The sequence below is a fragment of the Danaus plexippus genome, chromosome 25, assembly GCF_018135715.1.
Source record: "Danaus plexippus chromosome 25, MEX_DaPlex, whole genome shotgun sequence".
In the NCBI taxonomy this organism is placed as follows: domain Eukaryota; kingdom Metazoa; phylum Arthropoda; class Insecta; order Lepidoptera; family Nymphalidae; genus Danaus; species Danaus plexippus.
In genome coordinates, this window is record NC_083553.1 from 2,433,229 (window position 1) to 2,573,853 (window position 140,625).

Consider the following 140,625-nt stretch of genomic DNA (forward strand, 5'->3'; position numbering starts at 1 on the left):
ATTTTTAAACGAGTCATCTCGTACTTTCAACTCTATTGAGAATGAGCAATTCATTTGTGTTCGACTATGATTTTTTTTCATATTTCTGATTTTTTTTTATAAGGATTACGCATTTAAATATCACTATACTTCTAGTTATGTCTCTCGTATACATTACGGGTTTCAGACCAAGCTCTTTTCAATTGATAAAGGTACGATGAGATCAAGGTATGTGTCAGTTTGTCTTAATATTTGTCATCTCCCACCAGCTTTACATAATTTTCTTGTGTGCTCAAAATGCGAGCAGACTTGGAAGTGTGATAACGGTCCTGGGGTTTAATATTTTTAATGCAGAGTTCCCAGGTCTAAGGTCTGTCTCCCATAATAGCCATCCTTCCTGTCTTTTAAAATGAGTTATTATTTTATATTTTTCAACTTAAATTATTATATTTTTTTTTTGAATTAGTAACCTTAATTTTACACAATAACACAATTAAGAACATTAAAGACAACTTTAATACATAGAGTGAAAGAGGTTATAAAAATAAGCCTATCTATTACAATCACCACAAATAAGAAAACATCATTAATAGATATATTAACGATTTTAAGAAAGAGAAAGAGAATGTTCTTAACTCTTCTAACTTAATTTCATCATCAATTCGTTAATAGAGTTAAGTTAGCACAAGACGTCTTTAAATCAATTAGTCAGCTGTTCTGTTAAATAAATAATAATAATAATTAAAAATGTATCTTCAATTCTATTGAATTCTGAAATAAGTTTCGTACTTTTTAGTGAAAATTTTAGATTGTGAACGTTGCTCATTAAAACGTCATTCTGGGTCAAGTTCCTCATTAATATTAAAATTTATTTCCTTTTACTTCCAGAATCAAAAAATATTTATTTAAAATGTTATTTAATTAATATGTAACTACGTTCAAATCCTTCAAATTCCTGGTTAAAAACAACATGATTTTATGCGACGGACAAAAAAATGGATTTTTAAACCTTAGTGTGCTGTTGCTACATTAAAAATTATACTCTTTTGTGTTTTATCAAATAAATACTTTATTAATCAATAATAATAGTAATATAATGAAAATCCAAAAATAAAAAAAAAATAAACTTTCCCAAGATATCCACAAAAAATGTATATATCGGCATGACTTCGGATGATGAAGCATCATTTCTTGAACCTGGCCCATCTACTCTACGAGACCTGCGACGGGTACGGGAACATAACGTAAACTAACCACGAGAGAACACATCACCAGAGCACGCACCGCCTGTCAGAATGGCCGTATCGGCGCTATCAGCAGTAATGACGGATGCAACATGAAAATAACTTGAGGCTGTCATCAGTTATTATAAACACTTATTGGTAGTCATAATTATTGTTAAAAGTAAAACGAAATCAAAGACTGTTTAAAAGGAGAATAGAAATATGTTTGAATTCTGGTATAATACGACGTCTGGACGCACGACGGCAGAGTTCAGTGAGTGCGGACCATTGAATTATGTGACTATGAAGAACCTTCGAGAAATACAAGGACATTTAGAAGAATTGAAGTTTCATTTCAAAATATCATGGAACGTACTGGAAGAAGTGACATTAGTGACGTCAGCGAGGCTGGCGTCTCTCTCTCTGTTTAAACAATGAATTTGTATTAAAGCCGATATATACAAGCAAATTTAAAATTAATGAGTATCGAATTGTTTTATAAAACTTTTTCTTATAAAATAGTCTAATTTAATTGTTGATAGATTTCACTCCCAGCCCTCGTGAGTCTTACTGTTCAAATAAATAAAATATATTTCCTATTACTTATTCTGTTCGGCAAAAAAAGTGTCGGTATTGTTAAAATGTATACTACTTAAGGTTTAAATGAAACTAAGATTAGATTGGATCTCCTTACTTAAGGTTTTACAGACATTAGTTCTATCATTTTTATGTAACAAATAAACCATAGGAATCTTAAAAATTGTGTTTGTAAGGTTTTTAGGTACGCGCTACATATTATAAAATAACTGAACATCGCCGGGGCAATATCGTTGTATGGATAAAATATCATATAACGAGTGACGCCGCTGACTCCGCGGAACGAACACCAAGCTGTGTGAACAAGAAGATCCCTGATGCTGATTGCTGAAGAATCCAAACAAGCTATGGAATGGTATTGCTATACTAACATCGAGGCAATCGTGTATCTAGTTAGTCTAAACTATTTATTGATCGTAACCTTGTTAAATTTATTTACCTGTCCTTTAATATTAAATTTCGGTAAACAAGTTCCTTATCATTCTACGAATATCAACTTTTTTAATAAAAAAAAAATTCTTATTTCAGAAACTAACATACGTCTTATAGATATCATGAATATAAATTTGACGCGAGGTTTGTTAATTTACCAAATAAAGTACGCAAGGGTAAAACTTTTAATATATTCAAGTACCAGGGAAGCATAACTTGGCTATAACATACAACTGACTGCACTTACTAGATAAATCGAGACAATACATACCTTAAAGCTGATCAAGGAATGACAGCTAAAAACTCTTATTGTTTCCTAACAGGGCTACACAAACGACTATTTGAAACTACAGTTGTTAACTCAAACCTATTTACATATATATTTTATTTGAAATAGATTTACGTTATAATTAACTTTTATTGTAAGTAATTCAGCTATGATGAGTATTTATTAAAACATAAAATTCAACTTAAGTGCGAAAACAAAACATTACGTGTGTAGTGAATTAATTAAACAACGACACAAAATTTCTTGCTAACTAAATAGAATTTTATCAAAGATTAAAAATCACTTCAAATTCATTCTCATTATAATTATTCATATTAGAAGCTCAAGAAAGAATATTCTGTGGTATTTTGTCACGACGCTAGGTTATTTAAGTCCTTGTTATATAATTATTTTGGAAATAGATAATGAAAATAAAAATATCATTTATTTATATTATAATTAATAAACAATAATTAAAGATAAACTCATAAGAAAAGAAACATAACACTAATAGTTAGCAATGAACAATTTTACAATGACTTTAATCAATGCACAATAACCCTGATAACAGAAATCTCTGCCGAAAACTATGTTAATAATCGGTTACAATATGGTTCTGATTTCATGCTGTCTATATTTTGTTAGAATTGTCATATATTTTATGGGTTTTATATATTACAATACAAATTCTTATCAAACGATTTTTAATACATTTATGCTATAAAATTGGTTTAACCGATGTGTTTCAATTTTTGTATGTAATTAAGATGTAACGCGTCTCATTTCAGTAAGTTGTGATTATTTCGTGAACTTAATTTTACTCGGACTAGTATCCAGATCGTCTTCAAGCTTCTGCAATGCGATACTACACGACAGACACTCTGCCACATCCTTGAGTTTCTAAAACTTTCTCAGCATGAACAGATACCATAAAGTGTCTGAAATCAAAAAGAATTAAATTCCCTTCAATATAATAGAACTAAATTAGAAAATTGTGATTTCTTTATAAACCGTGACGAAATCAAATAACGTTTTAATTTTTTTCTTACTTGGTATATCACTTGATCATCATCATCATCGACATCAGCCTATCTGAGCCCACTGCTGAGCAAAGGCCTCTTCTCACATGGAGAAGGTTAGAGCATTAATCACCACGCTAGCTCAAGACGGCTTTGCGATTTCAATCTTAGAATTTGAAATTATAAGACCAAGTTTCGTCACGATGTATAACACTTAATACATTTGATTATTTGATATAATAAATATAAATAAATTTAATAACATACGCCTTCCTATTTTATTTCTTCCACAGATATATCACGTAACATATAGTATATAAATAAAAATTCAGACGGCCAGAGGTTTGAAGAAAAATTAGACGTATATTATAAAAAATAACATAACTAAAACTTATAATCTATACACAATAGTTAATTACTGCCTTGACGTTATAATAGTTATGACAGCTAATTGCTTGCGTGGCATCAGGGATGTTTTGGTTCACAAGGCCATTATAACGCGGAATTACCAGCGTCACTATTTACAAATATGATATTTTATACAACGGCGTTACCCCGGCGATGTTAATTAAATTTTCAAAATAATTTTCACGTGCGCATCACACACACAAAAACGATATTAAACAAAATTATAATACCAAAAGTTTAAGGCGGCTAAGGTTCTCGGATGGTACCATAGTTTCTACAAGTTACGTGAACCAATATCGTACAATTACTTCTTTTCGTGACTAATGATAATCGAATCGAAAGTGGGAAGCAGGGAAGACCGAGGAAAATTACTTCATTCCTTTGCTGTGTGCTGGAGGAAGGGATGGCATCGTCTAAAGAAAGTCGCAATGAAGAGGCGAATGAGCGTCCTTTGTCTGGGTTTATGCTGTTACTTGATGAGAGTATAGATCAAGTAATTCCTGTCCATGTTTTTTAAAGCTTAACTAAGATTAAAATAATAATGTTTTAATTATAAATAATAGATTTTTTACTTTAAGTTAATAACAAGAGAGATAAACTTACATTTATGTTATCTAATTTCATGATTGAATTTCGCTACAAAGAACACTATAAAGCAACAGAGGTATTATTAAAACATTCCGCTTCCCCGCTTGCCTTTCTAAGTTTGTCTTTTGTCAAAGGTTCCAACTCTATTGTGAACTATTTTAAATATGTTTACACAAAACATTAATATAACCAAAGTATTTTCATTTAAATGTGACTTATATTAAAATGTGTATAGTTTATAAATAAAATCGTTTTATTTATCACAACAATATTATTACAGTTTGTAGTTATTGTTACAAATAAAAAAAGAAACGGTTACCGTTAAATATATATTTATATGTGTATATATATATACATGCGTGTGTATGTAAAGTGGTTTAGGCTTCAAATGAATAAGTAATCTTCAACAGTTTCTCATAATCTTTAGCTTTTGATTTAAATTCTACAATTAATATTTTTCAACGACTAGCACCTCACATTAGTTTCAACGTTGAATAAGTTAAAAAAGTTGTTTTTTTCATTTAGATGAAGTTGTATCCTAATAAATATATAGAAGAATTATAGAAGGAATAAGGTTTTATCTAGCGTCAGCACTATATTGTTTGGTCAAACAATTTACCTATCAGTCAAAACGTTCTCATCACGTTGCTATAACCATTGTTTCTATGTACCGACTTCGTGAATTACATACAATCTGTTTTAATTACTTTACAGACGGCGTTAAACCGACAATTAAGCTTTGTTTACGAGACGTAAAACGATACTGACGTATTTGAACATTAAATTATAGCGTGAGTCACACACACGTTCGTTGACGTCACAAATGACGTCAAGTTCGGGAGTCTTGAAATGAAAATTCACTCACTTCTCATTACTTAAATTTTTTCTCATCAATCAAACATTTTCACAGCTTTATCGTTAAATTGAAAAATGGATTACAATATTATGTTATATACCGTGATTTTGTTCGCGTCGAACAATATCTTTGGCGGTATTTTTCAAATATTTCTCTTTATTATTAATTATGAACACCCTAGATCTAGTACATAAAGTGATAGTATCTTCCATGTAACAACAGCGATCTGTTGCATTTTATGGTATGTATAAGTAATATTATACACATGAGCATTATACGAAATATATATCCACCTACATATATTAATTAAAATTTATCGAAGTAAATCAGTGTCATATATACTGTGTAATTATCTACACATTTAACAATGAGTTATCCTTTCAGTTAAGCTTTCATGTAACGACCCAGCAAAATCGTATAGTTATTAAACATGTATGAAATAAATACGTCTGTATTAAGATGACGTCACGATTATAATAAATACCATAAAAATAAACGGCATTAGCATATCTCAATAAAGATAAATAAAAAAATTAGTAATAATAACGAGGTAGCTTCAGTTAGTTAATGACATTAATAGGTAAAAATCTCTTCAGCCACGGTAAGTATCAGGTTATTTAATATATCAATTAATTTTAAGAATGGACTATATATATTGATATGGTGGTGTGTGTGAAAATTATAACATTAATTAAGTCCCATAAGTTAATTAACATAGAATTATTTAAAAGGACTATTAAAATAAATAAACAATCAACATCTGTATATCATTTCTCTTTACGTTTCGGAAGCATTGGTTTACGCGTGATGGAACTTCCATTACATGTCCAGGGACGCTTGTTTTTCTCAGTAAGCCATTTTTTTTTTTTTGATAATAATAGTCTAAAATGGATTTATGTTAAATAAACACTGTACAAAAATAACCGACTGAGCCAATGACAAACACTAAGAAAAATGTTCTCCAAAGAAATAAAAAAATATCTAATAATTAGACAAATATACGTTGACACTAAACTTATCACTATATTTCAGTGTTGGAATATAATTACAGTTACTTAATTCGGATTAATATATCAGTACATTCACCACATTTTTATTATCCTCATAATTTACAAAACCTCATAGTTACAATTAACAATACTACCATAACAACAATGGGTACTAAACATCTATTTTATGGTTACTCTTCAAAGATCCATTAATCTCAGCACCGTGACATCATTTTGTTTAACCATCGAGAGTGTCAAAGATATTTATATATGACGGCGTAATTAATTTTAACTCCTGGTTTAGACCTCAGACCTGAATGATTGTTTTGAACACATCATATAAAATTATCAAAAGACCAATCGTCTGACACATTATTCGTCACTAGCAAAGTCTTGTCCGAAACAAATATTAGAGATAAATAATAAATTTTGTACTTCAACAATAACAGATCAATGCTTTTTAGGGTATTTTTTAAATTACTTAATAAACCACGGTTAAGATTTTCACCCTAGAAGACTGCTTGGAGGATATGTATTCATAAACGTGATGCTTTAAGAACAGGATTAGGAATTGTAACTGATATTACCGATGATGTAAATGTCACTAGATTTTTTTTATGAGAGTTGGCACAGGCTTTTGTAAATGATATCATATATATATATAAACAAAGGTTTATTTTCGGATATTCTATATTGAATGCAAAAAAATAACTAACCACTTTATTATCATTGTACTAGAAACGCTAAAATAGTCAATTATATAGGGTGGCAACCAGAGGATCCAGGAAAACTACGAAACTTACTTATATGTATATCATAATAAAAATTACGTATTAAAACTTATAACCTATACCTAAGACTACATGATTGCCCCGATGTTAGGATCATCATCATCATCATCATCAGCCTATCGAAGCCCACTGCTGAGCAAAGGCCTCTTCTCACATGGAGAAGGCTAGAGCATTAATCGCCACGCTTGCTCAAGACGGGTTGGCGATTTCAATCTTATAATTAGTAATTATAATTAGAAATTATAAGACCAGGATAGCAATACCATTCTATAGCTTGTTTCGTATCAGGAATCTTCTGGTTCACACGGCTTAGTGTTCGTTCCGCGGAGTCAGCGGCGTCACTCGTTATATGATATGATATTTTATTCTTACAACGATGTTGCCCCGGCGATGTTCGTTTATTTTATAATATGTAGCGCGTACGTAACAAGTCTTCCTTTATTGATATCAGTCCATGACATTTGACATTAACGTTATCATAAAAAGACTTAGATTTATTCATTAATATAAAACTGAATATCTTGTTGTTTGCTATCTCTTTTTTGTAAAATCGAGACCCAAATTCAATTTAGTACCAGAACTAATGTGATTGACTGGACTGTATAATTAAATGAATAACATAGTTTGGAGCTAAAAATTATTTTATTTTTTTAAAAAGAGCTATTGAAATTGTTCCTTTGCAAAGAATAAGTTTATTCTTGTAAATATAATGTGAGTTTACTAAAGCTGCAACTGAAAGCACTGCAACTACAGTTGTACACAATACGAGGTCGTTATTAAGGATGAGATAATTCAACATTATTTTACAAAAATTCGCATTATATGATTTTTTACGTTCTACAATTATATTTTCCTTTTATAAGTAGTTTTTTCTTAATTTTTACTCAGTACTAAGGGACTTAGGTCATGTTGTACCAATTTTCCACCCTTCAATCAGTAGCGACAGATAAAAAAATCTTTTATAAACAATGACCAGCGATAAATAAATAAATTATATTTAAAAGGTTAGTGCTCGCATACTGATTAAAACTCGGACTAAGGGTACAGATGGTGGACATTAAAATACTGTAACAGTTGGGCATATTCATCGTGTTTTCCGAAACTAAAGCTTGCTCAAACTTCCATTTCGGAAACTTTAGAGGTTATCAAAAACTAAATGAAAATTACTGAAACAAAAAAATCACTGAAATGAGTTTCAATGTAAAGACTTTTAAAAGTGGCTCTTTTATTGACAGTTACTGATTTTTTTATCTAAAATTCACATGCTTGTTACAACACTATCGTCATTTGTTATTGGGTAGGTAAATGACTATTAAAAATAAAGCGTTAAATAGTTAGGTTTCTTTGAATGGTAAACAAGAAAATTTGCTATCTGTCTATGAATGTGAAAGTATTTATAGATGCGTTAGTTTTTGTAATTACAAATTATGTAACAATAAATTTTAGGTCTAGCCTTAACATAGAAGAACGTCATAGTATGAGGTCTTGGTTTTTGTGAGATTGCTGATTAAAAGAAAATTATTTTTTTCATTTCGTACAAGTGTATGTTTAATAGTAAAGTAGTGTGGATACAATATTTAGATTTTAATTTGCATCACTGTCTTCTATATATTTTTATACCTATTAACTTATAAATTAAATACAGAATTTATGCCCAATTTTGCATTGTACTGTATAGAGTAGATTTTAGTTTACGCGAATAAATGAAAGAAATGATTAATTTTTATAATATATACGTAATTAAACGACAAAAATAAGCAAAACGTGGCGTTCCTACACTCTCATATATTTTTAATACATATTTATTTATTTTTTATATGCAAACTAATGACTAAACCCATGACTCTGATATCTTATTAAAGAGATTTTCTTATCAGTGGTTACGATCTGTATTACTTTTCTGGTTATGAAAGTAATAGCTTAAGTTGTGACGTACGAAATGAAATACTCCTATTTAAATAAAAAAATTATCAATTTGAAACAATAACCACTAAATTACACTTTGACCGTAGCCTGGATATATATTATTAGATAAGTTCTCGACAAATAGTTTTTTAATATCTGTTAAATGATGAAAGGAATTAAGCGAAAAATATCTTTAATTAATTTAAATTACATATATACTTTTTGTTGCTTTTCTATAAGATATATATATTTAGTTAAGTTGCATTATACATTATTTGGCCGGTTTGTTAACTTCCATAATATAAAACTAAAAGTTTATGAAAGTCTAACATATAAAAGCATTTATTAATTCGTGGATTTATATTTATTAAATCCAAACGTCGATCGTTCTGAACATCTCCGACTGGTTGAAAATTTTATTAATATATCATATTTTATGAGAGGTTTTTTATCGTTTTGACCGCTTGCATCTGAACTGCAAGCAGTGAAGATACCTCTTAGAATTTGTTCCATATAATATTCTCGAGAAAGATAGTTTTATCTCAAGTTCGATTTAAACTCAGATAGGCGTATGATGAATATTTATATTTGTTCTGGTCTGGATAATCCTTGGTGGCAGTTTGCATCGAGAACTAAATCACAGACCATAGAAAGAATTGATATTCACGAGCCATTGAATCTATTTCTTTCTACCCATGTTTATTGACAACAAACTATGAATAGTAATTAGGGTGTAACGTAAGCATAGCCAAGAAATAACCTTTTAGTACACCAATGGTGTGAAGTTATTTGGAACTGACACTGAGCCATCGGTGGGAATGGGAAAGTGAAGGTGACACCACACGTCTTGCGCCGTCGGTTTGAATGGGAAATGGGTTTTAACATATATTTAGTCTAGACTCAACCGATGACTTACAGACTACAGAATGTTACTCATAAGTCTTAACTGTAATCTGAATATAGTTTTATAATAATAACTGATTTTCTTGCGTCTCCCGCTGCCACAAAACGTAATTAGAGTGTTATTATCCATTAAAATCTTTAACCTTTGAAAATGTTACCTGAATAATCTATCAGCGAAAATATAAAGACAAACATCAACAACAATTATACGCCTGTGAATAAGACTGTCTGGATTGGCATCAAATCACGGTCACTAATAAGGCATTTTGCAAGTGTTTCCATTAATTCCTGAGCTGTATGATGAAACATGAAAGTGCCGAGTCAAAACGTGAAAGTAGCGCACAAACTGCCGGACATATGCTTTGTATTGACAAAGAAGCTGTTCCGAAGAAAGTGCTAAAGTACCCTAGCAAGGACCAAGTCTCCTTGCATGTTACCTTTGCTTTGAAATACTATAATTTTATGTTAAGGGTGTTTGAAACTATAAAACAGTTTAATAACTATAATTTAGGAACATTTATGACAACAATCATTGCTTACTTTAAATAGTACTTTAATTTTTTGTATAGACATTTCCTATTTTAATCATATTGTGTATAAAGTGACGTTAGTTAGAACCTTATTTCTTTAATTACATATTATTTATATTTAATTGTGTAATATTTTAATATTTATCATTGTATCATTGAAGAAATAAAGTTTTCTTCCCTTTGTACAATTAAATTTCTATATAATTATTAAATGGACGGAAACAATTGTCTAAAACGAATAAAAATATTACAGTTTCAATGAATTATAAAACTTATATCTTTAAGTCAAGGTACTTTTTCCTGTAAGAAAATAATTGAAGGTAGTCCGGAAAAACTCGACAGTAATCAATTTGTTTAGTTCTGACGAGATTAAGTAAACAGTTACGGAAATTAAGTGTTATTTGTGACTTCGATAAAAGCTAACTAGAATTCGGGCCATGTGTCTCTCTTTATTCTTTCTGTCAACCCGTAATATACAATGTATATATTTAATTAATTCTCAACATATTAGATTTTTTTTTATCACAAATAATGAAATGTAAGAAGTATTATCGTCATTAGGAGCCTCTTCTAGAAGCTTTTTCTATTATTCAATGTATTTTCATTTGTATAATCTATTATATTTCCATTTATTAAAAAAAATATAATTTAAAAAACGGAATTAACGTTATCTTGTATTCTTTACTTTCAAACCTTACCTTTCGAACGTTACCAAATAATTAAACGATACGTAGAACAACAATCAATTATCGGATATGACTTTTAAAACATTAGGAAATAAATCTTGATTGATTTAAAAAAGAGAACACATTATAAGTGTAACGTTTAAAAGGACTTTTACTAAAAAAAAAACACCAAAACACGTTTTATAAATATAAAAAAAATTGTTGTTTTGATTACAAATAAGATGAAAAGCCATACTTAACCCTTAGTTTAAGTTAATTTATAATTATTCAGATCTCTGAAAGTCAAGTCAAGACAAGAGTAAATAGGTTGTTACCTACCTAACTAATCTGAAGAAGACAGAGGTTAGCGCTTTAAAATTCAAATACATTCTTTAAAGTATCGGCCATAGTATTAGGCCATTATTCGTAATCATTTGGAAATTAAAACTTTATGAACTCTTACTGTAGGTACGTTTTTCCTTGTAGAACTGTTTGAGAACAGTCTCCTCTAGTCCAGAGGCCCCTGTACCAACTACATCCACACAACTGCTATACGGACTACATTCTACATCAATATGAAACTTATACGTTCAATTGACAAGAAGTGTTAATAAGCAACAAATTTAAACACAAACAAATATTCAATTTAATTATGAAGCTCAGACGTTGTAGAAAACTTTCAACCAACATTTATAATCTAATTTTCTTTCCAATTGATGTTTCTTTTATACTCACAAGCGTCCTCGATCCAAATAATTTCTGTGGATAAAATCATTTCAAATATGCTTCATAAAAATACTCATAAACTGTAGGAAAATTTATGAAATGTGTAAGTGTCGCTTGACATTCACATTAATTAGAAGCTTAAGAGAGAATACGAAGTGCTACATTATTTCCAGTGAGTATTTTTTTGTTGGCTCCCTTGTACGGTATCGTATCGTAATCGTATCGTGTCGTAATCGTATCGTATCGTAATTTAGTTCTGATACTCTATTTATTTCTGAATTGACAAAAAGACAACTATGAAATTTGTTAACTATTTTCAGCATAAAGATTATATTAAAACTAGATGAAAAAGAATAACTTCTCCTGTAGACGTTTATCATTCAGAAATAATAAAATATATTTTTATTCAAATCACAAGGCGCTAAACTTTTTTTTTTCTGATCTGTCAAACCGTAGTGCTAATTCATTGAAAATCGGGATTTATCAGTTCCGTAAACTAAAAAAAAAATATCTAGATTTATTTTTACATTATATGCAGATATAATTTAAAATATTTTTTTATAAACACTCATATAAACTTAAAAACAATCAAATGTGTTACACGTTTGATTGTTTTTTAGTTTACAATCAAACATGCTGATGCCGCTGTTTTAAAAAAAATACTCTATTTACATAATACTATTTACATAATATTATTTATAAAAAAAATCAATAAAAATATTGATTTTTTTATAAAAAATAAAATGTTTATGTACTGAATAAATATATAATGTTACAAAATATTACTAGCGTTAATTTTTTTTAAATGCTACGGCTTCATTCGCATTGGAATTGTGGAATATTTTGCCAATGTCAACGTTTTTATTTGTTGGACGACTTATAATCCTAAGTACTATGTGGAGAAAACACGGAGTTTGTAGTATGGAATAAAGGTCATTATTTATTAATATTCATTATTTCTTAAAGAAGACTAGTTATATTTTTTCAACGCCACTAGTATACACTACACTACTACACTAGGTCCAATTTACTAACACATGGGCAATACAACAAACCAAAAAATATAACTGAGGGAAGCGTACAAAGTATTTAATTGAATTTTCCGACTCAAACTCCACTCTCCACAACAGACCAAAATCCTCGCCCAAAGTCAAGTCCGTTAATTATTTAAAACTGTACATACCGAATTGACAGATGTCAGAAACGAAAACTCCGAGCGGTAATGTGAAAAAATAATAACTAATTTGATAGGTTAAGTATTATTTATTATTGATAAACACAATGACAGCTAGAACCTCTTTTAAGAGATGTTTTCTTGAAAAATTACGTGCTCCGCTTATACTAGCAACACCCTTTAATAATTCCACGTTATAACGATTATCATTTAAACTGCCAGTAAGATTGTAATATTTGTTTTTTTTAATCTCGAAAAAAAAATTCATTGCAGAATAACTTTTTACCAATTTCATTCGTTATGATTATTGACAGCAGAAAACATTAAATTTATTCCTTCTTGAAGTTTTTGACACATTTAACAGATATTCGTTTGTTTATTATTGCAATAATAGGATTTTTTAATTATATATTGAAATAAATGTTCCATTACACTGAAACTTGATATTGTGGTTACGATACATAATACACAATGTAATATTTTTTGTCTACTATTATTATAAAATTTTCATAATGTTTCTCTCTAAATGTATCTTGATGGCTAATAACGTGTTAAAAAACTTTTTAAAGTGTTTATTGCAAGCATTAGTGAGATTTCACACTGACGTTTTTCTTTCTTATAATACTGTACTTATGAATTTTTATTGCTAGCAACTCTTGTTATACAAATGTTTACAATAAATAGTTATAATAATTAGGACTAAAATAATTTTTAAACAATCACAGAGAGTTATATATGTAGGTATATTATGTAAACCCTCTCTATTCCAAACAAAGTTCATTAATGCTACCTTACTTCGTATATAAACTTTCTATACAATACACTAACGATAAGGAAACATCCGCTACTCCGGCGTCAACTTGGTTGTTTGTCAAAGGTTTCTACGCCATTGTGAACTATACATTCAAGATTCAAATTTCTAAATTATTATCAACAACAATTTATTGTTGTTTAAATGTGATGTTTTTAAAGAATTCATTATGTTTTTTAATTCACGGAAAGATTCAATCACCTTATATTTTAAACACAATGTTTTCTGGAAGGTTTCAGAAATAAAATTGTATACGATCCTTTCTGTTTCAGATAAAAAATCTTCTGAGTAGTAATCACATAAATAAATCACTGTAAATGTGTTAATGGCACTTAAACCCTGACCCATTTTTATTTATATGTACAGAACATTTTTAAGTCTTTAATAAATGTTTTCAATAGTAACAGAGTCCGTTAAATAATTTACTCATGAATTAGAACTGTCTCATTATGTTGAAGCATCCTCCAAACTCAAGTTCCTTGTTATAGATCTTTTTCTAATGAATCCAATGTATTATGTATTCTCATTTACAAACACTATTAGAATCATTAATCTTTTGCAAGATCTGTCAAATATTATTGTGCAATTTTAATATAAGTAAGTTATAAGGTGACCCAAAAGACACGTCATTGTATGTTATGTTATGTTACCACTGAGTTTGACTGAAAATTTATACAGTGTGCCTGATAATAGTGGTCAACTTTAGAGGTTAACACCAACAACTTCCTCCATACCTCAGGAGGTGACCAGCATCAGATCAAGGACTATAACATCAGTGCAGAGGCTACAGTTTATGATATGTAATTTATGTCACATTGTTTAATATGTTAAAAGTTATATATATATATATATATATATATATATATATATATATATATGAAATGGTAGGTATTATATAAAGCACTTTTCGAAAGAAATTTGAATAAATGTCATTTCAATTCCAAAGAAGTAATCTGTTAAAGTAAGTAAATACCAATAAATATCCTGGTTTATTGATATAAATTACCAAGTCCTGAATTCTGTCTTTCATTCCTTTTTTCATAGGCTCTTTTCAAGTTCGAGCCTTTCATCTAACTTATTACTGCTACTTAGATTATTCTAGATTTTAGCGATACACGTAACATTAACCGAAAATACTTTTTTTAATTATTATTTAGTGTAAAAAAAGAACTTCATATAAAAAGAAAAGGTGATAAAGTATAAAATTCCAAACGATGTGCCTCTGTATATCTACCTATACATCAGTTAGTACTTATGATATTACCGTATACTTAACTACGGGACAGATACCTTGTAATTGCCTTGATTTACATTTAATACAAAACAAATCTTTAAATACAAATGTCATTAAAATTTTAAAGATCTTAAAAACAAAAACGAATTTCATATAATATCATACATTAAGATAACTTTTGTTGAAAAGAAGTTTCCCGGTAAAGAAGTTATAAATTAAAATTAACATCTGCTAATGTTTCTGTGAAAGTTTCATAACTGAATTTACCGCCTCTGTTAAGATTTCAGAATTGAGAATACTAGGTTTTTCTTCCTTATATTTCACTATTCATATAATAAGAATATATAAAAGATCTATGTAATTTCTTTCAATAAATTCAATGATATTTTAATTCAAAATGTAAAAGTAAAAAAGGAATGTACTATACGTAGGAAATACAAATTTCGTATCGTACAAAGCTAAAAAATTACATACAATACCTTACCATAGGTTAATCATAATGCTAAAAGTGGGGGAAAAAATGTTGATTTATCATTGAAAACCTGAAAACTCTCCGTATGTAGTTTCAATGTTCAAACCTATGGTAAGGATACAGGTATTCATGATGCGTCCTAGCAATCATCTTAAAGTTGCTCATATCGTAGACTGTTTATAAAATAGAAAATTTACTATCGAATACACCTAATGTATTTGCTATCGTAAAAATTTGAGCACATGTAAATATACTGAAATACTTTTATACACCGTTAAGATTTATTCTATGAAGTTAGTTAAGTTTCAAGTTTCAGAGCTGAAAGATTACAATTAAACTTGAACATATGGGGTTTTGAACTGTTTCACGGGTATTTAAGACGTGAAGTAATAAAATGAGATACGCTTGAGGACACGTTTTGTATTTTTACACCTGAATAATGAGATGCGCTTGAAACACGTCTTGTTTCTTTACACCTGAATAACGCAAATATAGTTAGAAGTTTGAAAAAAAATCCAGTTGACCTATAAATGTTGCTTAGTTGATACACTTGTAGTATTTTCCACCTTTTAATCTCTTTCCGTCTGAAGTAAACAATTATTCGCTTTCATTCCCCTTAAAATATTATTTTTATACACCAAATTTAACAGAACAATAATTATCAGAAATTTCTTCTATTTTGTTGAATTCTTAATACTTGATTGTCCCGAATTTAAATAAAAGGAAAGTGGTATGGGAACACTATATATAAATCCTGTATGGCAATAATAAGTGTAAACATGGAACTTTTAGTTGTAATAAAATAGGCAATGAAACAATGGTATTACGCTTGAAAAATAATACTGATAAAATATGAAACTTATTTTAAATTTCGGACCCTTAATTTATTGAAAATAAACACAACAACAAATTCTCATGTTAAAACTCAATACAAGGTACAGATAGGTAACTGTAGTCTTGTTTATTTTTTCTATATTAAAAACTCTAAAAGCCAACATTCGGCCTCGTTAAAATGCATAATCTATGAAGCAATTACATGACATAAGCATTTAAGTGACTTAATGGAAAATTTATTAAAATAGACGATTTTTTATAAACGACTAAAAATATTATAAATCTCAGTGATACAGAAAATACTTTTACGAATGTCCATGGGCGACGAGCCTACTTCCGTCAGGTAGACCGTCTGCTCGTTTGCCCTCTTTGTCATAAAAAAAATACACTTTTTAACAACGCGTAGCTACTTAGACATTCGAATAAGACATGATTTACGATCCTACAATCACATCTTGGAAACATTATCTTAAATAAATTCTTATTCATGGTTTACTAACTTCTAATTCTTACCATAATCCAACAGATAAATATAAAAGAAGTTTTACAGAGGTAAAATTGTATATAATAAACTATTTACGTTTTTGGCGTTTGTGTTCTTTATAAATATTATAATTATTTAGTATACATTTTAAATGATTTATTTGAGTTAAATGTTTTATTAACTAACCGTCAAACTAGTTATATCGTAGGTTATATGACATATCTATCGTCAACGACTTAACGTACGTGAATAAGGAGACCTTACAATTCTAGCGACACGTAACTACTTTCATCATTCCATCTTTTATTATATACGGTCTATGAAGATTTATATATGGCCTCCAGTAGTGATTCAGTATAATTTGTCAATGTCAACGTAAGCTGTTTATTAATTAATCTTCGTAAAAATGAAAACTTGACAATAAAATTTACAACTTCTAACAATTAAATTGTGTGAATTTTTTTACTCAAAGAAATATGAAATTTTATTTATATATACGTATGTCATAAATTGTAATTATATTAAAAGCAGCGGATATTCTAACCGACGGATATATCTGCAGGAGGATGAGGACACAGTTGTTTACAAACACAGGTTTTATTTTAAATTGCGACAGGCCATCCTCTTCACTTTTTCAGGAAGCAAAGGATTTCAATAAAAAAGAAAAATGCTTAGTAAAGACCTAAACTTCTAACTAATTACCTCAAATAAAGAACCTAGGAGAATAAAAAGCTATTTTACTTGTGTTTTGTACACAATTCCTTTCAATATACTCTACCATCATCTACCATGTTGCTGAAAAGTAACCGAAACGTTGGGATTATGTAGTTTTAAAATAATTAAATCCGCGTAGTATATCCGAAATATATTAGTTTCATTTAAATGAATAAAACTCGCGAAAGTCTTAGATCTCATTATGTGAACTAGTACGGCCTGGATATCGCCAACAAAATACGCCGGTTGGACTATAAACAGTTGCTGAAATTTAACCGAAACATCGGGATTATGTAGTTTTAAAATAATAAAATCCGCGTAGTGTATCCGAAAATATATTAGTTTCATTTAAATACTCTACCATCCTTAGATAGTACCTTATTAGGAGCCAATTCAAAAACGACTAAAGCTTTACTAAGATGAGCGTTGCTCTTCATAGTCCAGTTACCTCTTAGTTATTTAAAAACGTTGGAGTCAATATTATAAATCCGATGGTCCACCAAGCCCACATTTCAAAATTTTCTATTTGAATGACCTAAATAATATATAGAAAAATCAATCAATAAAAATATATTTTAAGAAATGTTATAAAAATAATTTGTTTGATATTCACGAATGACAATGATACTGTAACATTCAAAATATACTAAAGATTTTGAATGCACTAATTACAGTATAACGATATTTTAGACCTATCATCATCATCATCATCATCAGCCTATCGAAGCCCACTGCTGAGCAAAGGCCTCTTCTCACATGGAGAAGGCTAGAGCATTAATCGCCACGCTTGCTCAAGATGGGTTGGCGATTTCAATCTTATAATTCGAAATTATAAGACCAGGTTTCCTCAAGATGTTTTCCTTCACCGTCCGTCAGACCTATAAGTATATTTTATATATTTATAGTTTTTTAACCCTTTGACATTTTAATAAAAACGTTCCGCTAGTCTCAACTAAAATGACTTTTGTTTGATTTTCAAACAATACATCTCGTACTTTTCAACGCTCTCGAGCACGAGCAATTGTTTTGTGTCAGACTAGAAAGCCTTTTCAAAATTACAGCAATGTATAAGTTGTTATTTTTGTACATTATTTCAATGAGCATAATATTTCTAAGACAACGATTTTAAATAAAAGGGAAATAATTTCACTTTTTTTTTAACGTAACTTTTGATTACTTTCACTTATTTTAGAGTGCTTTTATTCTCAATAGAGACTTTTATTTCTACTAATTGTTTTAATGCAAAGGAAGAAAATTGTCGTCACTCCAAAGTTAATTTGCTCTTGAGTTCATTAATGGAACGTTTAAGTTGAAAATACAAGAAGATTTTTATAATTATTAAGACAAACAGAATAAATAATATCTTGTATACAGAATGGAATTCTGGATAATTTTTTTCTTTAATTTTATGTATGTTTAGAATTTATATCCATAGAATCTATAGAAGCCAAATTATGTTCATTAAAAGATGATTGTGGGCCAAGTTATTTTAATTTATATTGTCATTCCAAATAGACGGCCATTTTACTTGTTCTATTTCATATTACGACAGATGTTCTATTTAAAATACACTCAAATCAACGTACCTAATATTAAAATAATAAATTTCCATTAATTTTCTCATACATATAAAAATAAACAATAAATAAGTATGATATTCCAAAATCTTATTAAATGAAAATTGCATATAAAACCCATAATCTATTAACCCATAATCTATTAATGTATCAAACAAACGAAAGGACACACCTTTCAAGCGTCACAGAAATCACTTCCGAGTTCCGATAATGCATTACATATATAAATATATAATAATTGTTAGACAGTGAAAGAATGTCTTGATTTCCATGAAATAGCTCTCATTCACTGTTACATACGATATTATAAATAAATAATATTTTATTTCTTTGTATAATATCAAAATATATAAACGCAATAATCATTAACATCTGTGTTACCATAAAAAAAAACAAGTTACAATTGTTTTATTTTTAACAATAAAAAAAACTGAACTTAACTATTTAAGTTCCTATAAAATTTATTAAATAATACTGTCTGCGATTTTATTTTCTAATAGAGTAATTATTCATTTTTTATTTTACAACAATTCATAAACAAGTAATAAATCTCTTCAGTTAAAGTTATAGCAACAACACTGTTCAACCTACTGTATTTTAACAATACTTATTAAAATATTTCAATTTATAAAATGAAATAACAACAAGATAAATGTTTTTGTTTTTCTCAAAAATTTTATTCCTTGGTATCAGATTATACCCGGGTATAAGAAAAAATAATACAGTTACCGCTTAAAAAGCAGGTTACGAACAAACCATACCATAGAATTGAGTGTTTTATTATTTATTTTTTTAAATAGGTTAAGAGCAAACCATAGTTTAAGACCAAACCATTCCATAGAATTATTTATTTTTTTCGTGTCCAGGGACACGGGACGGGATTTTTTGCCTTAATTTAATTTGCAATGTATTGTAGTAGTACGCAAATTATACAGGTGAAATCTTGCAACTTTAAGTTTGCAGCGAATGTCCTCAAACCATTGAACTGAAATTATGTATACAAGTTCAAAGTGGATGACAGTGCCTTATTACACTTGAGACGTTATATTAGATAGTAAAAATGTTTTTTCTTTGGATTACAAGGCATGGTTAAGTTAGTGACGTCATTCGTAATCCAACATGGCGGCTGGTTATGTTTCATGCATTAATATCATGTATATATATGTAGGTACATGATATTACAGATCGGGAAAACTTCTTAAGACGAAAACCTCTCAGCATTCCATGGATTCATCGTTCAGGTACGGGATCCATCGCGTTACAGAGAGAGCTTCAACAGTGCCTGGGACTTGCGACCCGGGTGTAGGTTTAAGGGGCCCCTAGCTAACGCGCGTTAAACGCTCACCTCCACCGTCCAGCTGCTCTCTCTACCTAACCAAATTTGAAACGAACCTACTAGGGCTGTCTTCGACGCACGTTCCAAGAATGAATTGACATTAGTTCTTGACAGGCCCAAGTCTTTTAGCAGGTTGTAGAGATTTAGCCGTTATACCTCTCGCTCCCACTACTACCGCGTACAAATTTGCAACGAACCTATTCCTAGTGATTTCGTTAGTGAGCTCGTAATATCTACTGACCTTGATGTCATGGTCTTTGGGGATGTTGGTTTCGCAAGGAACTGTAAGATCTAAGAGCGAGCCGTATATAACTAGTTAGTACAGGGTTAAAATATATAGAAACAAATGTAAAAATATAATTATTTATTGTCAGTCATTATAATAAATTTATTCATCATCATAATTCCATCACTTCATATACACGATATGAATATATTAAAAGTATCTAAAAAAAATGTTCAGCTCAATTAGTAACACATGCTTGTTATAGGAATTTTTTTTATAATTTTCGATCTCAAAAAAAGACAATCATTCCATGCTATAATAAAATGATTTTCTTCTGTGATGTTATAATGTTTGTTGTATAATATTTATATATATATATCTTGTCCAATGCCGCTTTTAATCTGAAAATAAAGCAATTAGTTAGATTATATACAGAATCTGTGATTATAATTGCATCTTAAAATCTTCTTCTAACGACACATCAATGTAAATAAAACTAGTATTATTCGGATTTACTACGCGGATTTTATTATTTAAAAACTACATAATGCCGACGTTTCGGTTACTTTGCAGTAACCGTGATCACGGACAGACGAGGCGTGATCACGGTTGCTGCAAAGTAACCGAAACGTCGGGATTATGTAGTTTTTAAATAATAAAATCCGCGTAGTAAATCCGAATAATACTAGTTTTATTTAAATGAATACTCGCGAAAATCTTAGATCTCAGACACATCAATGTCCCTCATCATTGAATCATTTCTGTCATTACTAATCAGCCATATATTTACGCTAGCTGGCAGTAGACGCGCTTTTGCTCATGAGCTTAGCAACCATCTCCTGGACTCGTTTCATTTCTTCCAGCTGTGACGTCACTTGGAACAATCTGTTTTCTCGCTCCACTACTGTTTTCTCTAATTGTTTTATAGTCTGTGGAAACATAATTTTTGTTATATATAATTCGTATAAATACGTTACCGATTTTTTCTTAAAGTATTTATAGTCTGTGGAAAAATATAGAAATTAAGCAAGTTTCAATTATTTTACGTTAATCAAGCGATTGAAGAGGTTTTTTCTACACCTATGTGTCTTTATTACATCTGTGACACCGTAGTATTTTGAATAATATAAGTGATCCTCACATTCTCCCTTTGTTCTATTTCCTTCCTGAGCGCGGTGTCAGCGGCGGCCGCTTCTTCCAACTTCTTGTCGCGCTGTTTAACTCTTTCCTCGAACTTTATCAACACTCCGGCCAGCTCGTTGTTCTTGTTTGACTATAAAGATATTAAAAAATTTATATATTTATTTATTATAATATATCTATACTTGTAGGGTACTGAACGCATCAGTATGAAACATTAAAGATTCCCAACTAAATGATATCTAAAGTTTCCGCGTGTATATATTTAAACATCCTGAGATATTTTCCTCTTGTTAGCCCGTGATCACGTTAGCTGTGAACGAATCGTAACGTCAATAATGAAAAACGAATAGTATTTAAAAAAACTCAGTTTCGTATCCCAACATGTTATCACTATAAGGCATGTTTAATAAAAATATTTCTTAAATCAATGTAATTCTATTAGAAATCAGTATAATAACATATTATATTAAGTTCGTAATTAGCATATTACCTGTTGTTCCAATTTCTTTTGTAATGTTCTATTATCCGCTTCCTGTTGCTTCAAACGCTCTTCTAGTTCTCTTTCGCGTACTTTCATTTCATTTTCTATGGTCTGAAAATAAACAATTTTTTTATCAGCGCCATCTGTTGTCGGTATATGGAACTGAAGGATACTTGCTTCTATTGAAAGTAGTTTAAATAAATGTGAACATTTTGTGTTATAATAAAATAAATGAATATGAACAACTAACAACTATTTGGGCTCGCAACTCTTTCTGTAAGTGCTCTTTTTGATTTTCTTTGTCCAATCTCTCGGCGGCCAACTTCGCTCGGTATCCACGTACTGTTGTTTCAGCGTCTTCTAATTGCTTGTGAAGATCCTCTATTACTTTTTTATGTCTAAAAATATATATAAAAAATTAAAAACATGTAAATTTAGTAGAATTAAATATAAAAAAGTGAATGCATCGGCCGGGAATCGAACCCGGGCCGCCCGCGTGGCAGGCGAGCATTCTACCACTGAACCACCGATGCTGATGTAACAAACACAAAAAATATAGCATAGTATACAAATACTTATTACAACAGACATTGTTTCAAAACTATACTAATATGTTTAAGCATTCATAAATTAAACATATTTTTAACGTCAAACGAACTACAAATTTAACATATGAAATAATTTCATCATCATACTTTTCGTTTTGCATCTGTGTAGTGTATAGTACATCCTGCTGTGATGTATTCGTTGCTTGTAACAATGCAAGCGCATGTTGCAATGACGCCATATGCTCTGTGGCTCCCTGAAAATAAATCGACACAATTCAACAAATCCCATATATTTAGTGAAAAAACCAGTATATAGTGCCCAAAAATTTTCACTGCTTCCTAAGTTTTCTATTTTCAAGTGACAAGCTATATATGTGAATTTTATGTTATATATCTGAACTATTCAGATCGTTTAGCATAATCATATTTAAGAAAAAAAAAATTGTTCATAATGCCAAAAAATAACCAGCTAGATTATAAAAAATATTCTAAACAAATTTATTACCTGTAACGCTAGGGAATGTGAATGCAACCTCTGTTCTAAGCAAGTCATCTTGTATCCGTAGAGTTCCATTACACTTGATGTAGCTATGTCATTAATCTGAAATACATTATCTCATGTATTGCGTTTACTTTTTTAAAATTTATTTTTATTAAAAAATATAGAATGTATCAGTTTAAAAACAAAACAAAGATCTTCATATTAGCTTGTCCTTTCTTTAATAAACACATTGATATCCATATCATTGCAAGTCTAAAGCAAAATTTCCTGCCGTCATTACAATTCTATATTTGGAGTCAGCACAGACAGCTCAAATTATATTTAAAATATAGCTTAAATAATTGTATGAAATGTCTTATCATACATTCACTAACTGCATTACCTTCCCGCTGACTAGAGACTCCCTCATCACGTTGATGAGCTCATCGATAGCTCTCTCTTGGGCTGGTGTGAGTCTGTCCGACCATACACTATCAAGTTCCTCACGAGGCGACACACTTTCCACACTGATGTCTGATACATTTTGAAGATTATCACCGAATATCTGAAAGATACATATAATATACTAAAAAAAACTAATTTTATTAGAACTAGTGGACTGGTTCACATTTTTTTTTATTTTTTTATAAGAATAACGCCAATGAAGTTCTAAGCATTTGAAAGAAACTAATATCTACTTCACAGCAGCAAATTCACAATTAATAGGATACGACAGTATCTTAGTTAAATTAATTGTGTACTAATGGCAGTTAAAATTATCTTGACTTAGAAATGCAACATTTTTAGGTAATCATAATTTTTTTGTAGTGTTCAAATGTTAAAAAAATAAAAAAATCTCTTAGGCATTTTGCTTGAAAAATTTAATATATTACATTTTATTACCTGATTCATATGTTCAGATGGAAAATAGTGATGTTTGATCAGTTGTAAGATCTGTCTGCGACGCGGACCGCTACCGCTTGTCAGACCAGCGCTTAACAACTTACGGACCTGTGTAATTAAAGAATATAATTACTTAGTACGTAAAATATATATACTTTTTTAATATTTTTTTTTATTGTATATCTATGTAATTTACGTCTTGTTTATAAGTCATTATGTATGAGTATTTAAATAGATCTTACTACAAATTTATATGGACAAACTACCAATGATATGGGCCCCTGGCGTTATAAGACCTGTGTAGGTAAAATGTTATTATACGGATGATATTTAAATTAAGAGGAAAATATAAAACTATTATTCATATATTAGTCATTTCAATAGAACATGACCCACTTATTACTATTTGAACAGCTATAGTAGCGCAAGTAGTTGTGTAGCGGTTATAGTAGTATTTGAATAGTAACTAGTTTGATAAGACCCTGACGGTCGAGGAGCTGCATTGATTTGGTTTAGAATTTTTCTTTGTGATCACCAATTCAATGCTTACTATGAAAATTAATTAAAAAGTATCATACCATACTTTTGAACATTTCTGAAACACTATTACTATAATACAAGGCTATCAACCGATGTTAATATGGGGCCCATCAATGGGCATGAGCACACACATACGCACACACACATGCACAACATATCTAAACACAATCACCTGGTGGTGTGCGAGCATCCTGTTGAACGCGGCCTCCCAATGTGTGTGCAGCGGCGCCAGACACAACCCGCCGCGACAAGCCACCACCACGCACTGCTGGGCCGTCTCGTTACCCACCGGACCGTTCTGAAATAAATAAGATAATATATTAGGTCTATACAAACATTAAAACACAATTCCTTATTACATACAAATAACTGTTTAAGAGACGATTTCTATATATGATGATAAACTTGGATCGGCAAAAGAATCTTTAACTATAACTTTCATATTCATTTTGATAGCTAAGCAATCTGTAAAGAATCTTGGGGAAGATTGAAAGAGAATATTGCTACATCTTAAGTATTTATTGGGAATTATGATTATATCAGAGTACATTCAGCTAAAATCATTAATGTAATTACCTGTGATGTATATTGTAACACGCTATACAGGGTGTCCTCGAACGCGTCAGGAGTTACTTCCTGCAAGACCCGCTCTTGGGTTTCACTCATTTCGCATAACACTCCAACTACTTGTAACTGGAAAATAAATAAATTATGAAGCTTACGAAATATATAATCGTGAAATTAAATCAATATTTTTACTTTAATTTCATATAAAATTTTCTTATCAAATAATTATAAAAATTATATATATATATATATATATATATATATATATATATATATATATATATATAACAAAGAATGAAAATATTAGACAGGGAAATTTTTTATATACTTAGAAGTTTATATAATTAACGGAATAAGTTTGTACATAGCATGAATTGTGTGAAACAAAACAGCCTACTGTATAAAGCTGTAACATATTGTATATCACCATCTTACCCATTGTAAGCCAGCTTTCCCCGGCTCCAAGGCCGGTGGCACCAATAGAGCTGGTAATCCATCATTTATCACTGTTATCAATTCCCTTGGAAGGGCACCCTCGTCTGTAAACAAATATTAAAAGGTGATAAATTAACAGAATTCGCAAACGATATATATATATATATATATAAATAAGAAAAAAATAAATGTATGAAAAATCTACCCAACCTTTATATACCGAAACAATTGCAGCGAAAAGCTCTAAAGACTCCGGCAGACAAATGCGAGACGATTTCATACACAGACACACCAGCTGACTGTGGAAGCTTCTCAGCGAATATATATCTGAAACATTGATCAATGAATTACTCATCTAATGCTTGATTACTTTAATATTAAAAAAATAATAAACAACATGTCTTCAATTAAATATACCGATTAGTCAAGTAATATAGTTTAAAACTTACACACATACAAGTAATTAATTTACTAAAATAATTAAAGATTACATGTATGTCTGTATAGTCCCTAAGATGTTATAACAATAAATGTTGTATTAGAGAATTAAAATATGATTAAAAATAAAATTAAGTATTGCATGTCTAACCTGTAATTGGAAATTATTTAAATTTAATATAAAATACCATTGATTTAAAGTAAAAAATCCAAACTGATAATATGAAAAAATCTTATGTTTACTTTATTTTATTTATTTTTCTGGAAAACAACATATTCATATACAGATATAAAATAATGGCATTAGAGAGAAATGCACATTCGTTGTGATACTCCACCACAGACGCTATATTTTTATATTAATCAAAAGAAATATATAAATATATAAAAATCTGTGTTTACCTAAATTTACTAAAACCGTGAGAAATTTCAGCACATTGCACAAACAGTTAGTACAGTTCTCGGATTCGCCCATATCATCCGGAGACATTTTACACAGTCCTTCAATGTTCTGGAAGAGACAATATCATCATATTAAAATTAACTCAAAAATTACATGCTTTAAATTAGGGCAATATCTTTTTAGACAAGTCTTACTTACATTCAATGAATCCTGAAGTGAGTTATTAAATTTTGTGTATGTCAGAACATAATTTCTTAAACCGCTGTCTGAGCAGAGGTCGTTAATGAATGTGTACGCATGAAGTAACTGAGTTGAATCCTTTTCACTGTAAAATTTATATATATATATATATATATATATATATATATATATACAATTTTTAAACTACCATTATCACTTATATATTAATTTGATAATAATGTACAGTTGCTTAGTAAAATATCAATGAATATTTCCGATTACTGTAATAAATGCAAATAAAAAAAAAAACTTTAAAAATAAAGCTAGCAGCAGTTCACTCAAGTTTGAGAGATTAGCTGGAACAAACAGATAGACAGACAGAAAAAAAAAATTGGGATTGATAAAAGTAGCATATATACGTCCATAAACATTTAGTATTTTAACATAACAAAGAGACAAACCTATTTTATTAATTCGTAAAGTTGCCGGCACGTAACTTGTCAAGAGACGATACACGCGCATATTGCGATTTTAAGGTATCATAGATGTTCGCTCCCGAGTACACTTGCGAGCACTTAAATTAGACGCGTTGTTTTTAATATTTTAACCAGTTTTTGTTATAGTCAATCATCAAAAATAACCACTATTTGTTGCACTAAGAGTTCATGTGCAAACATATCCCCACTACTCCAAAATCTTGCCAAGGTACGCGCCAGCAATCATACCTATAGATAGATCACTCACACTATAGCCTTAGAGAACGTCCGCATAGTGCAGCATAGGTAGCTGTGGACGTCTGGTTGTCTCGTAGAAGCAGCGCCGCGGGTGGCGCTTGAGAGGCAGAGTAATAGACGGCACACTTCAACACCACCATATGCACCATCCTAAAAGAAGACAAATTATACCTTAACTATTTTTAAGATGGACTTCGCTTAATATCAATTGGGATTTAAATATAGCCCACATATTGTTTAAAAATATCTAAGAATATTCACACATACAACCACATTCACTACACCAAAAATATACACACAAACACTACATTACAACATTTAGAAATTAACGAATTTAATTTAACGTAAATTGTTCAACTAGTTTTTAAAAATTAAACAAATTTTAACATAGCTTTAATTCTTAACTTAAAAATTATATTAAGTGATGGGAATTTTTTTTTATAAAATTTTAGATAAAAAACTGATTTACAGTCCTCTTTCTATGATTTAAACTTAAACAATCATTTGAATTGACCAAAGTAAGGTTTTATTATAGTTAGAAATTGTTTATAGGCACCGAAATATGCAAAATATGCTGAGTCTACTTAAACTGAGCATTTAAGAAAATTTAAAATAACAAACAAAATACCTTTAAACTTATCAAATGTAAAACAAACTCCTTGGTATCAACGGTCCTCATTAAAGCATAAATGGCCGGGAGGTTTCCATAGCACACATTAACAAGTACAGTCAATGATTTGTGACCAATAGCACGCTGCTGTGGTTCAGTCATGGGCTGCGTTATCCAATCGGTGAGCTGCTTCATGAGTCCAGTGAGATAGGACTCTTGCCAGCTTATTTTTATACCATATGAGATGTCCTGAACAAATTAATATATTTTATAAGTAAATTTATCATGAGAATTCTTTTGGTATAAAATGAATAAATTAAAATATCATATACCTGCATCACAGATAGAAGTTTAATTTTTTTATCATTTGAAATATTGTCTGAGAGAAGTCTTGACAAAATAGGCATAAACCTGAAAAAAGGAAGATAATTAATTTAGATATAATTAGTTCACATAACAAATATCACATTTAATAAGTCATTTAAAAATAATTACAATATAAACAGTCACCAAAATCATTATTAATAACAAATTTTTTCTTGTATTATTTATATTATGTAAAAATGGTGTTATGTATGTATGTTTGTAACAGTTTCATGCAAAAACTATTGGACAAATTGTAGTGGACCTATGCAATGAAGTAAATTACACAAATAAATTTAAATACAGTATTTCATCACAGTCTAAGTTGGTATTAAAAAAAATTGTTTCAGCTAAAAATTAAAAATTTCATGATATATCATTTTGAAAATGTGGCTTACCCACGAAATGCCAAAAGAACTTCGCTCTTTAATTTCATTTCCATGACTTACTTGTAAGTATGTGTTAAGGCATGTCTAGTACTGGATTCTATAGCGGCCCGGGCGAGTACTGCTACTCCTGCCCAGTGAGGACCTCTCGCATCACACATTACCCTCCAAAGGGAACTAAAAAACGCGCACACCTCACTCCGACCGGGAGAAAAAATTGTAAGGTCACATGATGAAGCTATCAACTGTAAAAAATATACATGTTATGAAAATCTATGGAAAAACAATTAGTATGAAAACAAGTTTTTTTTGATAATTTATAAGATTCTTCTCACTCCTAAATAGCGAGTCATCATATTTATTGCAGATTCACTGTGAGTAGCTTCAAATTCGCGAGCAGCATTTACAAAAGCTTTTAAATTTGCGAATTTCGCTCCTTCCATAGGATTGTTCCAACTCTCCACACCGTCAACCTCCATCATGATGATACTCTTTACAAACTTTGGTCAATTATTTGCAAACTGCTCGATTAAAATACATAAAATTAGACAACGTACAAGAGTTTTATTAATTAATATATTTAAAAAAACAGTCTAAATTACAAATCTACAAATTTTAACTTCAACTGTTTCTCATTGAAGATTAATTTCATTGGTCGACATTGTTGTAATTTATAACAGCTTGCAAAGATTGGCTGTAATGCATTATTTACAAAATGCTAACCTGTTATTGGTCAAGTGAATATATTTATTTACAGATAAAATAAAAAAAATGTAGATAAAACATTTTTCGATACCAGTTATTCTGGAATACAGTATTCACGACTTTAACTTTAAATAGTTGATAATAACCTTTTTGTTCATGCTCGTGAACTGCTTGTTTTATTAAATCTTAAATTTTCTTTATATTTTTTACTTGTTAAATAGTATCTCTCTCTTACAATTTTTTATAAGATGCATGCATACACTACATTAATTTTAAATTATAATTTATATATATGAAACTAATATTTTTCGGATTACTACGCGTATTTTATAATTTTCAAAAATACAAACTTCCGACGTAATGGTTACTTTGCAGCAACATCTCGTCTGCCAGGCAGACTCTGCCTCTGATCACGAAATAACCGATACGTCGGAAGTTTGAAGTTTTAAAAATAATAAAATACACTTAGTAATCCGAAAAATACTAGTTTCATTAAAATGAATACTCGCGAAAGTCTTAGATTTTATTATAATTTATAGTGTGCAATGTGAAAATAAATTAATTCAATATTAGCAGAAAATAACTCATCTCATTTAGGCGGCAAAAATTCCCTACAGGTACTAACAGAATCCAAAAGAATACGATTTGTACTACCTAGGTACATACCTAAATTTATCGTCGAATTATTCGAAACCAAGTCAAACCTTATTGTCACTCTTTTTTATGACAGGATGTCAATTTGAGATTTATTTACAAAGTAGGTATGATAAATGATTAATGACCATTCCAAGTTCGGACAACAGCACTCAAAGGAATATTTATTGTTTTTTTTTTTTGCGAAACGTGCATATATCTTACAGTAAGATAAAAATATGGCCCTCCCGACAGCACAACCGGCTGAAGTTTTACGAGCATGGCAGAAAGATGATCTTTATGAAAAACAACTGGCTGGTTCATTAGCACGACTTGTCCCTTCACATCATGCTTCAAAGGCAGTTCCAGTATCATCCGTACTGTATAAAACTTTCACAACTCTTAAAGACTTGCAAACGCTGGGTGAGGAATATTCTGGTATCGTACAGGTCGACGATTCCTTCCACAAATTGCCTAGTTTTATGTCCCGACTCTCCAGCATCTTGCTATCTGCTTTTGGTGAAAATTTAACGAGAAAAATACTTAATCATCTTGGTAAACAGGTGGAAAGTAATGCATATCTGAAACCTAAGGCACAGAACTTCCTGATGGTGATATTAAAGTCATTGAATAATATTGTGCCACAAATAGAGAGCATTCATCGCGCCCTGTCGTATATCAATGGTGGACCAATTCAGATAAGCAAAACTGTCACAGGTATAAATTATGTCCATGTTAGACCAGCTGCGGCCGCCTATTATGCTCACTTAAGATTATTAGGTATAGTAACATTACTTCATGCCTTTATATCCTGTGGTCACAGTGTTTACCAAGCAAAGAAACATATAGATGATATGGCGGACTTTCCAAATGAAGTAGACAGTAGTAAATCGTGTGTAGCTTGTCTGGAAGAGATAGTGAATCCCTGTGTATTGCAGTGTGGTCACTTGTTCTGTATGAACTGTTGTTACGGAGGTTTAGAAACTTGTCCATTGTGTCGGACCCCATTTACCAAGAATACAGTGGTCCCCCTAATGAATTACTGGCCTGGGAAAATGAAGTGAAAGCAATTGGAATGTCATAGACATATATGTACATATATAAGTATACATAGATTATACAAATAAGGGATCTTGTGGGCGAGATGAGAATTTACTGTAAAAAAATGTATTTACCAAGTGAATAAATATTATAAAACTGCAAAATAATAATAAATAGACTATTTTTTTTTTCCTTTTAAAGTGACTTCCTTTTTCTCAAAAATAAAATCCCGATAAAATAAATATTAACATTGCTTTATTTCATGAATAATAGCAAATACAAAATGTTAAAATTAATGTCTAGACAATTTATTAGTTTTAAATAAAAAAGGGGCATACCTTCACCCAAAAATATAATAATTGTATAGGTAATTTTTTTTTACATATATAAATTATTGTAACATAAAACAATGGAATAGTATTTACATTTTGTAAATTAAATGCAATATTTGTCTTATAAATGTCATATTTCATTATAAAATACGTTTTGAACAAATCACATTATATACTGAAAGTTGTCTATAAGCATTACATCATAGTAGATTCTCAACATCATCAGCTTCAAATAATAAATAATAACAAATTATAAACTATACTCAAACACAATTCTAAAGTCAACCAAATAGAAATGTTAAATAAACTAAAATTATATTTGAGATTTATATTAATAGTAACTTGTAATTATTTTTAAGGCATTTTTTTTTGTTCATGGCAAGATATTATTCAACCCGTAATAACTCAACATCAAAATACAGGGTGGCATTCGGCGGGATTACTCCCGGGTGCCCTCTGGAGCCATATGCAAAGTCTGGTGAACATGTCAGTCTTGCTCTTTCTCCTACAGACATCTGTTAAAAAAATGTTTCAATTAATATTCAGTGACAAATTAAGCCTCCTTTAAGGATTTTTGATTTTTTCTTTAAAAAAAAGTCTAATGTTTCAAATATTACACTGAACACATCTAGCATCAATCATGATGGAGAGCTGAAGGAATCGTTTAAAAAATATATATTGAATTAACATTTAATTACCTTCGCCAGGCCTTGATCCCAACCCTTAATAACGTCACCTTTACCCAATGTAAACTTGAAAGGTTGGCCGCGGTCTCTTGAAGAATCGAATTTTTTACCATTCTGCAGGGTTCCGGTGTAATGCACGACTACTGTTTGGCCAGCTTTAGGATATGTGGTGCCTAAAATAAGAAAAATATTTATATACCAAGCTTGTATTTATATTTTAATTACGTGCTAGGCTTTAAAGTAAATACCGTTGCCCGGTGAAATAGTTTCCACATCAACGCCCATTATGTTAGAGTTAAAAACAAATGGTAATGAATAAAAACTAGCAAAACACGAAAAGTCCTCTGATGCAGAATGCGAAAATTAACAAATGCCGACAGCGTAGTGTTGTACTGACATACACTATTTATAAATGTGACACTATTAGCAGTTTTATAAAGATTATTAGCAATTTTTGCTCCAAAATATTGTATAACTTGATTAAATGTCTTAAATTAACTGGAATGACACAATAATAATAAAATTCTATCGTATAACATATATTCCTCTAATTTCACCTTAGAACTCCGCATCCATGATACATCACTACTTCTGAAAAATAAATGTCAAAACATATTACATATGTCATATATTAGTTTTGATTCTTAAATAATAAATACATTTCTCCAATCGTCAACAAAACATCTTTTTACAAAATAATATATTTACAAGCGTTAACATGGTCTCCAGTGAAGAAGAAGCAGACGTCAAAACTGCTGATACTTTGGAGTGGGATGTTGATATGGAAATTCAATTGTTTTACGCTATGGCTAACCACAAGCCGGTCGGTATAAACAAACACTTTCAAATGGCTTGCATCTGGGAAAAGATGTCTAGTTCTATTACTAAAGAAATTACTACGCATGATATTTGGAAACATTTAGACACGTTGTATGACATGGCGATGTTGGATGACACGGAATCTATACCGTTTCCAAATCACGAGATGGCATTCTGTTTACCGGAGAATGAGTTCGGGAGTTTAATTAAACAAAAATGTAAAGAAACCATATTAGCTGATGATAGCGAAGGTATAACACATAGAGCTTTGTTTAAAAACGGTACTGTAATTTTTTCATCCATTTGATAATCAATGTAATCTTACAAAATTAGTGACGTAGTTTCATTCAAAAAACTTTACTTGTTTGCTTTCAATTTTCTAGTAATGTTACTGGTAAATTCAAATTCTTTGATTTATACGATTATTTTTAATTCAATAGATGGCAGAAGTCCATCACCAAAAACATCCACACCAAGAAGCAATTCAAGAGGGACTGCATCAAAAGACAACACACCTAAAGGTCGCATAATTTGGAAAATATCTAATACTATTTAAAGATTCATTTTCTTATTGAAATTATACATTTTAATTGTTTAAACTGAGGAGACATTATTATCTTTATAAATACTCTTTATTATTACCGTAAACCTTTTATCTTTAGCTGGAAGGAAAGATAGTATAAGTGCTCTTGCTACTAAGACAAGAAAGGAGAGTGGTAGTTCACACGCCTCTACTGACACTCCAAGTATTAAATCGGAAAAGGAATATGGTAAAAACTTAATATTATTAACTCTGGATGTTAATTAGTATTAAATATATATATATTATTTATGTACATAACTAGTCTAATTCTCAATACAGACTTAGTAATTTGTTTTGAATCAACTTTATATATTCAATAGACCGTAGACGGGATTCAAGAGATTCAAATGCCTCAGGACCGAAAGAGACGACAAGCAGTCGGAAATCAACATCACAAAGAGAGAAGCCAGCTAAGTCTAAACTTAACTCTGTAGCAGGTAAACCTCATATTTCATTGTTTTTATAATTGTTTATCGTACATTTTTGTTGGTAATTTCCGAATCGGGGTTGTATAATATCTGTATATAATTGATATGTTAATTTAAGGAGATGAAAAAATCACCACTTTGTGCATTTATGCTTCTATTGGTAGAATTAAATTTGAGTTCCATAAAATTTACTAAATTAAATAAATAAGTGAAGTAAGTTATTGTTATTAATTAAAAAGGCAAGGAAACAGTGATCAATATATCTATTACCTATATACATGAAATTTTTCAATTAACAATACAAGTAATTTATTCCTCTTCTGACCCAGCATATAATTATTACAGTTTTGTTTCTACTGACTTGACGCTACAGACAGGCAAATAAAATGGAACATACTAACATTATTGGTGAATTAAATTACCATTATAATAAATATTAATATCTCGAGATATATTTTAAGACAGCAATCCCACTTTACAGCAGGGTGGATATTTTCCGACCTCTTTATACATTTAAAATTGAATGTCAGATAATCCAGTTCGATATGCTTAGTAAATTACATATAAAGAATTAATAGTTTTTCATTTATACTTTGCACTAGACTACCTTACAATGTTAGGTAGGTTATTAATTGAGAAACATGCAACGCTATGTATGTATGCACTATACATTATTATGATGCAATATTGGACTAAGCATACAGTTCAGGAATGCAAAATTTGCTGTTTTATAAAAACTTAATATAAATGATACTAAATTTTCGGATTATTATGCGTTATTTTTTAATTTATAAAACTACATACTGCCGACGTTTCGGTTACTTTGCAGCAACGCCTCGTCTGCCCGTGATCACGGTTGCTGCAAACTAACCGAAACGTCGGGAGTATGTAGTTTAAAATAATGAAATGACGAGTAGTAATCGGAAAATATTAGTTTCGTTTAAATGAATACTCCTCAAAGTCTTAGATCTCATTAAGCGTAATATAAACTTCAGCCTGGGATTCCCCTGTCATAGACGAGGAGGGCGGCTCGCGTCGCGGGCGACGGCGTGCAAATACTTCAACCCCGCCTGCTACCACGCCAGCGAAACGGCGTCGCATGTGACATTCACACACACACTCCTACCACCATTTCTTCTGAAGTTCCATAGCCGTGAATATTTTGGTGGTGTACCATAGACTTTATATTTTAATTTAGGATTATAATGACGTGTATGTTATTGTGATTAAGCGATTATTTTGAATAAATTTGATTTTATAAAGTGATGTTTTATTTTAGCTAACCTTTGTGAATTATGTTGCTAAGTTTTTTACCTCCCAAAAATGTCTATATGAAAAGAGACAAGAAGTAGAAGGTAATAATAATAATAACTATTTCTGCTTCAATATCGTATCACAGGAACTTGGTTATTTTGGAAACGCAAATAATTTTACCAATTTATATCAATAATAATCTACCGAATCTGATCATAATAATCAGTTGTTTATTTATTAAAAATAATATATGGGTTTACTGATATGAATCAAAAATAATATGACTTGGCCGAATTGACACTTCTTGTGGAGCGCAAAGAACTGTCCGTTATAGGCCCAGGGAACCTAAAAATATAAAAAATCTTAACATCAAGTTCTATACCAGGTTTACAAAAATATCTAATATAAACATTTTAAAGTTATAAGCATTATGTAATTGTTAATTTCAGTCACCAAAATCAGCATATAGTTTGCACCTTAAAATTAAGAGACGGTTTTATACGTTACATATACTTCAAGGTAGGATATATGAGACTAAAATCTTAATAATACCTAAGTGTAAATTAGAATTACAGGTCTGTAAGTAAAGTTCTGATATTGTAAGTCAGTGTTTTTTTGGACAACTATGGAGAAATTGAATCTATTTGAATTTTTGCGAAAGTCTTAGATCTCATTAAACTGAATCTATAAGTATGGATAATACAAGAAACTTCAATATAATTGTAAAATATACTAAGCTTGTTAGGTGGAATTTGATTGGTGTAAATAGCGTAAATCAGTACCTCTAAAATACATTTGTTAATGATAATTTCAAGGACATAAATATCATTTATATGCATTACTATTCACCCTTATTTTAGCCACAGTTGGTCTAAACTCTAACGCTTAAAAATTGTTATGTTAACATGACATAAACGAGCCATCGCAGATTCTTTCCGCCTTTGCCACGGCACTGTCCTTAAGAATTGAAACTCGGCATATTAGTATAAAATATATAGAATTAAATTTCTCTGTGTTTAGATATAGTTATAGTTTGTGCTTGATGATCCTTTGAGCTTTTGTGAGGGAGCTTATATTATAAAGAAAAATTATTGCATGTTTATTTTTCATATTATCTGTCGATTTTCGATTATAGCATGTAGTTTTCAAAAATAGTTTTCCTTTTAGCTTAAAATATAACGATAACTCGATGTTTATAATTAAACTCTATATTTGTTTTAAAACTCGTAATCTACAGATAGTAGGGTTGGTTATCATCCATTTCTTTTGGATGCTATTCCGATGATTATGATTTTTAATAATAAGACTAAATATAATTTTCGGTAATTTTTCTTGCAGACGAAATAAAAATAATATTTTTGGAGAAAACAAACAAAAATCTTTTTACACTTTAGTAATAATTGTAGTCTGTAATATTTCATCTGTTATTGTGATGTCAATGTGACTTACGTTTGGTCTTCATAATTATGAAATATGAAGTGTATGTCAGTTTATACTCGATTTAGGTTGTTGATGAGTTTTTCTAGATGCAATAAAACCTTAAGAATATATATATTAAACCAAAGAAGATTTTATGGTTAAAAAATTTACTACGAATAAAGATGGCAAATCATTATGAAGTGCCAAATTGGTACGTTAAATTAATACTTCTAGAGAATACAATGAACGTTTTAATACCGCCATTCACGGCGCTTCATTTTTACTTATGTTCTTTAATAAATAATAAAATAAATAATTTAATTTCCTAAAATTTCTCCTTTACGTCAAATACTGTTGGTGTTATCCTTCTATATTATAAATTTGCAGGGCCGGAAAGCCTCCAACAGGTCTTCATTTAGACGTATTAAAAGGCGATAAGTTGATTCAGAAACTGATGATAGACGAGAAGAAATGCTACCTTTTTGGCCGTAACCCCCAAATGAATGACTTTTGCATCGATCATGCTAGTTGTTCTAGAGTGCATGCAGCTTTTGTTTATCACAAACACTTAAATAGAGCTTTTTTAGTTGATCTGGGTAGCAGTAAGTATGAAAATACTTTTAAATACATTCCAATTTGTAATATCAAAGAATTCTTATATTGCATTTTCAAAAAATGTTAATAAGTACTATTCTGTTTCCCAAATGTAATGCTTTGTGCTTTTTACTAGCCCATAACTTTGATGTTATTGAGATCCAAGTTATTTAAGGTATAATATGATAGTATTGTTTTTAATTAAGTTTCTTACAAACATTTTAATTTCAGCACATGGCACCTTTATCGGTCAAATGCGTTTAGAGGCCCACAAACCTACACAATTACCGATTGATTCTAACTTTCATTTTGGAGCGTCCACAAGAAACTATATTATTAGGTAAATCTATCAAACTTTGAAAAAAAACTATATAATATAAATTGAATTGCCTTAGATTTAATAAAATTTCTTATAAATATTACAAATTATCTTAATTATGTATTACAAATATATATAAATCTACCAACACACTTATATATAAAAGTCTATAGTCAAATTCATGTTACATCTGTTTTCATAGAGAAAGACCAACAGGTAATTCGAGAGGTATAATGGAAGATCTTCCAAATACAGAGACCGAAGGAGCCCTTCTTGGACTGCCAGAGACTCAGACTGAATTAGATGTAAGTTATATTGAAGTGTAGTAATTTCTTCTCTTTGTGGGGAAATTTCATTAACATTACAATAATTAATAAGACTGTATAAATGGGTTATTATCTGCAACCCACTGTATGTGACTATATTGTATGATCGAAAAAGGTACAAAATCTTCTCAGATCTGGAAAGAAGTCATTCGCTTGAAGATACCTTAGGCTTTTAAAGTGCTTAGTACTAAATTATTCTGATAAAAGACTTATTGATATAGGTAGCTATGTTGTTAGCCTGCATACATTGTATGTGGGGCTATGCAAGATGCTTAGGAAAGAAAGATTTCTGTTAAAAACACTGTAACTTGACGTAAATGTGTTTGTACTAATGAGATCTAAGATTTTCTTGAGTAATCATTGAAATAGATATATTATTTTTAACAACATACTCCCGACGTTTCGGTTACTTTGCAGCAACCGTGATCACGGGCAGACGAGATTTTTATTTCGTGTGTTCGTAATCTACACCACATTTTATTGAAATGGTTGGTTGGCCATATACAGTTTGATGGAATTGTTGGCCACCTTGTGTGTGTGCAATTTTGCTACCGGTCCTTATGAATGCTTGAATTAACATACGCATGCTCATTCAAATCGCAGTAAGGGATAAAAACAATTTTTTTTCAAGTATACCATCTAATTAAATTCACACGACATCACAACGAGAAATGCTAAAAACAAAAATTCTTACAATTTCATGTGACAAATAGTTGGTGGCCGTCACATTTTTTCTTGCCAGCATGTCTTCCACACTATTGCTCTAGAATCAGTGTCTTTGAGCCCATTTAAGAGTCACATGATGAGCCAGGTGAAGCTTTGAGGCATAACTAACATTTATAGAGGATCTGATAGTGTAGATCCAGGATCTGAAGATCGTTGTCTGTTAGATAAGATATTTGCGGTTTTTCTATAGAGGTCAAACACTACTCAGTACTACGATTCTATTGTTCGGGTCCTCTGAAAAGTTCCATGTTCCACCCTGATGTAACTCGTCAGTGAAATTCTGTGTTTATATTCAATCTTTCGCGTCGTATTTCTTGTCATATACATATTGTTTTTCCAACTATTATAACTGACCAAAAGAATCCAATAGTCCTCGTAGGCTTTATCCAAAATGAATGGATAAAGTCTACGAGTAGTAATATTGTATTTGTCCTTCATAGCTTGTGACTACAGACAGTCCAATAGCGCCACAACACAGTCACACATTACGATTTTATAGTGAATTAAGTAATTTGATATAATCATTAATTCTTCACCTCATGTGTCTTTCGAAATAAGTGATATAATAATCTTGGGAGACATAATATCTGTTCTTGGTGTTTATACAGAATAATTGGAACGGTAAAAATGATCTTTGATTAAACAAAAAGTTATTGTTTATAAGCTAGTAAGAAACCAACACGAAGAGTGCTATGATTAATCCATATTATGCTTTCGAACAGAACTTGACGGAATTCAATACAGCTCACAACAGAAGAATATCTATGCTGGGAATATCTACAGATGATGGTAGTGACGTCATAAAGGTAACATTTATATATATTATTATAATGATTATTTCTTTATATTTTTTTATTTTATTTCTAATGGTGTCATAATTATTATGTGTCGATATTTTTAATCTACATTTTTAGTGATTTTGTAGTTTTTTTTTTTTACTAATATTTTCAGTTGGTATTACTTTCAGCCAGCAACAGGTACTAAACGGACGCAAGCGATGCCGTTAGGAGTGACAAAGAAACAAAAAAGAAATGTGTCTTTCAATGAGGAAGTAGATATTATCAACCCTGAGGACATTGACCCCACCATCGGCAGATTCAGGAACTTAGTCAGGTCTACGATTGTACCTAATGCTAATACTCCAAGCAGAAAGTTGAAATTACAGAGTGCAGATGAAAGTAAGTATTTTATGTAGTTACCCAGATTAAAAAATATATATACATATATGACTAATATTATGTCAACAACCATACATTAGATTTACCAAACAATATTTATTATCTATATTCTATCTTCCCATTTTAGTAAAATCATTTTAAAATATATTTTGGTTTATAACTGTAAAACACTAACTTCTCATAGTAGTGTGAAAAAACCTTTACTACATACAACTACAGTTATATGCATATAATTTTGGACAAAATATATAACATATCTATTCTCAGGTCAGCATCATCATTCTCTCAGGCTGCAAGAGATCTGTCGGGGCAATAATTTGTATTCCGACTTACCGGCCCCAAGTTCTCACCTTAGCTTGATTGGAGCTCGGTTAGTGATGTGATATGATCTTAACAATAAATATTACATGTGTTTTATCTGGCAATACCAGTTGCTTTTTTAATCTGTTATGGAATTATGAATAACTTCCTTTGTGACTAAATGATCTTAGTTTGAAAGTATTAGGTATTATGTTTGTTGCTTACACAAAAACTACTACACGGATTTTGATGTATATCTAATGACCTAGCTTAAAATGATATGTATATTAGGTTTTAACTTATACAGTAATTTCCCGCAATTAACTATGGAAGTTTGTATGAAGTTTTATTTTGTATGCAGTCACACTCCAGATGGCGCTACCAGTTAGTTAGCACATCTATTTTATTTAAACATAATTTAGTAATTTCTTAAATGTGATTGCAATCGCGGGTATAAACAAGTTATGTTCATTTATATAAAACCTAAACTGTATAAAGTTAATTGAATACAAAATTTAATAACAATTATAAAAATTATTTGCTTATTATTTCAGATTGGGTCTAATGTTGCCAAACCCTGCACCAGATGTAGAATTAGAGGGTCCAGAACCCCACCTCAATATAAACCCGCCGTTGCCTAACAGTGGTATGTATAAAATAGTTAATCTTAACTATATGAGTGCTTTGAGTTATTTTAAGTAATCTCTATAATGTGTTCTTATTACGACTAATATTAATTAAATAAAAACCGTTCAGTAATTTTTGGAAGAGAGACAAACATCCATAATCATATTTATAAATAGTCATCTCTATGACTTTTGCAATGTTTTTTTTTTATATTTTCTTGTGGAAATTATAACAATAATATTGGAGTTATATCCAGTGTCAGGTGTAGTTAACCTATAGTTTTAAATTTTCACCTTTATTTACTTTTCATTAAAGTGCATTTTAACAATAATTCTGGTAGTGATATTGTCTCTCCCACTATTTTAACCTATATAAACAGTTGCAGAGGAATCAGCGCCATCTAGCGAGCCCAAGAGGAAGAAATATGCGAAGGAGGCGTGGCCCGGAAGGAAACCGGCTCTTATACCAAGTGTCTAAACTTATACATAATAATATACGTTTTAATTATATTATACGTTGCTATTATATAATATGTATTGTTAATTCGTTCATGAAACCTCCTAGAAATAATTTTACATTTGAAATAAATTAAAAAAAGAGTGATAGAAGCAAATAAATAAATAATTTTTCCAGGTATATATTTTATTAAATAAATTTTAAAGTATCAAATTAAATTAAATATATATTTTTTTGTTTTTATCATACAAAAACATATAAAAAGAGCATTAAATTACGAATAGTTTTATATATATATACAGTTGAAGGCATGAAAAAATTACATAAAAATTAAATCTCACGAAATATTCATCAAAGTGAAGATAATTAGGAACAATTTTTACATAACTCCCGCCATATTATGGCTCTTAAAAAAAATCAAAATAAAAAATTCCACTCTATTGATATAATGAAAATATTTAGCACTAAGCTCTGTAAGAACTATTTGTTCCTATAATTTTAAATCAAGCAACACTTAAATGTTGATGGAAACATTGGAATTGATAAATAGGTTTTATACCGTACTATGAACGTCTCCTAAATTTTGTTACTTACTTCAAGATATAATTTAGTTAGTTACTTAGTTAAAGATATAAATTTAGTTACTTAAAGATTTAATTTAAAAAAACATAGATTAATTATCATAGATTATTGTATATGATTTAATAGAAATTATATACAAGAAGTTATGGTTTTAGTGTTTTATAATATCTTGGAAAATTAAAAAGATTATTACAGGATTTACTGTGATTCTCACAGTTCCGGCTAATGTACAATAGATGTATAATTATACTTAATGTATATTTATACAATTTATGATAATTTTATAAGTAAATGTAAAAGCAATAAATTTTTTAAAATATACACACTGTTTTTTAATTAATTCAAGTTTCAAAATGTTTTTCATTTATTTAAATTATCTGATGTATTAAGTAGACTAAAAAATCCTTATTTAAATATCTTAAGTAATAATGATTTAGATAGGAGCCCCTTGCTTGTCTAGGGACTTGCGACTTACACCTGGGTCACAAGTCCCAGGCACTCTTGAAGCTCCTCTCCCTGCGACGCGATGGCCCCGGCACCCGCACGGTGAATCCATTGCATGATGAGAAGTTTTGTCTATTGATATTTAATTTAAATACTTGTTCAATTCTTAGTTCTATAATCCTTATAAAATCAATAAGCTCGCAATCACTAGCTTCCAGTGGAGTGCACACCATAGATGCAAATAAGCACTGCATACCCTACCCATATAACAACTAAACCTATATTGTTTAATTTTTATTTACATACTTTTAATCATACATTACGAAATATTTTTACAGACATTTAAAATGATATTTGATTCACGATTTGTTAAAAGTGCCATCTATCAATGTAAAACCGAAACATTTCGAAAAACGGCGGTAGGCACATCTACTCGGTGCTTATTTTCCATACAAAAATTCTCAAGGACGATCTACAAATCTCGTGTTGTATGAGAAAATGTTTGCATGCGTGTGTGCAAAAACCTACGCATGTGTTGTATCCGAGAAGCACTGCATCCTTTGTATCGTTTAAAATGTCTTAGAAAGTCCGTTAATTGTCAAATGAAACGGAACTCTCTGATTGGTCGGTAAACTATTCATATATTTTTTTTCGCCATATTGTTATTATTGAATAATATCATGTCTTTCTAAGCGCAAGTGAATAAGTTTTAAGTAGCTAATTAGTAAATAGTGAATAAATTTATTAACGAATTATGGAAAATAATAACTGATGTGTTTAACGAAATTAATTACGAGTAAATTTTCAATTGTCGTATGAGTTTTGAATTTGTCGTTGTCGTTTGTTGTTATTTGATGATACAATTAAAATAATTACAAAGGGAAGGTGTGTGACCAGTTCAGGGTGAACTAAAAGAAAGGTAAGGTTATTCGTTTTAATAAACAGTATTATGATAGTTTTAATAAGCTAGCAGGTTGTGTACACACAAATAAATTATTTTCTTTTCCTTGTTTATTGTTTTAAAATAATAATAACAATGTTTGGATCTTTACTGGATATTCCAATTTAAACAACTTTTATAAAGCGGTGATGAACAAATCGTAATCGTTCTAAGATACTTTCGTGGCTCACACAGATTACAGAGGTAGTTGAGAGATTCATAAAATATATAGATGTTCGTTCTGATCGGATTACTGTAACTTTATGATCGAATATTATCAATGTTTAAATGAAACTAATATTTTCGGATTACTTCGCGTATTTTATTGTGTTTAAAAACCACATACTCCCAACGTTTCGGTTAGTTTGCAGCAACCGTGATCACGGCAGACATGTCGTCTGCCCGTTAAAATATTAAATTACGCATAGTAATTCAAAAATATTAGTTTCATTTAAATAAATAATTGCGGAAGATCTCGTTTTGTGTCAATGGTTTAGAGGATGAAATTATGATGAAAATTACCCTACTCCAAATCTTTGTGCACGCCACTGCTAGCTTGAACCGGATTCAAATTAACAAATCATTAAGTAAGGTCTTTTACTGTTTTATTATACATCAGAATGTAATATAATGTTTCTATCAATCAATCAGTGACATATATATATATGTAATAATTCTTTATAAAAACGATAAAATAATAAACACATATTGTTATTGAACCACAATAACGTTGGAGGTACACTTTCAGTCTTGATTTTTAATATTCAGCGTTACTTCCAGTAATGACTTACAATTTTTTCCTCCTCTTACAAATTTGTCCTAAGACGACAGAATGTATGAAACGTGACCTAGTCTTCGCCGGCGAAGGCGGTCTGTGTTGTTGTTGTAATTTTGTATTAATGGGGTATTTGTGTCTGTATTGTCGGTTGTTATTTTGTAGTCAGGGTCTTAGAGAATGTGGTTAGGACGCCTCTTGCCATTGGGGAGTTGGGAGACCAGGAATAGTCGCACGCTTTAACAATTAACGGATTGGGATATACCATCGCGGTCTCGAAAAATCGCTTTTAGATCGTCTTGAAATGTGTTGCTATCCTAGAAAGTTGGAGATCCCTATGTAGAGCGGAGTTCCTGATGTACCACGCCTGATGTACCACCTGAGCACGCGTTTCTTACGACATGACAGGAATTGTGCAGGTCTTGTAAAGTATGACCTTGGTTCTAAGGGACATTTTACTTTTCCTTCAGATCAGAGGGTATAGCCGACCCAGGAAGTAGGCCGCTTGATTTCTCACTATTTGAATATGTGGTCTTACAAAATGTCTGAAGTCAGTATTTATAGTTTTCAAATACAAGGTGATACTTAAATGTTGCCATTACAAAATAACAATGGTTCACTATTATAGTATATTATAATTAGTACGGCACGGAATGCGCCAATTTTAACAAGAGTATCCAATTCTCGTCCTAATTTATAATATGTTTACTTATTAGTTTGAATTTGTTACGTTAAGATTTAACCAATGTGGCACCATTTATTTAAATTTCATAAAGACAGAAAGTTATAGCGATATTGTTACTTATAAAATAAATGTTTAATTTAGATATATTTCAATATTAAAATATTACAATAACTAGAGGCTGAATGCTCAGTGCTGAATGCTGTATGCAACCAAAGTGCCCTATAGCCAATACTTTTATATCTTTACGACTTTACTGTATTATAGAAAACTGTTTTCAAATTGGAACTCTAAGTTATTTGTTATAAGAACCTATTTTGTTTGTTTTGAATATTCACAATAAACAGGTGAAATTGAACCCTATTTGCAATATATAAAATCGATATTCCTTTGCTCAATTAGCAATTTCATACGAACATGTACTGTTGTCTGTATAAGTGGCCATTTGAGTGTTTTAGTTGCGCATCAACGTTATTAAGGGTACTACTCATTCAGTGTAATAGTGGTTATGAACCGTAGTTCATTATATTTACTTACTTATTTAATAGTATATATAATTGCTTTTTAGAAAAATATCTTCAGTAATTGAAGTGCTGTTCCTGTGTTATGGGGGTATCGAAACATCATATTTATCTGTGGCTCTGTTTGTTGCACGACATGTTGCACGACACATTGCACAACATATTGCACGACATATTGCTCGACATGTTGCGCGACTAAGCGAAGAAACAGGTCTATTCTGATATAACACAATTACTAGCTAATGCAGTGCACCTACTAAGTATAGCTACTTATAAGAAGTTGAACGTTAGTTCGCTTAAAAGCATGACCGAGTATTACCAAGTAAGGAGACATTTATAAAGAACAAATTTTAAAAAGTTCCAAGCGATTTCATTTGGGTTAGTATATTTTATACGAAGATAACAAAAATAAGGAATAAAAATAAAAATAAAAGAGTGGAAATTCTTTTTCAATAATTTTATTATGAAAGAAATTGAGAGAAAGTATATTTTTACTATATTATCTGTATAAGAACACTTTTACCCCAACTTATATGTACCAGTTCATCAAATTTACAGTAAAAATTTTATTTATTATTGAAATAAATTTATTTATTTATGGATTTACTACGCGTTTATAATTATTTTTAACAACATACTCCCGACGTTTCGGTTACTTTGCAGCAACCGTGATCACGGTCAGACGAGATGTTGTTCGAAATAATTACAAACTTGTAGTCAATCCGAAAAATATTAATTTTTATTTAAATGAATACTCGCGAAAACCGTAGATCTTGTTATTTACTATAATGATATTGATATGTGTACCTTAAATGTCTAAAGATTGCTGCGAGTCGCCACTGGGACCACAAAAATGTGCTTACATACTTATATATTTAATATTTAACATAAATTGAGAATATCTTTATATTATGATAGTCTATATTTCCTTTTTAACGTACATTTTATGGCAAGAAACGTTACCTAAGCCATAAAGAGGATCGCCGTTCCCAACGGAAGACATGAAAAATAATTAGATTCTTGATAATTAACAGACAACAATAAAAAAATAAAAAAAAAAATGTCACTTATAAAGAACATTATAAATAATAATAAAGAAAAGTTTCAATACATATCTATTACTTAGAAATTAAATTTAGTTTAGTAAAAAATCGTAAATAGTTTCTTTAGTAATTTAATAGGTTAAATTTTTTTTTGTGCCAAGTCAATGACGAGTCATTAAAAAAAAAACTACCAAAATGATCCAAAAAAAGAAATAACTAATAATATATAATAATCGGTTGAATAAATGATTTCGCCTATATAATACAGTAAGGAAAAAATATTTTCAAATCTTTTTGTTCATGGCCACAAAATGTCTCGTGTCGGTAACTCGATTAAACAATTAGTGTCATGGCATAGTCATCCCTAATGCGAAGGTAAGCAATGAAGTTATTGTTGTGTGTATTATTTATTTATATTCAGAGGGAATTATGTTACAATACCTGTAAATTCCTTTGGTATATACTTATGACTGTGTGGAATGTGTGTGTGTGTATATGATTATATAATGATATACTTTCACAATTCGTATATATAATAAAACTATTGCAGACGAGATGAAAGTGTCTGTCTGTGATCACGGTTATTGGAAAGCGATCGAAACGTCAGGAAAAATTCTGTAATAATAAAATTGCGAAGTAAGATCTGATTTTTTTTTCTCGTAACAATGGCATATTAACTATTTCTAATAAAAATAAAACTAATTGCTTAGATTTAGTCAATTCCATAGTATTAAATTACTTTTAATGGCACATTGTGACAAAAAAAAACTTAAAATGTTGAAAGAATTGATGAAGTATAAAAAATATTAGTGTTACATTTTTTCTGTAATTTGCCTTAACACGTCGTTTCAGTAGTGGTTTTGATTTTGCAGATATATTATTTTTAAATATCAGTTACTGAAAGACAAGCGCATATCTTGCAGACTGCAAGGCTTTAGTCATCATTTTATATACGGAACATGGTCCGAGGTGCTATCCATCTCCGAAGATGAAAACTGGGCTTTGATATGATTCCTTATTATTTTTCCTTACTGCTTTGATCAATATCTTCCTGTCACAGACAGATAAGATTCCATTGCACCTATCAATAGACCCGTACACAAACATTTGACTCATACCGAGTGTGTGGAGGATTTTAAAAATTGTATTTATCTAATATCTTCTTATTTACTTTAGGTATGTGTTGCAGTCACGGAGATTCGTTACCCTTTAAAATTTTACTTTATTTTAATATCACAAAATATTGTTGTTATTATTGGAGCTAATGCTAATGCTCCAATATAGTGATCATATTAATATTATATATTAATATGCAAACAAAATAAGGAATCGTATAAAATGAAGATTCTAAATTCAAAGCAATATTTTGTTTATATTTTATGTCAACAGAATTTATAGTTGTAGTCAGACTAAATATATTGCGATATTTATGAAAATGATAACGGACTTGTATCAAAAGGAGTATCACGTCACTTCCTGTAACAGAGAATAAAGTTCTCGTATGGGAGATTATCGCTTTCATGATCTTATAAAAAAATTAAGGACAAATATCACAATACATTCTGTTGAATAGAAAGGTATGTTCAAAATATATTTTTTTAAATAAAAAAGTAAATGCTACATTTATAACATAAATAAAGTTGAACTGAGAACCTTTAATTCTGGAGGTGGACCAAAAGAATTTTGAATTAAAATACGTAGAATTCAAATATCGTTTTCTTTTTTGATTATAATGTTTACTTATATGATTTAGAGCACAAATATTAGTAGCTCCCAAAACGATGAGGTTTTATTTCACTTGCCTCAATGAAACTGAAAGTCTCCTTCAATGAGATAGGATCAACTAATTTCACGTATCGAGATCTAAGACTTTTGCGAGTATTCATTTAAATAAAAATAATATATATATAAATAATAATAATAATAAAGTAGAGGTTAATATTCGCATGTGTGATGGTAGGATCTGCACTTTGCTGGGAGTCCAGTAGAGAACCGAATTCAGCTATGGAGTCAGGGGCGTGCACGGAGATTTTGGGGTAGGTTAAGTAGAATAGGTTCGAAAAAATTTATCAATACTCATCACAATTTCCTCCTCTAAAACATTGATAATATTCGCGCATAAAGTTTCAACAGTCCGATCAAAACTAACATCTATATATTTTACAATTGTATCTTAAAACTATTATGATCTGTTTATCACCGCTTTATGAAAATGATTTTAATCGAAATATCCAGTGGAGATGTAAACATTCTTATTATTTTTATTTGAAAATAACAAACAAGGAAAACAAACTAACTTAAACAAACTTACTTTGTGTATACACAACCTGTTAGCTTATTATAACTATTATAACATAATACTTTATACTAAAACGAGTAACATTACCTTTTTTTTTAGTTAAATCTAAACTGGTCAAAGATCTTCCCTTTGTAATTGTTATAATTTTACTACACCAGTACAGAGCTTACAGCTAATTCGTTAATAAATTCACTCATAAAGTAATTAAAACTTATGTACTTGCGCTTAGAAAGACAATAATAATAAAATAGGAAAAAAATATTTGAATAATATACAAACAAATTAAATAATCCCTTTTCATTTGACAGTTTCTTTGATTTTTTAAACGAGTAAGGTTAAGCTGGCTGTGCCTCTCGAACCCTAACACATGCATAGTTTTTGCACACACACATGTTTCCTGCATACAGCACGAGATTTGTATCGTCCTTGAGATTATTTGTATGGAATATATGCAAAGAGTAGTTGTTCATATGGCTGCTTCGGCTAGGAAGCGCTGCTAGCCGCTAGCATTGGCCGTTCGTAAATATTCGATTTTAATTTGAAAGACTTTAAACAATTTTACCGAATCGCGAAACAAATGACATTATAATGTCTGAAAACATTCGTATTTCGTAACGTGTGATTAAAATATAATGTAAGAATTAAACAATGTAAGTTTAGTTGTTATATGGGTAAGGTGCTTATTTGCATCCATGGTGTGTACGCCACTGTCTGGAGTTATCCATTGCTGATTTCTACAGTACAACGTCCAAACTTTCTTATCACAGGTGAATTTGACTTATTTTGTTTATCTTTCAATTGTAAAGTTCTGTACAATATATAGGTACACAAATGTTTGTAAGTTATAGGAAGACTTAGTATATAATCAGCCGTAGAGCTTTGCTGTTAAATTAATTCAAATAAATAATTTGATTTAATAACAAAACATTTCATAAAATTTCTTACTTACAATCAAATTAAGAGCGTGTTTATGTCATAACTTCTCTGCTATGTCTCTTGTACTAAATTAACGCAACGAAAACATTGGACTTGAGAAAACTGAAAATGTACAGTTATGGGCTACTCTTTGTGATCAATCAGAGAGAGTTCAATAGAAATTTGGGTCTCATGTCAGTTATATTGTGTTTTGTTCTAATGAGCATATTTTCCCGAAATATTTTAATTTCCTTGCTTATATAGAAAAATCTATCCAAGGAAGAGCAATCGAAACGAAATGAAATGTAATCTCAACCACAATTGGTTACTATTTAACTTTATCGACATAGGAAAATAATTTCCCTTTGTTTTAAATAACTTTTTAGGTCGTGTTCACACAGTTCGTGCTCTAAATGTTGAGACAAATTGGCACCTGTTGGAGCATATAACTTTGTTACTCTCATTCCCCGGCTACAGGTAGCTATACTAATTATAAAATTCCCTGCTCTATTACTCGTGAATGTTCTTTAATTAACCTGCTCCGAGGAATTTAATATCGTGAAATGTTACTTTAAAAGTAATTGCTTTATTGCAAATACCAACCAGATGTTAAAAAAGTAATGCTTTAGATATTTTGTTTAAGCTTAGGCTTCTTACAAGCTAGTTTTTATAGAACTACATTCTACACACTACATACTACATTTATTTGAGAGTGATTTTTTGTGACTATATAATATAAATATATATTAATTTTATTTTAGTGAAGGCTGAACGCATAATCATGCTTATAAATTGGATCATAAGATTAGAAGTTCTCCAAGGGTTCTTATCTTTTACTTATTAGAATTAGACAATCATAAGTACATATTAGGTATACGTACACCCAATTGCCCAGTCTTAAAGGGGAAGGTTTAAAAAATATATAAAACAATCGCAAAAGATTGGAGAGTCTGTTATCGAATATAATCTGTTAACAAAAATATTGACTTGAATATAACCTATTTTATGAAGCCATTTTTCTAATTTTTGAAAACGCTTTCTAAAGCACGCTTGCCGTTTGTTGAGAAATTTGGAAGGTAGACAGTAAGCGGAAACGTAAAAAAGGTCGAAACAAAATGTTAAATATTTAATGGTCGAAAACAAAGTGTTAAATTTTTAAAATGTGTTGTTGCTCCTAAGAACAATGCACAAATGTGGTTATCTTCAATCAGTTACTAATTATAAGTAGTTGTCGTGAAATGTTTGTCGAAAGATTTGTTGAAAGTTGTGTAAAAAAAAAACCAACAACTTGTAACACTTTTCTGTGTGTATCATTTCAAGCAGTAAAAAAACACCTTTCAAATCAACCCAATATTAAGAAAACAGTATTTAGTTTCGCGTATTTCAATTGTTTTCAGGTAATCAAAATTTACTTATTTATTTATTTTATGTGGCACAAATAAATAGAACATCTGAAAGCTTTAGAATATACACATAATTATCGATTAGATAGATATAACAATAATTTTCATACCCGAAAATTATTTGTTTCTCAATTCTATACTAAAATTGTTTATAAACAATAATAGCCATACAAACTCTGATTTTATCAATTTGCTTTAAATAAACACCCACCGCTTAATACTTTTAATGCAATCGGGTTTTCATTATTACTTTAGATAAATCGATTTTGTCATTGGAAACCTTTTTTTCATCCTTATACGTACCTTGGTCTCGATCATCTAATATGTAGTCTTCAGCAAAGTCCACTAAATTTATATTCTCATCTCAACATGTCATATCATATCTCCGTCTAAGCAGAATCGCTGTCAGAATTGTCCTCTACAATTGATACGTTTGGATTGTAAGAAATGTAAAGGGTATTTACAAATACGACTCTCAAGACGATTTTTAAGACGCTATCAGTAAATTTATATGTAATTATATTTTTTTATTCAGAAGCTTATGTACAAACAGATTTGTTTAATATTGGGTGGATATATATAATTAAAACCCATAAAAAAACCTGTTAAACGAACATGAAAAGACATAATTTAAGACGCTAAGGTTATGGGACATTAAGACCAACATCTGGTCTCATTATAACGATTATATTATTTATTGCACCTGTCACGTGGCTATTGAAAATTAAATTTTTTCATTGAATTCATTAAACTAAATAAAATTTAAGAACAAATCGTATCCATTTATATATTTTATTTCCTAATTTGTGTTCCATAAAAATAAAATATATTCAAAATTTTAATAAACAATTAATAAAATTAATTTAAATAAGACTAGTTTAAATGCTGTTACGTAAATTATGATTATACATACATAGGTATATAAGTTTAAATCTTATAATTTTTGTTTGTCGCTAACTGTGAATCCCAGCCTAAGTTATATCGTCACATAGTATATACAGAGCACATTTTTCATTCATAAATCTTATCATATAGTATAAACATGTTTTTGAATGAGAAGCCTGAAACGCTTTATTTATGACAATTAGAAATTTAGACTATGCATTCAGTTGTAATGCTACGTAAAATATTAATTCGATTGAGTGAGTAATTATTGTATATTACGAAAATATTTTATACCTTTCTGAATAACGATTATAATACTCTTTTAAATCCATAGTATTGATAGTTTTTTTAAGATGAGGATAAGTGTTTTCTATAATAGTTCTTCATTATTTAATTTTAGATTTATCTCGAGACTCATATGTTTCCAAATGATATTTATAACCAGTAAATCAATGATAGAAATATCATTGAATGGTGTTTTAAACGCCTCACTGTCTGAATTTTGCACGACATTGAATCTTAAAAAAATATGATGAACAGAGTTCTCGAGTCTTACTAGAGTCGAAATTCAACTGTATTGAATTACGGGTTACTAAATATATTTTGTAGTAAATTTCCTTTGTTAACACCTACCCATTCCTTAACAAGTTTTTTAATTTCTATACAAGGAATAATTTTTGGTCGTTATTTAAATTCTATTTATTAAAATATATTTGTTAGGTGGTCAAGTAACTACAGCTTAAACATGGACTGGCTCGACCGGGGAAGTACCACCATCTCACAGAAGATCGACGTGAAATAGTCTTTAATGGCTGCGTTTCGTCCGACGAGTGAGATAGCTGATAGCCCTGTCACTTTTCCCACCCTTTCCTGCATTCTCCCTTTTCTTACTCTTAGCTCTTCCTTTCCCACCATCAAGGTCCATGGTCAAAGGACGACCGTAACTACCTTCCATTAGGTAGGCTGTCTGTTCGATTGCCGCCTTTGAAACTAAAAAAAATCCCTACCGGTTAGACCGGAATCCATCGTGTTAACCCCCTAGTTCTTCTTAATATATATATGTTAATTGGAATGGACATGTTTGGTATAATTTTTATATATATATTAATAATTTTTTACTGATATATATATATATATAATGATAGTAAATTTTTTTTATTACAAATACAGGTATGAGGAAATGTATTATATATTTTAATATACTTAATGTAATTTTTTTGTGATTCCTTAAAACCGACCAGCCCTTAATGATCTGGTATTGTAAGCTAAAAATAATATCAAAAACATATGAATGCTCCTCAATGACTATCATCTTATATATCAAAATAGAGTAATTTTATCTTATGAAAGCTTACGTCACGATTCATCAGAGCGGAAATAACCTACTATAAGCACTGACGTCACCCTGAACCTACGTGACAATATGACTTAGATTTCACAAAATTCATTTTATTTTTAATTTATCATTATTATACAAAAGATAAATTTAAGCAATTTTAAATGAATTTTATATTAAATCACTATACTTACGGTATGGAAACGTTGTGTTCGTAAGAAATGTCACGATCTGCTATATAGGAACTACATAGCTGGTTGATTGTTAATGTTAGTCTTTCATAAATTTTATTTTTGATTTCTGGGTATTTTATCATAACAAAATATTATCTTATCATAATAAAATTCTCAGAAAAACCAAAATCGGTTTTTCTGAGAATTAGATCCGTTCCTAATTTCCATTCGGAATTCTGGGAATAAGACCTCTGATTATATATATTGTTTATTATATATATATATATATAATATAGTCACAAAATAGGCTCTATTCCGGAAAAAAAAAGAAAAAAAAAAAATTTTAACGATAAATTATTATATAAGCTTACAGAATCATATTTTCTGTGACACGTATTTCAATGTTTCCCAATATTTTCCATAATTTTTAATGTATTTTATTTTAAGCCTCCATTAACTTTAAAAGAATCCATGACAAAGTAACAAAGGAATACAGTGTTGTTTATTGTTCCACATTTAAAAAAAAAAAATAGTCGCAGAAATTAAATAAAAAATTTATAATGAAATTATTCGTCGGAATTCGAAATCTGAAAATGTTAAAATTCATTTATAACCACTTATTGTTTGTACTAATTGTTTGTACTAATTGTTATAAAAATATAATTAATTTGATTATGTGATACATTTATTTTACCAGATTGGACAGTCAGTGTGATTTTTCACCCAAAAAGTATATCAGTTCGATATATTATATTTTATATGTGCATAGATATAGTGTTATAAAAAGTATTAAGGGACTTTTCCTGCTTAGACTAAAATGTCGTTACGAACAAAGTCAGGTATAAAAACAATATTTTTTATATTATTATTATTTAGCAAAAGATTTTTAAATAGGTAAACTTATACTACTTTTAGATGAGTGGCATAAAACATTTTTCTTTTGAAGTATTTTCAAGAATCCATCTTTATAGAAAAATGTGTAGTGATGCAAAGAGAAACAACAAGACACTTCAGTACCGAAGCGAGAGCTCGCTTTTTTTTGTATCTCGTTCACTTGGAGTGGTTAACTTTATGAAACTCGTAACAAATATGCTGACGATGTTGAAATTAGAATAATATTATAAAAGATACATTACCTTGTATGGATAATACAACATCGCTTCAAATACTGTAATTACTGTAGTAAGTTTGTATAATAATGAAAATTTTATTAAATTAAAAAAAAAATCCCATGCATTAATTGTCATATAGCAATCACTCTGGGACGCGTATGGCGCTTATCCGGCTAATCATGAGACAAAAATATATAGCATCATTTTGGAAAAGAGCTGATAACTGACTTATAAAGAAAAAAAAAATACATCAAAATCCGTCCCTCCGTCTGACAGCTTCGTCGCCACAGACACACACATACACAGACATCGACGTCAAACTTATAGCATCTCTCTCACTGTATAGGGGTTTAAAATAGCCTGAAATTGCTTGCTAGCCTTTACAAAACTAGGTAAGTACATTGGAAAAATCCATATAAAAATATTATTTGTCTACAGAAATTTACTTCACTTTAATTTACATATATGTTGTTTAATACTTTTGATGTGTATATTTCCATAAAAGATAATGTCCTTTAAATAAGATTAATACCATTTAATGTAAATATAAGAAAAGGATAAATGATAATTTATTTCATTCATAATATCGTTTATACGTTGTATTGTAAAAGTTTGATTAAAAATTTAATCTCTTCTCATAATACATATATCGATTTGAGTAAACGAAATATTTTATTAAAATAATGGAGAGTTTAATTGCTGATTTTAATTTAATATTGATTTTATATAACATGCTGTGATTGATTGAATAATGAAATAATTCAGTTAGAAGCATTCTAAAAAAAACATTAGGTAGGTACTTTAGCAATTGACTTTGTTTAAACATCTGCACAACTTAAAATACTTCTATAAAGGAAAACATAGTCCAACGAGATATTTTTATTGAAACCTGTGGCATTTTCTATTAATAATCGAGTAAAGGCTATTAAAATTATTTAAGCTTAAGCCTTCTATGAAAATAAAATAATTATATTACATAAACCTTCGTAAAACATTTCTGTATATTGGCAGATCAACAATAAAATGTTTTAGCTTAATTTAAGATAAAAAACTATTTAGAAACCTACAAATGTACAACATTGTGTACAAGTTATTCAGAACGAAATAGCAAAATATATTTTGCATTATAAATAATTCAAAAGGGAACTATTGTTTCCGCAGACAGCTTTCAGTCATATTTATATATCCTTTCATATTTTCCTTCAGAACGTCGGTCACTTGTATATAATATAAATGTAAAATCAGAAACAGTATCAGTTTTGAGATGAATGAAAACATTCAGCCAATACTATGTAATAATATTTTCACGTAAGACATTTTTTCTGTTTTTACTTTGCATCAATAAAACAAAAGGTTTGTTTTCATGTGTATCTCTAAATATGATCGTTTATATTGTTAAATTTAGTACAAATAAAAAATATGCAGTTGTAGTAACACATACAACTATAAAATCTTTAAGAATCACGTCGGTACATGTATAGCACGTAAGAATATAATGTATCACTCCGTTATAAATTTCCCGCCAAAGCTTCTAACTGTCACTGGGATAAGTATAAGTTGACGTTTATCTTTTTTAAATTCTCGCTCTCAAAACAAGACTTGTGTTGACTGTTGACGTGGGTTATGACAGCCCGAAAGTTTTATTTGACATGTATAAAAATGTATCGCTAACTACTTATTTATGTATCCTTAGTGTGTAATGATAATTATTTTAGTATTAAACCACCAACTTTTTTATTAATTAGACATTTCTTGTGCGATTGCTATGTAGGCTTGTTTATCAGGACGACTTCTAAGCAGATAACTTGCTATTTTAGTTTATTGAATTGTTAATTGGATTTGGTTCTAAGAATTATTATTTTAGGTTATTTTTTTCGATTTATTAAATTGGGGCAGCGGCATTCATGTCAATATATCTTTTTTTTTAATGACAAAGGGGGCAGACGAGCAGACGGCCTACCTGATGGAAGTAGTACAGTCGCCCGTGGACATCCTCAAAATTATTTTGCGGATGCGTTGCCACCCTTATCTGGGAAAGAGGGATAGGAAAAGGTAGGAAAAGGGAAAAGGGAGAGGGCAACCGGCTCTCTCACTCATCGGACGAAACGCAGCCATTAAAGACTGCTTCAAGCTTATGTTCTGTGAGAGGGTGGTACTTCCCCGGTCGAGCCAGCCCATGTTCGAGCTGCAGTAATTTGACCGTAGCTAGCCTCTGTCATCTTTAAAATCGATTAAAGTTCACGAGAGCAGTCGTTTGCGGGGGTTGTTTCGAATCAGTGACTATAAATTCATCCGCAATTGTGATTATCATGAGAAATCTTGACACTAAGTGTGTTCCATCCCGTATATGATGGAATGTGTTCCGAGAAACTGTTTATTTATTACGCTTGCTATTATCAAGAAGCGCTTCTAATTAAAACAGATCGTAATCGTACTTTCGTGGCTCAGAGGTAGTTGATAGATTTATAAAATATATAGATGTTAGTTCTGATCTGACTGCTGTAACTTTATGCGCGAATATTATCAATGTTTTATATATTTCAGGGCTTTTCATCAAAATATTATTAGATTCTTTAGAAGTCTGCTAGGGTGTAAAGGTTTTAAGTTTGTGATTTTATTTGTCAATTCTTTTATTTAATTTATCTAAGTATAATCTTGTAAATATGACATAAATGAATAATTTTATACCACTACCATTTTCGTTATTCTCTCGAAATCGCGGCTGTACCTGAATATTCACAGAGGTAAAAAACAAATGGCTATAAGATGTGTAGAAAAATGTCGCTATAAAATCTAGTGGCCAACAACTGTAGTATTAAGTTAATTGACTTCGGTAAAAATTATTTGAGTTTAATACGAATATTGAATACAAAGGAATATTAATTTAAATTGAACGATATGACCTATTAATTATATTTAATTGAATTTATTTCACCTATCGAGTTATATTTGGTGTCCGGAAGTTTGGTTAATGTTTTTATAGATATTGTAGCTGAGAGCTTATGTTTTATTGTTTACTTAAATTATTTTTATTGCCATTAGAATTGATTTTTTTTTGTAAGAATAAGAGTTATGAGCCATAAGTTTTTTGTTAATTATAACCTAAATATGAAGATATAATTTCTAGACAAAGATTCTGTAAATGTTTCGATTTAACTTTATAACAATATATTTTTACAAATAACATTGAAATAATAAATGACAAAAGAAGACCGACTTTTCTATGAAATCGTTTACAAGCACGTCTTTGCTCTTCACTTCTGTATCGAATGGGGTCAAAAAGTCATTTAAATTTTTCGATAGCACGGAATTCGAAGTGTTTGATTTAAAGCCGTATTGAAGCCTGTGTTTATCGAGTGGAATTACAAATAAATAAACCAGACATAGCGTCTGTTCTCAAAGAAAATAAAACCTTCCTTTCATTTTATTTCTACGTTATACAATAATCTGTTGGAAAATATAATAGTACTTTAAAATATTAAGTTAAAATTGCGACGATAAAATTGTTTACATTTAATACGAATATTGGCTCCTAAGTTTGTTCAACTTATAAGAGGATTAATTTTTAAAATTGAAATTCAATATTTCAGTCAATTATTACTAAACGATATAAATTTTATCTTTGATATTTCAGCCTGTAATGTGTTTGAAATATATAAAAATTTGTCTCATCGCAGAATTTCCATTACAGAATTCCTTTTACTTTGCGATTTTAACAAGAATTGAATATTAAAACAGGGAATTATCTCTGAAAAACGTAGGGACTTAATTTGTTTAGTGTTTTTGTTAGGAAAATGAGATCTTATGACTTAGTTGTTAAAGTCTATTGTCGCTAGTGAAAGCGAATTACCTGTTGCTTCGCTGTCTGAATGTCGGCAAAATGGTTATCATACATATTCAATTTTATAAATCTCTTATTTGCCGTAATGTCACTGTACATTGTTTTTTTTATATATACATATGTCTGTCATAAGATTCTACTTGTTATATAATCTATTATTTTTTAAATTGTATCTTGATATTGATATTATTTACCTTCATTTGGTTATGTTTTTTTCTTGTCTTGTTACATTCTGTTCCAGTAGATTATCCATTTTTTTTATCAGGATTTTTTTTTTTGTAATAAGCAGAGACATTTAATATTATATACGTACATATTAAAAAAATTCTCTTAAACAATATTAATGTAGCGAAATAAAGAAGGAAGCCATAGCATATGGAAACCTGTAAAAATGTTTTCATACATTGATAATAGCGTATTTACTCGTCTAATGTCCTCGAAATGTTGTGTCAGAGGTTGTTATTGAAAACTAATAAAAAATTGTTATTATTCTATCAGGTAACAAATAAATATTTATATGTAGTTAGACAATAAACAGTCGATTGTCCTTGATATAAAGAATTTACCGTCTTATCTGTAGTGTACCGTTACTAAAGAATTTTCACAATACGTAGGCCTTAAGTTATGTCCTACAGAACCACAGGAGGTAACAATAAGTTACCTACTAGTAATAATAGCGTTTAGGCAACCTATTTTATTCGCAAGAGAACTTGTCATACATAATATAAAATCTACTAAGGCGGAATAAAGCGACGTCTTCAATTTCAAACGAATAGCAGTCAAAAAGTCTTGGAAGGAAATTCTCATGTATAACGATCCGTTGAAGTGTGTATGTACTCATATGCTACTATATACACAATGTACAGTTTATTTAAATGAAACTAATATTTTTCGGATATACTACGCGTATCACGGGCAGACGACATCTCGTCTGCCCTTGAACACAGTTGCTGATGAGTAACCGAAACGTCGGGACTATGTAGTCTTAACAAAAAATAAAGCACGCGTAGTATATCCGAAAAATATTAGTTTCATATAAATGAATAAAACTCGCGAAAGTCTTAGATCTCAATAATGTACAGTTTATTGCACGATAAAATTGTATGTGTAATACACTTTATCCCGTTAATTTAATTCTACCCTCACACATAAAAATTATAATAATACTGAAGGTGATGATTGATCATGACCTCTTATACAATGTCATGTAATTAAACTCTCGCATAATAATGTGGTAATACTAATTATCCAACATAATCAATAGGTCAACCTGTTTGAAGTCGTGAGCCATATTAATTACCATTATGTACATTATATTAAGGTATTTAACCGCTATAATTTGACCCTCATTAATTACAGATATAAAATGTTGTTGGTAGGATTAAGTGAAAAAGACATAAATAAGTTAAAAAAAAACTAGCCAAATTATTATAAGATCAGCTGCTCAGTGCTAGTTCGAAACGTGTTTTACTATTGAATCTGTATTGTTGTGTGGGTAGTTCATTACAAACGTTAGCTTTTTGAGAATTTCGCTCGTTTATTTAGATTGAAAATTTAATTAGCGGACTAAGTTTTATACGAATAACTATAAATTAAATTCCGTGAAATTGAATACCAGGAACTTAGAAAGGTAATAAATAAATAGACAGGGGAATTTTAGTGTGTGAAAGATAGCATGATATTTTTTTTAATTCAATAATGTTTAAACAATATTAACAATATACTTAATAGTTGAAATACTGGTGTGTGTTTATTCATTTGTGCAATGTGTGCATATTCGTGTGCTTGTTTAACTGTGTTTTTATGTATAATTCAAAAATGCAATAATTGCACGCCAATTTCAAACGAATCTTGTGTTAAGGTGATCATAGTGTAATAAGTCATTCTATTCTTGCGCCGTTGTTAATGTCTGGTAAAAACCAAGTCAGTAAAAACTTTTCCTCTAAGTGCGATTTTTCAATACTCAAAATACACAATACTTATATTTATTTATATATAACACTGACAAATTTACATAATAAACCGTTACAAAGCCAAGTTCATCCATTAGTGACATTCAAATTGCATTTTCTTGGTTGGTTTGAGTGCAGACCAACTGGGCTCTCGAGATAAGTTTTGCAAATCTTGTTCTGAATTGCGAGATTATTCTCCACAGACTATAGAAAATAGAACGGACAAAGTTAAAATTCCAATTGCAATTTCTCTTTTATTTTGCAATACCAGTCTGGTGAAATTGCTATTGCTTTAAGACGTTTTTTCTTGTAGCTCAATAAGACTGGACGATAGTATAATGGTTCTAAGCTTTTATTTGGTCTCTAAGGTCAAGTTAGATATATTACTTTATTGTAAGTACCTACCTTATTCTATATAGATGAATTTTTTTATATTACTTAGATATATATATTTTTTACTCGGAGATAAGAAATATCATTCAGGTTTTTACGTTTTTTAATCTTTTCAAATATATTGAGGGATAAGGAGACAGACGAAAGCAAACCAAGGACAATATTTGAGATACCTATACATGTATAATCTAAGCGGATATCGTGGGCGTCTTAAAGCAGGTAAATCCGGGTAAGATTGTAGGTAATCCGTATTTAGGTAAACCGCGAAGCTGTAGACGGATCTCATCTATTCGACATTAGTAAGTTATGGAAACATACAGCGCTTAATTCAGAGTGATATTTATATTATTTATTTAATATATTTAAGAAAATAATATAAATGAAGTGTAAATTTTATTTTATACCTTCATTTATTATTCTGAAATTTCCTTATAACATTATAAGAAAATAGATCTAAAATCAGGAGCAAAAATAGAGTGACATAACTTTATATATTTAGATGTAAACAAAAAGAACTCCTTTATATATTCATCATTATCAAGCTTTGGTGATCATCAACTGGACATATCTCTTCTTCAATGTTTGTATTGTGTCTTCTAAATACACTGATATATTGCAAAACTTATCCATTCGTCAGTGTACCTAGTCTTCCTACTGAGCTTAGCAGTACGTGATCAACGTTATAGGCCTTTGGGTTTCATCAACCGTTGGGACTTCAAGCTATGTCTGTTGTCTGTTGTCACTTGAATTTAAAAATGTACAGAGTATCTGTTACTTTGGTTCTTCTACTGATCACCTTTTTTCAATTTCGATTTGATCACATACTAAAACTCTTAGCATGACCCTTTCCACTGCTCTCTCATTGCCTAAGTTTTTTCCAGTATATATATATTTGGTGATAAATTAAAATTTTACACCTAACCCTAATTCATTCCTGTATATTTCAAAATTCTCAAGTCTCCCCCAGATAAATTTTATTTGCAAATATTGAGAACTGCGTCTGACATTGAAATTACGAGAACATCTAACTACTTAATAAAAATTATTTTATTTTGATTAATGATGTTGCTGTGATCAGATCCAATATGCGTGTGCATTGAAATATAATGTTTTCAAATATTTAAAATTTTCAAATTTTAAATATTCCTTTGTTGGATAAAAAATCAATAAAAAAATTGCTGATACAGTCAATCCTCTGAAATGTAAAGAGATAAATGTATGATCGAGGTACCACATGTCCATAGAGAATTCGTATAAAGGTTAAGTTATTACAAATAAACTTCAATGATCACCCTGTACATATATTTATTTCCTTTTAAATATAAATATCCAGAGTCCTTCACATAAATTATGTTTTATTTATCTTGAACTTCAGATCTTGACCTTTTCTAAGTACGTTTCCAATTTGGCTGTGGTAAGTTTTAGGTGGGCGTCCTTCTAACACATGGGTTTAATTTTTTTCGAAAAATTGCTCCTTTATTATGATTTGTATTAATATCAGTATGTTATAAATAGTTAAGAATTTATGATTTGAACAAATAATTTATTGAAAAATAATGTGCCTTAATACATAAGTTTTTCTATTTCAATAACAGAAAAAGGACAATGATTACGATTTAATATTATTCTTACTTGCCTCCAAGCATCAAATGTCGAGTATCCAAAAACAAATAACCGTAGTCCAATAACAAAACAACTCTATTTTGTTCTTGAAATGGAGTGCTGTGGAAAAACTTGTAAGTACTACGACGTTTTGCCATTATATTAAAGATCCAATCGAAAGCAGTCAATAGTGGTAATTATTATGTGTTAGCAAACAAATATTGTAACTTACAAGTGAACAAGATTCCGTCCAATAACAAGTGACCCTGAGCAGTGCACTGAGAGTAAGCAAAGCTTAGGCCAAGTTATGCGTAGAAATACCGCTCGGCGATGCCTGATACTCCTAATGGTGCAATTCAATACCTTATTTTCAACTGCTCAGCAATTAATTCGATGAAGGAATCCAACAAGTTCGGTGAACTAATCAATCTGGTGAGAGGCTGTGCTGTGTTTCGAGTGGTCTACACGTGTCACGCCACCCAATATACAGTGTTGAATAAGCCAAAACGAATGGCGTTTCAGATCTCATCTCATGGGGTGTAAAGTCTAGATGAATTAACTCTATACACGAATAGGTATTAAACAAGAAGTTAAACATAGCTATGTTGGTAGCACTTTTTTTTTTTTTGGAGAAAAGTCCAAATCTTCATTAAGTTTAAAGTAAATACTACTTTACACCGATTTCCAATATTCTCTTGTTATCCACTCCAGGCGAGTTAGAAATTTTAGGTGACACAGCATATACACTTCGACATACTCTAGATCCCAAAATATAAAAATTAAAAAAGAATCAATAAAATCACCAAAATCTTTAAGAAATTGTAACTTGTTCTTTATTTTATAATCCGACGAAAAGTTCTCAGCACTCCAACGATTCACCGTGCGGGTGCAAGGAATCATGTTGCAGGGAGGAGCTTTAACAGTGCCTGAGACTTTCGACCTAGATGTAGGTTTTAAGGGACACCCATTTAATATTATGTTTTTTTATTTGTATGAGTTTTTATGAATATATAATTTTTCCATTTCTACATAAGATATTCAATGTCAGCTTACTTTTCAAGCATAATGATATTTCTTTGTTTTTCATTACCGTTTTAATGTAATACTGTCATTACAAGTATTGTGTATTTGAGTTACAAATAGAGGATTTTTATATAATATGTGTCCCGTTTATCCGCTTATCCCGACGGTATAGTAAATATATATGAATTATATGTAGGAAACACAAATATACAACAATGATATAGGAAAATAAATATATAAAATAACCTTCTTTCCGGCTATGACAATAAAAACTACACCTTTATTTATTCAACCAGGACTTACAGCTACATACGAATATACGTGGTTTAATACCCAAAGAATTTTCGTGAAAATTATATGATTAGAATTTAGATTTTAACGCAGTAGACATTGAGGTTACATTCGCTTGTAGTGGCGATTGACTAGATGTAGGCGCTGAAAGGCCTTTTCCCTCGCATCTCATAATAACATCCTACTCATTGCTCCCAGTCGAGCCCGAACCTCGGTACCGGACGGACGTATCGAGTGTTTACGTAAATAAGTGTTTTATTGAGTTTCTATTTTTCTTGTAATTTATTACTGAAACACCCATCAATATCGTGATTAAAATAGGCTTGAAGCGCTGCCTCGATTAAACGGTGAGTTGCATTTATAACTTTGCAGCTACCTGTTGCTTACTCGAGTAGGTTTACGACAAGGATATAATGTGCCGAAATTATGTAATGGTTTTATTAACACTTTCGATGCTGAACTGGTCTGAGCGTCTTCATCTCGTGCGGTCCTAAATTTGTACACATGCGTCGGAGGTTTGTAAAGCATTTACTGTGGGTGAAAATATTAAATAAATACACGCTTATATTTTGTTATAGGAGAATTGTTATAACAAATTTAGTTTTACATGTTACATTGAATTTTATGCCGCACTATGTATTATAATAAATAATATTGACCTAGCGGGTATTTTTCTGAAGGTAGAATTTTATTTTGCTTTAAAGTTTCTGTTATAAGTGTGTATTATTTTAACATAACTACGTATTATGTTACGATGAGTATAGCTTGTTACTTTTTAATTATGGAACATCAAGCTGACGTAAAGTTTTCTGTTTATATATACAATTATAAAATAATTTGTTTTACTTTTATGTACTCTAAGTACGAGTTTGTATTGTCACTTCAATACACACAGTTTTAGCGTTCATTTTTATATTAGCCGTTAGCAATTTGAAAAAATCCCTTTAAACTGTGAATACGTAAAAATTATATGACTTTCTATATTTTTTAGAACTCTTTAAATTTAGAATAATGGTCAAATATATACACGCTAAAAGTGTTGGGTAAAAAATTACCGTAAACATTACTTCCATCCTTTAAGATAGTTTGCGGTATCAGCAGAAACGATTATAGACCTAAAAAATACTTACAAAAGAGTGTGTTTTCGTTTTTTATAACAATTGTCTTAACTTTTAATCAACCATAAATTCCATAGACGGATAGCTAACAGTTTAAATATAGCTTAAAAATGGAAGAAAAGACAAGTAACATGAATAAGTGAAGTTTTCAGAGGAATGATAGGAATCTGTAAAAAAGAGACACCAAATAAATTAAATTGATCTTCAAGAATTTAAGGGCCTCTCAGAACTGAAGAGTGTTTAATATGCAAAATATGATTTTTCATATAAAACAATTTTTCATATAAGGATTTATATTACTTATTTGCGATATAAATATCCCAGTCGTGATATATTTTTATTTTGAGACACATTTAAAAGAGAAATTAAATTTGAGATTTAATTCAATTTTACATTTGCTGTGTATTTTTAATTCTTGATAAAAACAAAACGATGTTCCTTCAGTAGTAATAAACGATATTAAAAAACCTACTGTAGGTTAAAGACAGATTTATTTATTTAAATATACATATACCTTGTCAGATATTATTATAATATCTTAATAGAGTAAATAACGAAATCTGAATGCTATAATTGAACTTACTTCTATACTAAATTATTAGCCTCTCAACAAAAAACATGTTTGAATAAATTTATTCGTTTTGAAATTATATTATATAATTGTATACAATTGTCTGTACTATACAAAAAAAGTATCATAGCAATGTTCGGTTAGTAATAGAACGTTAAGTGAATAAATTGACTGAAACACATACAAATGATGGATGATAAATAACTTCTTGTAATTCTACAACATTTGCGTAATATTTCATATTTTATTTTGAATCTGGTAGTCTGGATGAATATGGTAATAATAAGATACAGCCTACACGAGCGCCAGCCTACGAGGGAGCATGGCCTACGTCATAACCAAAAATAAATTAATAGCATATTTAACTTTGTACACTAAGCTCCTTAAAAGTTGGTAATAATCGGAAGTACGTGCCTTATATGAATATTACAAACTTTTAATTTAATATTTTGCTAAAATAATTTATTTATGTGTAATGAATATATGAAAAAATTTATGACGAAGATAATTTGAAACGAATTTTGTTGTAATCGATAAAATTTGATGAGAATATAAAGTTTACAGAAGAGCCTACGAATTGGAAGCGTGAGAATAATTTTAGACTATGGATTTTTTATACGAATTTGATGACAATCTACCTTTTTTTTTGTTTTTACAGAAAATATTTATTCCCTATAATTATTTAACTATATACATTCATTATCTTATGGTTTTGTGTGTGTTAAGTTTGAATAAAAAGTAATTGATAATTGTACTTCCTTAATAGCAAAATTAATAATAGAAACCAAGCCCTTTCTTATTAATACGTTATTCGAAGTAGATGTTATTTCAATTGATTACGATCCAAAAAGTATGAAATAAAAAAAGTTATAAACAAGTATACAGAAACTTTAAAAACATTTACGACTTAAGGGAAAATTTTAAATATTTGCGTAATTGATATGGAATTAGACGTGTTTTGTACTGCTTCAAATTTATTAAAAATTAAATTTAACAGTATACAAGAACCGTTTCCTGATACATCTATGAAGTTTTAATATCAAATTTCACTTTTCATTTTTATTACGAAGTATCAGTTAAGAAACATTTTTGTTTGTTATTGAAATCTTTTTTTTCTATCACCTAAAATGTTGTCTAAGATTTTTTCTATTTTATTTAATACATAGAACATTTAATATATCGGATGTTACGTTCCAACCGCAGTCTGAGACTTGGTATGCCTTTAGTTTCCTGGGATGAAGGCAATTAATTCTGTTACCACAGCACGGTAAATACGATATGGTGTTGGATAAAACAAAATTATTTGCTTAGCAAATTATTACTTCAAATATTTTATACAATTTTAAAACATTTATACCGTCATCTAATTAGAAATACATTCACGTAAACTATGACTTTCACTCATTTTCGTTCAGAAACAAATCAAAATATTCCATGACTATTCATTACGTTATATAGACATATAATAATATCTTTATATATTACAAATAATCAATACAGATGTAGCTATTCCCTCCCTAAAAGATCGTAATTTAATTGCGCGGTATGGTCGTTTGTTTACGGTAATTCAACTACAAACCGGTAATGGATTGCTCGCGAATCGACACATGTACTATTTTCATACACTTACAATGATTACGGAATATGTAACAGTCAATTATTCTATTTTGATTCTCAGCCACAGGTGACCGTGACCAAATGTATTGAAATTTTGCCATTAAATAAGTTGTTCGTGTTTCAAAAGAAACCTCAAGAATACCTTATGTTGTCAGCATTTAATTGTACTCGACATTGTATCTTTACTTTCAAGTAAGCAGATTTTTTTTTTATAAATTGAATACGTTAATGAAAAATTATGAATATAAATTTATTACGATAATCAGAGTCAGCGTTTTCAAAAATAAGCTCGTCAACACGAAATAAGGTTCTGGAAATTTTACTATCATTAATTGGAATTAATTAAAAATGCTTGAAACATTATTAATATCTGGAATTTGATCGTAATATTCTATAGAAGGAATAATTTTTAATATAATAGCTATATGTTTGCTTTTGTGTATATGTTTAAGAGTGTTATATGTATATATAAGTTAATTAGTGTAAATCTTTTAACTATATAAAAGAAGGAATATATTTTCTTTTGTACATACTGTAGAATTCTAAATAAAATATACTTTTATAATTTCTTCTATATACAAATTCTTTTTAAGCTATTAAGCAACGTTATGTGAATCGATTTTATTTTTGATACAGAATAGGCTTTTAAACTCGATAGAAAATACGGCTAAGAAATTTTTTTGATCTTCATTGTTATAGAACATAATTTTCTTAGAAACTTTATAAAAATGTACATATGTCTGCCTTTATAGGTAACATGTGCACATTAGTTTTAACAGAAAATTATATTAAAATTTATTTATTTCCTTGTTTGTTGTTCTTAGTAAATGTAACAAAAAACTTTAAATAACTATAATACTTATTATACAAAAATATTACGAAGCTCTATTACCATCAATGAATTAAAGAAAATTTTTCTCTTGCTCAATGTTATGAGAATTATTAGAAGGAATTAGGAGAATTTTATAAGGGAATAAAGACACTACCAAACAACGTAAACTTGTAAATGGTAATGGTGTTTTGATATATATTTTTTTATTCTTATTGTATTTAATACTAAAACTATCGCCAGTTATCGGTTAGAAACTCCAACCGATATTTAGTTAATAGCCAACAAGTCGCCCGGGAGTCGGTCGAGGTAAACGCTTTTAAATTTTTAACTCCCGAGAGCGTCTCTTGAATTACAGTAATTGCCTCACTGCTCTGTTCCTTCCAATTATTTAACATAAGTCTTTGACCACAATGGAGTACATCGTCCATTTAACCGAATGGATTGGGAGCATTCGAGTATGTAAAAGTTTCTTCCTTAGTATTTTTGCATATAAATTTTTAATAGTATGACATTTTTAAAATAAGCATTCTTTTCTTGTGTATTATTTTACGACCAGACTTATACACATACAAACATGCACACAAAGTTTCATAAAAATGTTGTCTATTTTTCCGAATTAATATTAAGAACAGCTGAGCACATTTTAATGTAACTTTCCTTAGATTGTAGAAGAATTTGAAGAGTTATTTATGTAAAATATTTGCTAAAAAATATTTAGAGTTCCCTCAATTAAAAATAGATACTAAATGAGTAGTACCAAAATCATCGGGAGCATCAGCTATTTGGAGATAATTAAAATACAAAATTGATAATAATTTTCAATTTAGTATCTTTGTTCCCAAAAAATCTTCATTATCATTGCAAGAATAGAATATAGATCTGAAATATTCTAATCGTGTGAACAAAGCTAGAGCAAACCTAGTGAAGATATACTTAAAATTATATCTCATACAAATCTAGATATGAAGTACAAGTAATTAGTAAAAGGAATGTATATCCTTTTAAAACAATAATACCGATGTTTTTGATTTTTAGGTTTCCTCAAATTTTAACTTGAAAAATAGGCAGATAATTAATATAACATATACGATTAAATCATATTGGCTGTACAAAATCTCGTAAGGACAATTGAAAATAAATTGATGTGAAATGATTTTTACAATACATGCTACAAAACAGCTACTAAATTTCTGAGTGTATGCTCAAAAAAATAAAAATATTTTATTACTGTAACGTGCATAGAAACGCAATAAAAAAACTCGAAATATAGTAATAAACGTCATATCTCAACAAGATTTCCATTCAATTTTCATTCGCTGTTTCGCTTTTCAAATCAGATGGACCAGATATTGGAGTAAAAAATCAATACTACATGCATCTAGTCGAGCATTGACCAGAATAAATGAACCTTGACAGCGCATTTTCTACAGTCACTCAAACAGAATACACACGAAAGATTTAAAATATTGTTATAAAATAATTTTTATAAATATTGAATATTTTTGAAACTAAATATTTTTAAAATTTATAAAATTCAATAAGTGTCTTTTAAGCAAAATAGGTTCTTATAGTTTAAGCACTTAAAGCCGGAAGGGTCAAAAACATTCCTTATCCATAATTCAATGTCTTCCAGACTAGACGAAATTTAGAAACTTGCCCTCATTTTCACCGCATAGGTAAGTGAAATAGTTATTTTAGTAGCTAAATCAAAGGAATAAGGTTTGTTGGTTGCTTTTACTGTTAGGGTGGAACTTAGTCGTCTTATCTATTCAAATCACTTTGAATAAATTATTAGGACACTAAAGCATTATCAGTCACTTAAATAATAGTGGTTTGTACTTAGTAACAAGGTTCTTTGTTTACGTAAATTTAAGCGAATCCTTTGAATCTTTTGCTGAAAATTAATAATAACTATGGATAGTATTTTTCCATTAAATATGAATTTGAATTTCACTTGTGTCGCAATTATTTACATTATTTTCTGCTTGTAACATTACTGACGTGTGTATAGAATCATTTGCTTTATTATATAATTTAGTATAGTTAAATTATAGTCTGCAAGAATATTAAGATATCGGTATATAATAAAATGCCATGAAAACTACTTTTTTACTATTTAGGTCAACGAGCAAGTTGATAGTCCAGTCAATGACGATGCGGATACTTCCGTCATTTATAAAATTGAGTTATCAATTGTGTCAATAAATTAGGAAAGAAAAACAGGTCTTTTGTATGAAAAGAATTGTGGGTTTTTTGGAGAAGATTCACTCATTATATTAAATAACCAATAACTATTATATTTAAGTGTTATCGTTAGTGTTGTTAACACGTCGAGCCAGCGTTTACCAAGTTTAGTTCCTTAAATTGATAGGCTAATATTTTACATTATACTTAAAATAAATGCCTTCCAACTAAATTATTTTTGCGTAGCGGGAAGAAAATAAGAAACCATTTCTAAGAATTTTTGCATTAATAGGTCTTGACGAGGAAAAAGAACGCCTCAATCCGCTGTGCACTTAAACGTGTAATCCTACACTCTTATGCCACTGCCAAAGTACATACCTGCGCAGAAAATGTTTGATGTCTATTCTATTTACAAAAATGTATTTTGTATTCTTAAAGACTTTTTTGATAGATTTGAAATTAAATCAACCACAATACGAAGGTCGAATAAAATTACTCCTAATAAAATGTATCGATTAAAATTAAGGTTGCAAATAAAGCTTAATGCCATTAATTGATGTACGACCTACCTTATGTAAGCCTGTACAGTGGAATGGTTAGTAAATTTTGATACTGAATTTAAATAATTCATAAGTTGTGATTTAACATATTTGTTAAATGTTAATGATTGTTCGTTAGTTACGGATTTAATACTAGTTATTGGATTACGCTGTGAAAAGATTATAATAAAGAATATAATTTTAATGTAGAAATTTTGCATTCCCAATAAATGTACATTATTGTTTCTTTCTGGGTATTTTGGACGGATACAGGCAAAATTCTTTGTATACTCTGAGGGTAGCAAAAAATTAAGTTTCCAACGAAGTTTATTTTGACCATGCTAGAAGTACGTAACTTCAAAACGATAAAAAAAGTAATATCCGTAAAGGAAAGCAAATCTGTTTGGAGAGAAGTCTTCCAATTATCGTTCTTAATAGAAGAAGTGGGTGTATTTTTGTTGAGAATAAATCGTCTTAGTAGACTCTGGACATCTCAAAGTTTAAAATTTTTTATTGCGTATTGGACGGTATAGAAAAATAATTTAAAAAGTTACTCATAATCCGAGCCATGTATTATTAATAATTATTCATTAAAATAATTTTGCTCTTTGGGTTTTATACTTTGTATTTTCTTTATTCGTGCTTGGATCTTTACAAGAAAATTATTTCATGTAAATGTTATCGCTGTAGGTAAAATATCATAAATTGATTTTTTGTTTCTTTATGTGTTCCTTGTCTTATTAATTAAAAGGTTATTTATTATGACTGAGATATATCTATCTTCTTTCTAAATAAAGCGTAAGTAATAGAATAATACTAGTAAAATTGCCCTGTCATTATTGTGTATTTTATAGTTTAGGAGCCAATCCTCATATAATATAGGAAAGTTCCGGGACATCTAGATAAAATCCGCTTACTTGTGACCTATTATTATTAATGTAATGTTATTTTATATTTATGGATCTAACATGTACAGAAATGGATACAATTAGGCACTTCAAACTAAGCGACCATGATACAGATTATCGAAGAAACTATGAACTTAACCAGTTGTTGTTTAAATATTTTGTGTTTTTAGACGAGCGTTAGGATAGTCTATGCTCTGTGCCTTCGCTGACAGTCGCTTCTAGTTCAATATACGTTGATATGTGTGTGACACTCCAAGTGAGGCTTTTTCCCATTGGTCGAGAATGTATCCTTCGCCAATGATTAGAAGAGGTTATAAGAAGATTTGAGGTTGAAGCTAATTCAGGTCAACCTCAACAATAGAAAGGTTTGCGATATCCTCAGCAGTAACACCAAAAAACGAATACTCCTGAACGTTCTCCTAAATATAAACTTACCATTTGTAAAATATGGATATTAGCAGAGGCGTGCTTATTTTGTAAATTATCCGCTAAATTATAATTTACCATAAAGAATACTTCTATAATGTAATTAAAATTATTGATTATATCATTTCACCCTCTAATTTTTATATACAGGGTAACATTTTGCCTTTGTAGGGCATAATGTGTTTCGATTGCTATCGAGAGTGGGGTGGAACACAGTTCTAAGCTGATTACATTTTAAGTGAAAATGTGTCGAGAGGGTTTTTTTATTTTATTCGGTATAAAAGGGTCATGAGTACGAACAACGTTATACCGGATAATTCTATTTGTAGCGAATTGTCGTAAACACTTGCGGCGTTCGGACATATTTAGCGATTTCTTGGAAAAATATGTTGAAATTAAGCAATAATCTTTAAAAGATTACGAATATACAACACTAATGCTAACAATACTAATTAACGATAGGCTCCTTCTTAAGGATCGCATATACACTTAGAACTTTGGTAACACTAAAAAAATTCATATACTAAATAAACTTGGCCTATTATTGTAATACTTAAAAAAAAATAAGAAAATTAAGAAAACATAGTTGATTTTAAAGTAAATATGAATTATGGAATGGAAACGTTCCATTAAACAAGTTTAATAATCTTAGTTTCCCATCAAATAAATGAACAAACAATTTCTAATTTTCTCTAGAAGAATGTTCGAGGAATCATGAATATGTAATACGGTAAGGCTAAAGTTAGATTTTTTATTTTCATTGACATACAAGGGTTGCGCTTTCAGCCGTTGTGTTGATATGTCATGGGCAAATTAAGAAGATATTTTATTTATTTGTTGTAGCAATGAAAAACGTACTCATTTTAATAATATATCTATTATAGACCATAAAAATTAAACCAATATTACAGTGAACGTAATGTATTAAAAATACACTTTTTTTTTAAAACATCGTTGATTATTTAAATGACTATATGACGATATATTAGACATAATAAATCAAGGAAAATTGAGACTATGACTATGGAAAATCATTACTTAAGCGTGTCAGAAATTCGTATTCAAATTCAACAAAACGCTTTCACAGATCGAACGAACAAAGCGGTCTGATTTGAATAGATGTAGTTCGGGGATATACGCAGTAATACTGGAGGCTGAGTAAATAAAACTGTTTTGATGAAATATCAGAGGCATGAAAAAAAAAATAGACATACTGGTATATTTTTTTTTATAAAGAAATGAAATTTGAATTTTTTGTATACCGAGACATATGTATATGGGTTGGACATAACCGTAACCGTATGCTGGAATTATCTGTTGAAGCCTTTTCAACATACTATTTTATTTTACCATTTTTTTTTGACTTTTGAAGTAGGAGTACTGTTATAAGCTTTTTTCAAAAGCTTTTTGTATGCCGTAACAGTACATTCGTAAGCTGACGGCTATTCTGTGTTGACATTTGACAGGGCTTTGATCAAATTTATGTTTGAAAAAGTAACTTTCAGTTTAACCACGGAAATTTAAAACGTGGTTTTATAGAAAAGGGCCTAAAAGGTACCGAATATAATTCTTAAGAATATTAACTATTGTTTTACACTTTTTTTTTACACAATTTTTTTGTTTTCCATTTTTCATCAGAATAAATTAAAAATAATAATTATCATGGGCTAACAATAAAATGATCAAAAAAATATCTTTTTTGAAATTTTAGATAAGAGGAAATTGCTTAAAAATCAACGAAATATTGAAAGTAATGAAATTTGATTAATTCACTGGTTATTGATAATACAGTTAACTCATTATTACAAAAAAATATACTCATATAATGAACTACTAATAACCACTATGGTGATTTCTGCTGTGAGTTTTGAGTCAAAAAATGAGTGTGAGTTTTGAGTCAAAAACTTAAGAATATATATTTTTATTACTTATTTTAATAGGATGGTTTGTATTTTATTGTAGGTGTCTGTTTGTCTTTTATGTTAAAACTGTTATACATCCGTAACCAGTATGGATATTTGTCACGTCTTAAGAGAAAAACCACGTAAGCGAAATTATTAATAGATGGATACAACAAAGCCTTCACATGGAGACTTAACAATACATTATATAATTTAAGGAAGCCTATAAAATGACCTAGCTACATATATAAAATATTGGAACTCTAAAATCTTTATGAAAATCTTTGGACCTAGGTAAAGAAAGCGTAAATCTCGTCTAATAACCATATTATTGAATTAAATCATATTAAATAAACAGCTTAATATGACGTCATCTATATATCTCTTTAATATTAAAGCCGATATTAAATTGATCGATGTAAGGATTAGGATAAATGAAATTTCAACATAGGAATAAAAGTTTTCTGTGTTTAAAAGCTAGAGATTGTTTAATTTGTCTTTTGAATCGATATGAACAGAAGTCAACATTAGAGGGTGCTTCGTTGGAAATACTTTAGGTAATTCTATGTTAACCTGATAATGTTTCATAGTGCTATATAATTAAGGTTTATAATGGATCGTTACTAATTTAAAGTTATTTGAATGGGTTTGGAGCTCTGAAAATGCTTTGAGACTCAAATTTTCAGGTGACTTAAAATTTTGTGATATATATTTTCTGTATAAATTAAATTTTTCGTATAATATTAATAGTTATGAATAAATCTTTGACGTAATTATTTGACATACTTTCTTCTTTCTTTTATCATAAATGTATTATGAATGGTTCATATATATTTTACCGACTATCCTAAAAGCTGCGATTAGTGTACTTAACTGAAATCATTTTACCTTATATCGAGAAAACAGCCTGAATAGAATAATACTCTCAATGAAAATAAATAAGTGGTCGCATTTACTTTAAAAGTTAATTTGTTAGTTCAAAAACATATACATTGCTTTTAATAAATAAATAATATCTGAGATCTCAATTTATAAAAAAAACTATCATAGGAATGATAATGTAGTTTTCCAGCAAATATTTAAATAAAACAATAAAAATTGTTATGGCTGAAAAACTCATTAGCAATAAAGTAAAAAAAGGTTCTACCGTAAAAAAATATTGTGGATGCCTACTACACTGACGTGACATGAATAATCACTGATAAAAATATATTTAAAAAAGTATAAAATTATACATATCTATAAATTATAAATGAAAATATATATCACTTTGATATTTTACTTACTTATGAAGAAATTAAAAAAAATGCATATTCTCAATTGCCTATTTTCAAGGACTAGAAAGTTAATCTGATGTCAATCTCCAAATCTAAAACGAATTCTAGTTTACTGTTCTCATCTATGGACATTAATTACTTTTGTATGATATAAATAAATAAATATACAGTTAGTTTTACTAGATATTAGCATAATAAAATTATTATTTCAAGTTCAATTGTAGAATAGAAATGTCATTACGTGTGACATTTATGTTTCATCTAGGAGTATATATGTATACATAGGGAAGTATAGGAGGAATTGTGACATACATCGGGGATAGTTTACGGTTTGACTGAATTATATTCGTGTGTCATAGTGATTGTAGTGTGCTATGTTTATTTAAAATAGTGGTATGCACTTCTAATGCATATTATTTTAAAAAATAGCTACATCCAGTTGTTCGTGTAAACTTTGACCGAATTAAAATTCCACTATTGTTAAAAGATATAAACTTTTTGTTCTACGTCACGTGTCGGAACATGAAGTGTTGCATTAAAAAGTACGTTTACGGTGTACTTAATATAAAAAAAACAGGTATTGGATAACGAGAGTCGGGAGAGAAACCGTCAAAGACATCAGCGACGACGGTCGACCTGCTGAAGTTATAACTCCCGAAACGTTTGCTCTTATCGAATAGGAGGTTCTCAGAGACTGCCGTTTGAAAATTAGAGAAATTGCAGCTTGGCTCGATCAACGTGCGACTCATAGACAATTCACACGAAAAAAATTGAGTACAAATATGGGTACCGAAACTTCTTTCAGCGGTACAGAGACAGGATTGAGTGCGCTGGCTTCGGAGTTTTTGGATATATTTGATGAAAATTCCAAGACTGTGATCATGCGGCTAGTGACTGTTGATGAAACTATGATCTTGTACTATGTATTCACTACTTATACTAATTTTTTTTTGTAAATTACTATATTATATGTATACTATACTTTAAACATAATCAGTGAAGGCCGTATAATTTTGTACAAAAGTATTTATATTAATGAAGTAAATAAATGAAAATTAAGATATTGTCGCCATGATTGATGACACTCAAGTAAATCTTCCACAAAACCGATAATTTTAAGACAGTGACGGATCATTTGTTGAAATTTATAGAATTAATTTTTTTTATAAATTTATGTTCAACCACGTTCACTCCGAATGAAATAACTTTTTACATGTTGCTGTTTCTATGGTTCGTTTTATCTTTTGGTTTTTGATTTATGTGTTTTACAAAAACCCAAAAAGAAATTCCCCGTGGACGCACCGAACGTTTTCTCGACGGGCAAATTAATTCAGCCCATTTCAGAAATCACCCCTTACTGTAAATCCTCGATTGCTTTATTGCGTGTTATAAAAAAATATAAGAATAACGCCATTCTTAGGAACGTAATGGTTTGTAACGAATTCGTAATACGGTTGCTATTGAACGGTATCTTTGTAACGTATTTTTTATGAGAACGAATTTGATGTTCTTATACGAGAAACAATGAATTGTTCGACTGTCGGTTCGTATTTCCGATGATATTGTAATTTGGATTCAATTCCTATTGTACTACGTAGTATTTTGCAATGAACATATTTGAGATTGTAACATAATAATCATTACTATGACATGAAAATGAAAACCTTTTCATTTTGGTGTTGATTGTTTTCTATTTCGCTTCGAAAAGTGTTGCGTATATAATGTTACTTTATTTGTAGTGGTTCTAGTGATTTTGAAGGTTCCATGCTATTATTTTTATCTGAACTCGTTTCATGAAAAAATCTTTGAATATGATTGAGCCTTATTAGGGTTTTTATTTCGTGAATCCTTATATATATAGAAAATATTCGCATACACAAAACGACAAAACTTTTTTTAATGTATCTTGCATTAGTTCATTGTAATTCACAAAAAAAAAATACGGCTTACACCAATTATGCCTGCTTATGTAAAAAAATAATTAAGTATATACATACATCCATAACATATTTTCTTTGTTATATAAAAAGAAAAAAATATTTTACGTTTTCGAACCTTGTTACCGCCAATGTCATTGCTATCAGCGAACTATAAAAATAATTTTAGATGGTACTGATTGAAAACAGACAATTTACGTAAACAATCGCCCAACGATATATATTGATTTATTTTACATAAAGTAGATTGTTAAAATGTAGCGGTCTATGAAAATAAAAATGTTGTTACATCGCTTCTATTTTTTCGTTCATCTATTGCATGTCGTATTACAACCGGCTGCAGATTTGAGGTAAAAAGAACAATGGGGTAACGCCAATAACTCACAACAGCTGACCGTGCAACCTTTTATAATATCAGTCATTCGTTCAAGTGCTCTACTGGATTATTGGGTTTTGAGCAATAATTATATAAACATAGTGCTCAGTTCTCGACATGTATCTATCATCCGCCTGATCGTGTTTGTGTCGTATGTACACATATCGAAATAATAATGTACAGTGGTATAGTTTTAGATAGTCTTCTGTTGATTTTACACTATGATTACAATTTTCGTAGCCCAATAACAATAATTTATCGATAACTTCTTGTTAAGTGTATGTTATTCGGAAATATTACTTATTTCGTTGAAGCATATCTCTTATTTTATTGTGTACTTGAGGAGATGTTCTACCTCAAATGTAACAACTATATATAATGGCTGCCATCTTCGTATATAGTTCTAATTGTATCCATATTTATAATCATTCTAGGGATTTGTTTAAGGTAAAAATAACGTTAATAAAATCAGAATAGACGGATGTTGAAGTAAGGTAATTTTTACGGTCTTGAAAAACGGAAAGAATTTTTAAAATCTTAAAACTTGTGAGAATAAAGATGATACTTAAATATAGATGCTGTTGTATTATTTTTGATCACGATCAAAATTTACAATATAAGAATACATGCGATATACATTAATTACACAGCAATTTAAACTTGAAAAGTCAACGATCATTTTAAGATATTTTAAAATAATATCGACATGTAGCTTGTAACGTTTTCTTAACTTATTTAAGAGCCTAGAAAATATTTATTTATGAATTTCACTAACGTTTGTGATTATTTTGTTTAAGAAACATTGAAGTGCATCGCTAACGAACGATCATCCTGCATTTATGACTGATGAAAAGTCTTCATAATCCAATTAGTATATTAAATGTAATTTTTATTAACTTACAAAATACTTAAAGTAATATCAGATTTGTGATTGTGTCCGATTTCAGTTCTAAATCTCGCTGTTTACTCTTTAAATGTTTATGTGAGTTGGGACTACATGTGCGCTGATAAAAATATAGACTATTATATAGACTATTATCTAAGTATAGATAATATTATATATAGAAAATATAAAAGATTTAGGTTTATTTGTAGACAACGGACTTCATTTCGGATATGGCTTGGCTAAATTTTACACCCTGACACTCATGCTCTATATGATATATATCTTTAAAGTTTTCATAATGAGAAAGCTTCGCTTTTTTTATTCAGCTTCGAATATTCCTATCTTTTATTTTCTGAATTCCAACAGTCTGAATTTACGCCTAGCCATAATCACGAGGACAATGGAATTGAATTTAGTTTCATGATTCTATTTTAAATATTAATGTAGTGAATTTTAAGAACATTTAAATAAGAGACTTTAATGTACGCTTATATATGCGATCTGCACATAGTTCAAGATAATTAAATGTCGAGTGATCAAATAAAAAAACCACTCTTATATTTAATAAAGCTAATGCGATCCCAATATTTCTAATATCGTTGTAAATTTTATTATGTCTGGTGTATTAAGTAATTGGATTTATTGCGATGCGAGTCACAGATTACAATATCTCTTCTGATATTATCTGATAAATGTATTGATTTACGAAGCTACGGACGGAATATCTACACGTGCTTTTATTTTATACCATAGAATAATATTAATTCAGGCTATATTTAGATGACATAATATTTAATTCGCAAAGGTTTAATGCGGATATATAACTATTATTTTAAGCCGTAAATCGAATACACTTGAAAATTTGTGACTTTTTTAATACAAAATCACGAAATAAGTCACATGTTTTTTCCAATATCGAGGCCAGCGTTCCCCCCATACCTCGAGTGAACTCTTAATGGACTCTTGTAAAGCCGTAATATGAATTATGGAGCCGTGACAATGTCTATATAATTCATTACGTAATCGAAAACCATTCTGAATATTTAACCCTTCATTTTATAGTACATTAAACGCGACTGACATAAATTAAAGGTTAAATCAATTTATTTACATACGAGTAAATATCCTTATGTAAATATTTTCACGATAATTGAAATTGGTTTTGATTTTAAGCCATTGATAGATACGTTTCAATTATTTTGGAAGGAAATATAATCAGGAGACGAAAATGTCAGCCACAAAACGTCAATGATATATATAAGTCCGAAAATACTATAAGAAGAAATTGATATATAAGTGACCATAAGAACATTTTTTTCTCTAACTTTTTGAATTTTACTATTATATTGATTTTATGAATTATTTACTTGTAATTGCTCACTCTGTAGAAACAGATTATAAGGTTCAATAAACCAAAATAGATAATTCAGGTGTCCATATCACGGAACGGTTTATAGTTGATTTATAAAAGAGTTTGAACATAACAAAAATCGTCATCATCAGCCCATTGGTGCCACTCCTGAGCAAAGGCTTTTTCTTTCATGGAGAAGATGAGAGCATTAATCACCACGAGTGCTCAAATTTATTCACCAGTTCAAACTTAAAATTTGAATTTATAATTCCAGATTTACTTAGGTTGTAAAAAATATATTTTTAATTTAGTAGAAAGTTAAAAAGTTTTTTTTTTTTTTTAATTTCAAATTAGTTTTTCAAGTTTTTATCTAATAACGTTAAGTAAACCAATACAACAGAAAGTCGGAAGGAAGACTTTTGATTACTTCTGTGAAGTTAGAAATTCATTTCATTAGTAAATAGTCTATGCTAAACAGTTTCCTGTACTTGTAACTTTGACGTTATTACAAACTTAGGTTTGCCGTAGTGATTCTTAGAAATTAATTCGTTTGATTTCAGTAAAATTCACTTATTAATTTATGAATAGGTAGTAAAATTATGAAGTTCACAAGTTCTTAATTGAATATAATAAATCAACTTGGTTTTCCTTATATATGTTTAAGTGAATCTTTAAACTCTAGAATTCAGTCGAGCAAAAAAATTATCTTCTGGCTCTTTTCAAAATGTTTGCAACTCACTGTAACAGCTGTGTTATTGTAGACAAAACGTGGGTTAATTGCTCAGCTGAGATCCAAGCAACAGTTTTAGTTATTCAAAATATATTGAACCATGACGCAACAAATAGAAGACATTTTTACTGATTGTCAAGATGACAACATCAACTTTCAATATTCTCGTTGAGTCATATTTAAAAAAATGCTTAAACAATAAGCTTCCCTTAATGAGAGATCTAAGCCTTTCGCGAGTATTCATTTAAATGAAACTGATATTTTCGGATTATTATTATTATTATTGTTTTAAAAAACTACACACTCCCGATGTCTCGGTTACTTTGTAGCAACCGTGATCACGGGCAGACGAGATGATGATGAGACGAAAATATTAGTTTCATTTTAACTTCCCTTAAATTACTTTCAAATTCGATGATTGCATCAAGAAATTTATGTATAAGGTCCAGAATTAACGAAAAACTAAAAAAAATATTCGATAGAATAATGCGATTATTTACAAGAGTCTCGAAAATAATTACAATTCCTAATTCCCGTTTTAACCTGATTTTGTATTTTCAGACTTTCGTATCATTTCTAATTTAAAAAATTATTTTGTGGCCAGTAATTTTTATAAATAAGGAGTATTTTGCAGAACTTCAAGAATATATTTTTAAGTCTAGAATAGAAGCTTTCTCAACCAGGTTACAATTTCGCGAGCTAGTTGAAGTTAAACTGGGGAATAGAAACATTTTCTATGGCATGTACTTCGTTTTCTCGTCAAGGTCACGAACTTTTCAACGAACCCACGTGATTATAAATAATTTGTGCCCTTAACGACATTCAAATAAGATTAAATATCGTCCCTTGAAAATTGACCTGTGACAAATTATTTCAGCGAAATTGCGATGGGTGTTGCGATGGGGGCTTTTATCTTATTCACTCGGTAATTTTAATTTAAGATCGCAATATGCTTATTCTTTATTGAATACTTTTATAATATTAAGCTTATTTAATTATAAATACACCTGTTAATAAAAATATATAACACCAAACAGAGTTTCTATAGAGCAAACATGAAAATATATTAAAGAGGTCGGAGTTCAAATGTCAAACTATTTATTGCTAAAGTTGCTTAAGAATAATATAAAAAAATGTCCCTCATTTCCTTCCAAATTACGGCAACGAGTAAGTTTTCTAATAAAGTCGAATATTACTGTTCCTTACAACATTAAACATTTTATGAAAATGCTTTCAATTTACCTAATATAATTGGAAGGATACGCCCTTTTGCCTTAATAGCTGTTGCCTAAAATTTTTAATACAGTTAAGATAATATAATGAATATAATTTTACTATGGGTCGCTGGTACCTCTGATTTGATGTCAAATATTTTAGTGATTTTTTTAGTGCTATTAATATCTCAATTCAGTTATCTCGTTTTAGTAAAGATAATTTTTAAACCAATGTTCAGAAACTTTTTCAAACAATAATATAGCAATTAAAATTTGTAATAAAAACATGAACGAAATTTTAAAACCTTGCTTTAACTTTAGGTATAACACGGAAATTAAAAAATAAATCTCAAGTGAGAAAATAAATGGAAGGCCGCGAAATTAAAAACTATGTAGAACTTCTAGGGATATGGATTTTTAAATTGTATTCTTCTTTACGTAAACGCCAATACCAAAAAACTTAGGGTTATGGAAAATCTTATGCAACTATAAAGCAAAATATTATATAAACGTGCCTTTAAAACTGGTTTACATGGTCTATTATCACCATACAGTGCATATTCTCTAGAAACTAAATCATTGGTACTTAAGAATAAATGTTGTGCATTTTTTTCGATCTCCTAAAAGATATATAGGTTTGAAAACAGAATATTGACGATAATAGACACTATTCTGATTTAACGTTTCCATCATAACTCCAAAACTGCCCAAAGAAAGTGGATCTTAGATTCGTTGTACACTTTTTTTTTTGTCAGATTATCCAAAACATTTATTATTTACATCAAACGTAATGAACGAGGAATATGCCCTCAAACGTTTTCTTATTACGCTTTTAAAAATAACGGAAATTGATTCCGTTAGGGTGTCAGGTAACTTAATAAGGACGTCGCAAAATTTTGTCATTACATCAAAATTTTTGTTACACGAAACTAGATCGTATCTGCAGTTTTGTTTGCTAAATTCTTGGTGAGTTATTACAAATACATTTATTTATGCTGAAAGCAATTTCTCACTATGATAACGTAATGGTTTTGCCAAAAACTATTTATACTTATTTGATGTCTCTTTCTGTATGGTTACGGAGAAAATTAGCACACATTCATCCATTTTTACATCTATATTCACATCATAGTGTTTGAAGGGTAGTTACAGTTATTGCAAATAATATCACATGTAAATAAATATAGTGAAAATAAACTCGATCTAAATTCGAACGTGAAGTACATTAACTGTTAAAGAAGCTTTATGTATGTGTAAAGTAATAGAGCCTAGCTTTATGTCTATTGATAGATTGACAAATTGTATTGGTTAGGTTGTATTGGATAGACTTATTACAGTTGGTTTCCCTATGATGCGAATAAAATAATACTAATAACTTTTTATTATAATTGCCGAACAAGTGTTGATGTATGGCATCCATTATCAATCATTTGAACTGATTTTTTTTATGTAAAAGTTGGCAAACAAGCAGACGGCCTACTAGATGGGCAGTAGTCACCGTCGCCCATGGACATCCGCGACATACAAGAAAAGGGAGGGGTGGGAATAAGGAAATGACAGGAAAGGGTGGGAACAGGGAAAGGGCAACCGGCTCTCTCACTCATCGAACGAAACCCTGTCATTTATGTCTACTTCACGCTGATCTTCTGTGAGAGGGTGGTATTTCCCCGATAGAGCCAGCCCATGGTTGAGCTAGGCTCTACCACCTATAAATTTTCTGTTGATATGCAATTATATTATCAAAAATCTATTTTAATTATATAGTACATATTACAATATCTTCATCTACTACAACAAATTACTATAACCAAGTCATTTATAATAAATATTAAAAAGTATTTTATACGATTGTTATCAAAAATTCGTCAGTAGTCATTAATATAAAACATTTATTTCGTCTCTGAAGGTCGTTGACCAGAAACCATTTTCATGAAACAAGAAAATTAAAGGCAGTTAACCTACTTCTTAATAAACGTGCACAATGGGATACAAACAAAGATTCAATGCTAGTATTTTATTGTGTTTTTCCGATACTTCAAATAGGACTTAACGATACGTCTATTTGTGTTTACAATTCATCGTAATTAGAGTATTTTATTGTTTCGCTAATAAAAATAAATGCGGATTGATTTGTAAGCTCAGCTGGCGAGGGTGTTTCATTAGGATTTCACCTTCATATAACGTTTTACATAAAAACAGAATTAATTCAATTAAAATTATTAGAGATTAAACTTTTATTGAGCTTTAACTAAACCACTTTATTGTTTAAACAGATCTACCATAACGGAGTTTCGTTTACTTCTAGTCACTATTTCATTATTTAACTTAGTAACTCGTGATATATTAGGTGATATTGTTCGCGTTATTTTAAGTCAACGTATTCTTAGCTATACTTAATAAATTAAATAAAGTGAGAATATTCAGAATGATAAACTGGCGAAGTATGTATTAATTACCCCCTATTTTTTTTACGTTGTATGAAATGACATCACTCCACACGTATTCATATTAATTGGGTTTATCCACATTCATTTCAAATCATGTTTAATGTTACGAATTTAAGTCAATAAAACATGAATTGATATGTAAAATTTTAAAATAAATAGTAAAAGTTTTAAACTCTAATAATTTCGAATACTTACGAGTACATTATCTCAAACGAGTGTAGAGTTCCAAACATTAATATCGATATATATTTTAAATATATTAGTACGTGTATAATGAATATATTTCTCTGCAGATAATACAAATTTAATGAATTAAAAGACATTATTAATTAATTTATCAACTAAACATATGAATTCATGAAGACGATGAACAAAAGACGCCGATATTTTTCCATTCAATTATGTTTTATGAGAAGCTAGTTGTTATATTTATTGGCAATTGAATCGTCTTGGTGTTGTCAGTGGATATGTCCTCTAACTGCGTTATAAAATACGGTAAACAATATGTTTTTCGTGTATTATTACGACACCACATCTTAAAAACTTTTTTATTTAACTCGATTAGAATAGATTTGTTAGACGCATGTGTTTTGCTAGATCCCTATATACAGGATGTCCCAAAATGACCACGTCCCAATGACACAGGAGTTATATGAGCTTGAGATCTATCAGAAAATCACAATTTGACCTCAGTAAAAATATCACGTTTTTCGAGATATTCGCACTTTTTTAATTATTTTAAAAATCGCTACCTTCTGTCGGATTTTCTGCTATTGTTGCCTGGAATAGCTTCGGATTGTAATTTTTAAAATTACGAAACAAAGAAATTTTTTAATAATCCTAATAGACCTGTATTCATGATTATTTTATAGGTTACTGTAAATTTAATTTCACAGCAGATTTTCTCAAATCTTTAGATTTATATTCGATCAAAAAATGAGTTCATCGTGATATTTCAACGGGTCATCATTATCTATATTCCTAAATGAATACATAACATGTTTTTATAATTTTATATTTCAATGCTTGTTATAGGCAATGGTAATTAAACGCACGCTAAATTAATCAGATACAAGTTTTAGGAATGTACAAGGAATATTATTTAACAGCATTAACATTATTATTAAATTTTTTTTTTTCTATGAAATTGTATTTATATCTATTTTGCCGACTGTCAACCTACGAGTACGTGTTACGAGTTGCAAATTAATTTATTAGATGTCCTGCCGGGTTATAACACTTTAGATAAGTGATGACATACATAACGCAACTACAGTAATAAATATAACGCAACATAGCGTTTAATATGAAGGAATATATAGTAAGGAAACTCGGTGTCTTGAAAAAATATTCACACTAGGACTATTATTTTGTGGAATACTGCTGTCACGTTCCAGTAGGTATTGCTAAATGTATTCTTACTGCTTGGCTTTTAAACGAATTTATTTGCTCAAACCAATGTAGTCAGCCTTGTGCAAACCAGTAGAGTATCCAGCACCTTGGTAACCTATAGGATTCATCTTTAGGGTGTCTGATGAATGTAAGTGACAATTTTATCATCGGACAACATAGGATTAAAATAGTTAACCACTACTTATAATTTACTTTAGTTACTGGAATAATGCTTTCACCATCTACGTCTTCATTTCCACCTACCATCAGGCAGAATGACGGGCAACAACTATCAGGAGTGTATTTAAAAAAGCCGGGATATAACAAGTTATTTTTCTGTTACGCCGGACCTACCATTGCTTCGTTTTTTATAAAAGCAGAATAAGGTAAAGTAAAAGTTAATTTTGATACAATCTCATCAATGTATTTTTTTCTTTGAGATGGAATCGAACTAAAAACCAATAATAAGTTTGCAAACTTAATATTACCAGCGATAAGATGTATTTTATTTGTAATATGTATTTGATTTGTATTTTTTTTAAATGACTTGGTCTATTTCAGACACGAAGGTTTACTTATCTTTGCTTACGAAATTAATGGATAAATGAAATATAGAATTTGAATATTTTAGGTACTGTTTTTCTTTAAACTACCATGCTATGCCGAGTCACAGAGTACAAATACTGATGCGGCTGGGACACCATTGTACCCCCCTCCCGGGGAGGCTGTCAAAGCCATTAGGGCTAACAGCTACAGTCAAGTCGAAACAAAAAAAAACATTCTACATTAGACAGATGATTTAATGGAAGCTATCCGAGGTAGTACATTTTGCAAAAGTGTAATATCCTTGTACGAAAAACGATCGAAGTAAATTTGGGTCTATCCAGTACCCGCTGGGTTTGGTTGAGGAGCAATTATTATTGGCAACTTCGAAAAAAACTTTATTGGTGTAGCGTTGTCTTTCAGTTGTTGACTAGAAAATTATAGTCTTTGAGACAGAACTTTAACCAATAGGTGTAGAGAAATCTTAAGGACTATTGTTGGTGCGCTCTGTAGTATTTTTCAATACCTACGAAGTGGGAGTCTATTGAAATCGTACACTATATTACTTATTCGATATACGAAGCAGTTCGTTGCTTATTTCAAAGATTTTATTCTCCTTTTAAATAAAGTGCTACGAAAAATTATGAAACACATAATTCATTAATGGACTGGGAAAAATGTATTAACTTTTTTTAAATTTATGTTTTAGTAGCTGTGTTTGATTGCTATTGAAATTTATTTTATTTCAAACATTTACCTTTTTTACTTGAGCGTTCTTGTCTCTTCGGTTTTGTAAGCAAAAGTTATCAGTGAAATATTTTTTGAAAGTTCAGTGTTAAATTAGATTTTGTATTTTTTTATTCGTGTACTTTTTTATCTTTAATTAATTAAGTAAACAAGATTTCGGAGAACGGGAAGTTTTTGTGAAGTAATGACTCGAAAAAAATCTAGCTTTTTTTAAAGAGCAACAAAGGTTTTATTGTCTTATCAAGTGAAATAAATTCTCCATTTAAAATGGTACACAATCAGTACGTATCATTTTATTTTATACAATATATTTTACAATGTGCCAGATCTATTTATTAATATCTTGTTTATGGCCAATGAGATTTATGTTGTTATTTACAGAAAGAAATAGGTAAATATTAAGGGATAAAATATTATTTTCAATTGGTCTGCCGTACCTAATATACGAAATATACTAACTTACATAACTAATGGAATGTTAAACAAGACGAAATCTCTTTTGAATGTTCTACCAAAGACGCAAAACGTTAATTGTAATGAAATTTATAGTTTCTATAAAACTTCTAAATCACTCGACACTTCAAATTGCTCGTTTAGTTTAGTTAAATAAAAAATAATCGGCCTTATAAAGTGTCTAAGGCGTCATCTGAACTCACTAATCTAAACTTGAAAATAGTTATAAATCAGATACCTTATTGTCTAAAGTCATAATTTTTACAAATAAAACTGTAATTTGTTGAAGTTATATAAAATAATATTAAAACTCACAGACTATATACTGAATATAAAATTTTGTACAGCGTTTATTACTTTGTTGTAAAAAAAATTGCCATTTTTTTATTATTGAGTGTCAATATCTTAACTTTACAGTGTTTAATACTTCTGTTGATAATTAATACATATTTTTATCAAGGAAAACTTAGAATCTACTTCATTAAAGTTATTATGAAAATAAACTTCCTCAATGCGATACCGGAGGAAATAATTGAGCTGCAGTAATTCATGGATTCGAGTTTCTTCGCTGAGGTTCTGTTGAAATGACAAAAAAGGAAATTTGTGGTACAAGAACAAAGTGTTATACTAAATTTTCGTTAACAGATTAAAAAAGACTTGCAAAAATTTAAATAGACAATCGCTAACAAACCACTTACTTGACATAAATTTCTTATTTTATTCGAATATAAAAAATATGGTGAAAGATTTGTATGAAAATTTTCATCAAAATAAGCGGAATGTGTTTCAAATGCCTGCATCCTATATTAAATGTAATGTCTGAATTATCTACTTAATTACAAGAATTCTAAAACTTGTTGTTTAATTTGCATCCATTAACATGAATTCCATGCCTTTCGTATATTTTTATTATTAATATTGAACATGAATTAAAAAGGACACATAGGTAATGTTAGTTAAGAGCGCGGTTTTACGAGTTTCGTCCGTTATTGGTGGTTAAAAATTTTAAGAAGAATAATATAAAAATTAATTATCTTGACTGGGATAATATGACACGTGTTGTGAGATTTCTATTTATCCTTAATGAGGAGGGGTTAAAAAGGTCATCAAACGGTATAAAGTAAGATAATTTTAAACTATAATTATTAAATTTTTTATAATTATTTTTGTCATTGAAACAACTATCCAATGTCATTAAGTCGATTGGATAAAAACCCAATGATAATTTTTATTTTCATAAGCGTATTTTATTTTATATTAATTAAAGTTAATGATCCGTATTGAAGTGACGCGTATTCCTTTTGAATAAATTAATAACTGTTTGATAAAAGTCCCGACAAAGGTTTTGACGTCAATAACAAAGCTACAAAGGAGCCGTTTGTTGTATTCAATAAGTCCTTTGTTTGCATAATACATTTCACGACTGAATCCTTTTTGCTCAATTTCGATTTACCATTTGTTTGTCATAAACGAAATTGTAAATTTTAATTTAGCGAAACTTTATAGTTAAATTGGAATTGCAGGCATTACTGTTCAAATCTATTTGTTATTTTTTATCTACTTCTTCTTTAAGGTTAATTCTAAGATTTTTGCGGGGACTCATATAAAATTGAACTGAATTTCTCGGATATGGCTATGTTATTTTATTAATTAATTTATATTTTTTTCTATCCTTTCGATTACTTTACAGAAGCCGTTGTCACGGGCATACGTGAAATTATGAAAATTTCAATGATTTTAGTTTTAATAAAAGTATTTTTTTTATAAATGAAATTTAATTTGAAATTTTATTTCTTACCAAAATCGTGGATATTTTAATATTATTTAGATTATATGTATATATAAGGAAACAATTTTAAACGGGTACTAGTATATACTAATTTCAATTGATAATTTTATTTATTTAAAGACAGAAAAAAATTCCTAAGTGATCCTCTATTTATTTTAAATCAACCGAGTATATCAAGTGGGAATGTATAGCCAAATTCAAATAGCGAGAAGATATCTACAACTTTAGTGAAAACCTACATATATTAATAAATCTTTGGAATTTTTGAAAACATTTTTAACTTACTCTCTATTTTAGCACTGTTTATATAAATATCTCATTTTTCTCTTTTTCTTTTTAGATAATAAGAAAATGATAATATAGTATTAAGGAAACTAATTAATGTAATTAGTGGATCTGTAACCATTTATTTGTTACTTTGGATTTATAGGAAGATCTCCTTCGTGTTTCTGAAATTCAAATGAGATTATTGTAAATAGAAAACGTAAAAACAATTTCTAATAAGTTAAAATTGGGAAAGCTCAGAGATGTTTGTTTTTTTAAAACGTCTGTACATTTATAAATTTGACTTTATGAGCTCTTTGGTTATGATAAATATTTTATATCATGTCTGAGTTAAGGCACAAATTTTTATGAAATCTCTTAAAATAAAAGTGTGATACAGCTGCCGTGCACTAATTTAAGTGAGAATATTTTAAATAAATAATGTATAAGTACTCTACCCTCAGCACTATCAAAAGGAACATAATCAATTCCTACATTTATTCGCTTCTAGGAGGAAAACTAATTTCCAATTGTTATACTCATGAAATGGAAATTCTAATGAAAACTCAATGTAGCTGATAATATGATCTATATTTCATTGAACACCGTTGTATATATATCCGAATATGTATACCTATTATAAATAGGCAGATATTTTAATCACACTTGCTATTGTTTTATATTTTCATCTAATAAGATATCTTATATATTATGAGTATTGTTATCCAAATAGTGACAAATAAATTTTGATCTTCAATGGAAGTGTATTGCTATTTGAGTTACCAGACCACAAATCAATATAACGTCAAACAGCCGAGATATTTGCATCCTTGCTGTATTGATATTTATTTACTTTTATAAGTAGAACAATTTTATAACACAAAAAGATATAAACTACAAAATATTCAGACTTCAATATCAACCTTATATTTAATATGAGCTAAAGTCATACAATATAATTACTCACGGCAAAACTAGACGTCCATGTTTTTTCACAGATCTGTTTCTAATTACTTAATTTGTCCTTCCTATATATCATTTCAAATTTAATTTGTCTGTTTAAAATCACAAGGGAGCCATAGATATTGTAACTTCTGCTTCCCATCAATCCCGAGTAACTTTTAAATAACCACAGCTATTACAAAATGTCTGAGAGTGATGAAATCGCTTTATATTTAAAACGTATATTTTATATTAAATTTCAAGACGATTGTACTAATTGCTTTACTTTCCCTTCCCTTTTTCTTATCAAGAAATATGTAATTAATCATTACAGAGTGTTGAGGTCAAAAACACATGAAAAAATGGTACAAACTTGTTAAATCATTATTTATAGAAAGTAAATATTTAAAACATTTTCTGAATTTACAAATAATACAATTATGGTAAAAATTATGTAAACAAAGTAAGCCTTTCTAAAAGAAATGCCTTTTTATTCATTTCTTTAATCATCTGTGATAATTTTTTAAGAATTATGTCTGAGCATACAAAAGTATAATTATTTTAGATTTTAGTCTTAATTTTTTTTTTAATAATTCAGAAAGACGTTTAAAATAAAGATGGACACAAAGACGTGAATGAAGAAACACTCAGTCAGCTCTTTATTTTTTGTACACGAATGTTAAGAGGTGTTGCACTAAAAGTTATTCGAGAAAGTTTAGAACTGTTAATACCAAACAGTTCTTTCTAACTAAAACATGAAACAGGTAATGTGTAGTGTAGTTCAAATGATAATTAAAAGTATTTTTATTGGTATCCACAAAGCGTTATAATTATAGTTCCCAAAGAATTTCTACACCAGGTATATTAAAATAGCTTATAACAAAGCAGAAAAAACAGCAATAATCAAATTAATTAAAGACTATTACATTGTTATTATTAGGTAATTCTGTTCTAAAAAGATATTTTTGGTAAAAAATATATGAATGTAGTAATTTCACGCATAGCAATTTTTTTTTTTATTTTCAGGTTAGTGGGAGATGAATCTTCGAACGTGGCGCTGAAGGCGAAAACTAATGATGGCGGTGAACAGCCCGAGTGGGTATCCCCCACTTTCTCCAAAGCCACTTACACCAAAAAGTCCTCGGCACTTTGTTTTTCCACAAAAGAGTCCTTCAATAACCTCAAGTACCTCCTCCTCGGGGTATTACACACCTCAGTCAGGTTGCAGTTACGACAAGCACGGTCCACCTAAGAGTCCTCTTGCTCATGGTCACCATAGTCCTGCCAGTCCCCGGCATTTCCACATTCCGCAAGTTGCTGAATCACCATCACGTACCAGCCCAAGCAATTTCGAGCGTCCCCACCATGGTCTTCATTACACCACATCTCTGAAGCACAGCCGGCGAGAAAAGTCCAGATCCCCGAAGCCTCCCCCTGTGCATATTCACACAAATCCGGGTTACGTGTCCCCGAACCGAACAAGGAAGTTATTTAGCTCTACTTCCACAGTAAGCTCACCGCGAATGGTGACGTCACCGAGTATAATATCGAGTCACACTGATGATTCAACGGATGCTATGCCAGGAACGCCTTCAGCGATTGTCAATGACGCTGATGATGAAGCTACGGAGACTTCTTCCCGCATTTGCCGCAAGTCTACTTCGGATTTGACTGATTTAACTGACGACACCCCTCAAACTCGATCTACGAGCATCAGTAGACCATGTTCACCAATGCGAAGAGGTTCTATGAAAGGCGGTCTAGCCTATTTGGCTAGCAGACGCGGTTCAAGAGAGTCAACAATATCAAATTGTGATTCAGTAGAAGATATTGGCCCTCTTAATTTTCAAAACACCATGCGTGGTCGACAGCGCCGGACTTCAAACTTTTTGGAATTACCAGGCGAGTCAAACTAATAATTGGTTTAGCATATTAATTACTCTCACTTGACACTTTAATGATATTACCTAATTAACATGCAAAGCCATCACGGGTTCATCATAAAAGACAACCTAATCCATATGATAGAATTTTAGAACAACAAATGTGAATAACAAAGGCGTTATACTGAAATTTTTTCTCGTTTTACTAAGATGCTGATAAAAAGGTTTTTTGACTTCAAAATAATTGTCACTCGATATTCATTCTTTATTCTCGCTATGAAATTTTAATACAAGTTTAAGAACTTTATTTTTAAATTGATACTAAGTTAAATGTATTCTTGGCTGTGTATAAATATTTTATGGCTTCACAAGTGAACGAACGAGTTCAATGGACTGTAATAGCATATCGAGTCAACAATGGCTAATACATAACTAAGGCATTATACATATGGAGAAATATAGGCTCCTTTACCCGCAGATATTACTAAAATATATGCAGAGCATCTTTCTTTTAAACTTTTGTTGAACGTAGATGATATATTCCAACTAAAGAAGCAAAGTTTTACGTGTCTTTGTCGTTTGTACAACACTGTCTTGTAACAAATGTCTCAAAAATATTTCAATATATATATATATATAACTTATATAAAATAAGTATTATGTTTGTATATTTATTATTATAGCATTAGCTTAATTAAATTAAATGAAACTTAAAGCTGGGGCAGTAAAAATATGAACGCGGTGCGGATAACGACTGCTTTTATCTGTCTGAGTATTGAGCTGGTTCTGTACGCGTCGGGTAATATTTTTCATAAGCACCCACCTCCATAATATGAGTATTATTAAATATTTATAAGTTTGAAGGGAAATAAAAATTTAAAATCTGGAATAAGTGGATTTTCGTAATTTGCTATGTGAAAACATTGTGTAATGCAAGATTCTTTTTAACAGACTGAGCTACAAGTAAATTAACTTGTGGGTTTATTCTACTGTGTTTGTATATATTTACATGTTTAGCAAAGTATTTGAGAGATTATGTTTTCACTGTTAGATTCTAACTAAAGAACTATACAACTGTGACGAAATTTTACAATAGTACGTCGTTTAATTAATGTTGTTTGCGCAACTATAGAAGATATAAATTAATTTGTATCTGTGGTTTACAATTTTTAAATATAGAAAGAATCAAAATCAGACTCCCAATGTATACAAAAGATTATAAAGAACAACCAACAAAATGATTTATACTAATATCATAAATAGTAATAATAAAATTGATCAAATAGATAAGGAAGAACACCTGAGAGAGATATTTTTAAACTCTATTAAATACTTCTTTGGACAAAATTGTCAAAGTTCAAATATTTATTCCGACTAAATAATTTTTATATACATAACTAAAATCAGTATAATTTATGGAGTGGTTTAGCTTGACCTGGAAACCGAATACTATTCGATATTCCGGGAAACGTAGATCCGAAACCAGATCTTGTCTATTAGTGATGAACATAACCATCGATAAAACATAGTATATACAAGTTAGGAACAAAAAAACGTAACATTTCACACGCAGATTGAATTTATATTGATTAAATGAACGATGAAAATTACTAGATAAATACACACCGTGCAACGAGTCAGGTGTGTAATAATTATATTCATATTAAGTTCAAGTTATGATAAAAAAAATATCGTTGTTACTTTAAGGTCTAATCAATATATATAAAACTCTAGTTTTTCGGTCTGTTAGGTTGGAAAACGAGCCTCTGTAACGCTTTCCTTAATTTTCTAGATGGAGGCCGATGAATCCATTATATTTGTTTTTCTTCCTAAATATTTTCTTCATCAAGTTTGTAATTAAATTTTCTAATACTATACATGCAAAATATTGTGGTAACAAATACAATTAGTGGTCAATATTTATAGTATATGTATAGAGACTGATCTCACTAACAGCTTACTTAAGGCCGTTACCTTGGTGTGATCGAATAAAGCAATGTACCAATAAAATTTCATACGTATGGGCCTTAAGTATCAAACATCTTAACATTAATCTATCTATACACAAACACATTAATAATTTCATACAATTTCCATTCACTCATAGAGCACAGCGAAGTCGCTAGAAATGGCTTATGTAAACGTGGGAGTAAATTAATATAAAATGAATTTTCCTTAAGATAATCATGCCTGCTCTCAAAAGATCAAAATGTTTGTCATTATTTGAAATAGGATTAAATTAGGAGCTTAGTCGAGCGTTGCAAAGTTCCAAACGGAACGTTTCTATTTTGAGATAAAATGGACAATTTGCTTTTCTATTTAGTTTATTTTGTTTTTGTTTCGTCTTTGGTTTTTTTGGGTAAATGTTTTTTTTTTATTTCGGATGCATATAGTTTTTAAACTGTTATTGTGGTGGGCAAATTAAAAAAAAAATTAAGACCTTTCTAATGCCTAACTTCTTGTCAGGGTAATTTAATTTATACAAAGATTTTCGAAAGTATGTTAATTAATTTTTTTATTGTAACTTAATTCAAAAGCTACACATCTAGTAAAAACAATAAATGGGTATAATAATTTGTAATAATTTGCAATAATTTGTTTATTTACTTATTTTATCACTTCTTATTAAATGTAATATTTTTTTTTTACTTTATTGATAGTCAACACTTTTTTATTAATGATAGATAGTATTACCCGTAAAATAAGCCTTTTTATATCGCAGTGATACAAAAACTTTTAATAATATGAAGTTTTTTGTACACGTGGACAAAAATATCATAAAAAAAAAATCAAATTATTTATATTATATTTGTACATTAGAACAGTCGTTTTATAAGTGTCTAGAAAATCGCTAGTCCGTAGTAGATCGCTTATATTCCCATAAATCGCAGACTCAGATCTTTCTTGGGTCTATGAATAAAATTCTATACGGTTGTCTGAAATATTAAGAGATGCTGCGTGGATGAAGTTATATGTTTTCCGATATAAGTTAATTCACAATTATAATCATAATTCTATTATATTTACACGTACCAAAATATTTTAGATACTAAATAGGTGAAAAAATTTCAGTGGTCGAACATTCAAGGCCTCGGGTGTGTTCTCTACCGGAGAAGCCTTACAATCCTCGCTTGTCGGATGACCTGTACAGACTTCGAACTTTCTCCATCACAAACAAAGGGGGAGTCGTCAACTGTGGGGACTCAATCTGCAACAGGCGCAGTCGATCTAATACATCTGTAAATTCTACTAACAGCCGGTAAGCTCAAATTATATAAAAATTCAGAACAACAAATTCACGTAAATTCTTCTTTCTTATTCTTTGGAAAATTAAATCGATCAAATTATAATGAAAATGTATAAAGTAAAGAGTACGGTCATATATAGAAGTAAACGCAAGGATAAGGTAGTATTATTTAAATATCGGCATTTTAATTACGTACGTTATAAATAAAATAAATAATACTCCTATATTGACCGTTTATAAAAATTATAAATTTAATGCGAGTTAAATGTGGCGCAAAATTACTGAGATATTATCTAAGACCCCGCTAGCCAAAAGATTCTAAGATGTGGCTTATCTATATGAAAGTTACCTTCTGTCTGTATTGAAGAAACGGTAGCAAAATTTAACAATCGGCTGAACAGTCAAAGTATGAGAAAACAGTGATTATTTTACATGATTCTCATAAAACAAAAGTTTATAAATGTATTAGTCGATAAAAACTACTGAATCGTCTCGAGTCTTTTTCACATAACCTCAAACTTAGTTACAAATATTAAAATGTAACTCAAATATAATACTAGTAAAAACAAAGATACAAACCAAAGATGTTGTCACAATTAAGTAAGGTATATAGCTGGCATTAATTAAGTGAACAAAAATTATTGTACAGCTAAAGGTAATCTGATAATTATTTGGTGAGTGATCGCGTTGTTGCGTGACTAGACTGCGATTGCTTTAAGAATCGTACAATAAGATAGCCTTGCTTACTGCTTACCTTACGAACTTTACCCTTAACAAGTGTAAATTTTTATCTTAACCAGGGCATTAACAACGGCGTTACATTGTAAACGGAAATACAATAGTTAAAACAATTCAACAATATATTTATCGGAAATGATTATAAAGAATGAGTGAAAAATAAAAATCGCATATCAATAGTATAGGAATAACATTAAATATCCCAAAAGTTCTTTCAATGGATATTAGCGAAATATATTTGGTTGTAAATTATAAGTGACTATCATGAATTAAAAATCTAATTCTGTTAATCGAGACGGTAGTACATAAGAAAAATATGCAATCGAATTTGGTGACTTTAACTCGAGGCATTTCAATTTAAAATGCAATGATTACGTAGAATATAATTGGTGTAATTGATTTCACTTTTATCATTATCATCAGCGCATCAGACAGATCACCTTTCGATGGCTCTTGCTGTTCAGGATACCGGCCTGTAGACTCCGCCAGTCTTGACACACCAGATGAAGACGACCTTGATCCGGTATGATAAATATACAGCTCACTGTGGTGATTCTTTTTAATTACTTTAACAACTCCAGTGAAGTTTTCATCATAACAATGTCGAAGAAAAATAGATAAAATAGATATAATATCGCAAACGACCGCAATCCCATGAACAACTTGTATATTAAAAGTTTTCTTAATGAAAATTTTGTATGAAAATCCATTCTTTCTTTGGAGCATTAAAACTATTCTCGCTATTGTGAAACTTGGATTTGATAACAACAGAAGCGCTTTTTTTTTTTCAAACTCCGAGCACAAACAAAAGGCTGTTGAGATAAAAGAAAATATTTCGCCTTTATTCATATTTCGAGAAGTTTTTTTTTTTAATAATAGGTTTACATTATTTTTTGCTATTGTTTATTTTATAATCATGTTAATTGGTTAGAGATCGGTATATTGTATCTGTCTTTATTGTGTTTTGGCTGCTGGTTTTTTTTTTTTTTTAATAATTGTAACTTTTTGTTTTTCCTAAAAATATTAATATTAAAATAAAAGTAATATTTTTTTCGGATTATACTTTAAAAATCTCGTCTGCCCGTGATCACGGTTGCTGCAAAGTAACCGAAACGTCGGGATTATGTAGTTTTTAAATAATAAAATCCGCGTAGTAAATCCGAATAACACTAGTTTCATTTAGATTAATGAACACTCAAAACAATTCTACTGCTACTACATTTTATTGCTTAATTTACGTTTTTTTGTCTCAATCATTGATAAATTAACTTCACGGGATCATTTTACGTTATTATAGAAAGTATTGTCTTTGTCGTATATTTATGAGGTGTTTATCTCAAACAAACGTTGTTAATATTGTCATTTATATAGCTATGCGTTATATATTGATTGTATGTTTTTAAAAATTAAATGATATTGTATTATTTCTGACTGTATTAGCTTATTTCTAGGTTTTTATAGTTAAGTATTTTCTTTTATTTTTAAATTAAATTAGCTACGATATTATTTTAAAAGTAACATATGTTTTCAGATACCAAAGTACCGTGTAGTGTTGCTCGGTGACGCGGGTGTTGGTAAGACTGCTTTAGTCTCACAATTCATGACCTCAGAATACATGAACACGTACGACGCGAGTCTTGGTGAGTTGGAACAAGTTAGCAATGTTCATTCTTTATGTTAACATTGGATAGGATTATCACAATGTAATTGATAATTCTTTGAAAAATTATCAATTTCATTGATAACGATTTTGAAGCTGAAGGTAGTTTTTTTTATTAAGATAAATTATAAGTATATATAGTGTTACTGTAACAAAACAAATTTTAATTTGAATACAAAAGCATGTTGCCTGAAATAGTTGTTAATGTATTTTTTCCTTGTTTTATTTTAAGGTATATAATTTGCTTTTAATTATAGTATTCAAGATAAACAATTTGTTAGACCTTCAAATTACTTTTTTTTTCAATACTTCTGGATTTACAGATTTATAGTTGTTTGGTAACAAAAATTTCTTACAATTATTATTTAAATATATTAATTAATTTTATTCGCCATAAATTTTCACAAAGTTTAATTCGTCTTTATTGCTTAATCTATGTATAATTTTTTTTAGATTAATCTATTCGAACATTTTAATTATTTTTTTGTTAAAATATAATTCAAAGTAAATATGAAATTTATTAATTCTATCATTGTATTTGAAAATAATGTGAAAAATAATACGTTTAATAATGTTTGAATACAGCATGGGGTGTACGGAATCCCTAGCTTCGTTTTATCAAAAAATACTAAGCTTATCGTGGTAAATCATACATTTACTCTACACATATTTACCTACAGTTCTATATCAAATATATTATCGACATATTTTACATTACTAACATTGTAAGAAAATCAATATTAATTTCAATGAAATGTGATTCGTGTAGCTTGTGAATAGATTTTTGTTTCCAGTTTCTCTCCATTATCAGATCCCGACGAAATCTATTGCTTACAAAATTGACTATATTTCATTCCTTTAATTCTGCGTCCCCTTTCTATCCTCGTACAACTAGGCGCACGGTTGGCCTCCATCGTTTCCTGCTTCCTCATATAACAGCTAGGGATTGGAATAGTTTGTTTACGTCTGTTTACGTCTACGTTCCATTTGAATCTAAATTTCGGCGTCTTCAAGAAAAGGGTAAACAGTCTGTTGCAGAGATAGTGCGTTCACCACCTCCGACTTCATTTCCAGCTTTCCACGCCTGGAATGATACTCAAGCACTCTTTAAAAAAAATAATAATCAGAGTGCCCATCGACGAACCAAATTATTATATATGTACATAGAAAAAGCTGTCGATAATATCGTAGACAAGGCTCATGACAAAATTCATTTCTCAGGTACCCAAAAAAGAAAATACAAGTATTTATAGTTACAATAGTAATAATGATGATAAAAAAAGATATGATAATAATAATGATAAAACAAATACATTTACAACTTAAGAGCATAAAAAGAGCAATGGTCGTTTGTTAGCTTGAGGTTTTTCATTATTAAACAAATGAAAACAAAAAAAATATATACGTTTATATAATTTCAATAAGCTCCGACAGAATGTCAATCAATTCGTAACACTGAAAAGCAAAATAATTTCGATCAAAGAAACTACAAGTGCTTTCACACAAAAAAAGAAGGGCAAGATCCCAGGGCCCCCACACCTTACTGATTTGATGGACAAAATATATATATTAGGTTACTATTCGTGTGTACAGCAAACTTAAACGTATCTGCTAGCATATACTGGCTACCAAGTCTCAGGAACCAAGTGCAAGTCAAGCAAAATCTGTACTTACTTTACTTATCGTGTGCGCTTTGATTTTTACGTATGGTTTAGGAATGGAAAAAGAATACTGCCACACACCTTCGGTCGGCAGAATTTTTCTGACAGAACGAGTTCCAGGGATCTTCGACGAAAGTAATAATAATATCAAGAGAGAAACAGAATATATTTTATGTTTTATATTTATAACAAAGTTTATATAACTTTCATATTTAAGTTAAGGTGGAAATTTAATTACTGTCAGTGTAACGCTCTTGACATGTTGGTGACAGGTTACATTTGGTAATAATTATATCAAATGTGTTAAAAAACCTTGATGTGTCGTTGTATATAAAACAAGCTGATGTCTTTTAAGCTGAATGCTATTAGATATTAGTTTACTTTACGTAAAAAAACGTTGACATCCATTAATGTTGATGCCTCTCTTAATGTGACACGTACATTTTCAGCGTTGGACATTTTATATCATTTAGCACAATAGAATTTATTTATTTAATCTGAACAATGTTTCAATTTATTTATTAAAATAAAATCTATTGCATTTAAATTACAAATTAATTTAATATTGTAAAGGTATATGATGTTCTAAGATTCCTAGTCAATCGCTTGGTAATATTTTATAAGTAATGATTACTTATAGTTGTTCTTTAAACAGTATCGGTAGTTTTTAATCATCTTTATCTGCAATCCCATAAGGAAACATAATTTTATTCTTATCCTTACTGTTTTCGACAGTTTTACCGCCAATTTGATATCATTATTAATGATTAATTTGTCAAGATCAGTTTATCTTACACATAAGTAATGGTATTTTTTAATTTTTTTCTCTTCTTTTTTATTAATTTAGACATACAAGATTTTTGAATCCCATTAGCACTATAATGGCTCAGCTTAATTCATGATTGGTATCAAGCATTGCTAAAATTTTATCTCAATGCTTTCCAAATGACTCTCCCAGATCAGGGTAATTTAGTAAGGTGGGGTAAAGGTACCGAAAAAACTTGTTATATCTGTGTAAAGGCAGTTGGAACTGCTAAGCATTTGTTGGTGGGATGTAAGGTACTCCTGGATAGCGACCAATACTTGCGTCATCATGATAGGGTTCTGGAAATCAAACGTGAAGCAATTAGTCTTACGATAGTCAGAGCGCAAAAGGAATTAACCACAAACGAGCGATCAGTAGGTTTTGTGAGAGAAGGCACTAGGGCTATAAAATCAAACGTCAAGCTTCTCTATACTCTATCCTTAAAGCGGCTTCGGATTAGACTGTAATGATGGATACGTATGAGATACAATACAAAATCACAGAGGATATTTGTAAATCGGCCTCCGGACCCGATATATTTATGTATTCGCGAATTTTAAAGCGCCTTGTGATAATAGAGCTTACGGTTTTTTGGAAAACCAACATCCCCAAAGACCATGCCATCAAGGTCAATCAATATTACGAGTTCACAAACGAACTCACTCGAAGTAGGTTCGTCGTGGATTTGTACGCGGTAAAAGTGGGAGCGAGAGGTATAACGGCAAAATCTCTCTACAACCTACTAAAAGACTTGGGCCTGTCCAGAACTCATGTCAATTAATTCTTGGAACGTACTTCGAAGGCAGCCCAAGTAGATTCGTTTCAAATTTGCTTACGTAGAGAGAGGAGCTCGGACGGTGGAAGAGAAAGTTTAACGCGCGTTAGATAGGGGCCGCTTAAACCTACACCTGGGTCGCAAATTCCAGGCACTGTTGAAGCTTATTTCCCTGCACGGCGATGGACCCGGCGCCCGCACGGTGAATCCATTGAATGCTAAGAGGTTTCGTCTCTGTGATTTGAAATAAATTTAAAATTAGGACATATTATGATACATATTTCAAAAGGAGTCATATATAGTTCAGTATCTGTCTTATATTATTTTAAAATGTATGTGTCATTCCCGTTTCATTATTAGGCATTTTATCAACATAATTAATATAGTGCTTATTCTGATCTTTGAAATGTAAGAGATTGAAGAAGATATTAGTGTCTGGATTACAAAGAGTATTTTGAAGATTTTACTGATATTTCATCCAAAAAAACAGCTTTACTGTACACTCATCATCCTGAAACAATTTTTGTTACACTAAAATATTTATTCGATATTGAAACGGTTATATGAATAACCTCAATTCGATAACGAAAGTTTTTTTATCAGAGCTTCAAAGAAGACCTCACAGTGCTTTAGCTTATTCAACTTGAATGTACATTCCGCAAAATGTATGAGGTCGTGATCATTATATGTACTACATATTTCGTATACCACGGCCTTTCATAACCACTCTTTAACTTTGACGTTTAAAGTTTGTTTTACTTTCGAATATCAAACAATTCTAATTGTTTGTTTAATGTTTTCGCGTCCGAAATTGCTGACATTGTTTTAATTTGTTCTCCTGTTGTCTGTAAGTTTAATAATCTTTTGAACCTTTAATTAATATTGATATTCTTTTTTTGTTGTATTTTAAAAATAAATCTCTCTGGTGGCTGAAGTGGCCGAGATTGCCAAAAAGGATTTGAATACCACGAATTAATTAGTTTTAGAGCATTTAATGTTGATTTTTGTTCAAAACTTGTTTTTATTTGCCTTTGGGTTTATGTATTAATTCTAGAAGAAGAACATTCCTTTGAGGGAACTCAAAGAATACTTGAGTTAAAAAAAATATATATGTAAATATTTGCTTTTTAATTCAATTCTCATTAAATATATTAATATTGTAATATATATTGTTACGCTAACCTAATAATGAACGTTAAACATGAAGCCTTTTTCTGTTATATATTAATAGTAATCAGATTTTCATAATACTCTAAACTTATATTATTTTATAGGTTTCTCATATCTTACTGACGGGCCTTTTGGTTAACTTTTTACTGCAACTTTGAACTGTAAATCTAGAAGAATTTTGAAATTAAATCTGTTACTGTTACTTTAACAAGAATGTAATACAAATCACATTAAAGCCTAATAAATCAAAAACCAAATAATAATAATCCTTTCATGAGATCAGTTCTTGTAGCTGCAGAATATTGAGAATAATTTAGAATTATAGTTATACAAACAGAAATTATAAAATGAATACTTTTTAGACTTTGAATCATAATATTAGTAACAAATTTCGAGCATATTTTCCAGGACGTTTGAACGCTTAATTGTCTTCTGGTTGTGTTTGTATTGGCTTAAACGCGTAGTTCCTATTATAGTGTATAGTATTTTGTATGGCTGCTGATGCTCTTGTAAATAACAATACTTCTTTTTACTTGCTAACTTGGTGAAGCTAAACGTGGTAAGTTCACTTTCCCTATAGATGTATGCTTGTTTCTACACCAGTTGTTGAATTAATACTTGATCCTTTTTTTATTAAGTTGCCAGTTGTTCTGTAGATATTCCATTGACTTTTATTTGTTGGCAGTTTTGTAGATATAACTACATTGTAATATAATGGCGTTTCTAGGGTTGGCACAATCCATTTCCATTATAATAAGAAAGTTCATGTGTCAACCCTAACAACTACTGCAATATTGCATAAACGTTGCTGCATACGCTAGTATTTAAATCCTCGATTTTTTTTTACAGGTTTGTATTTTTTAATGATGCGATTATTTAAGTCATTTAATTAATATGCCTGTTGATAAATATATTATATGTGGGATTAATCTGTTTGATAAAACTTTGATTTACGGATGTACTTACATAAATTTATTATTTTATTTTTCATTTTTCTCGACCTGTCGATTTATTTTACAGCAGTCGTGACGATATGACAAATAGTGAAAGAATTGACATACGCTTTCATCTCGTCTGCCCGTGATCACTGTTGCTGTAAAGTAACCGAAACGTCGGGAGTATGTTTTTAAAAATAATTATAAACGCATAGTAAATCCATAAATAAATAAATAAATTTCAATAATAAATAACATTTTTACTGTAAATTTGATGAACTGGTACATATAAGTTGGGGTAAAAGTGATCTTATACAGATAATATAATAAACATATACTTAATATTGTATTTATTCGATAAATTATATAAGCGATTGCTGATTAAACGTTATATTAATTGATATATAATATTTACCTTAATATATATTCTGCACTTAATAAATACAAAACTGCCAACGTCATTATATCCGCTTTTCGTATATTCCAATCGAGGTATTCGTTTGTGGAGCACAAAGGGCCTATTAGCCCTACTCAGATAAAAGTACCCCATTATTATATGCCGTATTTGTTTCCAAGACCGTTATACATCAGAAGTAATATTTTGCTCGTTCAATGAGTAGCACATATACCATATTAATTTTGAATAATCATCCGTAGAAAGTGATAGTATAAAACGAAAAATAAATAAAATATTCGTAGACATAGTCCCAAAATAAAGTTCTAGTATAGATGCAGTTTTTATAATAGTCCGTTCTGTTATTTTTTTTAGACAAAATTCAAAATATTTCATATGGAAAAATATTAACAAATACGAACACCTTTAAACCAACAAGAAAATTGAAAGATTTCATAGTATTCACGCTTAGCAGTGGTCTACAGTTCCAAGAAAATTCAGGGAAATAAAAAGAGCACATTCCGAAACAATATTTCCAAATAAGAAATGATACATGTAGAGTTAGGTCCGTTCATGACATTTTCCTGTTTTACTGTATGTATATCGATTTTGTTTCGATGTTGTTGGCTTTCGATTTTGCAAACTAGAGTAACAAGCACCTCATTAGAGGTGGACTAATTAGTGGAGCGAGGTAAGAGTGCTTGATTTTGTGGTACAATTTTCATGCTTTGGAAAATAGAACCTTTTTTGGATGATATTTCATATCCTTCTAATACTTATAATATTATAAATACAATAATATATTATTTAACCTTTTAAACAAAAACTACGGATAAGATTTTTATAAAACTAAATAATTTTGTTAATAAATATGGTAATATTAAAATAACAGCTATAATGAAATAAATCATTCTATTTTTCTGTATATCGAAAGACATATGATTGTTCAAAAAAAAAAAATAGAATACGTTTTAATTGTAAAATAACTGATTTTTTCATACGAAATAAACTATGAACCCATCTTAACAAATGATATTGCTAGAATTTTTATTATACGTTTACGTTTACTTTTTTCATACGTTTGTCGATATATAATGCTAATTAGGTTAAATTATTACCTCAAATTTTGATTAATGGATAACTGTTCGAACGTGTGCGGTCTTACTGTAATTAATATTTAACAAACCACTCCGGGTTCAGCTACTTCGTAATTTGCGGGGTTTAATTTATTCTTTGATTTTTTCAAAACTGTATTCCTTAAGAATATTAATATTATATTAGATTGATAATTTAAATGTCAAAGTTGAATAACTTCTATGGTTTCTTATAATTCATTCTTGTTGGTTGAAAGTAATTTGTGTTATAAAATTTTTTCATCGCAAAATCGCAGCAGATTTTTTTATTATAATTGCGCTAATCTTTACCAAATTATGTGTTAAAATAATCTTAAAATTTAAAACCATCGTCAACGGTAGATGTCTCACCGCAACAAAATTTTCCTACTTTTTTTTAGCAAAGAATGCTTTGGAAATGAATGCTTGCTACAAATCTTACTATGTATGTGTGTCGTTGATGTGTCGTTTGGGTGTATTTAATCATTGCTTGTTAACAACCTCGTTATAAAAGTAGATTATGTTGTGTGTGTATTCAGATATATGTTTGTGTGAGACTCATTATGAATGTGAACCGTGGATGCGATATGTGGGAATAAGATTACCTTGCGAAGGTGGAGTGTAAAAGTTTTATGTGCGTATTTACAGAGCTATGCCAGTAATAATGAATGTAAAATCTAAATTTGTCATGTAATTTTAGTAAGAACCAGGACTATCTAAAACTACTTAGACATTACGAATATTGTGGGAAAGAGCTAGTTGTGTGGGTATGTCATAATTTTCAGCAACGTAGTTATGAATGTAATGTGTAAATGTGTTGGACTTGTGCACGAGCATGAAATACTAAGCGTTGTGTAGATGTATATTGAGCTATGTTTGTTACAGATGATGAATTTGGTGAGAAGTCGGTGTCTGTGCTACTGGACGGAGAGGAATCAGAACTTATATTCATTGATCATCCCAGCACGGAAATGTCGGTAAGGTTATTTATATTAAGACTTTATGTCTGCCTGTTCTAAAGGACACCAGTTCTTTTATACACATTTACAAATTTTTGTACGAAATATTCGACGAAAGCTCATTATTTCTGATTTTATATACAAGAAGGTGGAGTTTTATTAAATTTTATGTAAAAAAAACAGTATCAAAAAAAAGTAAAAAAAAAGGAGTTGCGAGTAATTATCGTAATAGAACGGTTTTTTTATCTTATTACAAACACGCTCACCACATTTGTATGTGTGTAATATTTTCAGTAAAGTATATTGAGACAGATTTGTATTGCATATCGTATAATTATCACCGAATATGTGGATCACGAGATCGAATACTGTTCATTACAGGAAAATGGCTAATTCCCCAGCGAAGCGAGTTTTCGAAACCATAATCGTTGGTGTATTTGTTTCTGTGTAAATTTGTCTATAAATCAGGATTTGTACGCCAACATTCAAAATTTAAGCAAACACAGGTTATTTCCAATAATAGTAAATTTACGGGGCTAACTTGTTAAAATGTATTTTTTTATTTATTTTATTACATAAAGTCTGATTATCAATAACAACGTGATCGCGTTTTAATTAAAGATAAATATATTTTTTTTAATAATACAAATTAATTAATTAAAATTAATAGGAGTCACGAAAATTTAAGTATCTTCGGATATATATTTTTTTCACAAACATCATTTAACCGTAACGAAATACTATAAAAATACAATATTATTAAAGTAAAAAAAAGTATTAAAGTAAAGAGGAGAGTAAATAAATTTATCTTGCATGGACTTCGATGTGCGGATTATACAAATTATTTATTAGTTTTGTAGCCAAAGAAAAAACAACGGGTTAAGCAAGAATGGTATATTTATAACGCCAATACTCTTAGAATATTTTAATATTGCATTATAATCCTCTTACCTGGAATAAAAATATACAATAAAGGGGACAGTGTTTATTAGTTTTTTCTGCTTGTTAGTTACACTGAGTTTTATAAATCTTCTTACCGCTTCGTTAAAATTATGTTATCAATATTTCTTTAATAAAGTAGATTCATAATTAATATCAAAGTGTTAGCAAGATATAATAAATATTGGGAAGGTTTGGAAAGCATTTTGTCTTATAGATGATAATTTCTTTTCTTCATAATCATGTTTCGTTCAATTCCTGATACGTTCTGAAATTCTTTATATATTTACAAAAATCAAATTATACGTCAAATAAACTCCTAAGCGCTTTTAAATTTAGAGAACAGAAAATCGGATAGTGTCAGATTAAGTGGATAAAGGAATTGGTTACCAGTTTAAAGCCTCAGTAAACTGAATAGATGTTTTTTACATCGGTATAATCTTGATGAACAAGACCTTTTTTTAAAATATCCGCGAATATCTTTTTTATTTGTAAACATATTTAAATATATAATACAAAAATAATATAACACCTATTTCTTACATGACAGGTGGAAAATTGCTTATCAACATACGAGCCCCATGCATGTGTCGTGGTCTACTCCGTGGTGGCCAAGAGCTCATTTATAAGAGCTGGAGAACTATTATCTTATCTTGCCAGAGAACAGTTCACTGTGGATAGGACAGCTGTTCTGGTTGGAAATAAGGCGGACCTGGCCAGAGCTAGACAAGTATCCACCAACGGTGAGTTAAAACACGCGGAAAACACTTAAAAACCTTCACATTACCTTTGATATAAAAAACATTTCTTTTTGACATAGCAACAAAACCTCATGATATTTTTAAACCTTAATCCATCACGTGGGTAACATCGCTCTCACAATTGAATACAGAACAGGTTCTTAATCCGGGGTATATGTATGAATTCTAACTATAATTAAACCTACAGAGGGTAAGGCACTGGCCACATCCAAGGACAGCAAATTTATAGAAACCTCGTCTGGAATACAACACAATGTCGACGAACTGCTGGTCGGTATTCTGAAACAAATACGCTTAAAGGAAAGTCGGGACAAAAAGCAAGCGAAGAAGAACAACAAGCAGGTATATATTTTTGTTAATACCAAACTTTTCTCTATCATGTTAATTTAGTTTAAAATCATATCATCCTCATTACATTTATCCTTTTTGATATTTAATCAAATGAAATAATGTTTCTGTTTTCTTAATTACGAACAAACCTATTAGTTAATAATTTACATGGGAAATCTGATCGAAATGTTAATTTACAACACAATGCATAACGCAAAAGCTATTTAGTTTCACAATTAATTTTAGTCAAATTCGATCAAAGTGGATTAAAATTCACGGAGAGGTTGTATCAAAGGCTTCGTCGTCTCTTTTGTTTAGTCTGGGAATATTTCCGAGTCATTTTGTTAATTGAATTTTGCTCGGAAAGTTCTAGATGTTTTGATGTCGTGTTTAACATTTATCATCAATACTTTAAATTATAACCAGAGTTAAGTTTGATCTACGAATGTTCCTAAAACCTCGAGACAGAAATATGAATCAATGTTTATAAATAAAATTGGTTATTGTGGAAAATTATTCGTCCATAATTTATTCTCAAGAAAGAAAATCTTAAACTAAAATCGTTTAGTTGGTGACTTGCAACTAAAAAAGGGAATACCTTTTTTAGTTAGTTTTTAGTTTAGTTAGTTGTAACTATTATTGTAGTTATTCAAAAGTTCTTAAATATAAAATCGGAGTAGTTTCTAATGTTACCTTAAAGTAAATAGAAATGAATCTATTAGGTATTCTAACGTAAACTAATGGATGACAAACTTTTTAGTCATCAATTAACTTACTAGTAAATGGACTTAGATCACGATTGTTATTTGTTTAATACTCAGTTAACGAGGCTTGGTTGACTTCGGAAGTTAGTGATGAATAAGGCTTACACTTTTGAGGCAATTAATCTGAACGCCTCGGTTTGTAACTTCAGAATTGTGGCATAATATTAACATATGTAAATATATGTATAGGATATACTACACATCTTCTTTCTCTTATCACTGCATTTAGCTTCGGTAATACTTCAATACTTCAATATTTCTCCTAATTTTACCATTTCATTTAATAATAATAATAATAGTTTTTTTATTTGTGCAACATAGGCCCACTTGTTAATAATTTTTTACTTATAAAACTATGTTAGTCTAATAATAATTTAATGTTACTTTTGTAAAATTGTTTAAGTCTCTTAAATCTTTTTATTGTTTTGATTGTTAAATCGACGTTAAAAAAATGTGAAGGATGAAAAGTGGTTACTGATTGATTCCTTCATTATTTATTTCCACATGCAAATCACATTCTCTATCCATTGTGACTATTTCAAATGTTGAGATTATATTATACACAGTATATACTGTGCCCATTTACATCTACTATTTATTCAAATATTAAGTTATACGGAATTTGAAGACGTTAATTTTCACGACATAAGTAATTTCATAAAAACTTTTACCATTGCATATATAAAAAAATACGTCTTTAACGCTTCGCTGCATTTCGAAAGATATAGTTATATTCCCAAAACAACGCCTGTAAGAAGAGATTAATTTTACACAGGAATCCAAACCATCAAAGCTGGCGAGCTCACGAACCCACATTTCCCTCAGCATCGCTCGGGAATTACTCCAGAAGATCTGTATAAACGACATATCGAAGTCAAAATCTTGTGAAAATCTGCACGTTTTGTAATTCACTACCTAATAAGTGTTGAGATATTTGTGATCTTTCTAGTCACTTAATTCTCTACTGTCACACATTTATTCTGTATTAAGTTAGTATTCTATGTGATTTCGTACAAATACATATACTTTTAAGTTTAGTTACACCCTTTATTATCTTTATTATAAAGCTAAGTTTGTTAATCTTATACCTTTACATACATCTTGTTAGAAATAATTTTATAATACTATCAACCACAATGTACACTATTGATTAAGTTAATATATAACATTTCTATAAGAAGCCAAAGCCCTTATCTATAAATAAAATATATATATATATATAATTAAATTGATGTTCTCTTTAAAAAAAAAAATCTTTTTAAACGTGTTTCACAGATTATATTAAATTATTATACATAATTATACACCCGTGGAATAACATGGCTTTTATCATACCAGGGTCTCATCGTGGTATTTTGCATAAAACATTTGTGGCTATACCTAAAATATATACTAAAATAATATCATAAAGTTAAGTGAAGCTGTCGCCTCTTTACACGTGTAGTTTGTTATGAATCATAACTTATGCCTTCATCATTATATCCTTAAGGCCTGATATACAATACTAATAACGATTTATTCTTAGACTCTAGACGAATGAGATGATAACTCTTCCAATTGAATAAATAATAAAATTAAATACATACAGATACACTTGGTGTCTCGTGTGATAATGTTATCTTGTTCAAAAGTTGAGCTTCCCTATTTAATGATGCATCCGTAAATTGTGGATAAAATTGCCTATGATTGAATATTACATATATATATATATATATATAGTTATATATATATATATATATATATATATATATATATATAACATATGTTAACATTTAATTCATTCAATTCATTTGAAAATATATATTTTATATTCTATTTGTCGTCTTCACATGTAAAGTATTTATTAGTTAACGTAAATGTGAGCGAAAATATTAATATACATTTGTCAGAGAGATAACTTTGTTATTATCAAACATACATTGTAATGGATTCCTATTGAATGGGAATGAATAGAATGTTATGATCTTGTTCATCAAAAATTCGTATTGTATTTGCTGTTTTTTTTTATATTTAATTTTTCTAAACAAAACATCAAAGAAAATAAGTGTGTTGTAATATTTTATTTACATACTTATTACATATTTCTTTTGTTAAACATTTAATAATTTTCAATGAACGCAATCCAGATGAACGATTCTAGAATCAGTAATGAAGTAGTGATAGCGTGACCAGCTTTACAATGGACGGTATGTAACACTCCTTAATTTCAAACAAGTGATACGGAGATTTTACTCAACATTAATACATATTAATTATAGTGATATAATTTCTTTGACATAAATCAATTATATCATTTAGAACTGCTAATCCGTTTTGCAACTGCAAAGTGACAAATTGAAATTAAATGCTTGTTATTCTAGATAATTAATAATGAACGTAAACAAACAGCTTCATTGATGTATAGCGCCCATAGTGAATGCAATCTATCTGTTGTGAATTGAATCTAATTTATATGTTATAGCAAATAACGTAGAAACTTCATTTGACTGACATTTTGCATAGACATCGTTAACTTAAACGGATAATAAAATAAGTTTATTTTTTATCTGCAACTATACTTAATCAATATATTTTAAATAAAATATTTTTTTTTAAATAAAATAACATACGTAGTAAGTATTTTTAGGTTAAGATTATTCTTTATTAAGGACTACTCATTTAATATCTGTTGTTCTGATTCATCAAAATTTAAGTGTACGAATTAATATATATTATAAATATTGTTTCCATGTAAGGAAATTTAAGAAGTGAATTTTTTCACAGGCGTAATGTTTGTGTTTCTTATCAGTCTAACTATCATTAGCTAAGCAAGCATTGTCTGTATATTGTTTTATTAAAACGTAATGATTCAAAAACTAGATAGAGGAATTAAGATATAATATATTACGTATGTATATACTTTACTCGCAAAAATATATTATATGAAAGGAATACTATAGTCTGTCACATTTTTCGTAAAAAAAAAAATATACACAAAATTAATTGCTTATTTCTTTTTTCCTTAAAAATTAAAAATAATGTTATGTGTTATTTAAATAGGAATAGCCTTTTATTAATAAGGATGATATGTTTATTTCGACTGTATTTTAATTACTAAACAATCACATGTTAGTCTTTAGAATTTACCAGTAAACTTGTAGTCTGAGACATTTATATTCAAACCGACTTCAAAAACTCGTCTGTAATTATATAGTCGACTGTTTTGTATAAATTTTCCATATCTTCGTTACTCAAGCTTTAATAAAAATTACCCGACTCAGTCAAAACGTAGTTTTACAATCTTTTTATAACTCGATAAGGTTTTTCTCTTTGCAACATATTTTGAAGAGGACCTCCTTTGAAGTCGGTTAAAACTTATTTTCAATAATGTAACTGCCCTTAAACAATTTAAAAAAAAAATTGTTTCTTGCTCTATGTATTTAGTGAATGTCAGTATTAAGTAAAGAAAAAAAATATACGCTTGATATATCTGAAGTATTTATCGTAAGTCGATGTTAAAATTAGAGGACTATATTTTTCTATGTAAAACTTTCGAAGATTTTTATATCTCATCTCTGTTACAATTCATTATATAGTATTAACAATGTAACCATATTTTAATTTGCATACCTGAATCTAAGTATCGTATATTCTCTGTTATGACGACATATATTTTTCTCTAGAAAAATAAAATGTCTTGTTAATAAGTATTGCTTATTAAACAGGATGGTAATTAAATTTACATGTTACTAAAATATTCGTTATATTTTACTAAAATATTCGTTATATTTAACTAAAATATTCGTTATTACTATACCTTTTATTCATTATGATTTCGGGATGTAAAGCTAGCCTAAGGCAACATAACTTTGTGAAACTCTGATGTTTACTTTCAAATAATCCTTTGCTTTTATAAAAGAAAAAAAATATTGTGTTTTTTTTTTAATCAACTTGGTATTAAAGGAAAAGAATTATGATTTTGGGACCGGTTTTGCTTATTTGTGTATCAAAAAAATGATTCTCAATTTAACTCGTATGTTTTTTCGCTTGTGCTACCTCCAGCAGATGTAATGCGATTTTATTAATACTGCTTTTGTTGGAGAGGATTCCTTCATGATATATATTTGAGACAAGACATTTTTTTTATAATTTTTATTAAATACTTCGTCTGCAACCGAATGAATGATTAAACATCAGTTTTCACAACTTTTGAGGAATATACTTATGTCTCTGGGAATAAATTAATTTGGAAAGTTTGAGTACTCATATATAAGATCATAAAATGGTTTCGTAACTCAGTATGATTATCCCAAGTCCGCAACGTCACACTTCATACGGGACGTTAAAAAAATTTCATTTAATCATTTCAACGGCAGATGGAAAACGTCGTGTGTTGTGTGAAAATACAAGCTTGTGCTAAATATACTGATAACTAACTTCCATATAAGTTTACACTATCTTTATATTAATTGTAGACTGTTTTGTACTTTACATATTAATATTTCTTTATATATATGTATATTGTTGATCCTTAAATGTTTCTAAAACGTCTAAAGTCTGAGCCTTCTAGCGTAATTTATTCTAAGACCTTATAGTACTATAGTTTTTCACGTTAGTCATATGTTACGGTTTTCGGTGTTGTTTTTTTTTTTTTCAATTCTTTATGTGATTAAATAGTTGAAAATAAAGTATTTAACATTGATTTGATTTTTATTCCCTTGTGCAAAATATCGTTATACATAGAAAATGCTTGCCAAGTAGGTAAGTAAAAAATTATTAGAAATAGTGATCATGAAATAGTTATAACGCAATGACTTTTGGACTGTAATTAAAACTAATAATATATATAGAGACAATGGTCTTAGTCAAACACAAAAACCTATCCATGTAAGATAAGTCTAGCTTAACTGATAAATTCACGTACCCGAAATTATAAAAAGTACGATTATTTTATTCACCTATAAATAACTTTTCAATCGTTTAGTTAATAATGTAAGAATTATATTATGTGTATGTATATAAAGACAATACGGTAATATATGAGAAACTTTTCACACTATTTTCTTCAAAAGGAACGCCTAACATGGTTCAAACTTTTGTTGGACCAATTCGATTTCTTACAAGATCTTTCCATTAAAAAATTTGAGAACAAAATAAAGTTTTCAAATACATAATTTTATTATCACCTTCAATTCAATAAAAAATACTAGGTTATATTCAATAAAGTTACCCTATCAAATAACGCGAGGCATCAAAGGACGGTTTTAAGTGCTTGTCTTCCTCTTAACAAATACATTACCTTGCCAAATCAAATTGGCTATTTCCATTAAACGCAAAGCCTTCGCGTTTATTTATCATGATCTGTGATCGAAAAATGTACCCTAAAAAGTTCACCATACGGTCTATTTAAGGATGAAACCTTTAATATTTCAGGCGTTTCTTTGGGTATCCCTTTGTTTTGAATATTTAACCGCCTGTTACCTTTAATTCAGCTCCGTGAATAAGCCAAGAACGCGCCATAAAATATGAACATGGTTGTTGCAAATGTAACTTTATTACATAAATATAAGTTTCAAATTCTATTATCATTCTCTGGAGTAATTGTCAAGATGTACACGGGGTGGACGAAGGCCTTGAACATTTATTATTCATATAAGAAACAAGAAAATCAGCAACAACATTTCGTGAAACTTACGTTTTTTAACATTATTTTTTATGACATGACCTTGGTGTATGAAATGATATACGTATTAAGTCTAATTTAATTATCTTTGTATATATAATATTATATATATATGGACATAACCCTATTTATATCTCTGTGCAATTGATTTTACGTGAAGCCAGAATTGTCATTCTTTTTGGAGTACTATAAATTTAAAGTTAGTTTATCTGTTATTTATATAGACTTTCAATAAAATTTATCTTCGCATATTACTATTTACAAAAAAACCAATCCCCAAAAGTCATGTAAATGTATAAATACCAAGAGTTTTATCACCAGAACATTATTAAATTCGGATAAAAATTAAAATCTGTCAGACGTGCCTTTGCCCCGTCAAAATGTCTTTTCTAAGATAATAGTGATTTAAATGTCTGTCTATGTGGACATAATTTAAAAGTTCAAAAGATATCTTCGATGGATTATTTGGATAAATTAAATTTTGTACACTGTTTTGTTTATGTTTCTATTGTGTAACGAGGGGCTTTGTGAGTTTTGTCATGGCGAGCGTAACTCAAGATTAGGATATATTTTAAAATATATTTATAAATAAATACTGTGTCAGTAAGTTTGACAACAATTTGTTAAATTTTATTGACCAATACAGATACACCTTTTCAAGCCATTATTACTCATCAATTTTGTAAAAATAATTAAAATATATTTACTTCAAATTTCATTTCGTTATGGACGACTTCACGAGGTTGAAAAGTCACGGAGTGAAGAAGTGAAATAATATAAATACGAAGACAGCTCTAAGATGAAAAGATGCAGCTCCTCCGGCGATCCGCTATCGATTTCTCAATTTCTAAATAGTATTGCAATGACGCTCTTGAGAATATAATTCCACCGGTATCTGAAGCCTTTAGTTCAATAGTGTTCAAAGAATTTGAAACAAAAAAAAACATTAAATAAATCTGTCATTTACATTAAAAATCAAAGACCTTGATCGTTCAGAGATTACGGAAATGAGGACATCGACTGTACATTTTATTATTGTATGATTAATTTTATCATTTCTATAGTACTATCAAATGTTATATTCACTCATACATTCTTATATTCTTTAAGTAATTATTTTATATTAGCGGTTAAAATAAAAATACTATGCAATCTTAGTACACGATCACAGGCCACCCGTAAATATTAAATCTATCAGATAATTAATAATAAGTTGATTATATTTCGTGGGTTTTGTAACAAGACGAAGTTTCCCTGGAGTTCTGTTTAACAAATAAATAACGGATGTAAAAGTTTTGTTGATGAACATGGCCAATCACAATTATATCAAACCAATCACATTAATTCTCAGTAATTACTTACAGAACAACAACTGAGCAAACGAGATTAGCGCTGTAAGAAACATCGAGTTAAAAATGTATAATGAATATCACTATGAAATAACATTTATTTATAACATAAATTTACAAAATTATTATAATTTGTTTGGCTTGTCCGATAGTTGGTTGACAGGTTGGGAATTAAAAAAATATTTATTTTATATGGCAGGGTGACAACATGACTATGTGACTATTTAAAAATTTAGCCACTTGGTCATCATTCGTTCATATGTGAAAAGAAGAATCACTTGGGTCAGTATGACGAATAAAGGAGACTTAAGGCTTCTACAACTATTGATAGCTGCATTTTGAAATTCCTCTTAACGTCGTTCTTCTAAATGTCGTAGTTTTAACCCAACCACGCGAATTGATCTATAATAAACTTCATTGATATCATGTCCATGAACATTACAATACGTAGAATACAACACATACGGCATATTTTGTATATTCACACACATATATACATCTTAATGTGTTTAATCTTGTTAGTGCTTAACGCTTGTCAAGTTATCTCACAAAATATGATATAAAAAGTATTCTAAAAAATGTACTTTACATTTGGAGCCACTGTTGTAGAAACTTCGAATCATTAAACAGGACTCATCAATGTTACATCGAGGCATTTTTATTTAGTCCCAAAGAAAAACAACAAAGGAAAAATATACATGAAGCCTTAACAACAATTAATTATAACTTCGGTGAAATTGCAGAAATATTTGGCCCTCGTTGTTATTCTGAACTGTATTAATTATATCAATTACCATTCTTTTCCAGGTAAAATTTATTATTTTGTCATCAGATTTTCTTTTAGACTCCATAGAAAAATCAAAAATATAACTATCTAGTATATGTACTTGCAAGAGTTATGAAGAAACAAGAAAGATACGGAAACAGGGAATGCTTTTTATTATTAATTACTAAGGTTAATCCTAACTTACGCTACATATAAACTTTTATCAAATTAATATTATTTGTATGAAAAGTATTTTGCCCCGCAGGCTCTATACACACAGTTCCTTACAGTAAACCCGCATTAGTTGAACATAGAATAGCCATTTGGAGGAAATATTGGCAACTCACTGCGTGTTCAGTGTATGTTCTCAAAGCTTTAATCTTTAATATAACTTGATTTAAATCGCAGCTTCACTTGTGTGTTTTATGTTTGTTGTTTAAATTTGAAACATCAAATTGATGTTGTAGCTGTTGTGGTTATACGCACACACACGCACACATACACACACACATACATACATATACATATATAAATATTTAAATAAACTTTTAAAATTAACTTTAGCAGACACTAAAATAACACTAGAAACCTCCTAACAACCTAACCCTTATTAAAAAAAACAAAACACACATAAATTAAAATGTACCTACATTTTACTATGCTAATTATTAAACAACTGTTATAAATGTATTTAAATAGGCTGTATACTCACTAACTACTTACTTTCTTTGTTTATACTCCAGTTTAGTATAAATAAAGTCAAATGTAATTTGAAATTATACATTATAATTTTCATACAGAATAAAATTATCTAAGAAAAGAAATATATGAATAGTTCTAGTGAAACCACCTGTCTATAACTATCTTTTATATAACTTAGTATGCGGTTTAATTGTACCCAACTCAAATACACAATTCAACTCATCAAGTGACCGTTGTTTGTCTAAGACTGACATTTGCTAGATGACATAAATGTGGATCTAGCCTTAAGCGTCGAACGCTTACCGATGACCTTTACTCGGTTAAGAGGTGAACGGAATATATTATAAAGCGTAGGATACACATAACATATTATATGCAATCATAATTCTTTATGTGTATAAGAAATGTTTATTTTATATAAGAGTATAATAAAGCCATTCTTATTAGCTGTGTTTTTCGAAATGAAAAGATGTGTTTTTTTTTCCATCCACGTGCTTGTTTTGGTAAAGGCTAAAACAAAGGTGATTATACAGCACAATCCGAAATATATTTTAGGATAAATGTTTTATTAAAAAAATCTTTGGAGAAAATGTAAACTTAAAAAAAAATTCTCTGTTGACAACACAATTTTTTTTTGTGTAAAATTTAAAAAAAATATTTTTTTTTATTAATAATTAAAGCCTATTGTGGGAAATGATTTCGTTTGATTTGATTACGGTTAGCTATTTATTTATTGTATTTTGCAAGTATGAAGTATTTAAACAATACCGCTTAGTTAGAAAACGGATTAAGCAACGTTTGGAAATTGAACATTGCTATTTTAATCTTTATTTTGAAAATTTTACAGGAAATAGAAAAATAAATTGTTTTTTAAGATATTAGATATAAACAAATTTGTTAATTGTAATTATGTATATAATCAAAAGAAAAGACAAGTAAAGAAATAGATACTTATATGATATTTCTACACGTTTACATAAATTTCTTAATTATAGTACGCAATAATTATGAACGATGAAATTTTAATCAAATGCAAAAGTTTAAACTAGTAACATCACAAATTAGCTCCAAAGCTGAAACTAACAATTGAGTTAACTACACGTATGTTGGACAAAACATCCCTGGATTTTCATAAAAGGCCACAGGGACATATTAGAGTGTCACTTAAGATGTAGCATTCAGGGACGTGATGCAATTTAACTTCAAGTTACTTTGGATACTAAAACCAGTCTTAGTAATACCTTATAATGCTTTCATTCAATTACTATTTGAAGTAAATATAATACGATTACGTTATTACATAGTTTGTTTAATTTTCACTAACTTAAGTTATGTTTACAAGTTATTTATTTGACAGGCGCAACAGATTATAGAAAAAACCACTGAGTATTGGATAAATGAGATTATTATAACTGTTGTCCAAATTAAGATTTAGATGATAAAAATTGTGATTACATTATATTATAAACTTTATAAAAGTGTTCAAGTTAATATTAGTTATTTCTAAATTAAAATTACATTTTTCTTCATATTCTGTCATTTCATTAACTGGGCGTGTCCGCAGTAGTTGTGTATATAGGGACGCTTTGAGACGCAGCCGACCATGACTAGAAGGTAAATTTAAACAACTGAAGAAGACATGCTTAAGATGGCTTGACAAATAAAACTCTATTTAGATGGAATAATTAAAATAGGAATAGTTGCCAGTTAAGCAAGCTTAAATTAATTTATTTTCCATGCTAAATTGACGAAGGAATGTCTTATATTTTTTTGTATTTTCTAGAACGACAAACGAGACGAGGGTTCGCCTCATACTAAATAACCATATTGAGTCTGAACTTAATCTATTTATTTAATATTACCCTGAATAGTTTTCTGATCTCTGGCATTCTAAGAAAAGGAGATGTATAATAATTACTTCTGACATATTTCTTCCAAGTTAATATTACTCAAAGCTCATACGAAAGATTAAGTTTATAAATTCAGCCAACTGAGCCATTTTTTTATATATTTTACTATGAAACAAATACTATTATAGTGAGATATTAATTTAACTTCGTAAGCCAATAAATAATAACGCATAACTTTATTCATATCGTTTCTCTTATTGGTAAAACTAGTTTTAATATTGCTCGTCTGCGTTTTAAAATATATATACATATATATTATATGAGTGTATGTGTATATGAATGAAGGATAATTGATCCTTTACGTAAAATATTATGTATATTAGATATAAGAATAAACACCGAATCAAAGGGCATAAAGTCGCGAATGAAAACTAGTTTACTATGTACACATAAAGTTCTCGTCTTGAACAAGACGTAATAATATCTTAAGATATAATATATCCTATTAAAAATGACAGTAAAAATAAAATTAAAAAACAAATAAAGTATAAAAAATAAAGTACTACTTAGCAATCAAGAACCCTTCACCTCTAATCGGGTCCACTTACACTCATTCTAAAATACGTCTTTACTTTTCACCTATGTAAGTTTCTGATAATGGTGATTTATATAGGGAATTACTTTATCAACCAGTAATTTTGTTTTTATTTATATTTTTACCAAACAACTTCTTAACAGTCTAAATAATATGTTCCTTTTAAAGACGGTAAAGGTAGTTTTATATTTAGCACCGATTCACTGAGCTTCGCTGGTTGTAACATTTAAAAATACTTTATATCTTGGCTATAAAGCAAAGAAGCTTTCTCTTTATACGGAATAGTATTTTTAATATATAAATATATCAAACAGTTCTACTACTTTGTCAGTAAAACTTAGCAGTACAAAGAAAGTTCTGTACTTTGAATTTTTATTGCATGCTATGCCAAATAAGGTCTGTAATAAAATCTTAGTTCAATAAGCCAATATTTTTTCTTGGAATTGTATTGACAGAATCGTATACATTTACATAATATTTACAGTTCGTTTCATATTTGGTTAGGTAGATCGAGGAGCTTGGACGGTGGAGGTGAGAGTTTAACGCGCGCTAGCTAGGGGCCCCTTAAACCTACACCTGGGTCGCAAGTCCCAACACTGTTGAAGCTCCTCTCCCTGCAACGCGATGGACCCGGCGCCCGCCCGGTGAATCCATGGAATACTGAGAGGTTTCGTCTCTTAGAGTAATTTATTGATTCGTCTTTATATTGCTTTATTTTTTATTACATTTCGTAATATATTCTTAGTTTTAATATGTATATCTGTCATCGTAAATGAACCTGACATAAAATATTATAATAGTACCACTACCATTTAGCCAAAGGTCCGATAATTTTAATGAGATGAACGATAAAGATAGTTTTGCATCAAATATCTTAACTTTTTAATAAACACAATATTAATTTGTTCTAAACATCGATATAAAGTTAAGGGTATACAAAGACGATTTATAATATTTGAATGAAACTAATATTTTTCGGATAAACTAGACGAGATCTCGTCTGCCCGTGATCACGGTTGCTGAACAGTAACCGAAACGACGGGATTATGTAGTTTTTTAAATAATAAAAATCCGCGTAGTTTATCCGAAAAATATTAGTTTCATTTAAATGAATAAAACTCTCGAAAATCTTAGATCTCATTACGATTTATAAAATTTAAATACAACCAATATTAATTTAGAAATAGGTCTAATACTTTTAAGAACAGGAATGTATTATATATTGATATGTCTAGTATCCTGGATACACGAGGAATAGGAACTGTAATAAATTATTATTATTATTAATAAGTTTTACATGTATCATTAAATATTAATCGTCGCAATGACTAACAACGGTCAGGTGAGGCAAACAAACTAAATGCGTTGTGTTTATTGCAGTTTATTTTTCTTTAAATCCTTATTATGAAGAAGGAGTAATAACGCATTTCTATTGTTCCGGTCCAGTCCAATCTAATCCAATCCAATCCAATACAATCCAAGTCGATCCAATAATGCATTAATCTTTTATTTCCCTTACACGTCTTTAGCCCTTTACTCCGTATGATATTTTCCTTTCTTTTCCAAGTTTTTTTATACGTTTAACAATTGCTTATTAATTAACATATTGTTACATGTATGTATTTTTTATTTCTAGTAAGAAAAACAGTTTTATGTCAAATAATACTTTTGACGGCGGCGGTATAATAAGGTGTAATAAATACTTTACTTGTGTCTACTATATTAATAATTAATTATATATTTTTTTAATAATTTTACTTTGTTTTAAATATATGCATTTTTTTTAAATTAAAAAAATTACAAAAATCTATTACATCATTTGAAAGGAATATAAATTTGTATCAAACCGTGTCCAACTTATTTTCTTAATAATAGTTTTGTATAATAACCACCTTTAAATCACTTACAAAAATTATTAACAAAATTATTTAATATTCACACAATAATATCCAGGAACAAAAATGTGAAGGAAAACTTCAAATTAAAGAAAAATATTGAAAGTTAAAAAAAACTACTGTGATTAAACTTATAACTTTATATCCATAAATGATACAAATATTTTGTATTCAAGATTAAACAAAAATTCTCTACATATAATGTAATGTATGCGTACATATTTTTCTGTAACTCTGTGTCTTTGTTCACAAAACGTAAGACGAAGGTACAGTATATAAAAGGGAGGATATTGATACGATTCTAGTTTCGCTGTCATAACAGGGACTTTGGTTAGTATAAACCAGGTCCTTAAAGATATATATCGGATTTATTACAAATAATTATTTTAAAGAGAGGACGCCTCGCTGACGTCACTAATGTCACTTGTTTCAGTACGTTCCAGATATTTTAAAAAGAAACTTCAATTCTTCTAAATATTCTTGTATTTCTCGAAGGTTCTTCATAATCACATTCTTTATGATCCGCACTCGCTGAACTCTCCAGTCCGCTGTCGTGCGTCCAGACGTCATATTTATACCAGAATTCAAACATAGTTCTATTCTCTTTGATTTCGTTTTACTTTTAACAATAGTAACGACGACCAATAAGTTGTTATAATAATTGATGACAGTTATTTCCATGTTGCATCCGTCATTGAAGCTGCTTGCGCCGATATATATTATATAAAGTGACGTGTTTACGGACATTAAGGAAGGTCGATTGCGTAGGCCGTGGAACACATTATTAAAATTTTTGCTTTTTCTCGAATACGTGACGTTTTTTATATGAAATGTATCCATTTAGTCGTTTCCTTCATTTCCACGATATATTGTTAGTGTGATCGTAAATAGCAGTGGTAAAAAAATAATATATGCTACAATTTCTTACAAGTATACAAAATAATATATTTATCAGCTTTAATATATATACAAACTTACAATTTAAATATCTTTACCAGAATAGTTATTACGTATTATAAGCAATAACATAACACATTTTTGTATTATCATATATACGTTTAAAGAAAATAAATACAGTACAACTCGTTTGTTGTACACTCATTCTTTAATTCTTAAATTAATGTTAAGTGATTCTTTAAATATGAAATACTGTCTCATGATCTTTAAAACATCCGCTATATTAGAAATAGACATCCTATAAGCTTATTTGTTATTAAAACTCAATAATAAAGACGGTGTTACTAACTAAAACAAACCTTTAGTTATTTCCCGCATTTAATGAAACGAACCTTCAATGGTCTTCACATTGCAAGTCTGTAACTCATTGGTATTAATTATGTATTTTTAGTAATAATTATTTATAATAATTCAAATTGTTATGTACTATAGAAATCTAAGCTTAACGTTATTTATATTCTGATATTAATTGGGAATTCTTAGTATAGTTAACTAGCGCCATCTGTGTATTTGTTATAATAGTATAAATTAATGTTAGTAATGTTTCTGTTCAGTAATTTAAATGTCCAAAAACTCAACAATTGGTTTTATAATTTATAATAAGAGCCTTAGCATGTTTTACGTAATGTTCAGTGTTTTATTATTTAATGGAAACTCTTATGAGGCAAACTAGCGCCCTCTGTATGTTATGGAAACTTAACCTCACGTAAATATGTTACACTTGAATATTATTAACAGGATGTATATGCTGGGCTGGTGATTCGGTTATGAGTTGTGGAGCAATAAACATCGTAGTGGAAGTACTGCCTAAAATTATTAATAACAGTATGTAAGATGTAGTTAGATCTAAGACTTTCGTGAGTATTCATTTAAATAAAACTAATAATTTGGGATAACTACGCGTCATTTTATTATTTTTAAAAAACTACACGAGAATTCACATCTCATCTGCCCGTGATCACGGTTGCTGCAAAGTAACCGAAACGTCGGGAGTATGTGTGTGTATGTTGAAAATAATGAAATACGCGTAGTAATCCGAAAATATTAGAGTTATTTAAGATATAGTTGTTTTATACATGAAGCCGACATAATGTTTTCGGCATATTGAATTCGAAAAAATCACTGACCAAATACGTTTTTAAATCCTGAAAATTTATTTATAACTGTATGAAAACGTAATCTTTTCATTAATCATGTTATTTAAGTTTAACTAAATATTTTTGACAGAACATTTTAAAGTAAACAATTATGTTAATGGTATTACCATTAAAATTGGAACTCATGAATGGTTATTGTTACAATTAAATGGATAAGTAAATTAATATTTGCCTATTTGGCATATTTATTATTTACTGACTATAAATTTGTCAGACATATATGAATCGTCGTTGAGGTGAACGGCCTCGATAATTGCCCTTTTAGTAAATCTCAGAGAATAATTCGTTGATGTTGTTAGAACTCCATTTCCTTACATATAAGCTATATTTGGTTCTGTCTGTCTTTGTGAAACCAGGACAATTGGATTATCTACATGCGGGAACGTAAATAAGACGTTTAGTTTGCCTAAACTTTGCTCGTTTTCTATATTTTTCGAGGTAATAACTATAAAAGTTTTTTTCCTCTTATTTCAGTGATCTTTTTCTAAAATGATTATATACATATCTAAAATTAAATTATTTACTAATAGTCAGGGTTGAACTCTGTAACAGAATACAATTATTAAGTGTTATAAAAAACTAATATTTCAAAAAAAAAAATGCATTTTTTTAATGTAAAATGATCTTCCATCAAGTTAGGCTCGACATTTGCTCATGGCAAAATTTGTAGTAAAATCAAACGTAGTCAACGAAATAACAAATAAAATATGAGGAATTACAAGGAAATAATTAATAAAATACTTGAATTTAAATAATTAAATATAATCAGATTACCGCACTTATTTTTTTTAACGTTATCATCACTTAATTTCTCACCTATCAAAGATGGAAGGACACTCAAGCACTATGAAGTTATTAGGAAAATAAATCAGCCAGTGAAGCTTACATCACACTTGGTGTTAATCATGTGTATTATAATAAGAGCTTTTACTATATTTCCTTCTTGAATAAATATAATAAATCTAAAATTTAACGTCCTCTGCTTATTTATATAAAACAAAAATATTCCAAATAAATCTATTGTTTGAAAAAAATCATAAATGTCGTACAGATAGGCTTTCAGTATTTATATGGTAGGAAAAACGATTACTATTCAAAATAATATCATTAAAAAGACGTCTGATAGACAGATAAATTATAAATCGGTTATTTAGTATCAAATATCCCCTTAAAAATCAAACATAAATCACTGTTTTATTTATGTGATAACTTTTTTTGGGTTTAAAAATAGTTTTAAAAATTATGCTATTCTGTTAGATCGAGCTTTTTTCGGTTTTTCTTGTAAATGAATCAAATCTTTTCAAATATTTATCTACTCTCTAGCAGTTATTTTCCAAAAGGGATTTTGTTTTTAAAATTGTTTTACGAAATAAAGATATGTAATTCGTTCATTTATTTACTCGGATTATTATGAAGTTTCTTCAAAAACAACTGGCATATATTGCCATAAAAAAATATCTAAAAACAAAAAAAAAATTCAACATATTATATTTGTATTGACTCGATAGCTGTTGCCATATCGATGAAATGTTCTTCTTATTTGCGAAATAGCAGTATAGTTTGAATTAATTCAATAAAGTTTATTCTATGAAATTATAGTTTGGGATATATGTACTTAAAATTTTATTTGTAATTAAACCCTATTATACCCCCTTTCTTTTTTTTTTTGATGACGCAGGGAAACTCTTTATACGAGCCGTCTCACCGGCCTTGGTGTGGCCGAAGAGGATGTGTGAGACTCGACCTGGTCTGGCCCCTACTCACTAAAACCACTGTGAAAGCCATCGGCCGCTATGTTGGTGCACCCCGGATCTGTCAGCGACAGGGCACACCAGCGACTGGCCGGTCCTGGTAAAGACCGGACCGGTAAGTAAACCCTATTGGGTTATATATTGTAGGACTATAGTCCTTCTACACATATAACATGTGACTCATTAATATTTACTAATAATTTAATCAATAGGGCGTGTCCACACAAAATACGCATAATGATTGCTTTCAGACGCAGTCGACCGTGCCGACCAACAAGTGATATACGCTTCATTTGAGTAAACTATTAAATTTAATTAATTTTTATTAATTATTAAAAATTGTGATTGTTTTGATTATCTGTATAATAAAAATATCTCTTTCAGCGTAGTCCTTTGTAAAAAATACTAAAAGTTTTTCTAAACATAAAACTCGTAAAAATAATGAAATAATTATTTCTATTATATTCTAGTTAAATTAACTAATTGGAATTTAATATAAAATCATAATTTATAACTAAACTTAGCTTAGCTTAGACAGTGGAAGTGAGCGTTTAACGCGCGTTAGATAGGTTGCCCCTTAAAACTACACCTGGGTCGCAAGTCCCAGGCGTAGTAGGCGTAGTCTGCAACACGATGGCCCCGGCACCCACACGGTGAATCCATGGCATGCTGAGAGGTTTCGTCTCCATAATGACAACGGCAACTTCATTCACATGTTAATAGATAAATAAGTAATAAAAATACTTAAACCGTATTAAGGAAGCTCAGCTTCCTAACACGAAAATGTCACTATTGAGACTTTACTAATTAGTTGAAAATGACCGCTATTATTTTTATTACATAATCCTGTAAGAGTTAGTTTATTTACATAATGCATCTCGATTCGTTGGATTTACTTCAAGACCCAAATAACTAGTTAATTATAAACTATGATCCTTATATGAAATGAAAAATTTTAAATAATTTATCATTCAAATGATTCTCATATTTTAATATGAACGCAAATTTTAAAATACGTATTTTTTTTAACTAGACTGTTTAGTTTCTTTAATATTATAAAGCAACTTGTTATATAATTTACAGTCAATTGAAATGAAACACCGATCTCATTAGCAGTTTCCATGTTAATGGTGATAACAAATAAAATATAAACGGGAAACGTAATTAACAACTCGACAGAATTCAATTAAACATAACAAAGCAATGAAGAAAACTAAGTCTCAGGTTTAACTTAAACAAAGAAAAATTATCTTGTTCTGTTCCAAGTTGCCAGAGTGTTAGGACAGTTAGTGTTAGGACGGCCTTTCAATTCATAGATTACTTTAGCGGGGATTAAAACGAGTGCTCCGTAAATCTATGTTGCAATTACGGTTCCTCTGTTATTATCACAGGCAAGTTTTACGAACATTTATAATATAAATAAATACATTGCAATAGTTTGACTTATTTTTCCCTGAAACTTAATTAAATTTAATACTTTTCAAATATTTGTTTTATATTAAAGTATATATATAGTAGTATATAAAAACGTTATATTTATGCTATAACAAAGTAATCAATCGATTACTTCTTTATCCCCTTCATGAGTATCCCTTCTTACTGATCTTTCTTCTCTTTTCGTTAGTAATATAAGTAATTACACGAGTGTTAATCACGTAAGAGATGTCATGATTTACCCTGGTCATATTATATTTGTAATTTTTTATTACCACTCAACAGATACAATGTATTCCAGATAGAATGTATTCTCTTTGGAATTTAAGGTTTTTTTTTTTTTGGATTTTTCTTCTTTCCCACTATCAAAAAGAAAGTTTTCATAACTACTTTATAAACTTACTTATTTATAAGACTTAATGTTAAATAACTTCATAATATAAAATTATATTCTGCTTCATATTCTGTCATTTCATTAACTGGGCGTGTCCGCAGTAGTTGTGTGTATAGGGACGCTTTGAGACGCAGCCGACCATGACTAGAAGGTAAATTTAAACAACTCAAGAAGACATGCTTAAGATGGCTTAACAAATAAAACGCTATTTAGATGGAATAATTAAAAATAATCACAATCATGTTGTTTTAATTTAGATTTTTATTTGTTATTTTTTATACGATGTATTTCCTACACCAAAAGATTTAAGGCGGCCCCCACATCTGCAATAATTTTGCACAATTTTTTTACTGTGCACCCTCTTTGACTCCAAATTTTCAATAATATTTAGCAATAAGATTGACAAACCAATCACGTGACTGAAATCATAGCAAACGCTTAAAACAGTGAACTGAAAAAAATATTGCGCAATACTAACCCTACACAGTACAAATATAAACATATTGCGCAATACAATTTAAGCTCGCTCAAACTTCTGTTCAATCATTACACATTTTTTAAATATTATCCCAACACTGCTAATAATATTGTATTATTATTGTACTAACTATATTGTGCAATATTATTGTACATGTATGGGCCGCCTTAACTTAAAATCCGTATTTGGTGTTCTTCAGCACAAAAAAGAAAAACGTAAAAAAGCTTTATGTTTGGAATATATTTTGAATATATTTATATAAACAAACAGCTTTTTAATCATCCATAGATAAGGCTATTTCCTTTAAAACGATAACGGAAAGGAAAAAAAATTACGGAATTGAATTAAAAGTTCGTGTACAAAATGTACAAATGCTACTAACCCTCGTGTTCCAAAGCATATAAATGTTTACAGCACATAGCCGCGGTCTTCGTTTCCTTGTAGTACATATTCCTTTTTTGGATATTACCTCACACCCTTTTCTGTGCTTGTGATATTTATCAGCAACATTTTATAACGACAAACTTAAAGTCGACATAAACCTTAACGTCTTTCTTAAAGATAAATCTATAGATTGATAGACAAAGGTATAACGTCTATAATCAAAACTAGATATAAAATGGTAACACAAAGAATTTGTGTCATATTATGTTGTAAATTAAATTTTGAGAGATAGCAACTGTTATAGATATAAAAAATTACTCGATATGTTATTGTAGATAAAAAAATATTAGTGCCATTACTTTTGTGACTATATAAGTGTATAGTTGTTAAAATAAAGTACATCAGGACATTTGTTATATTTTAAAGTCGAGTCATTATTTGTTCTGACCTGCGAGCAATTTCTATGACAAAAGAAGTAACAATTAAATTATCAACGGGAAATTCATTAACAGATAACAAAGCACTGAAGAAAAAGTAATTGCAGGTTTCAGTCAAAGAAACGTGTTGTTCGGTTTAAAGTTTCTAGAGCCGTTTGAATTGTACTTCAATTTAAAAATCTGTAATGAGGTTGTGTACAAATCAGTTGTATATATTGGTACCTTCAAACCTTCTGGCCAAGTAACACAAACCTTTCTTTATAAATGATATCAAGAATGATTTGATTTAAAAAGTAATGTTTTAATTTTTTTTTTATAGAATTCATTTAAAATATTTAATGTATTTTAAGTATAAAAGTAATAGTGAGAAATATTTACTTGTAAACTGTAGTTTTGAATAATTACCAAACAAACAAGTCGTTATAATGGTCAGCAGTGTCTAGACTGAAAAATATTATGAAGCAACAAGTTATAAAAAAATTTCTTTCTGTAAGATGTTTACAAAGACCTTACATTTTATATCAGACTGTACTGGTATGTTTGTTTGTTTGAATATCCCCCTTTTAGATCACTTTATTTATCATCCTAATATACATATGTATATATTTAATTAAAAGAGTTAGTATTTTTTTATGATTATAATTATTAATTCCAAACATATTTTTATTATTTTCTTTACAAAGAAAGACTGTCAGATTGAAACCAAGATTATAGTTAGGCATAGTTATTTTTAACAAACAATTTTTATATGACACTATATATATAAGATCTTGTTTTTAGTACCACTGTTTCAAAAAAATTATCTATGCTGACTCAAATTATATATTCATATAAAGTGATCTTTATTTAATTAGCATTTAGCATTAAGTTAAGGTCGACAAGCGGTTTAAAGCGTTCCTCCTAGTCACCTTTACTGTGGACACACACATTTAATGGAGAAATTCACAGGAATATTACATGAATAATGTATTGGAAACATCAAAGCAATTCAATCATTTGAATAAAACGTAAGTGTTTTGTTTAAATAAAACCACGGTCAATTTTATTTCATTACTACCAAATAACATTACAATTCTGGCCGAACAACGACGACACAAGTTAAACATCGTATTATAGCTTCAACGTCCAACGCCCTCCAGTTTTCTATGCAGGTCGTATTTTCAATTACTTCTCGTTGTATTGTGAGCGGATAACGTAGGATTTCTTAGAATGGAAGGTCTAATGAAATTGCTATAAAAACAAGACTTTGTTTATAACCAAGATTCACACGTCGCTTTAGCAATCCGGAGATGAATTTTGTTCAATTCAATTTTGTTATCATTGAATCAATTTATCCGCAATGCACTTTTGTTGTTACTAACAGAAGCGAATACGATTATTTTTTTTCATGAATGAAATGTTATTTACTGTGATAGACTTACACCTTAAGTATTTATAATATTATCAATTAATAAAAAATGCACATACAAAATAAAGAATAAAAACAAATCCTTTTTAGAGAGCAGGTTTCTCGTTTGTAACTTCCGGAATCTATTAAATTATACCCTATAATAAAGGGTACGATATCTTAGTTACTAAAGCAATTGAAAAACAATATTTCCGGGGATGTCGGTTCAAATCCTGCTCGTGTATATAAAGTTCCATTATATATTTTTTATTACTTTAAAACTCAAACACAAAGACCATTACAATAGGTTATTTTTTATATAGTTTCTATTATAGAAAATTCCTTAAATTTTGTTCATTTGTATTGGATTTTGTTTCATTATGATCATACGAGTACCGACAATGTACACATATATCTTATAACTCTACGGCGGAATGACAAAGGCGTACTTTACAAAGATTAAATGAAAATTAAATTTTACTTCACCAGACAAATCCTTCACATGGAATGTGATATACAACTTTATTAAAAACAGAAAATCCTACTTTATTTCGCCTCCTTATTAGAATCTATTTTCTGTAAACTTAAACAGATAAAACAATTAAAACTCACGACGATTCTTCAAAGAACTACATTTAATTACATTTTTCTGTTTTATTTACATGATGTAAGACTAAGGCCGGTAGTTATTAAAGTGAGATTACTGAGGTTATTTCTACCTTTTTCATATTGAATCAACATCTCTAGTTACTATTATCTGTATATAATAAAATGAAGAATTAGTTTATGAGTGAATTACGTAAGAGGCCATCCATAACTACGTCACACGTTCATGGGGATGGTATCACCGAAGTGTGACATCGTGTGACTAGGGGCTTGGGGGTCAATAGTTTTGTGACGTCACATATTAAAATTTAAAATACTAAAGCGTAAACTTTGGAACCGAATTGAAAATTTAAAAACAAATTAATAAAAAACTACTGAGGGGGGAGAGCCTAGCTGTGGTCAAATTACCGCAGCTTGAACGTGGGCTGGCTCGACCGGGAAATACCACCCTCTCACAGTAGATCAGCGTGAAGTAGTCTTATACGACTGCGTTTCGCCCGTTGAGTGGGAGAGCCGGTTGCCCTTTCCCTTTTCCCACCCTTTCCTCTCCCTCTTCCCCAACCAAGGGTGGCAAAGCATCCGCAAAACTACTTTGCGAATGTCCATGGGCGGCGGTTCTTCCTGTGTCAGTTAGACCGTCTGCTCCTTTGCCCCCCTTATCATACAAAAAAAAATCACGAACAATCTATATTATTTAGCATTCTCGCTATGAGGTAAAGGTGACATCCAAATGCACGAGAATTTAAACTGGTAAGGATTTAAATAGGTTTAAGGAAGTTCGAGCGAAATGTAAAAAATATTTTTTAAATACATACATAAAGTTTAAAAACGTGTGACGTCACATCAGGATGGGGGTTATAAAAATGTGACAACCTGTAACAAGGACGGGAGGAGGGGTTCAAAAGTCCTAAAATTCTTTATGGATGGTCCCTTAAAAATGTATGTACATTAATATAATGCATTTAAAATCGTAACGTAAAGCGTAAGCTTTGTAACCATTTTTAAGAAAATTTACTCAACTGCTGAACTTGGAATTTAAGACATACAAATCTTTAAAAAAAAATAAACAAGTGCATACGGGTATCATTTTCATTAAAGAATATAGATAATAAATTATTTGAATGAAATTAACTATACACACACTACCATAACCTTAACACACACATATAAAACGCCAATTTCCTCAAGATTCCTCAACGTTGTATTGTCACAATACCAGGACATTTCTATTCTACTATTGAATTGGGCATATTGAATTAATTGATTAATTATATTATCAACGAATATTGAGTATCGACCGTTCGGTGGCCTCTAATGTATATGATTATCGGAACTAATATTTTACGGCACATTAACAAAGGTTAAACGCTTGGGCGATAATCTCTCCTTATCTAATCTTTTGCTCCTTCATTTAGCTCTCGTTTCTTTTCTATTGCTAGATATCAAATTGTGTTACTTTCACTGCAACCAATGGACTTAGTTAGGGTTAGGTAAAAGTTTGAGTTTAATTTGACATTTATTACGCAACTAAAGAGGTTATTTATTAATGAGATCTAAGATTTTCGCGAGTTTTATTCATTTAAATGAAACTAATATTTTTCGAGAAAAACTACGCGTGATTTATTTTTGTAAAAAACTACATACTCCCGACGTTTCGGTTACTTTTCAGCAACCGTGATCACGGGCAGACGACATGTGAGTGGACTCACATCAAGTCTGCATATTGCTAATAGGATATGATTATTTATCACAAATAGATAAACATATTCAATTCATCGACAGACAATAATTTTTAATTTAATTTTTAAAAGAAGCACAATGCTTTGTTCTGTAACTGGGGAACTGTTATGACGTCCAAAGCCACATAATGGTAAGTAATACTCATAAGCATCTCTTTTAATTTAAAATGCTAATAACCTCAACATTATTGTGTTATAAATGTTTATAAAACGGGTTATCCAGTAGTTAGCAGCGATTATAAACAATTTAAACTCGAAAAAGAAGACTATGAAGCGGAAACTATCGCCGGTTGATAAAACTATTGTATATAAGTATATTCGTACTATATACATATATAAATTTATTTTATTAGCCACTTAGATCAAATTGTTATTTCCTTAATGTGTTTCAAATTGCTTATTAAATATTAACCATTCTAAATGTAAGTAATATACTCACATTTACTTTAAAATAGTTCTATGACAATAAATACCCCTGACGATTAACTCTTCTTGAATAGAAAATAAATACACTTAAATATAAACCAATCATGTTCTATGGAATGAACTTTTTGATGTTAAAATTTAATTGTTTTACATATATAATTAAAATATATAGCGAACGAACTCTAATAAGCGTAGTTGAAAATATGTAAAAAAAATATGTATCGCGATTTGTACTAATAGTATGTTCTTTACGGACGAGATTATAAGAAGGCCTGAGGGTGTACATTAACATAACATTTGAAAAAAATCTTTTACAAAAACAAAAACTTTGATTAAAAGGAAACTCGTTACAATTTGTTTTTTTTCTCTTGATTATCAATTAATTATTATCTACTAAATACATCAGTGTTGAATTAATCTGTTCATACTACATTTTTTCAAAAAAATTACATTAATTTTTTTTATACACTCGATTGAAGATGATCAAAATAAATGATCAAAATAGTTTGAAAATTGTTTTACGTCTTGAAATAAAACAGAGATTATAAGTAATAAACTATACTGCACTTCATGATCTACTGACAAGAAGCTGAACTGTTAAGAAGAAGAACTGTTAAAAATTTTACTATTCTATATTTAATAGAAACTGAAAAGCTGAAATCAATAAACTTCTTCGAGATGCAGGATGCGTAAAGCCTTCCTTATAAATAGTCCTTTATGACCCTAGAAGACATTGTTTATAGACCCAGCTGTGGGATAGGTTAATAAATCTCTAACCGACTTATTTTCTCCCTTCCGTTTAAAATCAAATAATCGTCAAAGTTTTTTATAATACCATTGTAACTAAGACGAATCTTGTGGATTTCGGTGCTTAAAAAATGCATATTTTTAACTGTTTCATAAACAAATATAATATCTGTCTAATATTTCAAAATATTTAACTGAAAGCCTCTAAGACTTAAGACACTCAAGGGACATATTTACCTTTGCGTATATTTTAGAGGAACGGAAATATATTTTAAATTCATTCTAATGGTCCTCTCCCTGTCCATGGGCGTAAACGTGTTTGTGGCGTCATTTTTCTCAAAGGGATAAAACGGTTTTGATGTGATTTTTTTTCATTTGAAAGCCAGTTTCCTTGCAAAGGTTGCTAGTTCCTTTTCATGGTTACGTATGGCTCATGTGGCATAATTTTTATACGACTAGCATCTCTTCTAAAATGATGTCCGGCATTTTTAAACAGCGAATGTGTAGAGGGCTCTGTAAGCGATAATAAAGTTTTCTGCTATATGGAAATTAAACAAACATGGCTTATTAAATGTGTTACGTGCGATTGCTCCTTATTACATTTGCCATTTCATTAACTTCGCGTGTCCGCACTGGATGTGTTTACAAGGATCGCTTTGAGAAGCAGTCGACCGATATGACAATGTACATATGGATGCTTAAGACGAGCAAATAATTTAAGCACTCTATACTAACAATATTACTGTATGTAGTTTTAAAGGTTTTTTTTTTACTTTAAAGGAAATAATAATAAAATTGCATTAATTCTGGTCCAGTATTAATGTTAAAGTACTTTTATTGAAAACCTAATATAATCACGATTTAAATTTAAATTTTATTTCGTACAAAGCCTAAATGTAATGTCCAGTTTGCTTTGTGAGGACAATCACATTCATTATATTTAACGTCTTTAGTTTAGATTTTTAGTATTTCGATAATGCTTTTAATGGATCTCCAAAATTAAATATTTACTAAAAAATTAAATAATTTTAAAAATTATTGAAGTACTACAATAAATCATCTGCTTCCCATGCTTTTGAAATAGCCTTAAATAAAAATTATGTTCAAAATGATTAAAATTAAAATCATGAAATTTTCCAGAACTGTCGTTAACTCATGCTTGGAAATACTTCGAAAGCAGCCCTAGAAGGTTCCTTTCAAATTTAGTTAGGTAGAGAGAGAAGCTTGGACGGTTGAGGTGAGCGTTTAACGCGCGTTTGATAGGACAAGTTGCAAGTCCAAGGCACTGTTATAGCTGCTCTCCTTACAACGCGATGGACCCTGGCACCGTACCAAGAATCTATGGAATGTTTACGTCGTCGTCTTTATACAATAATGAAGCATTTGGATTCATTACACTGGAAATATTTAACTAGCAACCAATTAAACCCTTTTTTATTTTTGTAATATGAAATTCCGTTCACTTTGATGCGGAATTTTCTGTCTTATAAAACAAAAAGACCTGATAGGCCTTGTTCTGTGATGTTAAAGGTCAGACCATTCAGACCAAAGGAGCTGGGTAAATTAATATTTAAATAATAAAGTCCTTACTTCCGACTAATACGACTAATTAAAACAAAAAATACACAACCTTACTTTATAATAACGATATCTTTGTGAACGACAATGGAAGTGTGCGATCTATCTGAACAACTGGCAGGCAAGTGATAGCTATTTAATACATGCTTAGCAAAAAGTATATTTAAAACAGTATCTATTAAATTTTATTTTCTTATTTTTTGCTTTCATAAGAACCTTCTCTCAACAGTAACTAACATAACAAAAAAAAAATTGGTCGAGCTATTCACACGTGATGACGTATCCAAAGGAAAAATGGATTAATTTTTATATATATTTTTTTTTGCCCGTGACATAGGCCGTCTCTCTTTCATAATAGGTAATGTATAGCTGACCCGGCGAACTTTGTTAGAGGCAATAAATAAGCATATTTAGTTTTTATTAAGTTCGATTTTTTTATGTCCAACGTGATGAAAAGTATTTTATGTCAGTCTCCTAGCTCTAAGCTACCTCCGTACCAATTTACAGCCAATTCCGCGTAGCCTTTCTTGAGTTGTAAATAGTGAATATATAAGAGAAGGGAGTAAATATAGGTTGAAAAGTTATGAAAACATCGGAAAAATGTAGAAATTTAATAATAAAATAACGGATGGTTATAAAAAAAACTTAATTTCATTTAAATGAGTACACGCTATAATCTTAGATATAACTATTTTAATGCACTTAAAAACTAATTATTATTACATATCAACCACGACTAAGCTAAAGCCATCTATACTCAGAGGTGATTATTTTACTATAGTCACTTGAAATAAAGTTCATACAGACTATTTGATCTGATAGTAGTTCTGATATTTAACAATTAGGAGACCATTACAGAGATAATGAAACACTCACACGGGGATCTTGGTCGCCAGCTAAATGACACGTGACCTAAGGACGTATTAACTTAAACATTCAAAATTAACTATTAAATTTAATACATTCACTGGTTTTTGAAGAAAATAATATTTATATAGCATAAATAGCATCTATAGCATAGGATTTTCTAGAACTCGGGACATTTCAAGTGATTGGAAGTTTCCATCCAGAAACACGACTTGTGGGACTGACACGAGGTTACGAAGTGCAGGTTCAGCACGGGACACGTGACGAAGGAATGCACGGGGACCTCACAGCACGTGCTCACAGGAAGCACTTATAAGGCGGAACTTACTAGCTATTCAAAAAACATCAGGCCCTGAAGAGCCCCCAGGATGATCAATGAGATTATGAGCTCGGAATAAAACCTTAGCCACGATCAAGAACCTTCTAGAAATGATTATATTCTATTGAAAAATAAAACCAATAAACAATAAACTCCCTTTACTTTTTGACCAAATAATAGTACAAAGACGACGTTGTTTCCAGAGGTCAAATTCTGGACAATAACTAAAATATTATTATTATCGATATTAAAAGATATTATGGTCTTGGAAATCCTGTTGAAACAATCTAAGGTAGATTAATCACGGTCTCTGGGAACCAGCCATACTTACGATAGCCGGCGATGTGTTATAAGGGTTAATGTAATCTTTAATACAAAACAGGCGACCTTGAGGAACGACAGTGACACCAACGCTAGGGGGAAGACTGGAGAGACTATTACGAGGAAACAGAATACTGTCTCTACCTCGTAGTTATAATCTCTGAAATATAAATTTTAACAATATTTGTGTCATATTCAAAGGCTTTGAAATGCACAGTTATGAATTTAATTAATTTACAATAATAATTAACAAAACTTATTAACAAGAATTATTATCAAACAAAGTAATCAACTAGTGTATGGATAAATATTACGTACGTCAATAAACTGGAAAGAAGAAAAAATACTATTCAAACTAAAATAATCGTCATGTCCTTGAAAATTTTGTAAATATACAGAATAAGGTTACGCAAAAATATATTTATTGAGCAGACCAAAATCGAATACTGGTAACCGAGTGAACATAAACGTAATGAGTGCACATAGATTATATGTACTAGTTTTATACGAGCAACAGAAGACTATAAAAAATAATAATTAAAGCTGACTTACACGACGGACATATGACAAAATGTTTATTGTAATAAAAAAACTAAATAGTTAATAAGAATTTCTAGTTAAATGTAAATTTTAAAATGATTGTCATAGTAAGTTTCATGTTCTATATCAATCCTATATCCTACAATGACAACTAAAGGTTGTTACATTTTTTATGCTGTACTCGTGTTTCGTTGGACTCAATAAAAAAATTTTTTAAGAATAATACCTACACTTTATTTAAATTTAAAAGGCCTTGGTATTTTTGAAACATTTTTGTTTATCCCAATTGTTGAAGTTTTCTAAAGCAACTTGTTATATAATTTACAGTCAATTGAAATGAAACACCGGTCTCATTAGCAGTTTCCGTGTTAATGGTGAAAACAAATAAAATATAAACGGGAAACGCAATCAGCAACTCGACAGAATCCAATTAAACATAACAAAGCAATGAAGAAAACTAAGTCTCAGGTTTAACTTAAACAAAGAAAAATCATCTTGTTCTGTTCCAAGTTGCCAGAGTGTTAGGACAGTTAGTGTTAGGACGGCCTTTCAATTCATAGAGTACTTTAGCGGGGATTAAAACGAGTGCTCCGTAAATCTATGTTGCAATTACGGTTCCTCTGTTATTATGACAGGCAAGTTTTACGAACATTTATATATCTATACGTTTTTTATTTATGTTTAAATTAATTTAATTATTAAAAACTTCTTATTCGCTTTCCCTTACATGAAACGTTTTATTATACATTCTTAAAAATAAAAATCTCACAGTATGTTTGTAAAAAAAAGTCCACAGTTAATTAATGACAACAGCCTAAAATAATGTTTTATGTTTTCCTTTGTTGTTAAAACAAAAGGAATCGATGCCTTTGTGTAAATAATTTATTAAGATTTTAAAAAATAAGAATTCCAGTAACCTTTGTGAGGATTTTGTTATAAAAAAAAAGTTTACAACTTACATGTTTATAAATCTGATAAAAGAAATAAATTAGTCTGAATATCAACACATCTCATTCGATTAATAGGTATTGATTATTGTCAATTATTAATTGGATTACGATCATATAAGCAAATGTGTGTTAAAAAAAATTATCTACATCTATTTTATCTCTGTAAGTCAAATTGATTTAAGTTAAAAAGAATGTGCGGTGACGGCTTAACAATATAAAATATTGTTTACAAAGCTCTATTGTAGTTAAATGAAACTAATATTTTTGGGATTATACTACGCTTATTTTTATTTTATTTTTTAAACTACATACTCCCGACGTTTAGGTTACTTTGCAGCAACCGTGATCACGGCCAGACGAGATGATCACGATTGCTGCAAACTGCAAAGTAACCGAAGTACACTAGTTCCATTTAAATTAATACTCGCGAAAGTCTTAGATCTCATAACTCTATTGTAGTTTTTAAAAGTATTTCAAGTGAAACATAAATTCACATTACAATACAATAGTTTTTCCATTTTTGTGTGTTCAGAATTTATTGTTATATTTTAATAATCAAGTTGTAAATTTTATTTCGTTTTTTCTTACCGTTCATTAGTAATTTCATTAGATTTTATTAAGTTAAACATAATTAGAGTAAGGTAATAATTTATTTTATATTATTCACAAAGACGTAAGAGCAAAATATCATGTTTCATCTTGGACTGATTCGTCAGTTTGTCTCTGCTGATCGATTTTCGTAATTAATTCACGTTAACTATTATGAATAGTTCTGTTGAATTTCTTCTTTGGAAAACTAAGATAATTAACAGTTGACATATTTTTAGATTCATAATAAATCCAGACACTTTGATGAGGTAGTTACGATGTTTAAAATACTTTCTTCAATTATGGCTATTGACCCGGAACCAATGTCATACTAGTTCCGTACAATCACCCTTATACTCTCCTACCTCCATGAACAGCGTTATTCTACGCCTGTTTTTGGAACAACTATGACGAATCTAAGTATAAGAAAAGACGGCTCACAGTAGGTACAGGCGGCTAGATAGGTCAGGGTACTTTTTTAAGAAACACAGTGTCTTCTAGGCATCACAAATAACTTATATTAAAAACTTGCTGAAAACGATTGTCAACATCCTTATACATTGCCGCCTCTGTTCAGAGTTCCATTTGCCTCCCCAAAGCCACGAGATACAAGAACCTTGAACCTTTATCACGGAGTAATAATTCTCAAGTCCTATAAATTTGCTCCTTTAAAGAATATTGTATTCTTACCCAAAGATTATATAAATATGTTTTTTTTATTCCTATCCGTTACATAATTTGTGAAAATTCATTTTCTTACGAAGTTAGTGTATACCTTAGATTTAGCATGGTGACATTTATTATAATAAACAAAATAGATACAAGGGAAGCCACGTTCAGTTAATATTTCACAGCATGCATGTCGACTTATTTTGGTTACACGACGTCGACAAAATTCGAAATTACAAAATAAATTAGAAATTTCAGAACAAAGTTTATCTGAAAAAAGTCTATCGGTAAACAAACGTTCGTGTCTTATAATCCCAGAACATTATAGTAATGAGTGATTCTGTTCAGGAGTTTGCAGACAGTGGTTCTTACAGGTACGGTAGACTCAACTCTTATTGATGACGTATTCATGAATCAGCAGAAACGTCAGAAAACCGAGTCATCTTCAGAGAGACCTTCTATTCAATTAATAGATAGGTCTACAGGTCACAAAAACTACGTCAGGAGATTTAAAACTACACCGAATCTTCAGGTATCGTGTATGTATATTTTTTTATCCCATGGCAATTACTAGCAACAAAAGATTAAATAAATCACCATAGGTGAATTAAGATAGCTTATTTATTCTTTTTTTTTACAGCACGTCCCAGAATACCAGCACCCCAATACTTATACCTATCTCATGAGGTCGGAAACAGACAAGGCTTTATCATATTACTATTGAATTATTTTTTTTCTTATTCAACTTGCACAATGAAAAAGAATTTATAACAAGAAAGTTTACCTCAAGAAGATTTAAGACAAAACGAGGTTGTATTTTATATGTCGTCAGAGCTTGTAGTAACAAAACCGTTTTGTATCCGACAGTCACACATTGCTCCAAAAAACTAGCGTTTTTCGAATTAACAATCCAAACAAGAAATAATAGCTAATATTAAATAGTGTTTTACATAAATTTCCTACAATAAATCCACCATACATTTAGTATTGCTGCAGGAAGCCTAATGCTTTTATATGTAAAAAAATATATAATATTATTTGAACATTATAGAGTAGTTAAGTAGTTTTCTATTATGGAATTAAAAAAATATATTTGTCCGTTCTCTATACGTTATGCGTCAGGAAACCGAATCGACACCCTAAACTAGTTCTTTAATATTGTTTATTGGGAATTATGAGATTTATCTACTCTGATATCCGAATACAAATATCATTATATGATCAACCGAAAAAAATTCATACATTTGACGTTTATGCCGTCGTATATTCTACCATCTTGTCTGAATTGTATTTAGTGTAGAGTAATAAATGTATCCTATTTCTAAAATGTTGTCCTTATTATAAATGATGTCTAAAAATCTAGATTAGTATAAATTATATCTGAGACATAGATTAGTATAAATTTCTAAAACGACCGGTTAAGTGGAAGTCTATAAATCAGAAGATTATAAGCCTTTAAGAAAACTGAAAAAAATATATAAAAATGGAAAATATACTTAATTCGGACATATTTTTTTTTGAAACACTCAAAAATATACTTTTTTTATCAAAACGAAATTCCTATAAAATTATTGTTGACAACCAAGATTGTTTACTCGTTTCTTCCTGTTTTGCATGGTGTCATCATCATCATCAGCCTATCGGAGCCCACTGCTGAACAAAGGCCTCTTCTTACATGGAGAAGGTTAGAGCATTAATCACCACGCTTGTTCAAGACGAGCTGGCGATTTCAATCTTATAATTTGAAATTATAAGACCAGGTATTCTCACGATGTTTTCCTTCACCGTCTGTCAGTGGTGTCTAGATACTCTTAGAAATACATATGAAATCGCCCTCACGTGTGAGAGGCGGGCCTTCAACCTCCAGGCCACAACGACTTTTTTTTTTGCATGATGTTTTCTGTATGTA

General features: G+C 29.6%; 6 protein-coding genes and 1 non-coding gene across 11 annotated transcripts; 4 read left to right on the forward strand and 3 right to left on the reverse strand.

Annotated features, from left to right (window-relative positions):
- Nucleotides 1–20,864: 20,864 nt before the first annotated feature.
- On the reverse strand, nucleotides 20,865–29,604 carry LOC116775280 (uncharacterized). The gene is made up of 20 exons (XM_061524719.1): nucleotides 29,289–29,604; nucleotides 29,017–29,198; nucleotides 28,537–28,615; nucleotides 28,223–28,453; nucleotides 27,605–27,744; nucleotides 26,879–27,005; nucleotides 26,680–26,788; nucleotides 26,050–26,166; nucleotides 25,840–25,943; nucleotides 25,414–25,530; nucleotides 25,010–25,135; nucleotides 24,298–24,405; nucleotides 23,798–23,959; nucleotides 23,419–23,514; nucleotides 23,061–23,167; nucleotides 22,616–22,763; nucleotides 22,375–22,476; nucleotides 21,883–22,014; nucleotides 21,532–21,670; nucleotides 20,865–21,142 (listed from the first exon to the last, which is right to left on the reverse strand). The coding sequence occupies exons 1-19, from the start codon at nucleotides 29,433–29,435 to the stop codon at nucleotides 21,533–21,535; spliced, it is 2,472 nt and encodes an 823-aa protein (XP_061380703.1). The 5' UTR covers nucleotides 29,436–29,604; the 3' UTR covers nucleotides 20,865–21,142; nucleotide 21,532.
- Trnag-gcc (transfer RNA glycine (anticodon GCC)) lies at nucleotides 22,828–22,898 on the reverse strand. Its single transcript has one exon. It is a non-coding gene; the product is annotated as a tRNA-Gly (tRNA).
- Nucleotides 29,605–30,372: 768 nt separating the features above from the next.
- Nucleotides 30,373–31,492, forward strand: LOC116775291 (peroxisome biogenesis factor 10). Its single transcript, XM_032668160.2, has one exon. It carries the CDS (start codon nucleotides 30,531–30,533, stop codon nucleotides 31,353–31,355), a length of 825 nt encoding a protein of 274 aa, XP_032524051.2. The 5' UTR covers nucleotides 30,373–30,530; the 3' UTR covers nucleotides 31,356–31,492.
- Nucleotides 31,493–31,567: 75 nt separating this feature from the next.
- On the reverse strand, nucleotides 31,568–32,757 carry LOC116775204 (peptidyl-prolyl cis-trans isomerase FKBP1A-like). Its single transcript, XM_032668053.2, has 3 exons — nucleotides 32,599–32,757; nucleotides 32,363–32,523; nucleotides 31,568–32,179 (listed from the first exon to the last, which is right to left on the reverse strand). Exons 1-3 carry the CDS (start codon nucleotides 32,633–32,635, stop codon nucleotides 32,051–32,053), a joined length of 327 nt encoding a protein of 108 aa, XP_032523944.1. The 5' UTR covers nucleotides 32,636–32,757; the 3' UTR covers nucleotides 31,568–32,050.
- A 195-nt stretch (nucleotides 32,758–32,952) lies between these two features.
- LOC116775203 (MRG/MORF4L-binding protein) lies at nucleotides 32,953–35,442 on the forward strand. 5 transcript variants are annotated; one of them, XM_061524585.1, is made up of 5 exons: nucleotides 32,953–33,450; nucleotides 33,610–33,690; nucleotides 33,832–33,939; nucleotides 34,109–34,189; nucleotides 35,176–35,442. In XM_061524585.1, the coding sequence occupies exons 1-5, from the start codon at nucleotides 33,069–33,071 to the stop codon at nucleotides 35,283–35,285; spliced, it is 762 nt and encodes a 253-aa protein (XP_061380569.1). In that variant the 5' UTR covers nucleotides 32,953–33,068; the 3' UTR covers nucleotides 35,286–35,442. The 5 variants fall into 5 exon arrangements, with proteins under 5 accessions (XP_061380569.1, XP_061380570.1, XP_032523941.2 ...); XM_061524586.1 differs by having other exon boundaries at nucleotides 35,197–35,442; XM_032668050.2 differs by having other exon boundaries at nucleotides 32,957–33,450; nucleotides 34,073–34,189.
- Nucleotides 35,443–36,900: 1,458 nt separating this feature from the next.
- LOC116775292 (nuclear inhibitor of protein phosphatase 1) lies at nucleotides 36,901–41,453 on the forward strand. Its single transcript, XM_032668161.2, has 9 exons — nucleotides 36,901–37,064; nucleotides 37,241–37,455; nucleotides 37,679–37,787; nucleotides 37,969–38,071; nucleotides 39,541–39,624; nucleotides 39,786–39,996; nucleotides 40,264–40,366; nucleotides 40,851–40,942; nucleotides 41,303–41,453. Exons 1-9 carry the CDS (start codon nucleotides 37,036–37,038, stop codon nucleotides 41,398–41,400), a joined length of 1,044 nt encoding a protein of 347 aa, XP_032524052.1. The 5' UTR covers nucleotides 36,901–37,035; the 3' UTR covers nucleotides 41,401–41,453.
- A 22,340-nt stretch (nucleotides 41,454–63,793) lies between these two features.
- Nucleotides 63,794–109,859, forward strand: LOC116775420 (uncharacterized). The gene is made up of 9 exons (XM_061524739.1): nucleotides 63,794–63,938; nucleotides 91,062–91,937; nucleotides 94,991–95,177; nucleotides 96,327–96,426; nucleotides 97,435–97,543; nucleotides 105,301–105,392; nucleotides 106,864–107,056; nucleotides 107,262–107,416; nucleotides 108,944–109,859. Exons 2-9 carry the CDS (start codon nucleotides 91,109–91,111, stop codon nucleotides 109,073–109,075), a joined length of 1,797 nt encoding a protein of 598 aa, XP_061380723.1. The 5' UTR covers nucleotides 63,794–63,938; nucleotides 91,062–91,108; the 3' UTR covers nucleotides 109,076–109,859.
- Nucleotides 109,860–140,625: the final 30,766 nt, after the last annotated feature.

What these genes read in the sequence shown, in the direction of transcription:
- LOC116775280 (XM_061524719.1), bottom strand. Translation starts at nt 29,435, where the DNA reads ATGATGGAGGTTGACGGTGTGGAGAGTTGGAACAATCCTATGGAAGGA. An exon ending in TGTTACAATATACATCACAG is followed by an intron (nt 25,136 to 25,413) that starts GTAATTACATTA and finishes TATTTATTTCAG; the next exon opens with AACGGTCCGGTGGGTAACGA. An exon ending in CATCTGAACATATGAATCAG is followed by an intron (nt 23,960 to 24,297) that starts GTAATAAAATGT and finishes TGTATCTTTCAG; the next exon opens with ATATTCGGTGATAATCTTCA.
- LOC116775291 (XM_032668160.2), top strand. Translation starts at nt 30,531, where the DNA reads ATGGCCCTCCCGACAGCACAACCGGCTGAAGTTTTACGAGCATGGCAG.
- LOC116775204 (XM_032668053.2), bottom strand. Translation starts at nt 32,635, where the DNA reads ATGGGCGTTGATGTGGAAACTATTTCACCGGGCAACG. An exon ending in AACTATTTCACCGGGCAACG is followed by an intron (nt 32,524 to 32,598) that starts GTATTTACTTTA and finishes TTCTTATTTTAG; the next exon opens with GCACCACATATCCTAAAGCT. An exon ending in GGGATCAAGGCCTGGCGAAG is followed by an intron (nt 32,180 to 32,362) that starts GTAATTAAATGT and finishes TTTTTTTAACAG; the next exon opens with ATGTCTGTAGGAGAAAGAGC.
- LOC116775203 (XM_032668050.2), top strand. Translation starts at nt 33,069, where the DNA reads ATGGTCTCCAGTGAAGAAGAAGCAGACGTCAAAACTGCTGATACTTTG. An exon ending in TAGAGCTTTGTTTAAAAACG is followed by an intron (nt 33,451 to 33,609) that starts GTACTGTAATTT and finishes TTAATTCAATAG; the next exon opens with ATGGCAGAAGTCCATCACCA. An exon ending in TAAACTTAACTCTGTAGCAG is followed by an intron (nt 34,190 to 35,175) that starts GTAAACCTCATA and finishes TATAAACTTCAG; the next exon opens with CCTGGGATTCCCCTGTCATA.
- LOC116775292 (XM_032668161.2), top strand. Translation starts at nt 37,036, where the DNA reads ATGGCAAATCATTATGAAGTGCCAAATTG. An exon ending in ATGGTAGTGACGTCATAAAG is followed by an intron (nt 39,625 to 39,785) that starts GTAACATTTATA and finishes TATTACTTTCAG; the next exon opens with CCAGCAACAGGTACTAAACG. An exon ending in ATTACAGAGTGCAGATGAAA is followed by an intron (nt 39,997 to 40,263) that starts GTAAGTATTTTA and finishes ATCTATTCTCAG; the next exon opens with GTCAGCATCATCATTCTCTC.
- LOC116775420 (XM_061524739.1), top strand. Translation starts at nt 91,109, where the DNA reads ATGATGGCGGTGAACAGCCCGAGTGGGTATCCCCCACTTTCTCCAAAG. An exon ending in ATCCCAGCACGGAAATGTCG is followed by an intron (nt 105,393 to 106,863) that starts GTAAGGTTATTT and finishes CTTACATGACAG; the next exon opens with GTGGAAAATTGCTTATCAAC. An exon ending in CGAAGAAGAACAACAAGCAG is followed by an intron (nt 107,417 to 108,943) that starts GTATATATTTTT and finishes AATTTTACACAG; the next exon opens with GAATCCAAACCATCAAAGCT.